This window comes from Mytilus galloprovincialis, chromosome 2 (assembly GCF_965363235.1).
Source record: "Mytilus galloprovincialis chromosome 2, xbMytGall1.hap1.1, whole genome shotgun sequence".
Lineage (NCBI taxonomy): Eukaryota > Metazoa > Mollusca > Bivalvia > Mytilida > Mytilidae > Mytilus > Mytilus galloprovincialis.
Window position 1 is genome coordinate 48,860,632 of NC_134839.1, and position 144,179 is coordinate 49,004,810.

At 32.2% G+C, this 144,179-nt stretch overlaps 4 protein-coding genes and 1 non-coding gene across 7 annotated transcripts in view; 3 read left to right on the forward strand and 2 right to left on the reverse strand.

Annotated features, from left to right (window-relative positions):
- Window positions 1-17,830: 17,830 nt before the first annotated feature.
- Trnar-ccg (transfer RNA arginine (anticodon CCG)) lies at window positions 17,831-17,903 on the reverse strand. The gene has a single exon. It is a non-coding gene; the product is annotated as a tRNA-Arg (tRNA).
- Window positions 17,904-26,607: 8,704 nt separating this feature from the next.
- Window positions 26,608-54,753, forward strand: LOC143063744 (alkyldihydroxyacetonephosphate synthase, peroxisomal-like). Its single transcript, XM_076236106.1, has 19 exons — window positions 26,608-26,818; window positions 29,150-29,239; window positions 30,357-30,447; window positions 34,595-34,715; window positions 35,209-35,283; window positions 37,463-37,534; window positions 37,886-37,965; window positions 42,444-42,524; window positions 43,460-43,585; window positions 44,302-44,410; window positions 46,369-46,496; window positions 46,937-47,128; window positions 47,768-47,817; window positions 48,153-48,222; window positions 49,546-49,607; window positions 50,702-50,791; window positions 51,810-51,909; window positions 52,968-53,025; window positions 53,619-54,753. Exons 1-19 carry the CDS (start codon window positions 26,679-26,681, stop codon window positions 53,762-53,764), a joined length of 1,881 nt encoding a protein of 626 aa, XP_076092221.1. The 5' UTR covers window positions 26,608-26,678; the 3' UTR covers window positions 53,765-54,753.
- Window positions 54,627-80,338, reverse strand: LOC143063745 (abl interactor 2-like). Of its 3 annotated transcripts, XM_076236108.1 has the most exons (9): window positions 80,181-80,338; window positions 75,607-75,774; window positions 70,487-70,675; window positions 68,834-69,107; window positions 67,503-67,625; window positions 62,406-62,429; window positions 60,214-60,279; window positions 58,684-58,860; window positions 54,627-56,933 (listed from the first exon to the last, which is right to left on the reverse strand). In XM_076236108.1, exons 1-9 carry the CDS (start codon window positions 80,295-80,297, stop codon window positions 56,770-56,772), a joined length of 1,302 nt encoding a protein of 433 aa, XP_076092223.1. In that variant the 5' UTR covers window positions 80,298-80,338; the 3' UTR covers window positions 54,627-56,769. The 3 variants fall into 3 exon arrangements, with proteins under 3 accessions (XP_076092223.1, XP_076092224.1, XP_076092225.1); XM_076236109.1 differs by lacking the exon at window positions 62,406-62,429 and having other exon boundaries at window positions 80,181-80,337; XM_076236110.1 differs by lacking the exons at window positions 60,214-60,279; window positions 62,406-62,429.
- A 5,578-nt stretch (window positions 80,339-85,916) lies between these two features.
- On the forward strand, window positions 85,917-112,915 carry LOC143063746 (armadillo repeat-containing protein 8-like). The gene is made up of 20 exons (XM_076236111.1): window positions 85,917-86,018; window positions 88,133-88,206; window positions 88,637-88,708; window positions 90,074-90,216; window positions 91,960-92,057; window positions 92,684-92,776; window positions 93,753-93,833; window positions 100,513-100,588; window positions 100,995-101,146; window positions 101,874-102,080; window positions 102,771-102,857; window positions 103,428-103,592; window positions 104,106-104,210; window positions 104,476-104,568; window positions 105,074-105,223; window positions 106,182-106,277; window positions 108,287-108,382; window positions 109,027-109,099; window positions 109,597-109,690; window positions 112,709-112,915. Exons 1-20 carry the CDS (start codon window positions 86,001-86,003, stop codon window positions 112,737-112,739), a joined length of 2,004 nt encoding a protein of 667 aa, XP_076092226.1. The 5' UTR covers window positions 85,917-86,000; the 3' UTR covers window positions 112,740-112,915.
- Window positions 112,916-133,898: 20,983 nt separating this feature from the next.
- Window positions 133,899-144,179, forward strand: part of LOC143063747 (cyclic AMP-dependent transcription factor ATF-6 beta-like) — a 21,483-nt gene continuing 11,202 nt past the window's right edge. The window contains exons 1-4 of the mRNA XM_076236112.1: window positions 133,899-134,057; window positions 140,380-140,465; window positions 141,550-141,631; window positions 143,817-143,932. Coding sequence (XP_076092227.1) covers window positions 133,985-134,057; window positions 140,380-140,465; window positions 141,550-141,631; window positions 143,817-143,932 — 357 coding nt within the window. The 5' untranslated portion in view covers window positions 133,899-133,984. The remainder of the gene's footprint in view (window positions 134,058-140,379; window positions 140,466-141,549; window positions 141,632-143,816; window positions 143,933-144,179) is intronic.

Genomic DNA, 144,179 nt, shown 5'->3' on the forward strand with positions numbered 1-144,179 from the left:
TGAGGCCAAAATCGGTCCTCCTTTGACACAAAACACAACTTGTACTTTCACAACTCGGCTGCTTGATGGACATGAACGAGTATCTATTGTCTGTATTGATCAATTGTTAGTTTCAAAATACGCATTTTCTTGTTTGTAATGGCAAAATGAATGAATAAAAATAGGGATACATTCATTTACAATCCTACCCTGTCTCCTTATTTTGTATACAAAAGTAAAAGGGCACACACTGTTCTTCCAAAACGATAATGTGTATCATGTCCTGCAGTCAATACGACATATAAAGGACCAGAACATGTAAATGTTTTTCTATGTAAGCATGCACGATCCTTTGTATTGAATTTTTAGCGATACCTCACGAGTTAAATGTCAACATCTTACTGTGAAACAATCGAGCCAACCAGTCTTTGGGTTAATCTGAAAGGGCGAGTGCGTGCCAGAGAAACCACACATACCAGTTTTATAGTTTTTGGTTTAATAAGCAAAATATCTTTCCGTATACCATATTTTGTCAACCACGGAAAATAAAAACCTCATACCAAGGATCGGCGAAGTTTTGTTTCATTTACGGCGATAATTGACCAAAAGAATACATTTTCAATGGTATATTTTTAACTGCTACTAATTATAAATAAACGAGAGGTCAAACATATAGAACATTTTGCTTTCGAAGAGCTTTTATAATTAACCCTGCATGTATATAAGCAACACAATTGTCACATGGTTGACAAGATAAAACGGATCATGTGCTCTCTGAATGCATTCGTCACAACTCGGCCGATTCCGGAGTGGAACGGATTCACCCAAGGATTGCCGATTGCTCTGGATGCTATATATAATCAACACGGACATTAAAAGAATCAATAAATTCAATACACTTTTGTATGATGAATATGAAAATACAAAGATGTGGTATATGATTGCCAATGAGACAACTCTCTTCCACAGAACAAATGACATAGCAGTAAGCCACTGTATGTGTTACCGGAGGCCTTCAACAATGAACAGAACCTGAAGCCTTTCTCTCTCTTCAAACCATGTACCCGTTGGTGGTCGTAGAGAGTGTTTCAGCTAATGATAAAAGCTCTTAAAAAGCTTACCTGAGTGTCAAATCAATGTTACAATCTGCAGGTCAAGATCATTTGAAATCATAAAGCGAGATTTGGCTGAAATATATAGCATTGCTCAAGGAACCTGTGGAATTCCCATTTGGAGTTTTAAGATAAGGAAATACTTTAGATTATAAAATGTAACTGTATACATTTGTTAGCAATAAGTCGTTTCCAATTAAAATAAAAGGACTGTTTTAGTAGAAGATATTTGAGCAATAATGTGCTACTGTTGGGAACAAGGTAAATAAAGTACATAGTACTTAAACCCTTGTAAAACATTAAACAATGACGCCTTTAAAAAGAATTCCGGTTTTTAAGAGCAAACTTACGGCTTATAACCTTTTTGGTCATGAACTTCCTTAGTGGATGGACAAGTACTTATTTATTTAATTATTTCAATAACATACTATTTCTTTTTATTCAACAGTAAGTTATTGATACACGTATCAAAACTCTATAACGTAATTATACCGACACCTATATTCCTCAACATCACCAAATCGTCCAAATAAAACAAACAAAAAAGTATTTGATATCTTAAAAAAAAATTAATACCATACTGTAAAATGTGTATGCGCCCCAAGCATTTTTTTGGGGGATTTACTTTCATCAGAAAACGTTGGTTGTATCATATTAAAAATGAGCTGATTAGTATTCTAAGTTTTGTTGAAATTTGGTATAATCAAGGTTATTTCATAGAAAGTTTTTCCTAAGTAAGAACATTTGTCTGAGGCTTTCAAAATTGTGTTTAAGCTACTCTTAAACAATGACATTTATATTGTATATACATGTTTGTATATGTCTTTACTTTAGATTTTTTTAATTGGTCTGGACGGGAGGGTGACATTAAAAGAAATGTCACCAGCTCAGCCATGTGATAGTATCAGATTATTACATGGCTTTTTTCATATCGCATGTATTATCAGCCCTAGGTTCAATATCAGCCCAACAGCCGCATTGCTCGAGGGCTAATATTGACCGAGGACTGATAATACATGCGATATGAAAAATGACATGTTATGATCTTTTTATTATATGCTTCTACAGTAGAGAAAAATAACAGATTCATATATTGATCCTTTTACGTGGTTCCCGAAAAGAAGTTCAAAGAGTGAAAATTTCACGAACGTCGGACCCCAAATTTGATGCATTTGATATGAAATCTTTCTATCACATGCCTCAACAGAAAAAACGTTTTAATATGGACGAATCGACAAAAAAACAATTCAACAATATAAATAATGAACATTGTTTGGAAAAGTCAACTTTTTTTAAAGAAACTTATGTTTGAAACTTTTAAAAAATGCATTTATTTAATTTTTTTTTTTTTTTTTTTAATTTCATTTTTTTTTTTTTTTATTATTGTACACAATATACTTTCCTGTACCCAAATAAATGGTTTTCACTGAAAACGTAGCATTGAGGTGTATTTTCCGGAATTTGCTGAGTATCACCGGAATGCAATGCGATAACGTTACAGAAAGGCATGTGATAACAATCGAAACATGTGATAAACTTTTCATATCAGCCCGCTAAGCACCAATTCGCAAAATATGGAATATACGTTAATTTAATGCTATTATCATACGGTAAAAATCATATGTTATTTAGTCTAAGTATATGATAAAGTAAATTAACACCCTCGTATTATCCAATCAAAATATAGCATTTTGACGTGAAGTATAATAACATGAAATATTCAATGTTGTGGGATGTGACTTTTCTATTTATTGAAGGATTAGTATCTAAATATCAATTGGTTATGATTACATAAGAAGACTTTTTCACCCACATGTTACTTTATTTATAGAGAAAATGAAATATCCGTACAGACCTTTCCAGATCTTTACAGCAGGCATATATTTTTTTCTTTTCTTTATGGATATATTTATTGATTATAGCTGTCAACACGAATAAAAATATCAGCTTTTCTTCGATTTTCTCTAAACCCATAATGGAAATAACTTTTGCTTATCTAATGCTTTAACATATATAATTTATTTATGATAACAGAATTTTAATATTTTTGGCAAACTGTTGATAACTTATCAACGGTTTGCAAGAAATATACTAACATATATTTGGCTATAAATATTGGGGTCAGTATTTATTCATCTCATTTTTGATGAATTTATAAATTATTTTTGATAACATAACTATCAGTTTTAACATAATTTGACTTCTTTTTGGCAAACCGTTGATATTATGTATTCGCCTCTAACATGTATAAATATTGGTGGCACTGTCTTATTATCTCCCTTTTCTTTTAATCTGTAACTGAAATTTATTATTCACTGCATTCTATTTTTTTGTTGTGTCCCATTGACAGTTTTCCCATATACATTTTCATTCATGTCTCTATTATTTTTGTTCCTGTTTACTTTCGTCTCTTCTATAAACTGATATTTATAAGTCTTGTTGTTTTTTATTTTGTTTGTGTGTCCCTTTCACAGTTTCATTCATGACATACTTTTTATCTCTGTTTAGCTCATCACATCTGTAAACTATTTTCTATATTGTTTAGTGCAGTTCACAGTTTGCCTTATTCACAGTTTCATTCATTACTTTGTTTTAATCCCTGTTTATATCCTTTCTTTTCATCAGTAAACTGATATCTATTACTCTTGTTGTTTCTTTTTTGTTTTTGGTCCATTTCACAGTTATCCCATTCACAGTTTCAATCATGACATGGTTTTTGTCCCTGTTTAGCTCATCACATCTGTAAACTGATATTTATTTGTCTTGCTGTTTTCTGTATTGTTTAGTGCAGTTCACAGTTTCCCTCATTCACAGTTTCATTCATTGCTTTATTTTAATTCCTGTTTATACACTTTCTTCTCATTCGTATATTGATATCTATTACTCTTGTTGTTTTCTATTTTGTTTATTAGTCCATTTGACAGTTATCCCATTCACAGTTTCATTCATGACATGGTTTTTGTCCGCGTCGTTAGCTTGTTCATATATGTAAACCGATGTTTATTACTCTAAAATTGAGAATGGAAATGGGGAATGTGCCAAAGAGACAACAACCCGACCATAGAAAAAAACAACAGCAGAAGGTCACCACTTCTGTCTGTTTCTATATTGTTTAGTGCACTTCACAGTTTACCCTCATTTACAGTTTCATTCGTGAAAGAGTTTTTATCTTGCTTTACATTTGTCTAATCGGTAAACTAATAAATTTTTACTGACTGTTTTTATTTTGTTTTTCTGTCCGTACGGGGCGCCGAATGGGACTCTTGTGGTTTTGTACTCGAAATTCAATTTTGTACGGACAAAAGTGAGTTTTGTTCAACAAAAATGAGTTCAGTTTAACAAAATTTGTAGCATACTACAAATTTAAATTTTGTCATACAAAATTATCTTTCAGTGGACAAAAGTTACTTTTGTCATGACAAAATTCATTTTTGTAACACAGACTTTACTTTTGTAAAATTGGGCGACAAAAGTCAAATTTGTATGCAAATTAGTTTAGTTTCGATTTTGTGAACTGATTTGCATACAAAACTGAGATTTTGTCACAAAATTCAATTTTGTGTTTATTTTTGTGAAGACAAAATTGAGTTTTGTTAAACAGAAGTGAAAATTTAACACAAAAGTCAATTTTGTCTATTTTGTCATGACGAAATTCAATTTTGTGTTTATTTTTGTGTAGACAAAATTGACTTTTGTGACATAAAATTGACTTCTGTCACAAAAGTCAATTTTGTGTTAAATTTTCACTTGCAGAATGAAAGAAACAAATATAATGTGCCTTGCTTTCAAGAGATTATCCGAATGATGTTCTACTAGTAGTGTCAAACCTTGCAATGTTCACTATAACAACTAAAATACATGTTTATAGATGGAATATATGATCACATAAAAATATATATTTGAAGAGAAAAAAAATAGGTATTCATGAAATAAAATATACAATGTATATGCCTGGAAATAAGTATTATTTCATATACTAGTTATTATATGTACATGTATAATAATGCATAATAATATATATATAAATTTAATTTCATTCTCAATTTAAAAATAGTTTTTAAAATATGTATTAAAAAAACGAAAAAAAAATTATCATGAAAACAATATGCATGTTGGACAGAAAAAACTATATGTTCAATAATTTGCATCATAGATGCCTTGTATGGCTGCGATGATGAATCGCAACTTGAATCCGTGTACGCATTCTGTAAACCTAGGTAACACATTCACTGATTTGAGACCAGATTAGCTACGGATAATATCCGGCATGATTCGTGGCAATCGGTATTAAACCGTATAAGACCGTACGTATCCGTTACAGTCCCTATCAATAACTGATTTGAGACCGGATTAGCTACGGATAATATCCGGCATGATTCGTGGCAATCTGTATTAAACCGTATAAGACCGTACTAATCCGTTATAGTCCCTATCAAAACCGCAGTAATTCGTACTTATTCGTAGGCCAAAATGGTTGCTACGGCTAGTTTCGGAAAACTACGTACTATTACGGTTACACCACGTATTTGTAAGGATACAGTACGATTTGTTACGAATGTGTTACGTAACGGCACGTTTTTATTACGTTGTAATACGGATAGCTATGTATCAGCCAGGTTCTAAAGTCTATAACGATTTACTACGTTGCAAAACAACAAAATACGGAATACTGTGGATTCTTTTATTTTCGTTGGTACCAATTTTCGTGGATTGCGAAAACTTCGAATTTGCGTAGATAATTGATTTCAAGGTTCTGCCAAAGTCTGGATACAATTTTATAGAAATTTCTTTTTCGTTGAAGATTAAAATTCGTTGTTTACCTGTACCCACGAAACCCTAGAAACCCACGAATATTGGTTCCAACCAAAAATAATGAATCCACAGTATTATGTCTATAACGACGACATACTGACATAAAGCTAGCTTCTGTATAAATACTTCATACCTAAATGGCCCTATAGCTACTTATTCTGTGTCTTGATGTTGAGGTATACATAATGATTATCCAACATGAATAATCAACAATTCTTGCAAATAATTGGCTTGAATTGGATATTGATATGGCACAAAATGATAGGGCGGCCGGGTAGAGATACTTGATGACAGACGTAGAGGTGACAGGAAGCAGAGTAGATGGTGGTCTAGGGACTGACTTCCCAATCCATGTCCAGTCTGAGCCCCCCATGACTCAATTGTGTGCGGAAAATTCAGCTACACTGAAGAACTTTGAAAGAATAGTCCTAAATATGTTCCAAGAACTGCTACATGTCATTGGTCCGAGGATTACGAATAACACCACAGTACAGACAGACAGATAAATGATTTATTAAACAAGATCGAAAAATAATCTCAATTAACTGCCATATAGAAATGATGAATAACAAGTAAATTATAGAAATGTGACGGTTCGTACTATTCCGTTTCAGACCGTTCTCATTCGAACTAACCCTTACTTATATTGTAGTAAACTCTTTTTTTCTTCTGCAGTGCATACGCGTCACGACACGTGTCGTTGCGTACTAAACCGTGTCATTTCCGTATTTTACCGTGTCAACCGTAAGAACCCATATCACTCATGTCGCCAAAATGAACCCCGTCCTTCAATATCCGTGTATGACCACGGAAAATGAAGGTCGGGATTCATTTTGTCTGTACTATGTGGTGTTACTCGTAAGTAACCCGTTGATAACCTCATATATTCGCATATTTATAAATAATGGGGCTAGTAGTTAATTATCTCCTTTCTGTGATTTTGTAAATATATTTTCTTCAACATACTGAATTCTTAACAGAACTAATATACCGTTTGACAAACCGTTGATAACATAAACTAACCAATAAATTTTGGGGTCATTATATTATTATTTAATTTTTCTTCCAATCTGTAAACTAATATTTACTATGCACTAGGTTAATTTTGTGTCTATTCACAGTTTACCATCTACAGTTTCATTCATGACTTTATAATTATCCCTGTTTACTTCTCATCTGAAATTGGATATTCATTTCACTTGTTGTTTTCTATTATTTGTTTGTGTCCCTTTCATAGTTAACCTATTCACTTTTTTTATCCATAGCAAATACTTTTGTGGGAGACTGGTGTCAGACTGTTGGGACCATGTCTTTTTCGACGTTGGTTTCTTTCTTTGTGCCCATATTTTTTTGGTATTTTATTTATTTATTTTTTTTAAAAATGGGGATTTGTTTTCGGTTGAACTACCCAAAATGTTTTGCAGTTCCTGATATTCTGTTTCTGTACTTTTTAGGGCATTTATGTTAAATGAAAAGTTGAAGCCAATCTTAATCCGGTCTAATAAAACAGATTCTTTTATTGATGTATCTAAATGAGTAGTAAATAATCTGACTAAACATCAATTTCTTTGCATATGTATTTAATATTTATGAATCTGCTACTTTGGTTGGAACGGAATTGGCAGAGTAAGATGAGTTATAGTGTTATAATTTGAAGGGCATGTCCCTATTTCTGGTCTAGTAATTAAATTGACGATCTGATTCCGACCAAAAAAAGAATGACAAGAGTGGAAATCATCAAGTATTATCAAATTTTGTGAGATGTGACTTTTATATTAAATGACGAATTAGTGTCAAAAATATCTTTTGGTTATGATTATGTAAGACGACTTTCCCATCCACATGTTGCTTAATCAATAGACAAGAGGAAATCTCCGAACAGTCCTGCCCAGATCTATAAAGCTGGCATATATTTTCCTCTTTTCGTTATGGATATATTTGTTGTTAATGGATTTCAACACGAAAAATAATGTCATCTATTCTGTGAGATTTTCATAAACCAAGAATGGAAATTAATTTTGCTTATCTAATGTTTTAAATATATGTAATCTGTAATTAAGTAACCCGTAGATAACCGCATATATTCGCCTATAAATATTGGGGTCAGTATTTTATTATCTCCTTGACGTGAATTTGTGAATGTTTTTTCTTCAAGACACAAAATAACTGTCATTTTTAACAGAATTTAAATACGTTTTAGCAAACCATTGATAACATATATTCGCCTATAGTTATCGTCTTATTCTTCTAATCTGTAAACTGATATTTATTATTTACTGTTTAATATTCCGTTTTTGTGTCTCATTCACAGTTTTCCCATAGACAGTCGCATTCATAAATTTATAATTATCCAAGTTTACTTCTCAGCTGCAAACTGATATGTCTTACTTTTGTTGTTTTCTATTTTGTTCTTGTGTCCCTTTTATAGTTACCCTATTCACTGGTTTTATCCAAAGTTAGACTTTCTCTGCCATGTGTTTATGAAAAAGGCGTTGCTTTCTTTTTTGTACGTCTATTTTTATTTTATTTTTTAATTTAGGAAATCTGTAATTGGTTGTCGATTGATCTACCCAATATTTTCTCAATCAATTTATGACTTTCGAACAGCGGTATACTAATGTTGTTTTTATTTATGCAGTTCCTTTTATTCTTTTTATGTATTTTTTGGCACTTATGTCACATGAATAAGTCGAAACAGTCTTAATCTGGTCTAGTAAAACAGATTCTTTTAAAAATGTATTTAATTGAGTAGTAATTATTCTGACCAAATTTAATTGTTTATATATTATTCACAATCGATGATTCTGTTATGAATCCACTACTCTAGGAAGAACGGATTTGGCCGAGTTTCGGCGAATTTATATTGTTTTATTTGGAAGGACATGCCCCTATTTCTGTTCAAGTCATAAAATGGAGGATCTATTTCTAGCCAAAAATAGAATAAAAAGAGCTTCGATCATCATGAAATATCGAATGATGTGAGATGTGATTTTTATATTTAATGACGAATTAGTGTCAAAAATTAGGTTATGATTATGTAAGAAGACTTTCCCACCCACATATTACTTAATTTATAGACAAGAGGAAATTTCTGTACAATCCTTCTCATATCTATTAAGCTGGCATATTTTTTTCTCTTTTCTTTATGGATATATTTATAATTTATAGATTTCAACACTAATAATACTATCGGCAGATTTTCTCTACATCCAGAATTGAAATTAGTTGTTTGCTTATCTTATGTTTTAAACATATATCATCTATCATTGAGAATAGAAGTTGAATATTTTTTTCTGTGAATTTATACATGATTTTTCTTAAGGACACCGAATAAATATCAGTTTTAACAGAATCTAAATGCTTTTTGGCAAACCGTTGATAACATGTATTCACCTATAACTTTTACTAATATCTGGGTCAGTATCTAATTATCTCATTTTTCTTTCTTATCTGTAAACTGATATTTATTATGCACTGCTTTCTACTGTATTTTTGTGTCCCATTCACAGTTTTCCAATTTACAGCTTCATTCATGGTTTTATTTTATCCCTGTTCACTTTCTTCTCATCTGTAAACTGAAATGTATTACTATTGTTTTTGTTTTTGTTTATGTCCATTTCACAGTTACCCCATTCACAGCTTCATTCATGAACTGCTTAGCTTCTTCTCATCTGTAAAATGGTGTTTATTTTTCTTGTTGTTTTCTATATTGTTTATGTACAATTCAGTTTCACCAATCCCAGTTTGTTTCAAATCAGACTTTTTATCGACCTTCTCATCTGGGAACTGATATTTTTAGTCACTCTTTTCAATGTTATTTTTGTATCCCATTCACGGTTTCATACATGACCCTGTTTCCTTTTTCTCATCTGTAAGCTGATATTTTTACTCACTATTTTTTTATTATCTATTTTATTTTGGTGTCCCATTCACAATTTTCCTTTTCACAGTTTCACTGAGAGTTGTGTATCCCTGTTTGGCTCCTTCTCATCGGTTAACCAATTTTAATTACTCTTGGTGTTACTGGGTTTTTTTTTGTTCTGTTTGCAATTCAGAGTTACATTCATGGTAAATATGTTATCCCTGTTTAGCTAATTCTCATCATATTGGCTGATGTTTATAACTCTAACTCTTTTCTTTTTTAGTTTTTGTGTCTTATTTGCAGTTATTTTCATGATTATATGTGTATCCCTGTTTATCTTCTTATCTGAAACTAATACTTATCACTGAATGTATAGTATTGTGATTTTGTGACCCATCTTCAGTTTTATTCATGATAATATTTGTATCCCTACCTTCTTTTCATCTGTATACTGATATTTATTCCTTACTGTTTTCTATATTGTGTTTGTGACCCATTCATAGTTCCATTTATAACTATACTTGAATCCATGTTAACCTTTTTTTTTTCTCTATATTGTTTTATATTTTGTTTGTTTTTATGTCTAATTAACAGTTTTTTTTACAGTTTGGAATATGTCACTTTACTCTTATTATCAAGTGTTTTATTTATTTGTCAGTAGATAAACCGATTCAACTTTTGGTGTGAATTTGTGTTTCTTTTTTATCTTCATTGTTTATTATTATGACCTTTGTTGTTTTCGGGCAGTACAAACGGCTGCTCGTAATTTTTTAATAATATTTAACAGTATTCTCACTATAAAAATACATATATTCATTTTCGGTTGCATAACGTCTAGCCCAAACCCAGCACCATAGTGACTGTAAGGACACTGGAATTTCAGTCAGTATGGCGGAAGAAGTGAAATATCCGGAAGAAAACCACAGGGCTTCATAGCGGAAACAGACAAACAACGAAGATATCTGCAGATTGATCTCCAGTTCAAAGCCCAGGATTGAACCTTGGGTCATCAGTACAGTATCCGACGATCTTAACCACTGCGTCACGCATCAATTTGGCAATTCTCCACATGAGAACAACTGACACAGAATTTGAATACTTTTTGGCAAACTTTGATTGCATTTATTCGCCTATAACTTATGTAGTCAGTAACTAGCTGTCTTCTTTTCCGTGAAGTTGTTTATAAATGAGTTTTCCTTTTGAAGCCCATGTGGACCCTTTGCCTAAAATTGGTCCATTTTTCATCAAAATTTACTCTGAGTACATACGCATTTATGTATCTGGAAAAAGTTCCAGGCATAGCATGCTCTAGTTAAATTAAATTAAATTTATAGTTTAGAAAATTAAAAACTACTAGTAAACTGGATAAAGCAGTGGTTTTTTTTTTCATTCCCCCAGGTGTTAAAATAACCAAAGAAGGGAAATAATGGTTTGAGAACTTACCCACAGGGAGTTATTGAAGTGAACTGTATTGATTGACATGGACAATAAAGGGACAAATAAAGGCAACAGTAGTATACCGCTGTTCAAAACTCATAAATCGATAGAAAAAATCAAATCCGGGTTACAAACTAAAACTGAGGGAAACGCATTAAGGTGGCACAATAGTATTTGCATTCCAGAATTTAGGTTGCTCTTTTGTGTACCCTTCTTAGGTTAATGTATAACAGTGTGATTGGACAAAAAATACAGTATAACTGAACATACTTTTCCAAACTGAGGGATAATTTAGGTGTAGAAAAATATGAAATAATTTTACATACAGATGAAAATGAATTTTTTTTAATTTTTTTTAATTTTTTATTCACTGCACCATAAAAGACCTAAAAGTACTAGTGGCCTTAGGTTTTTAAAAATAGCAAAAAAAGTAAACGGTCATGATACATATTCAAATTCATTTCTGAATAGTAAAATGAAAGTACTTCAGTTAACTGTGAATGTAGAATTTTTTGCAGTGTTAGAAATGTTAGAGATGTATTCTAGTACATATACTGTGAAAAAGATTTTAGAATGATAGTTAGTACATCTAAAGACTCTTGTAGTATAGCCCTCATAATCTGGAAATGTTTAAAGTAGTATAAGGCATGCTGTAAAATGTGAAATTGACTTTAATCTCATTTTTCATGATTTGGTGCTTAAACTGTTTCTTTCAGTCAGATTAACCATAAATAGAGTTGGCAATCCAATAATTCCTTCTGAATCACCATGTTTGACTTCTGTGTTGACTTGAAACATCATATATTTGGGTTTTGTTCACTCCTTAAGTAAAAATGGTAAGATGAAAAAAAAGTGAAAATCTGCCAGATGGGGTAGGGATGTAATGTTTCATTTTTTTTTTGTAAGAAATAAGTGCAGACTATTATTCTTTATGGTAATATGTTCCAAAGTAAGAAGTCTATGCATCATAGGTGTCATGGCTGGTTTCAAGTTTGTTATGTCTTGGTTAAGGTGGCACGGTAGTATTTGCATTCCAGAATTTAGGTTGCTCTTTTGTGTACCTACTTAGGTTAATGTATCTAAACAGTGTGATTGGACAAAAAATACAGTATAAACAGAACATACTTTTCCAAACTGAGGGATAATTTAGGTGTAGAAAAATATGAAATAATTTTACATACAGATGAAAATGATTTTTTTTTAATTTTTTTTAATTTTTTATTCACTGCACCATAAAAGATCTAAAAGTACTAGTGGCCTTAGGTTTTTAAAAATAGCAAAAAAAGTAAACGGTCATGATACATATTCAAATTCATTTCTGAATAGTAAAATGAAAGTACTTCAGTTAACTGTGAATGTAGAATTTTTTGCAGTGTTAGAAAGTGGTGAAAATTCTAAAAAGGCTATCATTATCCCTTATGGGCCAGGAAATACTACCGTGCCACCTTAAATATAAGAGGAAAACAACGAAACAACATTAAAATGTAACACACACAGAAACGAACTAAGCATTAGACAAAATCCGATGAGAATAACAAATATAACATCAAAACTAAATAAAAGAATTTGGGATAGAAAAGTACCGTGACACGTCTTATAGTAATGAGAATTCACACTCAAATATAAGAGGAAACAAACGACACAACATAAACACAACGTTAAAATGTAACACACACAGAAACGAACTACATGTATAATATAACAATGGCCATATTCCTGACTTGGTAAAGGACATTTTTTTTAAAAGAAAAAAATGGTTGGTTGAACCTGGTTTTGTGGCATGCTAAACCTGTCGCTTTAATGGCAATGTTAAATATATATGACAACATAACATTACAGTACTACAATACAAATAAATAGGAGAACATATTTGAAAAAGAAACACACGAATATTAGCTAACAAAAGACACAAGGTTTAAAATTTAATACGCCAGATGTGCGTTTCGTCCACACAAGACTTACTAGTGACGCCTAGATACAAAAGTTCGAAAGCCAAAACAAGTACAAAGTTGAACAGCACTGTACCAAAAGTTCAAAAATACGGCTAGGGTTTTCTGCTTGGGAACATCCTTATTATTTAGAAAAATTTATACTTTTGCAAACAGTAAATTTTATGAAATGACTATATAAAAGATATACGTGATAAAACTGAAGTATTACCTAATTATCAAAAAAAAAACGGATACATTAGATGAACCAACATAATCCAACAAAAATACACAAGATGCCTGACAATAATTGATGATTTAAACTGTGAATCTGAGTTGACCATATCAACAATTTTTGTGAAAATTTTCATCTTCTGCAGGGACGAAAAGGTACACAGTAAATCCAGTTAAGTTTTAATTTTTGGAAAATGCATTAAAATTTTATTTATCTAGGAAATGCTATGCATTAAAAATTTTCAAGATGCACAGGTGAGTCTTTAGTAAAACGTTATGCGAAACACGGCCGTTTTAGCCAAATGGTCCTCATGCACCTTAAGACACTGAATAACAATTATTTTTAAAAAAATTTGAATACATTTTGGTAAACCGTTGATAACATATTTTCGCCTATATATATTGGGGTCAGTATTTAATTATCTCCTTTCCTTCTAATTGTAAACTGATATTTATTATTCACTGTTTTCGATTTTAATTTTGTGTTCCATTCACAGTTTTTCCATTATACTGTTTGATACATGTATAATTATTTACTTCTCACCTGTAAACTGATGTGTATTACTCTTGCTGTTTTCTAATTGTGTTGTGCCCTTCACAGTTTCCCCCATTCACAATTTCATTCGTGATTAGATTTTTTTTGTCTTGCTTAATCTTTTGCTAATCTGCTCACTGATATGTAGCAGTCAATGTTTTTTTTATTATATTTTGTGTTTTATACAGTTTCATTCGTGACGGATTTTTATCCTTGTTTACTTTCTTCTCGTTTGTGAAAGAGGGACGAAAGATACCAAAGGGACAGTCAAACTCATAAATCGAAAAGAAACTGACAACGCCATTGCTAAAAAAGAAAAAGACAAACAGACAGCTAACAGCACACACGGCACAACATAGGAAACTACCAAAAATGGGGATGATCTCAGGTGATCCGGAAGGGTAAGCAGATTCTGTCACATGTGGCACCCGTCGTGTTGCTCTAGTTATTACAAATCCGGTAAATAGTCTAATTCGATAGTTCACATTCGTGAAAAGGAAAGGGTTTGTAGTTACGACATAAGGAACATATCCGATATCATTTGTGAAACAGTTATTCCATTACTGTCAACCAACTCGTGATGGCGTCCGTAAAATTTATGGGATGATTTCACCATTTGGAACTCTTGGTGTGATAGCTTCCAGTTCAGTAGCAACCCCCACCCCCCCCCCCCCCCCAAAAAAAAAAATCAAGGAAAACATGAGCAGGAGCTGCTGGAGTGTTGCTTCATAGAAATGAAAATTTTATAATTGGGTAGCTTAAATCATCTCTTTTGTCCTTAAGTTTGGTTTTTAACCGACCGTCATTGTCAATTTCTAAATATACGTCAAGATATGAGGCAGACAAAACTGTATCTGTTGTATCATTTATCTCTAGTTCGATGGGATAGATTCGTTCAACATAGTCACCAAATTTTGAATTATGTAGTGAGAGAACATCATCTGTATAGCGGAACGTAAAGTTAAAGGATATTGCTAACTTCTTATCCTTCTTGCTAAGAAGGCTGTATGAAGTCAGCCTCATGATAATAAAGAAATAAATCGGCAAGAAGAGGGGCACAACTGGTTCCCATTGTAAACTGATATCTATACTCACCGTTTTTTATTTTGTTTTTGTACCCGTTTCAAAGTTTCAATATCACAGTTTCATTCATGACAAGAGTAGTTTTTCCTGTTTAACTCCTTCTCGTCTGTAAACTGATTTTTAATACTCATGCTGGGGTTTTTTTCTGTTTGCCATACAGATTTACATTCATGGTAAAGTTGTAGCTTCTCCATGTCCTATTAACTGATGTTCATTATTCTGTATGTTTTCTATTTTGTTTTGTGATCCATTCATAGTTTCATCCATAACTGTACTTGAATCCATGTTTACCTTTTTCTCCGCAATGTTGTTTTATATTTTGTTTGTTTTTTTAGTCTCATTAACAGTTTTAACAGTTTAATAATGTCATCTGATATATCACTTTACTCTTATTATTATCCAAAAACCGATTCAACTTTTGGTGTGAACATGTGTTTCTTTTTTATATTTATTTTTATTATTGCTATTATGAACTTTGTTGTTTCCGGTCGATACAAAGTTCAGCGCACTCGAGTAAATTATACACTTAAATGGTATAGAAAGATACGATCTGGCGTCTTAAATGCATAGAAAAAATCTGCACACGATTTATATGCAGAAAAAAACCAAGTATCCTTTATCTTGCTGTGGCGTGTCAAACAATGGAATTTTCACAATAAATTTACTTATATATTATTAATATCTGAAGTTCTGAACACAAAAACAAAATATATATTCAAAAAATCTAAATATGTGTTCAAAGAATAGCGCATGTATGCAGGAAAATTAATATAAGTTTATATAAATTTAATATATATGCATAAAAAAAATTATGTTCATGAGAAAATTACTACATAAAAATAAAATATTTATTTCAAAAATCAAATGGTTTTCATTAAATAAAACGTACGTTCATGTTTATTACAGAAAAAAAATATGTGCAGTATGAAAGTCTTTAATGAAGGGCTGCAGGGAACACTTTTAATAAGGAATAATAGAGATGTGCCACTAAATTATATAAAACTCAACCCACAATCGCAAACTCAGCACCCAAGTCCAAGTGAGTGTGATTACATTGGGATTAATATGGCGGAAGAAGCGAATTACACGGCGAGATCTATCGGGCCTCTCAGAAGGAAAAAATAAAGAGACTTCTGGAGATTGATCAAAAGTTCAGCGCCCAAAGTCAGGATTGAACTTGGTGTCTTCAGTATTGTACCTACCGGTCTTAACCACTGCGCGACACCTCAAGTTGTGTAGGTACGCTGGAAATTTCGATACATAAAAAGATGTCTGATTTTCACCATTCAATACATCGACGGAACCCATACCGACGTTTAAACTGGAAAGGGTACTTTGAGGCCTTGGATGGTCAAATTGACCCCGGCTTTGACCTGACGATCAATCTGAAGATATCTCTTCGGTTTTTGTGTTTCCGTTCAGGAGCCCGTTTGAACACATGTTTCCTTAGCCATAATTACCGACTTCCCGATTTCCTATCACTTGGTGTTGGGAATTAAATTGTCCATGTTGATGGGCTGCATATAATTGTGTAACACCATGGGCATCTTCGTTAATCCTTATAGGGAAACTTCACAGATCCTACTGTTCTCTCTCGAGGCCCTCGCGGGTTGCCTTGCAAGTAAGCAAAGGAGTTACATGCCAGGATCCCATGATTTTTAGAAACATGTTCCTGTGTAACCATCATATATATTTTCATGAACATATTTAAGATTAGAATGCTTCTTTTTGTAATTTTATTCGGGTGTAGAAGCGTTGACCAAAGTACATTTTGTATGATAAAAATGTGCATACGGTCAACGATTTTACAACACTATAGAATTGCGTATGATTACATTTTGCTTGCATTGATCATGTTGATATGATGATAAAAACACGATTCCTATCAAGTTTTTCTTTTATTTACATGTTCACTTTATTGTTGAAACGCGTTTTATCTTGAATGCTACATTTCATATTGAAATTAAGACTAATTTCAGAATCAGCTGCTGTTAACCAATCAAAATAATGTATTATAATGAAACATACATGTAATGTAATTCTAAATTTTTGAAGGAACATATATTTAATCTAATTAATACAAATATTGCCATAAACACGTGTATATACTAGACTATCTTTATCTTGTCGTACTCTAATTCGCAGAAAATTTTCTATAAGCATTAATTTTTACCATGAGACCTCGCATAAGAAATGCGGTCACCTCACAGTGCAAGTGCGAAGGAAAAATGTGATGAAATAAACGGTAAACATACGTGGAATGCAGGTAGAGCAAATTGATTCTAAAATAAAAAAGAAAAAAAGTTACACTAAATCATTTAAAAGCTGAAAGGTATGACAAAATTTAGTAAACAAATAGAATCGCATGGAAATACAAAAAAGACATGACACCTCGCACATGTCGCATTAGAACTTCGGCGAACGCACAGTGCAAGTGCGAAAAAACACCCGTGGTGAAATAAAAGAAAACAGATTATGTGGAACGTTTAAGCGTTAATTGATTCTAAAACTATGTTTATACACCAGAAATGCAAGGAAATATAGAAAAAAAAACATTCAATATTTATTTCAAATGTTTTACAAAAAAAGTGCACAGAGGAATAAGTTAAGTCTTGGTTCAACTAGTTATCAAAGATACCAGGATTATAATTTAGTACGCCAGACGCGCGTTTATCCTTCGCATTTGAATTACTAGTACATCGTTTCGTGTCTTTAAACAAAAAAAATCTAAATATTTTCTTCAAGTCCGGCATTTAATTTTGGGAAATGGGAAAATTATGTAAAATATTTGATTTTACTGATTTGCCTAATTGCAACACCAAAAAAAAGTAAAAGAAAATAATAACTTCGACCCTGATGGGACTCGAACCCACAATCTTCGGCTCCGGAGGCCGACGCCTTATCCATTAGGCCACAGGGTCATCGCTTTGCCTGGATAATATTTTATATTTATTTGACAGCTGGCCTGAGATATTTAAACTTAGATATATCATTCCACAGGACGGCTTTTTTCCTGTTGATTAGCACAATGTTGAAAGTATATAAAAGTATTGACCATTCCTAAAATAGTTTTGAAATATTTGAAATAGCGAACTTACAATAAAAAGTCCCGAAAAGTCCGAAAGTATTATTTTAAAAATATCTTAACTCGTGACGAAAGACATCCTCGACACTATTTTCCCAATAAACTTATAACCGGCTTGAAATTTGAATACCGGGAAAAGGGTTCATTATAACCGAGACTACTATAGAACTGTTATAATAGTCTCATATCATACTAGCATTTAGAAGCGAACATTGTAGCACACGTGTTTATGGCAAATTTTTCACAGATGATTTCTAGACCCTGTACAAAGAGAGATAACGCAAATTTGTTCATTTTGTTTTACATGTATAGTTATTTTTAAAGATAAAATTTGTGTTTTATTATCATGCTCCCACCGTCAAAAATAAATAATACTGGTTTATTGTCTGTCATTCTTATTTTTTCTCAGAAGGACATATAAATATCACCGTGACCCAGTTCATAATTACAGAGAAAAAAAATATATACCATTTTACATGTTCAATGATAGAATATGTAATAAAAGGGACGGGGAAAATAACCAAGACCATAACGTGTTGGATCACCTGTTCTACAAAAGCATGTGTATTGGTGGACATCGTGACCCCCCCCCCCTCCCCCCCGGCTTTAAAATGAATCTTGATGAGTAAACTTGACTCGATTTCACTGGAACCATCAATAAAATCGTACCTGTTTACCACGTGCACAGGCACTTGTCTCAGAAAAAAATCCCATATACCTTAATATAACACAGGCACTTGTCTAAAAAAAAAAAATCATATATACCTTAATATTACGGAAGCCGATAAGGGCCATTCAAAAAAAAAAAATTATGTCGTAATTACGACATAGCATGTCGTAATTTCGACATAACATGTCGTTATTACGACATCACTATGTCGTAATTTCGACATAACATGTCGTTATAACGACATCGCTATGTCGTAATTTCGACATATCATGTCGTAATTTCGACATATCATGTCGTAATTTCGACATATCATGTCGTAATAACGACATCACTATGTCGTAATAACGACATCGCTATATATAAAAGAATATGTATTATGATTGCCAATAGACTAAATGACACAGAAATTAACAACTATAGGTCATCATAATGCCTCCAATGATTAGAAAAGCCCCACATAGTCAGCTATAGAAGAGGGAGGACAGATACCAGAGGGAAAGCCCCCGAAATGCTGTGTGGCAGACAGTGTTATTAATTAATTATTAGCTCCCTTGGTAAAACTCCAAATTTCATATTTAATGTATTTCATTGTTAAGTAATTTACATGAAGCTTAATTAGTACTTATTTGTTAATTGCATAGACTTTGCTATTTGAATTCATTGGTTAAAGATATTTATTTATATTGTAAAGTTTAATATTTGCATCGTCGCAAAATCTTTGGTTACCTTCTTTGAATAGATTCAGTGAGAAACTTATATATTTTATAGATCCCATGTAATTACACCGACCGTGTATATTAGGTCAGACATTCATTCCTTCCAAGGTATAAGGATAGAAAATCATTCATTCCTTCCAAGGCAAGTCAAGCTATCCATCTACCTACAATTAAGTGCAAACTTTAAGGCTTTTTTGTAATAAGGTTGAATTGAAGTATTGATTGCTTTATTTCTACTTTCAAACGTTGGGCACGACGTTCCTACAACGCTTAGGATTTAAAACAGGATTTTCGAAAGTTCATCCGCAAAACAAAATAAAAATAAAAATGTTAGAAAACACGAAACAATATTGTAACAAATTCAGTATATGTTTTAAATTATGTTTTTACAGCTCTTGATCATATACTAAGTAATATCTAGTTTATTTGAGGATTAAAAATAAGAAAGCTATGTGAAAAAAACGGATGTCCAACGTAACATTTATGAAAAACTGTTTTAACTCTTATGTATAGTGATCCTATTTCTTATTCTCTGATCTTCTTGATTCTTGGCAGGAACAACGACATGTGTTGGTTCTCTGTGCCGTTAAAGCCGTTATTTTGCCAAATTTCATTTGACTCGGTGGCTGCATATTAAGCTGGAATAAGAAAAATGTCCAACGACGTTTTTCATTAACTCAAAGTGAATTTTATAAGTAGATATAGCAGAAAATGAATAAAAAGAGTAAGACAATAATAATATCTAACAAAAATACAAATATTTGCCTCATGTGAGTTCAAATATTGCTGATTCAATAAAATCTTCTCTACACAGTCGTTTTTCAAACGGTAGCCATTTTGTCCAAGTTGATATGTCATTTTTCAAAGCAGTTAACGCGTATTTTTATAATTGATAAAAACAAAAGTTAGATACACGAAGAGTAAAAAATGCCAAGATTCCTTCCCTATTACCTACATATTTGGGTCTTAAAGGAATAAAATGCTTCCACACATTACAAAACGGTAGCCAATTTGTCCAAACGTCTGAAAACGTCTAAAATCCTAAAGACGCTAATTTTCGACGTTACATGTGCTAAAGTTTCAATTAAATGTTCATGATAATTAAAACAAATCGTGTTATGAAATTTGGAAAAAGAGGTTGATGATTGCTGCCGAAAAAAAAGAATAGTGCATGTTGCTATAGACTCCGCCCGGGGACATAGGTTCGACACAGGTTGAATTTTGAAATTTTTATTAATCGTTTATATAACTTTTAACGATTTATTTAAAAGAATTGGGAAATGGGGAAAACATCCCATTACATGAACTTCGTCCAACTTTTGCAAAGACAAATTGGAGACACCAAGACAGTCCTTTAAATGTAAAATGCGAATTGAAATTCATGTTACGGAAGTACTCCGAAATAGATCATTTAAAGTCGTCACTTCAGTAAGGTGCAATCACCAATATTAAAAGACTGAATACCAGTTCACGGAATGTTTTACTTTGCGATTTGTCCTGCTATTCATGTTATAACGGTCGTGATGAAAATAATTCCTGTACTAGCAAAGCCGGAACTTTTCGTCAATATAAATTTGTGCATGAAATGGAGGTAATTGAAAGACGAATCCCAAACAGCAACGAAAACCGTTTCATCGAATTAATAAAAACCCGGGATTGTATTTGCCGTTTTCGAGGACGATCCAGGAGTAGATTACTATATTTTAGAATGTATATCAGAAGTTAAACGCTATAGATGACTTGGGAAATAATTCTCAAGCCAAGGTTCAAGTAATTGAAGGGGTGTATTTCGACAACTTATGTGCCAGGGAAAATACAATTCTATTCAAATTTAACCAAGGGTAAAAATGTTCGATTTACTTGCAGAGTGTCAGATATATTTGTATTGGTTGAATTAAGATATAGAAATTTTACAATGACAGATGATATGCACCTTGAAAGTTAAACATCCTATGATAAAACAAAAATATGGAAAACCGTATACATGTGCTTCCGTCCCATCTTTCCTTCCTACATTACTTGCGACAGTAAGTGCATTTTTAGTTGAAATAACTTAAAGGGTATAAACATTATTAAATCGATTTCCACAACTCGAGGTAATTTTTGATCAAATGACATCACAAAACGAACAGAACCAGAATCAACCAACAATATAAAAAACCGAATAAAACTTGCAAAAATTAAACGAAGTCAAAAACCCTCTTCGACGCCGCATGTTTTAAAGTGTAACGTCGTGTTGTAGGAATGTCGTGCCCAACGTTTGAAAGTAGAAAGAGAGCTATCAATACTTTAATTCACCCTGAGGCTTATTACAAGAAGCCATTAGTTTGCGCTTATATAAAGGGAGATGGACTGCTTGGCATGCAATTTCAGTCCTCATATATTTCCGCGTCTTATTTGTTTATTTCAATCTTGTCTGGCTGAACAGCCCTTCCACGGCATGTAACTTCTAAAACTTAAATGGGATTTTAAAAATATATAAGTTTCTCACTGAAGGTATCCAAAGAAGGTAACCAAAGATTTTGCGACGATGCAAATATTAAACTTTACAATATAAATAAAACATCTTTATCCAATGAATTCAAATAGCAAAAGCTATGCAATTAACAAATACATACTTATTAAGCTTCATGTAAATTATTTAACAATGAAATACATTAAATATGAAATTTGGAGTTTTACTAAGGGAGCTAATAATTAATTAATAACACTGTCTGCCACACAGTATTTCGGGGACTCTCCCTTTGGTATCTTTCCTCCCTCTTTTATAGCTGACTAATCGGGGGCTTTTCTAATTATTGGGGGCATTATGATGACCTATAGTTATTAATTTCTGTGTCATTTAGTCTCTTTGCAATCATAATACATATTCTTTTATATATAGCGATGTCGTTATTACGACATAGCTATGTCGTTTTAACGACATAGTGATGTCGTTATTACGACATGATATGTCGAAATTACGACATAGCGATGTCGTTATAACGACATGTTATGTCGAAATTACGACATAGCGATGTCGTAATAACGACATGTTATGTCGAAATTACGACATGCTATGTCGTAATTACGACATAAGATATTTTTTTTGAATGGCCCTTATCGGCTTCCGTATAATATAATAATATAGGAATTTTTTTCTGAGAAATTAACATAGAATTTAAATTCAATTTTTGTAAGCCAATTAATAAAAGTAAAACAAAAACAGTTTACGCAAACAACCAATGATTAACTAAAACCATAAATTGATTGAAAATGAAAATAAGCTCCTAAAAATAAATATTAGGTCAATGAAAGAAAAATATAAACTTTTGTGTATGAGGCTGAGAAACTGGGAAGGGCGAGGTTCTACCGAGCCCTTCCCCAGTTTTGCGCCGAGTACAAAAAAGTTTATATTTTTATGACATTGACCTTATATTGTTTTTATACTGCAACTTAAACTAATACATTGATAGCTTTTTGAATTGTAACACAAATGTAAAATTTATTTTCATCCCTTAATGAACCCCTGATTGTGGAGAAAGTGTTCCATGATGAAATAGACATTATACAAAATATAGCTATGTTACTATATTTAGGAAATAAACACAACTAGTTGCAGTATAAATACTTCTTTTTCGCCATTGTGAGCCCTCGGGTATTTAAGGAGTGTATACTCATTTCTCAAACATTACTGAGACCGACTTAGGTATAAAATTCCCATTTACATGGTGGCAAGATGGACATAATTCAGTATGTAGCAAACGGACTGGAAACTTATATATTAGATAGTGTTTTACGAAGACTAGAAACAAATCTTGTAGATACAAAGAAGAATCCGAGTGGCAGTAGACTAAGACAGACTTCCCTTTATGATACAAACACATGCTTCAGATATTCTGCTTTACCTAATTATTCAAACTTTTATTAAACTTATCAAGCTTCATGCATATCTTGCAACATTCTGCCCGTGGTGACGAGGGGTAACATGAAATATTTTATGTTAGTGCAAAGGAAATATGAGTATGTATCATAAACCCGAAATGGCAATTGGCAAGTGGCGAAAATGAAATACCAATTAGTCCAAATGTCGGGAAGAGCATGGTCAGCATATCCAAATGTCGCCCTGGAAACCATGTCAAACATATCCAAATGTCGAGGAAAGCATGGAAAACATATCATAGAAAAAAATAATAAGGTAACACAAACACAATGTTGAAGCTCTTGGCTGGTTCTGTTCTACATAATGTAAGTCTTTCAATTAGAAGAGAAAACGCATTTAAAAGTAGATTCTCTTACTTTAATTGAAATAAGTCCTCTGACCTTAGGAGTTGAAAGTCATTATGTAATAAAGTTGCAAGATCAGAACTTGACAGCCTTTATATAATTTATAACAGGAAATTAATAATAACAATATGTGAACACATTACAAACAGAAAAATCTGAAGACTGAAAAGATCTGATTTGAGTGAGAAAGAAAACGTTATAACCTTGAGCCATATTCTTACCGGTACATTCGAACATAAGACCATTTGTAAATTTCATATAGACAGGCAATCACGAGTAATTATATTGGGAAGTAAGCTAACAATCAGTCCTCGAAAATATTTGAAAATATTATATGTAACGTCAAAAATTAGTTACTATATGTCAAAATAATTTTCTGTTTGTGAGTTCATGTTTGTTGTAGGCTCAGTTTGCCGGGAACGATATTGTAAAGCCGGGAAAGTTATATTTGACTTATATATTTCCATGACTTGATATCAGATGGAAAAGTGTACTGTAAGCTGGAGGGATAGGGCCTCACCGACAATTATAAATAGCTGATTTAGTTGAAGTATGTCCAGTGTCGATATTGTCAACATCGCAATGTCAACTTTATAGTGTCGTTATTGTATTTACATTGTATCCTATCTATATGTGCTATACCTTTGTGTTTATACCGTTCAGATCGTATACACCATGATGTTGACAATATCGTGTCAACATCGTTTTTATGTTGTATATAAAGAGTCTATACCGTTCTGTTTACATCGGTAAAGCAAACAGAGTAGAAGTCACAAATGGAATTCCCTTATCACAAATACACCGACAGAGAAAAGAAAATCTCAATACATGTATATTGTAAAAAAAATTGTAAAAAATACCATTTCTTTCATTCAATGAAAATACAGCATTATTATATAAAGTGGAATCATATGTTAAATTTTGGGAGAAATCCGTTTGCGCCAAAAATGCGTCCTTTTGCGCCACAACTTTTTTCTCCAATGCTAGTTTGCGCCACCTGTTTTAAAATTATACATGGTTTCATTTGCGCAAAAAATAAAACATACGATTGCGCCAATTAGAAGAAAAATGACTTCCCTTCACCTTTATTCTTACTTAGAACCGGCAGTTTACACGGTAAATGTTTCCTTTTCTGAAACATATCTTCTTCTTATCGTGCTGCTTGTATACTTCCAAAATTATTGTATGTAGTAGCTTGTAACTTCACTTTATTGTCCAAAAAAAACACAAAAATAGACAGAAGAAATGCATAAAACAGTCAAGGTAATTCTTGTGGAATGCTTCTGCTCCATTACTGATACGTCTTGCGGTAGATAGTTTCAGCCCATACGCATGGTGTCATCAACATATGTGACTAAAACATAATCAGCAAATGCTTTGACTATGTTCTTCTCTTTTGTCATATCTTGTATTAAATATTCAGCAAAGCAATACGTTTTCTTCTCCCTCTGTACATAGACTGTCTAATGCATTTTAAGTCATTTCTCTTCAGATGTTCATCTACATGGTAAAATATCTCCGAACATATGATACTTTTTAAGCCAAAAATAAGAATAAATATATATTTATGACAGATATGTGCATGATGTGTACAGGTAAATTGGCACAAATGAACTCCGAATACTGGCGCAATTGATACATTTGGAAAACAAAATTTGGCGCAAATGATACCCCTGAAAAACAGTAATTGGCGGAAAAGGACTGCTGCCTAAATTTTCACGTATTTTACGGATAAAAGGATTTCTTTTTACAATTAACAAGTAGTTTCAGCCTGGGGTTCAAGATACGTCATTTACATTGTCAAACCTATTATATGTCTCTGGTCAAAACCTACATTGAATTTTATGTTTTGGCAGAAGCTTTTTATGATTTTATGTCTGAAGCCAAATTTTGAAAGTATTTGTTTTCGTTCATTTTTCAGTATCATACACACAAACGGACTTATCTTTACGCAATTAATAGACGATCTGGTTTCTTTTTTACTACACTTGATAATCATAACCTTCATGGATTGTCATGAAATTTGGACTGACGTACAGACCGTAAAAAATAATAAAAATACACCATTTAGATTCTAAATATAAAAAAGAAGATGTGGTATGATTGCCAATGAAACAACTATCCACAAAAGACCAAAATGACACACTCAGACATTATAACAACTATAGGTCACCGTACGGCCTTCAACAATGAGCAAAGCCCATACCGCATAGTCAGCTATAAAAGGCCCCGATAAGACAATGTAAAACTATTCAAACGAAAAAACTAACGGCCTTTTTATGTAAAAAAAAATGAACGAAAAACAAATATGTAACACATAAACAAACGACAACCACTGAATTACAGTCTCCTGACTGGGGACAGGCACATACATAAATAATGTAGTATGTTGCTATTGACGAGTTTTTAATGACAGGCAAGGTTTCTCAATATCGATAACTCGTTAGCTTTTGGAGGCTTCGTCCCCTCGAGCACACTACCACCGGTGCTTAACTGATGATTTGATCTGGACCTACTTTGTGAACATGTTTTGTATAAGTTTATAATTATTGTAAACGCATTACGTTTTTTCTACAGGCCTTAAAACGAATAGTATGTCAATATTGTTTTGTGATATGAAAGATTCTAATTAATTATTTTTCATTGTAGATATGTTTCATGTTTATATTTAGACACGTATGCTTAGGCGAAAGGACAGTTATATAATTAAATACTTTATTTGCGTTTGAGGCCATGAATAAGAAAATAATGCAACTTTATCTGATATATTTGAGGTTCCATTTAGTTAGGGGGAATGAAACTAAAACTGTTCCGCAGGGGATCAGTATAGTGACGAATTTAAATGGTCCGAGTTGGTATTAACGATTTTCGAATGTCTCTGTGTTTTTCTTCAAACAAACCTTTGAACCAACGCCTGATTCTGATCGGTCCAAATACTAGCACTGTTTATATAAGAAACATGTCGAAGGACAGGCTTACTGTTGTGAACAAGCACATTTGTGAAAATTCAAGCAATTGTTACAGCTTGACTCAATGCAATGGTACAGAGAAAAACAACGTTGCAGGTCAAAATGAAGCCCCTTCAATGCCAAAACGCCGGTAGGTGATATAACACAAGCATGGAAATTTTACTATGCTTGTTCACTGGCGGATCTTGAAATTTTCATAAGTGGGGGCCCACTGACTGCCTCAAAGGGGGCCTGCTCCAGTCACGCTTCAGTGATTCCATATATATAAGCCACCAATTTTTTTCCCAAAAAAGGGGGGGCGGGCCCCCTGCCCCCCCCCCCCCCCTAAATCCGCCTCTGTTGTTACTGTTCCTAGTGTTATAGCAAAACAACATGGTACAACAATCCAAATAAATATCAGCAAGTGGTCAATTTTTCAGAAAGTGACATGAATTTATTATGCCAAAAAACCATTATAATATATATTTGTTTTATTTTTTTGCAAAACTGAGAATACTATAGACTACTTTCATGACTTTAAGAGCGTAGTAATGCCCTTTACCGTTTGGGGTAAAGGGTCATTTTCAGCCACCGTTAGCGTCAAATTGGTTAAAATTTTACCATTATTCGTCAAAATATCCTTATCATGATTAGTCAGAGGCCTCAAATAACTATCGTTTTTTTTATCATTTATGGAAAAAAATAACGTTATTCCTCAAATTCAGTCGATTTTTTTAACGTTTAAAAGATAGTGTTCATTTTTATACGACCGCAAAAATTGTTTTGTCATGCACCAAAAATTACTGTTAACATCATTTGACAAGAAATTTTAACGATATTCGTCATTTTTTTATTTCACAACACATGTACATGTAACATGGTAGTCTTGGTGTAAAATTAGGGTAATTAAAGTTCATTATTGCTATTGTTGGAAATTTTCCTTTAATCTTACCGACTGATAATTTCCTACTCATCACAGTAGAGTGATATGATAAATTATCGCTAGAAATAGTCCGAGATTACTCTGACGTCCAACGGCTGTTTTGCCAGACAAGCTGGGGCTGTGGGACGTCAGAGCTCGTCCCATATCAAAAAGTGGATATATATTTGCCCACCCAAAATAGATGCGCTGCTTCGTCGCTTCTGGTGCCGACTGACGGCCTTGGAATTATATAAATCAGGCATCAATCTGTTCATTTTTCATTTATCTCTTCATTTATGTAAGTTTCACCTACCTGCCAACCTTTATTTTCTCATCATTAGACAGTTTTCACAGTGACCCATCGATTTCCGCATTTTGCCTTTCATTTTCAAAGATTATCACGTGACCAAGAGAAAACAGTAATTATTTATGCAAATGACCATAATGTAACATCTCGTTCATTTACGATGCAAGTTATCTAAATGTCCGAGAGCTTCCGATTGTAACGTGGTCAGAACTAAATGCTTCATACCTATCTCCTGTAAAGGAGGTGAAAAATCATGGTTGGCTACTAAATGTTAATCATCTATCTCCTATAAAGGAGGTGAAAAAATATAAATATTTGCATATTTGAGTCTCGAGACCACGAACTCTCTCGTAACTTGACGTCCATTTGAAAGTGAAAGTCAAAATGCTTACTTATGAAGTCTTCTCCATTTAACATTTATAGCAATATAATACAAAAATATATGTATGAGCATGCATGTATAGAATGGTATATCTATTTAGTATATACATGATATATATAATTATCGGTAATTGCGTAATATTTTCGAGTATCAACGTACTGGCTGTATCACTGAAAATATTAGGCAATACATTGTGTGACATCATAATTACCGATAAACAGAATAACAGGTAGTTTCGTTTTTGATACTGACTATATCATGTGGAAAATCTAAACTCGCCTGTTAGAAACTACCTACATGTATTATTCTATATACATGGATCAAAAGACGGAAAATTGAAGAAAAAAGAAAATAATAATAATACATGTAATACAGAAAAAAAATAAAAATAAATAAATTAATATTTCGAAACAAAAACACAAAAAAAAATACAAATTTATAAAAAGGAAAAAAAAAAAGGACAAAAAAGGGTGAAGAATGTTGTTGTATATGTGGAGGGATGAGGAATTCTTCTTTGTAACTTATTATATATATATGTATGGGATTCGAACCCATGCTATCTCTCAGTAGCATGGGATTGAATCCTGGCGAGGGAAGAACAAAAAATTTGCAAAAGCAAATTTACAGATCTAACATTGTTGGGTTGATGTTTAGACGAGTTGTATATACATAATGTACACAGCCATGTATCACAATCATTGCTGGTGATCCGATGGATAAATCTGTTGTAGAGTTGTCCCCGACTCAGACGTACTTATATATAGATTATATATATATAATATATAGATTATAGTATAAAGGCTTGCATGTAAACAGATTAAAAACATAAAAAGATTAAACATATTTTTGAAAATAACTTACTTACTTTCAGACAAGAAGTATTGAAATGGAATGGTTGGGGATACAAAGATTCAAAGTTCAAGGTCAACAAGGATGGACAAGTAGAGTTCACTGGAGAAAGGTGTGCATACACATTTTTGTGCATATGTCATGTATGCTGAATATGAATTGTGATTCAGTTGAAATTACTCTTAGTTTGTTTCTTTACAGCAAATACTAATATTTATGGGTGATTTAGTTTCAAAATATATCTGTCTATTCTAAAGGTAAATAAAGTATGATCAGGTCAAATATTAAAAAAAATTTAAGAAACTAGTGGGGACTGGTCATCAAAACCAAAATTTTAATTATACAACCAATGGTAATTCAATTTAATTTGGGTATTCACTATTTTCGTTTATAGGAATATTAAACATTCCTGAACCCTATATATCTGTATATTCTAAAGGTAAAGTATGACCAGGTCAAATATTAAAAAAAAAAATAGGCAACTAGTAGGGACTGGTCATCAAAACCAAAATTTTTAATTATACAACCAATGGTAATTCATGTAATTTGGGTATTCACTATTTTCGTTTATGGGTATATTAAACATTCCTGAACCCTACACCAAATGTACACCTTACAAAAACATAATACTTCATTAAACTTTACAATTTAACATTGTATAAATGAAATCTCAAAAATAAAAAAGCACAATTCATTAATTTTCCACACACATGACACACCTGAAAAGATGGATATTCCTATCTTGTATTAAAATTATTTGGGTGTTAACTTAAACCATAGTTACCACACTTGCATATATATATCTCTCTAAGAGTGATTCAGAAGATTTGTACAAGCCATTTGTTCCAGATAATGTTCAAACTGTTCAAAAAGTTTTTGATCCTAAAGCATATGAAGCTTAAACACTACATCTGAAGTAGAAAACCATACTGAACTCTCACTAGTGCTTCTGAGTTCTAAAGAAATTCCAATCTTAATAGAGATTAAATATGAAAGGATACATTCTTCTTTTTTCATTTGAAATTTGTGCCTGAGTGTTGCTTTACAATAAAATATTGAAATATTGAATTTCAATATACTAGAACAAAGTATGAAAAAATCAATAGATAATTGGTCATTGGGTTGTATGGTATCATTCATTGTATATTCATTGTATATTCATTGTATATTCATTGTATATTCATTGTATATTCATTGTATATTCATTGTATATTCATTGTATATTTCAGATACAAACTTAGTGGACAGACCATGCCTATGTTAAAAGAATGGATGATGGCTACAGTTGGGATAAGTCTAGATCATAAAACACCTGCACAGGTATGTTATGTATGTTAGCAATATATAACTTCTTTAATACCACAACAGCAGTGATTGGTAGTTGCATGGGATATAACTTTTACAATGATTCACATATTTTTCAGCTATTGTTCTAAAAGGGATTCATTAGAAATTCATGCTTGCATTGTCTTGGTGGTAATTTTGACTAAATACACTTTAATTTATTACTGGTCTGTAAATTTTCAGTAGTGAATATCACAAAGGCCATGCTGTTTAAAAATGACAAAAAAAATGCATGATTATGTTGATTTTCTATAGACAAGAAGATGAATTCTGAAAAGTCCATGAAGCAATGCTTATCCAAAAAATCGGAAAAATTAATTCCTTTTGATCCTTAAATATATATATATATACTGTACTTCACACTATTCAGCGCCATTACTTATAGTATGTCAGTATGGTATGATTGGCAATAACTAAGACAACTTCTCACCAGACCAAAGTATAAATATTATCTCCTCAGACATTTAAGAACGTGCAAGTCTTTGAACTTACACTTCCCAAGTATGCAGACCACAATTTTAAAGACCAGTCACACTCCCAGGCTGGATAAAAATAAATTAAAAATGCACAAGCTAGTACATGTGTATGTCCAGTCTTTTTACTTTGATATATATTAGAATAAAATGGAAAAAGATATTTTAACAGATTAAATTATAAATATGAGGGTTTTGATTGGGTTAAATGATTAAAGAGTAATGCCCTTAAAAAATGAAGATAAGAGAATAACTGGCAAAAAAAAAAAGAAGAGAGAGAAAAAAGGGGTCAATTTTTTGAAGATTAGAGAAAAAAGGGGTTAATTTTTTATACGACCACAAAATTTGAAAAAATTTTCGTCGTATATTGCTATCACGTTGGCGTCGTCGTCGTCGTCGTCCGAATACTTTTAGTTTTCGCACTCTAACTTTAGTAAAAGTGAATGGAAATCTATGAAATTTTAACACAAGGTTTATGACCACAAAAGGAAGGTTGTCATGATTTTGGGAGTTTTGGTCCCAACATTTTAGGAATAAGGGGCCAAAAAGGGCCCAAATAAGCATTTTCTTGGTTTTCGCACTATAACTTTAGTTTAAGTTAATAGAAATCTATGAAATTTTGACACAAGGTTTATGACCACAAAAGAACGGTTGGGATTGATTTTGGGAGTTTTGGTTTCAACAGTTTAGGAATTAGGAGCCAAAAAAGGGCCCAAATAAGCATTATTCTTGGTTTTCGCACAATAACTTTAGTTTAAGTAAATACAATCAATGAAATTTAAACACAATGTTAATGACTACAAAAGAAAGGTTGGTATTGATTTTGGGAGTTTAGGTCCCAACAGTTTAGGAATTAGGGGCCAAAAAGGGACCCAAATAAGCATTTTTCTTGGTTTTCGCACCATAACGTTAGTATAAGTAAATAGAAATCTATGAAATTTAAACACAAGGTTTATGACCATAAAAGGAAGGTTGGTATTGATTTTGGGAGTTTTGGTCCCAACAGAATAAGGGGCCCAAAGGGTCCAAAATTAAACTTTGTTTGATTTCATCAAAATTGAATAATTGGGGTTCTTTGATATGCCGAATCTAACTGTCATGACTGTGTATGTAGATTCTTAACTTTTGGTCCCGTTTTCAAATTGGTCTACATTAAGGTCCAAAGGGTCCAAAATTAAACTTAGTTTGATTTTGACAAAAAATGAATCAGTTAGGTTCTTTGATATGCTGAATCTAAAAATGTACTTAGATTCTTGATTATTGGCCCAGTTTTCAAGTTGGTCCAAATCGGGGTCCAAAATTAAACTTTGTTTGATTTCATCAAAAATTGAATAAATGGGGTTCTTTGATATGCCAAATCTAACTGTGTATGTAGATTCTTCATTTTTGGTCCTGTTTTCAAATTGGTCTACACTAAAGTCCAAAGGGTCCAAAATTAAACTTAGTCTGATTTTAACAAAAATTGAAATCTTGGGGTTCTTTGATATGCTGAATCCAAAAATGTACTTAGATTTTTTTATTATGGGCCCAGTTTTCAAGTTGGTCCAAATCAGGATCTAAAATTATTATATTAAGTATTGTGCAATAGCAAGTCTTTTCAATTGCACAGTATTGCGCAATGGCAAGAAATATCTAATTGCACAATATTGTGAAATAGCAAATTTTTTTTTTAATTAGAGTTATCTTTCTTTGTCCAGAATAGTAAGCAAGAAATATTTTATTGCAAAATATTGTGCAATAGCAAGATTTTTTTTTAATTGGAGTTATCTTTCTTTGTCCAGAATCAACTTAAATCTTTGTTATATACAATATACAATGTATATTCACTTTTTACTACCAACTGATAAATTAAAATAATCTTTACCATTCAGTGATAACAAGCAGTTTTTTTACATCTTAATATTTTATGATGTATTTAAATGAGTAGTTATTGTTGCAAACTCCATTAGAAATTTTAATTGAGATTAGTTTTGGAATAAGGGAAAGGGGGATGTGATTAAAAAAATTGGGTTCAATTTTTCTCATTTGAAATTTCATAAATAAAAAAGAAAATTTCTTCAAACATTTTTTTGAGAGGATTAATATTCAACAGCATAGTGAATTGCTCTAAGAGAAAACAAAAATTTTAAGTTCATTAGAACACATTCATTCTGTGTCAGAAACCTATGCTGTGTCAACTATTTAATCACAATCCAAATTTAGAGCTGAATCCAGCTTGAATGTTGTGTCCATACTTGCCCCAACCGTTCAGGGTTCAACCTCTGCGGTCGTATAAACCTACACCCTGCGGAGCATCTGGTTAAAGATTAGAGAAAAAAGGGGTGAAAATTAAATGTTTACAGAATAACAGACCCCCCCCCCCCCCCCAATCCAGACCCTCAAATATTGTAGTTGCTGGTATTGCAAAGTAGCAATAGAGAAGAACAATATTTTGATAATCTTTAATGTGAATGAAAAATAACATGTTTACCTCCAGCTCCAGTTTAATAACATATATATATTTTCAATTAATACCTCAGAAATTTAAGGGAAATATATAATTAATATCTTATTTATGGGGGGCTTAAGGGGAAAGCAATACATTTTTTTTTAATTTATTGACTAAAACACCAACCCAATATATACCCTAGGTACTAACTACAGGAGAGGAGTGATCTGAGAGACTGTACTTCTGAAATATTGAGTCTTTTCATTTTCAAACCGTAAAAAATTAAAAGGTTATGTGTCATGGATGGAAATTTCATATCTTTTGTTTTTATACGCCCGTCAAAATTTTGACGGGCGTATAAAAATTTTGACGGGACGTATTATGGTATACAATTGTCCGGTGTCTGTCCGTCTGTCTGTTTGTAAAAAATGGGGAGTTATTTTTTACATGTCACGCCATATCTCAAAAACGATTTATGATTATTGCTTAAAACTTTACACATGTCTTTGTTATATTAATCTAAAGATCTGTATACTTTTTGGTGATGATTCAAAATTTCATTTTTGAGTTATTGAGTATTTTGTAAAAAAGGGGGAGGTTTTTTTTACATGTTGTGCCGTATCTCAAAAACAATTTTTGATTATTGCTTAAAACTTTACACACTTCTTTGTTATATTAATCTTAAGATCTGTATTCTTTTTGGTGATGATTCAAAATTTTATTTTGGAGAAACAGGGGAGTTTTTTTTTACATGTCGCACCGTATCTCAAAAATAATTTAGGATTATTGCTTAAAACTTTACACACTTCTTTGTTATATTAATCTAAAGATCTGTATACTTTTTGGTTTTGATTCAAAATTTTATTTTAGTAATATTTAGTTTTTTGTAAAAAAAAAAACAGGGTGGCGGTTTTCAAATGTCTCGCCATGTCTCAAAAACAATATATGGTTATTGCTTAAAACTTTCTCAGAAACTATTTATGATTATTGCATTAGACTTCCACACAAGACGTCGGGCATATCATGCGCTCGTGTCGCAGCTGTTTATTCTATTGTATAGCAAGCTGTAATAAAACGAAAATTTAATCATTCCTTTCAATAAGAAATCTAAAATAAAAGATACTACTGGGATTATATTTGTTACAGGTCAATATCTATATATTCTTGGTAAGAAGGGTACAATGTACATTGTAGCTGCACAATTGTGAAATTTACATTTTAGCCTGAATTAACAGCTAAAGATATACAGGCACCTATAAAAAATGAAGAATTTATGTCAGACCTGAGACGTACAGGGATAAGTAATACAGATGATTGCCAAGACAGACTTTTCAGAGCTCATGGTGAGATTATTCACTTCATACACAAAATTTAGTCCTCTTAACAGTGTTTTTTTTTGTGGATTGGTTTCTTAACTTTATGATCTTGATTTATCATAATTTATGTAATTTTGAATGACAGTCTGTATAAGATAGATGATGTTGAGATATTTCAATTTAAGGCAAAAGGGATGCAATTTTTGTAAAATGAAAGCACCACAATTCACATGTTTTGAGTGTAAAAATGATTTACAGAAACTTGCTTAAATAATCTTTTTTAAGTCTTCAATATATTATGATATTTAACCAGATTTGAAGGTCAAAAGATTACACATGTTTAGTTCCAAAAATTTGCAAGTAGAAAATCAATAGATTAATCTGTTGGTGAGAAATTTCAATACATTTGTAGTTGTTTAATTAGAATAAAGATTTTCCAATTGATTTAGAATCAAAATAAATGGTGACCTTGTCTCTTTAGATATGTGAATTTCATATGAGTCATTTATATGTTTTGAAGGTCATACTTTACATGAAATATTTCTTCTACGAGAAGGGAAATTTAAAAGAATTCCAGATCTTGTGGTGTGGCCAAGTAAGTACAAGTTTATTTTATAATGCTTGCTGTATATAAAGAATTCCTCAAGTGACAATCATTTTATACTTATTATTAAATAAAATCATGAAAAGTATGATGTTTGTGATTTGCGGTCGTATATTGTTATCATGTATTTGTTGTCGTCGTCGTCATCTGAAGTCACTTAGTTTCCAGACAATAACTTTAAATTAAGAGAATGGATCTCTATATATGGACTATAAACACAAGGTATGAAACCACAAAAGGAAGGTTTGGATTGATTTTTGGGGGTTATGGTCTCAACAGATTAGGAATTAACGGCCTAAAAAGGGGTCCAAATAAGCATTTTTCTAGTTTCCAGACAATAACTTGTATGTAAGTGTATGGATCTTTCTGAAATTGTACCACAAGGTTCCATACGGAAAAAGGAAGGTTGGGATTGATTTTGGGGGTTATGGCTCTTAACTGTTCAAGAATTAGGGGCAAAAAACAATACTTTTCTAATACTTTGTGTAAATTGATTATTTCTTGACCAATTTCAATGACTTAAATTGGGTGTACCTTTTATTATACCCCACGCAATGAAGTTGCGGAGGGTATAATGTTTTTGACCCGTCCGTCCGTCCGTCCGGTCCGTCAGTCCGTCCGTCCGTCCGTCAGTCCTGTTTCTTGTCATCGCAACTCCTCTCAAACCACACAACAGAATTTCACGAAACCTTTTCAGATAATAAGGACATACTATGTAGTTGTGCATATCGACGGGAAATTGCTATTCAATTTTTTTTCTAGGAGTTACGCCCCTTTGAACTTATTTACTTTAATGTATTACTGCAACAGTTTGTCATCGCAACTCCTCTCAAACCACACAACAGAATTTCACGAAACCTTTTCAGATAATAAGGACATACTATGTAGTTGTGCATATCGACGGGAAATTGCGATTCAATTTTTTTTCTAGGAGTTACGCCCCTTTGAACTTATTTACTTTAATGTACTACTGCAACAGTTTGTCATCGCAACTCCTCTCAAACCACACAACAGAATTTCACGAAACCTTTTCAGATAATAAGGACATACTATGTAGTTGTGCATATCGACAGGAAATTGCGATTCAATTTTTTTCTAGGAGTTACGCCCCTTTGAACTTATTTACTTTAATGTACTACTGCAACAGTTTGTCATCGCAACTCCTCTCAAACCACACAAAAGAATTTCACAAAACCTTTTCAGATAATAAGGACATACTATGTAGTTGTGCATATCGACAGAAAATTGCGATTCAATTCTTTTTCTAGGAGTTACGCCCCTTTGAACTTATTTACTTTAATGTATTACTGCAACAGTTTGTCATCGCAACTCCTCTCAAACCACACAACAGAATTTCACGAAACCTTTTCAGATAATATGGACATACTATGTAGTTGTGCATATCGACGGGAAATTGCGATTCAATTTTTTTTCTAGGAGTTACGCCCCTTTGAACTTTTTTACTTTAATGTACTACTGCAACAGTTTGTCATCGCAACTCCTCTCAAACCACACAACAGAATTTCATGAAACTTTGTAGATAATAAGGACATACTATGTAGATGTGCATATCAACAGGAAATTACGGTTCAATTTTTTTCTAGGAGTTATGCCCCTTTGAACTTATTTGCTTCAATGTACTTCTGCAACAGTTTGTCATCTCAACTCCTCTGAAAACACACAACAGAATTTCATGAAATTTTGTAGATAATAAGGACATACTATGTATATTGACAGGAAATTATTATTCAATATTTTTTCTTATACAATTTTTTTTTCTTGTACCTATTTAATTTCTCCAATGACAATGTGGGGACGTGGGGTATGTGAGCGTGCTCACTAAGGTTCTTTAATTTATCCTAGTGCTGTCAGGCCTTCAAATTTTTCCGGTTCTTCATGTTTGTCTATACTTGGTGATTTGGAAATTCTTATTTTTAAAAGTTGACATTCATTTACATTTGCCATTCACATAAATACATAAATTAATATTAGAAGGTTTAATTATTGTTTGAAATCCTTTATAATCTCAGAATGGAATATAAATGTTAATGAAGTAAAAGAAAATGATTCATATTTAAAGATTCACATGCATGCCTTGAATTAGATTAAATTATTTAGCTTTTTTGCACACTTTAGTTTGTATACTAAGATATAACTCTTTGTTTTCCAGCCAGTCATAATGAAGTTGTAAAGATTGTTGAACTTTGTTGTAGACATAATGTTGTGTTGATTCCTTTTGGAGGTAAGATAAAATTCTGTTTGAATGTTCAGGGTTTTTATCAGACAATTTGCTACTTTTAAATTGATGTTAGTAAATACAAGTTCTGCCTATCTCACCTTCATTTTAAACTCTTTGTTTCATTCTGAAGAAAGATATGTTTTTGAAAAGAAGCCTCAACATTTTCCAAGAAAAGCAAATATTACAAGGAGAAAAATTATTTTTTTTCCAGATTTCTCTATAACATGACATAATTTATGTTTTATAATTTTATAATTTTTTTTTTTAATTTCTTATTATTTTTCATACAAATATTTGAAAAGGTATATTAAATTCACCTACTTTAATCAACAATTTTTGTCAAACTATTTTCAGGTGGAACAAGTGTATCATCTGCTCTAGAATGTCCATCAGCAGAACAAAGAATGATAGTCTCCCTTGACACATCACAAATGGTATGTATGTTTTATATAAATAAATGCACTGGGATCAAAAGACAATAAATATGGAGTAGACAATACTTAAGAAAATTAACGCATGGAGTCATAAGAATGTTTAAACAGCTTTAGGATATTACTAAATTCCAGACATCGGCTGATTTCCTTGTGGAATGTTTTGGATAAATCTAATTGCCCAATTTTACTAAAATTTGGATCAGTTATTAAATAGTTTATATATTTTTTTTGAAAAAAAAGTTCAAAAATAAATAAAAATAAATAACAATGGAAATAGAAGTATCAAGATAGTGAGTGCTCCTCACTTGATAAAATCTATAAGGTCTATAATTTATAAATATTAGTTTCAAATTATCATAGAATTTTTAAATGATTGTCTGCCATTAATTGAAGATTAATTAATCAGTTGATAAAGGCAAACTAGTTACCTGTGGATTCCTGCAGTAGTATTAAAGGGAAACTTCGCAAAAAAATCAAAAATTGATATTATGTCCATTCTGTATAAAAAGGCTCAAATTTATAGATATTAAAGTTTTATTCCGCTAGATAAGAGATCAACATCGATTTTAAAATTTGAGTATCAATTTTCTACGCTCCGCCATCTTGTCATCTTCTACGATTATAATCACGATATGTCTATAAAACACAAAGGACCAAAACTACAGTAACCGATGTAGTCGTAATTGCGTGTCGATATCTTGTCAATCGTACGATTGTTTTATCTGACTAACTATAAACTTGATACGGAAAATGTTCTTATTTTTTTTTTTAAATGACCATTATTATATATCTGTTATTTTTAAACTGTTAATATTGGAATTAGTTAAAGAGTCACAGTTCAAATAATAAATAAGTGTTCCGTGAAAATTGTTTTCAAAAATCTAATTCGTTCATAATTCTTTAAAGTAATAAACTTTATTCAAATAAATTCGGATCTTTCCTCATCTGATCACCAGCATGGCTAAAGGTATTACTCCCAAAGGTATTGTGAGGGGTGTGAGGACTCAGGTGACACGTCCGGGTATTCAAGCGATTTCCTGTCGGGCTTCCAAGTTCATGCATCGTTTCACTTCTGTAGGTATTGATCAGTGTACACGGCAGACTTATAACTTTCCATTTTGAACTATCAGGTGTATAATACACATCTCTGTCTTGTGTGTCCGAAAGTGATATGATGCCAATAATTTAACTCGTACGCTTGTTTATAAATAACATTTCTGGTGTAAAGAATATTATTTATGAAAATATAAAAAATACCACAAAAAAAAAAAAAGATTTGAAGAAATAAAAATCTATATACATATTTTTTCCGAGGGTTAATTTGGGAAAATGTAATTTGTCAATAGTAAAGGACAGACTGGTACATACCAAAAATATTGATTTAAAAAATGTACGCACTTGTCGATGTTGGCTTATACGCCTGGATAGAAAGTTACGGAACTATAGTGCAATTTAAAATATATACATGTATCAGACTATATTGTATACCAAAAGAAGAAGAAGAAGAAGAAGAGAACCAGTTTGATTTAAATACAGGTCGATATATATCTTGCTTTGGTTCATCGAAGTTATGAACATAGTAAAATCCCAGTTTTATGTATCAATTAGATTGTTCTCGAATAAAGGAAGAAATTCGTCATCATCACAATTGTTCCGACATTCATGTAAAATATATGCAACTGGACGTACACTAATAATCCCAAAGGGGTGTGAGTATTTTCTTGGAAAACTATTGAGTATTAAAGTTTCAAATCAATTTCGGGATTTATTTTCTTTCTTGCCGTGATATGATAGCAATTTAAAGAATAAACTGCTTGTTCGCTTTAGCGGTATCAGAGACATGTATATATGTCTCTGGCGGTATTCTTGCCAGTTGAACAGCCTTATAAGTTACATTCAAAAATAGGGAAAGATGACATAAAATTCGCTGTCTTTTGTTTTTGAACATCGTTGGTCAAATAGATAGAGTATTATACGTTGTGAGACGAGGACTATTTCAACAAATACTATAAATACAAGTGGAAGTTTTCGTTTTTTGCAATTTGAGAGTAAATGATGTATCAAACGTTCAAGAATACGCATGTAAAATGTGTCACTGGATATAAAAAAAAATCAATCTCAAAACCTACTTCCGTATGGAACTTCCCCTTTCAGTGACCTGCAAATTTAACAGATGATACACTTTATAAGATTTGCATGTCCAACAACGACCCACTACTCTACATGTGTTACTGACAGCCTAAGATAGTAATTCTTCTGTTAGGTCAATTCTCTTTCGAACAATACCAGAAAACATGGAAAATAAGTTCTTTAAATTTTGACTCTGGAATTAACACCATTTTTTCGTGCGACAAACTTTATTTCTGGCGATGAGCAGACATGGACGGAAAACAATAAACAGATTGGTTTAATATTTGTTCATTCATTTAACATGTATAATATGAATACGATTGTACTTAAAAAAAACTTATATAGTTAGTTTCAAGAACAACCGGGTTCAGACAAACTGTTATGAAATCGATGCTGTTACTTATGCATTCACCCAATTCAATATTACGATCAAAGAGAGTAAATTAGTGGCAACATAGACATTCCGTTAATAACGGCATAAGTATGCAGTTAGTACACGAACACCAATCTGTGTTTTAAAAACTAGCGATGGTTGCTAAGGATATCTTGATTTCGGGAACTTTCTGCAGCTTCCATTTTATGGAGCTCTTCTTCGGTATACCCTGGCTCTAGTGCGTACCCAATATGACCATACTCGTCAAAATCTGACTCTTTTGACTGACTGGAACCACTGTTATAGTACTATCATTCTCCGAACAAGATATTTTTATTTATGATTTTATGATAAATTTTTGGACCATATATAAACTGTTCTATAAAAACAAGCACGCAAAAATCATAAGATAGAAATATAAGTGATATGTGAGTAAAGTTAATTGAATCATTTAAGTTAATATTCTTTGGGCTCGAATGTAGTTAACTAATAAATGTGTTTTATAGGATAGCTCAAATCCTCATCCAAATAATATAATCTAGTATATGTAATAAAACCCTTCCTACTACACCGAGTTTTAATGCCAAGCGGTAGACATATTTAAGGTACCAATTAAGTAATTGAATGAGTAATAGATAACAATAATTAATCATGAATGTGCAAAGATTTAAAAACAAAAGTATTTTTCTTTGTTCGTACATATTATACTCCGCTTCGGTAGATTTATCTACTTGTCTTCAGATAGTTTCAGATATACATTAATACATGGCTTTCAAAAGTCTAAATGTAAGTGTTCTCGTACATTTTTTGCCTAATAAAGAAAATCAAAATGCTTTGGTAAAGCTATTTCTAATTCCCCCTTTTTAATGAGACATACATCAAGGACAAGAGGTGTATATCATTTCATTCTGACACATGAATTAAGTTTCCCGTCTTAACCGAAAATTGTTTAAATTTTATTACTTAGTAAATTAATTTATTTGAATTGAAATAAATGATACAGCAAATATAATTAAATAATTCCACGGCGATCTATTTTTATTTGTAACAAACTTGAAACTTGAATTAGTATTATAGATGTGTATATTGAATGCTCCCTTGTTTTATAATCCACTGATCCGAATAGACAGTCACACCTGGCAAGGTGTGCCCTAGAGGCGTGGTTAAATACCGAAGTGCAAATAACAATTTACCTTTCAACAGTCATCTAAGAGTATTCAATTTGCCACAGAACCGTGAATACACACATCGTATAAATCTAGTCTAAGCAGAGATAGTAAAAGGTCAATAAGAGTACACCAACATATTGTCTTTACAGCTTATTGTACTTTAATTTGTTCACCTCATATATCAGTCCGAAAATGCATTAATTAATAAATTTATAACTTTTTTGGTTGTCTACTAAAATAATTCGAATATATACGTTTAACATAGAAAATTTATCTCATGAATGTGTACAATTGCACGTCTGTGCGTCTTATCTTCTTATTATCGGATGTTTATTAGATAAACCATAAGTCATCGGCGCGCTTACGATTACGTTTAAATATCATTAAAAACCAAGACTTTTACTGATTGTATTTTAAATCCCGGCATGCAAAAACCAGGAGAAAACGTCACGACCTACAGGAAGTAGTTAAAAAAATTTCATTAATTGTTGAATTTCTCCTTTATTACTGGACATATAGCGATAAAACTTTGTGAATATATATATTTTGTCATAATGAACATATTTAAACCATAAGTAAAAAATCGCGAATTTTCCCTTTAAGGCACTTGACCTGTATTATTCAAGCACTTATATTATACTAACAGGACTGAAGAACATTTGTTACACAGCAGATTTTAGATTTTAAAATGAAGTAAAGATTTAAATTTTTTTTCTCTCTTGAAAACAATAGTTATTTTATACATTCATTTGTCTGGATATAACTTAATAAAATGCAACATTCTAATGCTTTTATTATTGTTTCAGAACAAAATACTATGGGTTGATGAAAAGAATTTAACAGCATGTTGTGAAGCTGGCATAATAGGTCAAGATCTAGAACGAAGGGTAAGTCAGGCATTTAGGTTGAGATTTAAAATATATACCCCAAAAAATGTTCTGTTTTCAATTCATTTGCTATCATTTTGTACTGGTCAATACTGAATTGATTTTTTTTATATTTCGGATTTTAAGAACATAAAAAGGCAAATTGTAACATCAAATATTAAAGTCATATAAAACGAGTGACCGGTGAAAAATAATGTTATTCCAATTCTTGAACCAATGCATACAAACATCATAAACTTAGTCTTCTGTGCAAGATTTTATCATTTTTTTCGCATAAATTTCGTATAATCGTCAATTTTTTTTCAATCGGTCAGTGTTGTTGTGAAAATATGGCAGGTAATTAAAGTTTGTGTTTTGAAGCCGAAGTTTAACAATTGTCACCAGTTTGTCAACAATCAACAAAAAAGCATGGATATTGAGCATGTGTTTAACATGTAAAATCAGATAATAGTTTATTTTAAGGACATCCATACGTATTGCGATCACCAGAATTTTACGAGATGGGTCACACTGAGGTCACTTAGCATACGGAAAATATGTCGGGGGGGGGGGGGGGGGGGGGGGGGGGGAATTGCTTCCTTTGCAGGAAGCAATTAAAATAAAGTAAACTTCTTCTAAATATGAACAAATTAAAGAATTTTCTTCAGAAAAAAGTAGATGTACATAAGTTTTATGATGAAAACTATCCATTGAGTTATAAAAAAAACATATGTATTATTTTTTTTAATTTGAGGTTTCTTATGACTTTAGAAATATGAAGTGAAAAATAGTAAATTTTCAAAAAAATAATTAATCATCCAGATACACTTTCCAAATTAAATTATTATGTTAAAGCTTTATTCACACTAGGAAACAGTTGGGTTTTTTTTTTTTTCGAATACTAAAACTAGCATGTTTTGATTGCATTCAATCTTGTAAATATTTGTTATTTTTAGTTATCTGAAAAAGGATTTTGTACAGGGCATGAACCCGATTCAATGGAGTTTAGTTCTCTAGGAGGATGGGTAGCTACCAGAGCATCAGGCATGAAAAAGAATATCTATGGCAATATAGAAGATATAGTAAGATTTTTACGGAAGTTTCGAACACATTTTAAACTTTGGAGTTACTCTCATTTATGTTCAACTATCATGCTTATTGATATCATCAGTTATGTATTTCTGACAAATATGTTCATGATCTCATAGAATAATATTTATATTTCATAAGTAGATTGAGAATGGAAATGGGGAATATGTCAAAGAGATCACAACCAGAGAGCAGATAACAGCTGAAGGTCACAAATGGGTCTTCAATGCAGCAAGAAACCTGCACACTGACTCTAAATAAAAATATGTACTAGTTCAGTGAAAATAGCCGTCATACTCCAAAACATATCAATGAACTAAAATTTTAAAACATACAAGACTAGCAAAAGCCAGAGTTTAAAACTGATTTTGATTGATTTCTGCTCTTATTTTATTATCTTTTATTGGGGAGTAATGGTAAACCAATTTATTTTTTTGGGGAGGGGTGAAGGTGATTTAACAGATGGCCATTTACTAATTTACTAATTTGAGTTCTCGCAGCATATTTGTGGGTTTGTACTGTATTATGATAACATTACAAAAGAGGTTGAGTTTTAAGAGCCAGTAGGATCTGCTGTATAAGATCATTAGGTTAAACGCTCAAAATTTGACCCATCTAGTAAAATATGTAAAGAATAGAAGCTTTGGACTGAATCTAGGATAATATATTTTTAATTTTTAATGATTTCACAGTTTCTTTTTTTTTTCAGGTCGTCCATATTAAGTTTGTAACACCTAAGGGTGTAATGGAAAAGAGTTGTCAAGTTCCTAGAATGTCATCAGGGTTGGATATCCATCATTTCATAATGGGGTCAGAAGGTCAGTCAGACAATTTTAATATATTGTTATCACGTCGTCAGCGTCGTCCGAAGATGGATGGTTTCCAGATAATAACTTTAGTATAAGTAAACAGAAATCAATAAAATTTTAAGTCAATGTTTATAACCACAAAATGAAGCTTGGGATTGAGGGTTATGGTCCCTAAGGTTTAGGAATTAGGGGCCAAAAGGGCCCAAAAATAGCATTCATCTAGTGTCAGAACAATAAGTTGTGTATAAGTATTTCAATTGTTCTGAAATTGTACCACAATGTTTAATACCATAAGTAGAAGGTCGAGATGTATTTTAATGGTTATGGGGCAAACAGTCTAGGAATAAAGGGCCAAAAGGGGGCCAAAAACAAGCATTTTTGTAGTTTCTAGTCAATAAATTGGAGTTATCTTTTTTTGTCCAGAATGGTTGTTGAAACACCTAAAACCAATGCTTTATATAATCTTCTTTGAAAATTGGAGTTTTCTTTCTTTGTCCAGAATAAAAGTTGAATCAACTTAAATCAATGCTGTATACAATATACAATGCAATATTCACTTCACCAACTGATAAATTGAAGCAATCTTTACCATTCAGTGATTACAAGCACTTTGATTACCATTCTAGGGTTATGCCCCTTTACATGTGGAAAAATTGAAGAATTAATTGTTTCTGTTCTCTTAACATTCTTAACTTAAGTTTGTCTGAACTAAATTTAATGAAATGTGGATATAATTACCTCTAAACTCAGTTTAAGTTCAATTTTTGGCAGCTTCACTTTTACAGTTCTTGAGTTATGATCCTTTATAATGTTATATGCTAGCGGGGATCTGTGTCCTTTTGGACACATTCCCCATTTAGTAACTATTAATTAATATTAATTTTAACCATGACTGTATGACATTTTATATTTTAATATTTTATGATGTATTTAAATGAGTAGTAATTGTTGCAAACTTCATTAGAAATTTGAATTGAGATCATTTTTGGAATAAGGGAAAGGGGGAAGTGAAAAAAAATTAGGGTGGGGTCAATTTTTTTTTTCTCATAGAAAATAGAAAATTTCTTTAAAGTTTTTTTCTTTGAGAGGATTAATATTCAACAGCATAGTAAATTGCTCAAAAGCAAAAAAAAATTTAAGTTCATAAGACCACATTCATTCTGTGTCAGAAACCTATGCTGTGTCAACTAATTAATCACAATCCAAATTCAGAGCTGTATCCAGCTTGAATATTGTGTCCATACTTGCCCCAACTGCTCAGGATTCGACCTCTGGGGTCATAGAAAAAAACACAGACATTGATGAAACAAGTGGAACATCGCTGAAGTAAATTGCATGGTGTCAAACAAGTGCATTTTAGACATTACTATTATGATTAAATTTTTTCAATGCAAGAAAGAAGTGTAGTACTGTGGATTCATTTATATTTTCGTGGGTACCAATTTTTGTGGATTGAACAAAACTTGCACTTCTATAGACATTGAATTTCACGGATCTGCCAAATTCTGCATACAAGCTAATGGAAAATTTGTAATTCTTTGAACATTTACCGACAAAATCCATAAAAATTGGTATGCAACAAAAAATAATGAATTCACAGTATTTGATGTTAAATGGGTTATGATTATAGATTGTACATGTCGATTGAAATATGAATTTAAAAGACACAGTCAACTTTAAAAAAAAAAAAAAAAAGAAAGATAAGTATTTTATTGAAAAGGAAAACTGTCTTGAACTAACCCTGGTTAAAACAAAATCTACCTAGTTTTATCTGAAAAGATCGTTCAGTCTAAAAGCTTCACTGTAAATGATAGATGTATATTTTAAAAAAAATTATGTTTATGAAATTGATTTCTGTTTTATGAAAGTGAAAGAACTCTCTTTTTATCTGAATACATGGTCAATTTAAGATAAGAAGTGAAATAGTAGAATATTTTGTTTATTTATATTTTTTTTTAATTTTGTAGGCACGTTAGGTGTAGTAACAGAAGTAACGTTAAAGATTCGACCAATACCTACATGTAGAAAGTATGGTTCTATTGTGTTCCCACAGTTTGAGAATGGAGTTAATTGTATGAGAGAAGTAGCTAGACAGGTGAGCTGATGTATATTTTTACTATAACTATAAACATTTTGCATTGAAAATATTACATTTAATATATATATATCAAAGCAAAACCTATGCTTTTCTAAGAATTTTATCAGAAAGGACAGATAATTCTTTCCCTACAAAATATGTCTGAAGTTTCTTTACATTTTGTATGATGGACCAAACATTATTCCAGAAAATGTATTATAAAAACTCCAACAGTCAACATAGGATATAAAAGACAATACATGTATATGTAGAACCCTTAGCCAAAGTATCTGGGGAAAAATTAAAAAAAAAATGCTGATTTGGGCTGTTAGTTTCCTATTAAAATTGACAATCTACTAGTGAAAAATCATGATGACCTATAACTTTTAATTTAGAGTATTCTGTGCCTGTTTTTATAAACTAATAGAAGTGATTATTTGTCACTGTATTTGTTTCAGCGATGTGCTCCAGCATCTATAAGGTTAATGGACAATCAACAGTTCCAATTTGGTAGTGCTTTAAAACCAGAGAGTAAATCACTGCTTCAAAGTTTTATTGAGGGAATCAAAAAGTTTTACATTACAAAACTTAAAGGATTCGATCCTCACAAGTTGGCAGTGGCTACTTTATTGTTTGAAGGCACAAATGAGGTAAGTGAACACTTTAAGGGACTTTTTTATTTGAATTTTCCTTGGATTTTTTTGTTGTTGTTATTTTACATATGACAAACTCACATATACTACTGATATAAAGATAAGGAAATGGAGTATTATTGCCAATGAGAAAACTAGTTCAAATGAGGAAGATAAAAAAAAACAATTATTGGTCACTGTACAGTTTTCAACAATGAGAAAACTATAATAGACAAAATGAACTTAATTGAATGGTTTAGTAGTACAAAAGTTTTGTCTTCTTCTTAATTCAAGTCTTCAACTTTATACTTTTGTGTGTCCAATGTGCTTTTCTGCAGTTACCTTAATCAGGATTGCTCAGGGCCATCAATTTCAAAGCCATGGAAAATCAGTTAGGGCTATTCCAGAAAAAAATGTATGGGGGATTGGGGGGTTGGAAGGCATTTTTTGTCAGCACCCGCCACCCAGACAATTGTAATTGAGAATTATAGTGTGAAAAGTTGCCCTGATACCCATTACCCATGTATTATTAATACAATGTGCCTTCCAACCCCCCCATACATTTTTTTCTGGAATAGCCCTTATATAATTGTGCATTGCTTTTTACATTTTACAGTTTACTAGACATGTTATACATTGATTTTTGTCTCATTACAGGAGGTTGCTGCACAGGAAAAAAGAGTATATGAAATTGCTGCACAATTTGGGTAAGTAATATACACAACTGAACTAAAGTTGTTTTCTTTTACAATATTTTTCCTATAGATTTTATAGAGTATTTTATACATATAAAAAAAAGTGGTGGAAATACTGCAATCAATTCTTGTAAGAAAATTTTATTTTAGAAAGTTTAAAATAAATTCTCAGCAAACTTTTGAAATATCTATTCTTATCAGTAAGTAGAACATTGTACCGATAGAAAATCTATGATTTGAAAAAAAAATATTTAACTTAATTTAACAGATACATCATTTTTGTTGTCATATAAACAGCTTATTGGAAATCGTTAAATTTTATTTCACGCAATGCATTCATTTTATAGAGGTTTGCCTGCTGGTGCTGAAAATGGAGAGAGAGGCTATATGTTGACATTTGTAATTGCATATCTGAGGGTAATTATAATATTAATTAACTAGTTAGTACTTTTTAAAGGGGAATTTGATTCTTCAAGGAATAAAATATCATCATTGATTGATGGATATATTTATTATTATAGAGAAATTCATTATAGTTTTCAGTGTTTGGTAAGATGGAAGTATGTCCAGTGCACAATGTTTTGTCGATATTGTCAACATCGAAATGTCAACTTTATAGCATTGTTATTTTTTTTATATTGTATCCTATCTATACGTTCTGTACCTTTGTGTTTACATTGTTCACATCGTATACATCGTGATGTTAACAATCTCGTGTCAACATTGTGTTTATGTTGTATTTAGAGTCTATACTTTTCTGTTTACATCGTTCACATCGTATAAATTGCGTTGTTGACAATATTCATGAAAAAGTTTTTTAATTCATTTATATTATGCAATAAAGTCTGTAGATAACATGTTTACAGTTTGCATTTTTATGGTTTTTTTTAACAACAATAAATCTTTAAAAAAAAAAATGAGATGTTATAACTCTAACTTGACACAAAATAGTGTTTACATTGTTAATATGGCAATGTAAACAATGTAAACATAACATCTTTTTACCATTGCATACATCACGATGTTAAGGATGTCATCAATGTAAACACTATATAAGAGTTCAAACAATGTAAACGATGTTGACACAACATCGAGTTAACATTGTATACATCGCCATGTTAACGATGTCAATGATATAAACAATATATAAGAGTTCAAACAATGTAAACGATGTTATATAACATCGTGTAAACATTGTATTCATCACAATGTTAACGATGTCAACGATGTAAACAATATATAAGAGTTCAAACAATGTAAATGATGTTGACATAATATCGTGTTTACATTGTATACATCGCAATGTCAACGATGTCAACGATGTTAATAATATATAAGGGTTCAAACAATGAAACGATGTTGACACACTATCGTGTTAACATTGTAGATATCGCGATGTCTACAATATTAAATATTCATCGTGCACTGGACATGAATGGTATGATGGGAATATTTTAATACTCCATATTAATCATGTGATTGTTTTCTAACAACTGGTACTTGATTTTATCTGTACCTTATATCTTTTGGCTTTGGTGATCTACATATTGATTAATAGTTGAAAATTTCATCCATTTATAAGACTTGAAATTTGAATAAAATATGGCATGGCAGAATTTTTATTAGTTTGAAGGACGAATTGGGATTTGAATATTGATCAGAAGTTGAAAATTTCATCCCTTTATAAGACTTGGAGTTTGAATAAAATATGAAATTACAGATTTTTTCATATATTTGCAGGATTTAGGATTTGAATATTATATTGTAGCTGAATCTTTTGAGACATCTGTACCATGGGACAGGTTAGTTTTAATGTAACAAGCATTGATTTAACTTACTTGAAATTTTAATTGATAAGATTTATGTATGAAGAAGTGAATGCCTGAAATGCATTTAAGTGTCTACTTGATGAATAACTGCATCTTTTTGATTTTTTTAATTTTAGCTTGTACATTCATGATTTATGTAAAATGAAAATTTCTTTCATGTTGGATGATGGTGATGATTTAGTTTGCTTTGAAAGAAGCACATGTCAAAATCGTCAAATGAAGTACCATCAAAACGTTGTCAATTGCAGAAATTTGTTTCCTCAATAATCTGTTGAACCATAAACAATATTTACCAGGACTAAATTTAGTATATACGCCAGACGCGCGTTTCGTCTACAAAAGACTCATCAGTGACACTCAAATCCAAAAAAGTTAAAAAGGCCAAATAAAGTACGAAGTTGAAGAGCATTGAGGACCAAAATTCCTAAAAGTTTTGCCAAATACAGCTAAGGTTATCTATGCCTGAGGTAGAAAAGCCTTAGTTTTTCAAAAAATTAAAAAAATTTGTAAACAGTAAATTTATAAATATAACCATATCAATGTCAATTCATGTCAGCACAAAAAGTGCTGACTACTGGGCTTGTGATACCCTCGGGGAAATAAATCTCCACCAGCAGTGGCATCGACCCAGTGGTTGTAAATAAATTCATCATAGATACCAGGACAAAATTTAGTATATACACCAGACACACGTTTGGTCTACAAAAGACTCATCAGTGACGCCCGAATCTAAAAAAGTTAAAAAGGCCAAATAAAGTACGAAGTTGAAGAGCATTGAGGACCAAAATTCCTAAAAGTTTTGCCAAAAACAGCTAAGCAAAGTCAGAGCAATATTGATAGACTGAAATCTGGGCAAATTTGTGGTTTTGATGTGTGATTCTGATATTATTTATTTTCCAAAAGTATGACACATGGGGTTAACCTCCAAAGGAGACACAACCTCCATTTATTGAAGACCATTTGTTGACCTCCAAATGTCTTTTAATTTTAATTTGTTGTTGTTTTTTTACATATGCTGCACACTGTGACACCCCTTCTTTTAAGTATACATATAATATATTTTATAGATGTTTGGACTTGTGCAATAACGTGAAGGATAGACTATATAGAGAGTGTAAAGAACATGGTATTCAGTTTCCACCATATATAACATGCAGGTAAGAATAAGTAACTCCAGTAAGGACGCCTGGGTTATTATTATTTTGAACACTGTTTAAAATGCTTCTTTGGAATAGTGGCTTAACAAGTTAGCATATAATACTTTGTATGATAAGGTCATTAGAACATACAGGGGAATTGTTTACATGGTGAAGCTATTTTCCTGAATATTCACTAATAATGATGTTAGATATTATGCAACTTTCAACCAATTAATTTTTAAAAATGAATTTAATAGTTGATTAATAGTTATTAGCGTTTTGAGTTTAATGCAGAAGTTACAAGTAGTTTAATATAAAATATAAGATTTTTTTTTAAATGAATTATTAAAAAAGAATGTCAAAATCTTTTGTTGTTCAGTGGAGTGAGTTTTATATAACAGTTGAACAGACTTATTCTTGTGGCTTTTTTTTATGCCCCACCTATGATAGTAGAGGGGCATTATGTTTTCTGGTCTGTGCGTCTGTCCGTCCATTCATTCGTTCATTCCTTCTTTCATCTGTCCGTCCGTCCGTCCCGCTTCAGGTTAAAGTTTTTGGTCGAGATAGTTTTTGAAGTTGGAAGTCCAATCAACTTGAAACTTAGCACACATGTTCCCCAATTTATAATTTTAATGCCAAATTAAAGTTTTTACCCCATTTTCACGGCCCACTGAACATAGAAAATTATAGTGCGAAGTTCAGGTTAAAGTTTTGGTTAAAGTTTTTGGTCAAGGTAGTTTTTGATGAAGTTGAAGTCACATCAACTTGAAACTTAGTACACATGTTCCCTAAGGGTATGATCTTTTTAATTTTAATTCCAAATTAAAGTTTTGACCCCAATTTCACAGTCCACTGAACATGGAAAATGATAGTGGGAGTGGGGCATATGTTTACTATGGACACATTCTTCTTTTTCTATTGTTCCAGCTTGATTATGACAAATTTATATAGAAATGTTATTTTCTACATAAATTTCTATTTTTTGGGTAACACAGTCATATAATGCAGAAATGATATTTTGTATTTCTATTTTTAGGGTAACACAGACGTATGATGCTGGTGCTTGTGTTTACTTTTATTTTGGCTTTAATTATAGAGGCATTTCTAATCCTGTTCAAGTATATGAGGCAATAGAGGTATGTTATAATATATGTGGTTGGTTTTGAAGTTCTTGTACAATAGACGAATTTACACTTGTATTCAAATTTGTCCGGTATTATATAAGATCACACAAGTTCCCATAAACTTCGACATCACAATTTAAAAGATTTGATGTCACAAATAAAAAGTGATTGTTGCTTGACGTTTAAAATTCATATAGAGCAGATCTAAGGACATTTGGAGACAAAATTCAGCTAAATACCAAAAGTGTAAATATGTTGGGTGTTAATATGTTGGTCACATTACTTGTACACAATAATCTTTAAGAGCAACAACATTCAAACACAAGATCTACAAATACACCAATTTCATCAAACAAATTGGATGATGCCTTATTCCCTCTAATGATGATTTTTGCCTATTATCTTGAAAATATAATAGAGACTTAAAAACTGTATGCAGCAAAAACAATCAGCAATGCAAGATCTACAAAAGTGCTTATATGAACAAAACCATTGGAAGACTCCAGCTGATAGGAGATAGGAGCTATGGTCCTTAAGGTAGATGGACGTGGGGAATGATTTATCTAAATGTAGTTTATATCATGTTTTTTTACCCAAAATAGAATCAAACTTGTGGGTGGACAAGGCTTTTGATGTTACAGGTTGTGCAAAATTGTCTGATTTCGTATAGATTATGCATGGAAAACTCAATTCTAGAAGTATGATTAAAAGAAAACTACACCATAGAATTAAAAGATTAACTATGAGAAGATACCTCTTATAATATGGTTTCAGATAAGAAAATAAAATGGGGTCAGTAGACAGGTTTTCTTGCTACATTATAACATAGGTAACTTCCAACACATTCTATTATAAAAGTAACTTTATCTGAGTTATCTCTCCTTTTGTGGCAAAGTCCGAAAAAATATGTTTTTTTTTGGGGTAAAAAAAAGGTGATAAAATATGATAAAACACAAATTCTTCAATACTAACATTAAAATTCTTACACAGAATACAGGTAGTTCTTTTGTGTACTTCTAAGTTTGGGGATATGAAGATTTCTCACGAAGACTAACTTTATCTTTTTACAGAATTTAGCGAGAGAAGAGATCTTAGCAAATGGAGGAAGTGTTTCACATCACCATGGAAGTAGGTGTATTAATACAGTCAATTTTTGATTATCAACAGAATTATGGGAAAATTTTGGTTTGATCAGTAATTCCAGATGACTAATATTATCAAACATCACTTTTTGATTTAATCCTAGAATCTATTAGATTGAAATAGTTGTGGAGTTTCATTTCAGAATATAAGTTTATACATTGCAGAACACTTATTTAATTTTTTTTGGTATTTTGCAGTCAAAGCAGGATTTTTTCGGCTCATATTATGCATGACACTACCAGAAATAAACAAATACTTAGCATCTGTGAAAATTGTAATAGTTTTAGTATACAGTTGGGTAAAAAGTTCAGAAAGAAAACATTAAAGTATCTTTCCACACGTTATATATTTTATATCTAACTGCAACCTTCTGGTGAAAATTCCTTCTCAAATATCAAATTAATACTGTGGATATTTCCAAAATAAATAAACATCTGAACATGACTTATTTATTGTTGTTCTGGCTTTTGAGATCAGTTCCGATCAAAATGGCTGTATAAGTTGAAAATCAATTTGCCTATATATATCAGTCTATGATTAACATTTTTATATTAATACCTAATCATCTTGTGTTTCAGTTGGAAAAATAAGAAAACAGTTCTTAAAACAGACAGTGGGTGATGTTGGAGTAGGAACGATGAAAGCCATAAAGAACTACATCGACCCGGAGAACATATTTGGAAATGATAATTTAATGATTGGAGACCTTTCTTCTAAACTATAGACACTAGGCTATTTCATTGATAAACTATCTGTGATATCATTCTTCATATTTCTATTTTTACATGTTGACCCATGATATCATGTCATTCAAACTTGCTTACGCTAGATAAAAGCAAAGGAGTAGTTTCAAGAAGGGTCCATACCAACCCTAAAATTCCATAAGCTCTGAATGCATTTGACCCTAAAATTCTGTGAAATATATCTTAAACAGACAAAAGAATTTCCATAAGCTCTGATGCATTTTAATTAATGTGATGTCATATTTGTGCACTCTAATGAAGAAAGTAATGTTTTGACTCAAATTTCTCAACCTTTTCTTGTTCTACAGTATAGGAAAATATTTTGAAATACAAATGCCAATTGTCATAGCTGCAATTTTTTGCAATTCTTTTTGTTCAAATTTCACTGTTATTTATCTCCCCTATTTCTCAATAGTATGCGTCTTATATTATTAACAGATTTCCTTAGTTGGTTGTGAGAACATAGCGAAAAATAGTACACATCTAATAGATACTTTTTCTGTTCTGTCTGTGTGTCATTTTATTAGAGGGTAACTTCAACAACCTCTTACTTCCTTAAGGTGATACATAACACAACAGGGAGATAACTCTGCTGAACGTTTTATTTACATCTAATGTTAAGGAAATAATAAACTTTTCAATTATCAAATTTAGTGATAGTCAAACTATTATATATCTAATGAAATTTTCAGATAAAGTTTTTTGAAACAATTATATTTTTGTCAAAGTGTCAAAATTTTATGAATATTAAAAGAGTCAAATTTATTTTGGTCAGGTACCAGAATCTGAAAACAGCATTAGACTTGTACAAACTTGCAGCTTTCATAATAAATGAAAAAAAAATACAAATAATTTTTATTGATTGGTATTGCACTAAATGGTAATATAATAATACAGTATAATTAATATTTATATCGTGTAATTCATAATATGTAGATCTACAAAAATAAAAATAAATCCAAACATAAAATGTGTTTTCTTTTTTTTAATTTTATCTATTTGATCGTGAAACTAATATTACAAGCCTGGAAGTTACAGGGGAAAGAAAAGGATATAAGATTTAAGTTTTGTAGTAAGATGCAAGGAAAATCTATGTAAATTACATTCTAATCTCAGCATCTTGACAATTATATATTGAAAGTTACATATAAACATGTATATACAAAACATATCAAGAGACTTCCTATGATTCTATATCATTTTAACTGGTTGATAATGAGTTCAAATAGGAAGATAAATATAGATTCCACCACTGCAACAAGTGTATTACGATATTTCTCCACTCGAGATTTTAATATTTAAAGTGTGAGGCTTGCCGAGCTTTTTAAATAATTAAAATTTAACTGTTGAGAGTGGAGAAATATTGTAATACACGAGTTAGTGGTGGAATCTTTCTCTTATGACTTTTATCCTTCCTTTTCAAAGATTTGAGGAAAATTGTGTACTTTTGATGTGACATCATCAGGCATGGTCACCTTTTTTCATGACGTCACAATAAGAAAATTTAGAAGAAAACAAAAAAATTTACCGTCACAATTAAATTTCAACCAATCATTTGCAGAGAACAGATTTTTCACTAGTGAGGAGAAATATTTTTCTCACACCGGTCAGGAAATGTGAAAATAGCACAGAAATTAAAGAAACATATATTCATGATCTTTGTAAAGTCAACTGTGACTATAGGAAGTATTTTGTGAAACATACATGAAATACATACATTTGGATATTTTTCAACATCTACAGACAAGGTTGAATATTTTATTGGTGATGTTTCAACATGTCATAATTATTAAACTACAGTGAAAACTGACTAAACCGAACCCTTTCGGGACTTGATATTTTGTTCGGTTTTGGCAGGTATTCGGTTTCATCAGGTTTACAATGCATAAAATGTGATATGATTGGTCTTCAGAACAAGTTTGGATTAGACAGGTTTCCGGTTTATTCAGGGTTCGATTTAATCAGGTTTCACTGTACTGAGATTCTGAGTATACAGAAGAAAATCATTATCAACATAATCATTCAATAACATAAGTGTCAATTCAGTTGTACATGTACAAATATTCTACATGTACTTTTATATATGTTGGACTCGGAAAAAGTCACTCATTACTATTCAACTGTACAACTTTCATGTTGTTTTTTTTTTAGAAAACAGCTATGAATTTATAGCAAAATACAAGTCTACTATAAGCTTGTATGCTGAATTATTTTTTTAATCACAAAATTAAATTTCCACAGGAAAAAAATATTCAATCCATTCAAATTGGTACCCTGAAACTATAGGAATCAACAATATATGGAAGTCAGTTTTAAGTACACTTTTCATTTTGTAACTTGAATATCTGAGAATATATTATAAACAAATGGGTGACATTGGCATGAATAAGATTTAAATAATGTGTATCTCACTGCACTATGTTTTGTGTACTCCCAAAGGTAGGGACAAGGCCGGACCTATAGCTAATTAAAGCTTACATGCCAATGCCATACAGTTTTGATTGCTTCTTGTGCAATTTATGTTTATTTAAAAATAATGCTTTTACAGCATATGCAAGGGGTTGGATGGGGGGGGGGGGGTCATTAAATTTTGTATTCTGTAATTTTGTAAGCCATACTTCTCTATTCTTTATGAATTCTACCCATTATTCACTATCTTATATTTAAACACCCCAATTACTCTCTATTCTTTAGTTTTTGACCTATTTTTCTATAATTCTTTGTTTTTAGGAGGGCCATTATTTTCTTTTTAAACTCCACCCAGACCCTTCCTCTAGCTGTTAAACTGTTAAGATACGACTTAAAGTTACACCACACAAAAATCTTATATTTATAAAACAAATACTGTTTCAAATCAGTCAAACCATGAAATTTTCAATAAAGTATTTTTAAATCCATGTATATTGTGTCTAGTAAGCACTTTCAAGTCATCTTCATTTGTTCATACTTTTGGTAAAAAGAACTAAATAATCTTCACAGACACTTTTCACATGCAAGGTTCAACATAGTTTCCTGGGAAAAGTCCTGTAACGCCATTACATACACCCTCGTACCATCCATCATCATTCTTCTTTAAAACATAGACGACTGAGTTCTCACTGAAGGAGAGTTCATCTGGCTTGTCAGCATCATAGTCATAAATAGCGATAACTGAAATGAAATAGAAGATGTAGAAAGATGGTTTTTAATTGATTGAAATTATTTATACTGCATTATTCCCCAAATAATAAGACTTAACATTCAATGGATTTAAAAGATTTAAGATGCAACAAGAACACATTCTATTGAAATTCCTTGACAGTTTTGGTAAGTTTCTGAAACACACATATAAAGAGCCTTAATCCTGAATCTTATACCAGACCAAGAATACTCCTAACCTCAACTCAAATTGTAACCATAAAAGGGTTACTTAATATGTGTACAGAAATATCAAATTTTAAGGCCACGACTGCAAAAACCATAAAAATCAAATTTATATGTACACAATTTCCCTAATTATGAAGCTATCTTACCAGCATTTACATAGAACTTTAAACACAAAGTGAATGGATGAAAGGACACTAGAGATCTACTGTCCTTTCATCTTGATATGGCAGTGCAACAGTCAAATGTATTGAAATAAATAGATACTAGAACGCACCTGCGAAAACGTGGGCATTTAGAGCGTGGTTTTAAGTATATAAACTGTTGTAAGATTTTATGACTGGAGAAATTTTGGAAAGGTATCAAAAGTCATAGGTACTTGGAGACAGGATAATTATTTTTAGCCCTCTTTCTATTTCCAAAGTTCGTTATTTTTTTGTTTTCTGTTAATTTCAATTATTTCGGATTTTCTGTATACTTTACTATGACTATGCACTCGCATATAATTGTTTATTGTATCTAGTTAACTTTACTATCAATTCCAAGTGTATTATGCACAGTAGTAATTGATATATTATATAGAGAGTCTTTATATATTATAGTAGTATGATCATAGTACAGTAGACTCCGGCCAATCGGATACCCAAAATGTCAGCTAAAAATATCCGATTGTCCAATATATTCAATTAGCCGATGAACGTATATATTCCTCCAAGTTTTTTTTCAAAATTGACAGACACAACCCTAAGATACCAATAGCTATTATAGCTGCTTTATTAATGGAAATTTGTAACTAATCTCATTGTTTTTTCAGTTACAAGTTCGGATAATTTGGTTGATTGAGTAACAGATCGATCAGTTGATAATAATGTATTTTGTTTATCTGTCTGTCTATTGGTTATTAATTATTAATTATGTGTTGATTATCTGAATAAAATATGTACCATTTAAATAATGTGACTTGTTGTTTTTGCGTAATTTGTTTCATGTATACATGCAGATAAACGCGAAAATAATTGTCCTGTCCCAAGTACTTATGAAAATTATATGTAATTTAAAACAGTCTTGTCTATGATTTAAAAGTCCGTCCTATGACGGAAACAATATTCAGACACCTTTATTTTCGTTTTTCTCCCAAAATAACTTAAACTGAATAATCATAAGAATGGAGGACACCGAGGCATGATGATTAATTTATTGTGGAAGGAAGAGAAGTGACACCCAAAATGAGGTCTTCTCATTTAAAGTATAGATATCACATTGTTTACATGAATCATTTCATTTCAGTTTTAATGTGTCAATATTTAGTGGTTCACAATGTTGTTTGTTATTCTGTCAACAACAATTAAAAACATGATTCATTTGAATTGAGTGATTGATTAATTGATTATTGTTTGATTTACCTTAAATGAAAAATGATTAATTTGGATCAGTTATTAATTTCAACATTCAACAGGGGAGATGATCTAGTAATTGTACATTTGTTCTTCACACATGTCAACTTAAAATATTTAGTCCTTGACTGTTATATGTGTACCTTTCTCCAAATACTGGTTAGGCACCCAATCTTGTGTCAGCAAATTAAGAGGTCCAGTTGGTGCATATGGATCCTCCGGTGGGTCATCAACATCTGTAAACTGTGGGGGTGGAGGTGGAGCTGCTGGATAGTCAAAATTTGGGTCCGTTGATGGAGGGGGTGGCAATGGTGGCGAAGCTGCAATATACAATCATCTGTTGCATTCTGGGGAATATGAGTTCACACATAAAAGATTTAAAAAAAAAAAAAAAAAGATTAAAATCTGCAACTCTTTTAGAGAGAAAATAGGAATTAAGGGCATACGATACAGTTTTTAACTCATATTGAAATTTTGATGAAAATTTGCATATAGGCTATTTTTTATCGGATTAAATCAAATATGTAATAAAAATATGTCATCATGTGCTACTTTTTGAGTAAATTGAGGTTGATATTTCAGATATTTCCTTTAATTCAGACTTGTGGACGTATTTTTCCTTTCAACAAAAATACACAACTTTTTTTAAAAGATAAACACAAACTGTTTTTTGTTAAACTATTTGTAATTTCTGTTTTATGTAAATGTTCTATAAATGTGTACATTTTATTTTTACAAAATAATTCATATTCATCAAATTTTCATGAATGTAGAAAAATCATGTCATTTTTTGCTGTATATTTTTCAAATTTTAAAAAATAGCACTATTGACTTATTCATGAAAATTGGTAAACAATGTCATTCTAAAAAAGAGGGGTCCATGAACTCGCTTTCAAGTTAAATCAGTTTGAAGGATAAAAATCAGTTGGAAACAGCATCTTTTCCAGATAAGTCAGTTTGACATCGTGAAATTTAACAATTTACGTTAGCAAGTCATTACCTCCCCTGTAACTGTATTGCATCCCCTTAATTTAAACCTAAATCTATAAGTTGAAATTTTTTTTAAACTACAACATTCATTTCAATATACAAGATTGTATTTTTAAAAGATACAATTTTTTTTTTTTTGCTGTAAGGTTGCCACAAAAGACAATTTATCCTGTAAGTAGTAAAACTTGGGTTTACATTGCTCAGTATCCCTTAAGCTTTCAAAGGGTGTTGGAAAGGACTATTAATTCTACAATCAGCCAACAATTTTACAAATAAATATTTGCTTTATTTGTTCTTGTACTCATATGAAAAAAAAGTCCTGTATTATTCTTATTCCATCTTGAGCAAACAGTAATGTTAACATTACAATTTATGTCACAGTTCATTTTGAGGTCCTTCTATTAAACAGGCAATAGGTCCCCATATACATGTATATTTAGAAGCATTCATTTATGCATTATTCAATTTCTATGAACAGATTGGAAATGAGACTTTGTTGACATTGTCATCAATTTTGAAAATAGTATGCACAGGAGTAACAAGCAAATTTTCAAACAAATGTAAGAGATTGTCATGTGAGATAATGAGGTCACTGTCACCAGGTTAACTCAAATAAGTAAAACTAAAATGAAAATTTAACTTAAACTTCACCCAAAGAACAAACATTTAAATGACATGCACACCTTCCAATATATCGCTGGTTCTGGTGTTACCAGCTATCCCGGGAGATGGCGGTGGTGGTAAAGCATCTGAAAAAACAACATCAAACGTTCATGCATTACTACCAATAATCAAGCCATTCAATTAATGCAACATATACATTCTACCCTAAATACAAACACAACAAGAGGCTGTCAGAGTGACAGCAAACCACATTTTTTCACATTTAGTTTTGTCCTGGCTTTTTTTAATTTTACAAGGACCATAACTCCTGAACGGTAAAAGTGAAAAAGGTCAATATTGAATATGACCTCATCTTTGACATTAGTAACACCATTAAAAAATTTATGAGTCAATGTTTTTTTAATAGCAGGAAAATTCCTGTGATTTTCCATTTGAGGTTTTAAAATTTATTTCTTTATATTAAACTGGTACTTTTAATTTACTACATTTAAAATATTACCATATAGATATTACTACAAAGTATATAATATTTTTCTAATCCCTGTCTTAAAAACTAAAGAAAGACATGCAGCTCAAGTACACATTGATTTTATTGACAAAGGACAAGGTTCACTTATGGCAAAAAATGGCATAAAATATCAACTTTATCTTAAAACTCCAAAAAGGTCATAATTTGGTTCATAAATGGGTATATTTCAAAAGTCTCATTGCTAAATAAATCAATTCTTTTCATAAAAGTACATTCTCCAAAGAAGGCCCATATTGGACATTTTTTCAAAACATGATGATTTTGCACAATTTTCAGATTTCTGCTTTTGTGGTTCTTATTTCAAATTTCAAAATTCTGTGTGGAATTATCTGAACTTCATACTACCTCACGTGGCAGATAGAAATCCCTGAAAAGAAATACCTTAAAATATTTACTTATTTTGTCAAAACACAAAGAAATGACACCTGCAAGTATGTTCAAAACAGAGTAATCCTTTTTATACATAATAATAAAGACCAGCATCTGAAAGCAAAGCAATGACAATGAATAAGCACAGGTAGCCAAATGCATACCGGTAATTATAAAAAATAAACATTCAATCTAGCATTTTGAATTTCAAAAAGCCACTTTTTTGACTGAATTTATAAACTTACATAAACTGCTAACTATTATTGCTTTTTGTTCTACACAATGATTTTTATTTTCCCAACAAAAAGAGATTTATATTAATGCAACAGTTACAAACTAAGAGAATAAGTATTACAAGTGATTGCATAAAGTGGTATTTTATAGACTTTAAAAAAAATGTTAGTGTATTAAATTATTCATGCATGAGTGTATTTTTTTTGTTTTAGTCCCTTATAAGTTCAATTCATTGTATCCATTTGATCTGCAACCAAAACTCATCACGTATGGAGAGTATGACAGACATATGACACTTTTTTTTAAATTAAATTTAAAACTATGTAAGCAACTGCAGTGACATATGTCAATGTATGTTTCATTTTTTTTTTTCGTTAAATGCTCAAAACTTTATAAAAAAATTTTTTTAAATCTCTGCAATCTGAGGTGTTGCAGCTCTTTATATATACTCTATTTTTGACTAAGCCTTTCCTTTCAATTAAACTATTTATTTTTTGTTGTTACAGAGTTTGAAAAGTGATCTTTTATTAGATAAACAGCTTGACAGAGTGAAAGTAGATTGCAAGTACTGCTGAACTCACTTTTTAGGCAATGCCTATTGTTCATTTCAGGCTTATGTTAGACAAGAGATAATTAAAACACAGAACTATAAAAATAACCTTGGGCTTCACTAGAATTAAGAATGGTAAGGCACTTTTTAATAACCCATGCCATCCACTTTATTATATTTTTATACTTTCATAGAATTGGTGTCAAAAATTAAACATCCTTTCAATTTTTTTATTATCAAAGTCCCTGTTCCCACATGATGAATTATGGAACAGCGCTTTGTATAACAGATAAATTCAGTATGGTTTTATTTAATTATTGACTGGGATGGGGCTTTCTAGAAATATTGTCTTAAAATATAACACAAACAAAATTATTTGTTTAACCATACCAAAGAAAGTAAAAAGAAACTGAAACACAAAAAATAAGCATGCAAAAATCAAATGTACAAAACATGCATAAAAAGTATCATGTCTGAAATATTTTCGATAGTAGCTGTGTTATTCTTTAATTTTAAAAATTTAAATGAAACTTTGAGTTGAAGAATATGTAGATTTTTAGAGGCTCTACCTCTTGCATGTCTACGCCTCGATCCTACAATACAAAACTGTTACAATTACATATCATCTATTTAAAACTTTTAAGTATTTTGTGAATATAAGATGTCTGCTTCCTGTAAGTTTAGATTCAGCTTAATATGTGGAAAGAATGTTTTCTTCCTGAAATTTGAGCTGAATATATTTTGAAATGATTGATTGCTTCCTCTAAACTCTTCCTGTAATGTAAGCTTATACATGTATGTTATTAAGAATGTTAAGAATGTTTGTTTCCTGTAATTTAAGCTTAATTTGTTTGTAACCTCTAGATCTCTTCCTTTTACCTAGGCTTTGTATTAAAAACTAGAGGCTCTAAAGAGCCTGTGTTGCTCACCTTGGTCTATGTGAATATTAAAGGAAGCAGATGGATTCATGACAAAATTGTGTTTTGGTGATGGTGATGTGTTTGTACATCTTACTTTACTGAACATTCTTGCTGCTTAAAATTATCTCTATCTATAATGAACTTGGCCCATTAGTTTCAGTGGAAAATGTTAGTAAAAATTTACAAATTTTATGAAAATTGTTAAAAATTGACTATAAAGAACAATAACTTCTAAGGGGGTCAATTGACCATTTCGGTCATGTTGACTTATTTGTAAATCTTACTTTGCAAGGCCGTAACTAGGCCTTATATTTTAGTGAGGCATAATAATTGAGCCGAGCGAAGCGAGGCGAAATTTTTTTTTGAGAGTATGAAATGAATGGTGCAAAATCCTGCATTCTAGGCATTTCAAGAGAGCTTGACAATGTTTTGAATTTGGACACTTTTTATATAAATTTTTCATATTTAAAAACATTTACAAACATTAAATTTTTAACTATTTTATCTAAATTTAAATGTCAGATAAACATTCAAATATCAGTTTGAGTCTGTCGCCAGAACAGACATCACTTCAGTAAAGTTTGCCAATTTTTCTATGGCCGGTTTCGTCAAATCGATTCAGAATATTTTGTCTGCTGATATCCTTATCGCGATGAACATGGAGCATGGCAAGACAGCACAATCTCTCGCCACCCATGCATGCCCTTTCCCAAGTTTTCAATCGTTTCAGGACAGACTGTGTTTTTAGCGGTAGCACACTATCATCAACATAATGATCGACGTTTTCTTCTGATTCCTTCTCCATCAACAATTCGATAGCAGCATCGGTAGTAACAGTTGGGTTGGAAAAAAGGGAATTTAGCTTTTCTGTTAGCACCATCATACTGTCGCTGTTACAAAATATTAAACTCGCTTTTATGCTGACAAAGAGTAAACAAACTTGGAATAGAGTGAGATAAGATACATGAATATGATTCTATCTGGAGTTAGTTTACTTGTATGATATGGGTACAGGGGAATTGGAATGGAGTTTTCGCCGTTTCCATGTAGGTCCGTGATTTCAAATTATTTCGGGAAATAGTCGGTGGTAAGATATGTTAGTTCCAGAATCTATAAATTTAGGGGTTAGTGGTTGGGGTGTCCGATTCCGAAATCACGAATATAAAGACACGAAATTCCGTAGTCCTGAATAAGTAAAGACAAAATGCCGTTTTAAAGGTCCTACCGTTCCTCATTAATGTCAAATTGGAATACGGGATGTTCTTTCAATTTTTAAGGTTAAAGAAACATGGATAAAAATTATTCCATGCATGTTTCATATTATTTATATTTTGTTTATCTGTAAACAGAGAACAAGTAAAGTTGGTGAAACGGAGAAATAAATACGCAGACAGGATTGTCCCCTTGCGATGCCCAGTACTTGATTTGTCAGTCTACTTATCCATGTTATGGTTTTTGGATTTGTTCCAATGAAGTTATATTCAATACTCAGATTCTGTTCACAAACAGCATTAGTTTACTAGAATTATTCTTTATTTACCTTCAGTATCGCTTTTATTTTTTCTGCAAGAGCCTGTTTTTAACCAGAGATCCACAATGATTATCGTTACTAGGTTGATTTAATTGAGAAACATCACCCATTGGGATGCCGAGTTATATCCAGGAAGAATAATTTAAAAGGAATGATGACAAGTTATGGAAATTAAGGTTGAGACAGAACAACAAATGACAATTATATTTCGTATTTAATATTTACCATAAAAAAAAAATCACTGCATGTCGAAATTTTAGTGAGGCAATTGCCTCACTTGCCTCAATGGTAGTTACGGCCTTGCTTTGCTGAACATTATTGTTGTTTACAGTTTATCTCTATCAATAATAATATTCAAGATAATGACCAAAAACAGCAAAATTTCCTTAAAACTAACAATTCAGGGTCAGCAACCCAACAACGGGTTGTCCGATTCATCTAAAAATTTCAGAGCAGATAAATGTTGACCTGATTAACAATTTTACCTCATGTCAGATTTGCTCTAAATGCTTTGGGTTTTGAGTTATAAGCCAAAAACTGCATTTTACCCCATGTTCTATTTTTAGCCATGGTGGCCATCTTGGTTGGATGGCCGGGTCACTCCAAAAGATGATTGTGGCCAAGTTTGGATTAATTTGGCCAAGTAGTTTCAGAGGAGAAGATTTTTGTAAAAGATTACTAAGATTTACGAACTAGAGGCTCTCAAGAGCCTGTGTCGCTCACCTGTTACTGTATTTACTGATGTCGGCCATCTTGGTTGGCAGGCAGGGTCATTAGACACTTTTTTAAAATAGATACCCTAGTAAGTATATAATGATTGTGGCCAAGTTTGGTTAAATTTGGCCCATAGTTTTAGAAAAGAAGATTTTTGTACAAGTTACAAAAATGACGAAAAGTTGTTCAATATTGCCTATAAAGGGCAATAACTCCATAAGGAGTTCTCTGACAATTTTGGTCATGATGACTTATTTGTAGATCTTACTTTGCTGAACATTATTGCTGTTTACAGTTTATCTCTATCTATAATAGTATTCAAGATAATAACCAAAAGCTGCAAAATTTCCTTAAAATTACCAATTCACGGGCAACAACCCAACAACCAGTTGTCCGATCCATCTGGAAATTTCAGGGCAGATAGATCTTGACCTGATAAACAATTAAACCCTGTCAGATTTGCTCTAAATGCTTTGGTTTTTGAGTTATAAGCCAAAAACTGCATTTTACCCTTATGTTCTATTTTTAGCTGTGGCCCTGGATGGCCGGGTCACCGGACAAATTTTTTAAACTAGAAACCCCAAAGATGATTGTTGCCAAGTTTGGTTAAATTTGGCCCAGTAGTTTCAGAGGAGAAGATTTTTGTAAAAGATTACTAAGATTTACGAAAAATGGTTAAAAATTGACTATAAAGGGCAATAACTCCTAAAGGGGACAACTGACCATTTCAGTCATACTGACTTATTTGTAAATCTTACTTTGCTGAACATTATTGCTGTTTACAGTTTATCTCTATCTATAATAATATTCAAGATAATAACCAAAAACAGCAAAATTTCCTTAAAATTACCAATTCAGGGGCAGCAACCCAACAACGGGTTGTCCGATTCATCTGAAAATTTCAGGGCAGATAGATCTTGACCTGATAATTAATTTTACCTATTTCAGATTTGCTCTAAATGCTTAAGTTTTTGAGTTATAAGCCAAAAACTGCATTTTACCCCTGTGTTCTATTTTTAGCCATGGCAGCCATCTTGGTTTGATGGCCAGGTCATCGGACATATTTTTTAAACTAGATACCCCAAGGATGATTGTGGCCAAGTTTGGTTAAATTTGGCCCAGTAGTTTCAGAGGAGAAGATTTTTGTAAAAGTTTACGGACGACGGACGCAGGACGACGGACGACGGACGCCAAGTGATGAGAAAAGCTCACTTGACCTTTCAGGTCAGGTGAGCTAAAAATGGTTAAAAATTGACTATAAAGGGCAATAACTCCTAAAGGGGTCAACTGACCATTTCAGTCATGTTGACTTATTTGTAAATCTTACTTTGCTGAACATTATTGCTGTTTATAGTTTATCTCTATCTATAATAATATTCAAGATAATAACCAAAAAGAGCAAAATTTCCTTAAAATTACTAATTCAGGGCCAGCAACCCAACAATGGGTTGTCCGATTCATCTGAAAATTTCAGGGCAGATAGATCTTGAACTGATAAACAATTTTATCCCATGTCAGATTTGCTCTAAATGCTTTGGGTTTTGAGTTATAAGCCAAAAACTGCATTTTACCCCATGTTCTATTTTTAGCCATGACGGCCATCTTGGATGGTTGGCCGGGTCACCGGACACATTTTTTAAACTAGATACCCCAATGATGATTGTGGCCAAGTTTGGTTTAATTTGGCCCAGTAGTTTCAGAGGAGAAGATTTTTGTAAAAGTTAACAACGACGACGACTACGGACACCGGACGCCGGACGCCAAGTGATGAGAAAAGCTCACTTGGCCTTTTAGCCAGGTGAGCTAAAAAATTCTAGCAAACTTGTCTTCATTTTTTCCTGTTTTAATGTACATTAATTATACATCAGCCATTTAAAATAGAGATGTCATGAAAATGTTTTTTTCTTGATTTCCAGTCCTTATTCCAAACAGAAGAAATTTGTTGTAATTAATTTTGCAAATAAGGGAGTCAATGATTTTGATGAAATAAGTAGTAATGTATATAAATAAACTCTTCATAGATACCACGTCTAAATTGAGTATAATGTATATTACTGATAACATTCAACAAATAAACAATGTTATAATTCATGTATTAAAAATTTGACAAATTTTATGTGTATATTTTTTCCTGGATTTCAATTAAACAATATTAGCCACATCAGCACCAATATCTGGAAAAATATCTTAACCACAAATCTGCAAGATTCCCACAAAATCATAGGCATACTTTTATGACATGCTTTTATAGTGTTGTGTATGGTGTTTATACCTTAATTTAAATAATGCAAATTCACTGGCATCATAAATTCTTCTACTAACCAAAATTACTGTCTATCCTTATGGCAGACATGTGTTGCCCCATGACCATGATGACAATTGTAGGCAATTGTTATTTCAAACAGTTCATTAAAAACAATTATCTAGAATTTATTCACTAATGCAGTGCAAACTAGTACTCAGTGCCCTAACATCAACATTTGATCTGTAAAATGACTTACCGATAGAAGTTTGTGATATAACTTGAGAAGGTCTTGTCTGAGGATGTGCCATGCCTACAGGAGGTGGACCCTGTTGATTATATCTTGTAGAACTTGCTCTTCTTTGTCCTTCTTGGTGTTGTGCTGTAAATTATACTCATTTGTAAAATAGAAAGTATAAAAGGATGCACACTTAATGCATGTAATGTACATTCTAATGTTAATTATACTTCTTGTTTTTTTTTTGCTTATGTCATCCATAGATTAGACAGCATAATCATGGTAGTTACATGCATGTATTAGCCTATGTTTCTATTGGTTTTTTTTTAAATTTTATATATAGATACTTGTACATTCTCTGAAATTTTATATGCATAATGGGTAAAAGTATGTATGTATTATTCCAGATCCATCTTTCCGTCTATAAATCAATGTCTTAGGTACACCGAAATGTTTCAAGATGTACTAGATACTATGTGTCTTTAGTCTTTTTGTTAGATTTTTGTTTATGGTGCTTTGTGATAATCTAATGATCAAGCACTGGGTCCTTAATATTTCATTATATGGTATGGGTTTTGCTCAATGTTGAAGGAAATATGATTACTTAAAGTAGCTAACAGCTACCTCAATTGGACTTTGCCATGGAATTTTAATTATATTACGATGTATTCATTATTTTTTTGTAGAGAACTACTTTTCATGGATTTTATAGGTATAAGTGAACCATAATCTCAGATCTTCAATAAACAAGAATGTGTCCTCAGTACACGAATGCCCCACTCGCACTATCATTTTCCATGTTCAGTGGACCGTGAAATTGGGGTAAAAACTCTAATTTGGCATTAAAATTAGAAAGATCATATCATAGGGGACATGTGTACTAAGTTTGAAGTCGATTGGACTTAAACTTCATCAAAAACTACCTTGACCAAAAACTTTAACCTGAAGCGGGACAGACGGACGGACGAACAGACGGACGGACGAACGGACAGACGGACGGACGCACAGACCAGAAAACATAATGCCCCTCTACTATCGTAGGTGGGGCATAAAAACAAATTTTCTTTATGTATCTTCTATGCAGAATTTGTCAAAACCAGGATATCATTAGATACCAAGTACACATGAAATATAATTTTCCTGTAGCTTTATTAACACACAAAAATGGTGTCATGAAATAAATATGGAATCCACAGTCCATGTTTCTTGCAAAAATTGTTTTTTGTACATCATATTATAAAATTAATTTCCCATTCCCCTTTTTATATAACAAAATTTTCTTGGTTAAAATATATATAAATTTCCTGCATCAAATAACAAAGTTTCACTTTCACTGAACATATTTGACATACTATGCTGTCCAGGTAAGGCTGTTATCTGTCCCATGGAATAATTGCTAGCAACAACACTGTTAAATGGTCCTGGACCACCAGCCATTGGTATTGAAGGTGGCGCCACTGGTGGTGCAGGTGTCCTGTAATGACCTTGAGGTGGACCCTTGACAGGTGGAGCAGCTGTCTGGGGTGGAGTAGGTGGCCGAGCTGAAGGAGGAGGAGGAGCCTGGTGTTGATGCGTACTACTCACTGATGGAGTACGACTTGGCTGCTGTCTAGGTACACCTCCAGTCTAAAACGAGATTAAATTACAGAATATTTAAACAAAGCAGCTTTAAACTAATCAAATAGTAAAAAAAAATTAGATTTCATTATGTTAAGGTCCAAGTTGATGGTCAAGGTAAAATCTGACATCCAATTAACACTAATCAGTTAATATTTAAAATCCGTTCCAATAAAATGAATCTAGACATAAACATCAATGACTAGGGAAGGCAAGACATGGTAAATCCAAAGTTATCGCCTGATTTGTTTCATACAGGATAAAAATCTGGTCAATTCCAATAAAATGCATATGTAACCTATTATGTCATTGAATTTTTAACATGATTGAGGTAAGAGAATTATTTGTATTTCTATTTTCAACATTCATGTGTTTTGTTTTATCTATTTATCTAATTAAAAAAGTCAAAAGTATGAAAGTTGTATAAATACCTCCATCATCCCTTTTATATTATGTTAATTAAATCATTGTAAAAAAAAATCCCATACCTTTAATAAAAAAATTACTTCCTCATCTTTTAATTTTCTCTAATACCGTGACTTGACAGTATAGGTATTGTTCTTGTATTATTCTTAACAGATTGTAAAACAGAAAAGACAATTGAGACAATTAAAAGAACCAGTTGGTATTGTAAGAATTGCTGAACGGATGATCAAACAGTTGATCACATTAGCTTCATTTGATGGTATTCCATCACTTTAACTGTTCAATTGTCACTGTTGTGCAGCTTGAGGAAGATCCTCATAAAAGGGTATTATGATAGTAGTATCCCATGTATTATATCCTCAATTTTCATTGATAAAAATATAAACTTAGGATTTCAAAATAATCATTGTCATGTCTCATGTAAATAATAACATTTTGTCCAATGACACCATGACTGAAATATAACAATTGCTGTCTACCTATTGATTACAGATGTTAATCTTAATTACTATGCTTGAGCAAACATTTATACAAGCAAACAAAGCAAGTCAACCAAATCTTTCAAATATAAGCATTAGAAAATAGCTCTAAAAGGGGAAATATTATAATTCATGTGTAATTCATATGAATCTTTGTGCCATGACAGTTATATATGATGAGATACAAAATTTGATTTTCTGCTGCTGTGATTTGATACTCAGTTTTGGGTATAATACCCTTAACTGGGGATAGAACCATGGATGAGGATCTTCCCCATAAGAATGGGAAAACTTATGTCCAATCCGTTTTACTACATATCTAACAAAGTAGTTTCTCCTGACTTTTTAAATGTGGAAAGCCGTGTCATTTTATCTTTCTTTACAGACTTAAATTTCTTTAATTCTTTTTATAAAACATGAAAAAAGAGATCGAATAATAATTTCATAATATGTAAAAGGGGAACTATATCATTATGAGCTTACCTTGACTCCATGACCTATTTCATCATAAACAGAAAAGTCAATTGCTTTCCGTTGATATTTAGTTGGTTTCTCTGCTTGTTCAGGAAAAATGATTCCATTTTTGACACCCAAGGGTCTGGTAGAACTTTTGTTAGTAGTCAGAACACCAATTTCTCTCCTAGCTACCTTTTCTTTATGTATATTGACCGTCTGCAGGGAAAAAAGATACTTAAGATATAGTGGCATAAACAATGAATGAATTTCATATAATTTGGAGCAGTAGATTTCATGAAATAAATTTTATATAAGTTTTTCAAGTTTTGTTCATTTATATGTTTTTGAGTTTAGTATGATACAATTTTCACTGAACTGGTAGTACATATTTTTATTTAGGGGACAGTTGAAGCCCGCCTCATGTTGCAGGATTTTCTCGCTATGTTGAAGACCCATTGGTGGCTATCAGCTGCTTTTTCGTCAGGTATTTGTCTCTTTGACACATTCTCCTTTTCCATTCTTATTTAAGGATGTACTTATATAATTAGGTGAGGTTAGGTGAAAATTGATAAATTAAGAAGTTAAAATTGATACTATAAGCTGGTAGAGCATCAATTAAGGATAAAAATAAGCTAAAAATATTGATAGGTCATGGACCTCCTTTTCAAGATATTTGAGATTGAAAATATGGCGGGAAAAGGCTGACTCAGACTTTAAAACCTTATATTTGCATAAGTATTGTTAGGTCTCAAAACAAAAGAAAGAAAATTAAGAATCTTCTTAAATTTTGGTAAATGACCTTTTATGAGCTACTGTGGATTCATTTTTATTCGTGGTATACCAATTTTCGTGGGTTTCGTGGGTCACAGCGAACCACGAATTTAAGAATTCAACGAAGAATAATCCCAAGAAATGTGTATGGAGTCGGATGTTATGCAGTTCTAGTATAGTGTTGACTAGGGACAAACATTGTAACATAACACGTGTTTTTTTATTGAAAGAAGATACAAGTATTTTGATTAAATCTATAATAAATATATCGAATATCAGTGATAATTTCAGTGTTCTCCCCAGGATTTTTGGATAGCGCTGTGGTAAGCGCGTGATTTTCGACAATTCTCAGTAACTTTGTCGCGGCGCGCGGTTGGTTTGTAATTGATTTGTTATGTGTTTTTCTTATATAATGCTATTGATGTTTTCTATTGTAATGATGTCCTCATCATGCTCATGGAAGTTACCCCTTTGTTTGCTAATGTTATTGTCTGGATATAGACATGATAGAAGAAAAGTCTTTTTGTCTCCATTGTAAATACATATAATCCTCATATCATCTGTCTATAAAACCCAAGGAGAAGTCTTTTCCATGGTGGGTCTATACCAGACTGCTTAGATGTGAAGATTTCTTATCACTAACAGGTGATGTTTCAGAACATGTAGGACCAACAATAAAGTCATTGTCAGCTTCTGTGAGAAAGTTTTCAATGACAAGATTGGTATTTTTTACATTTACTTTTATTAACATTTCTAGCAAAGTACAACTTTTCAATAAAAATGAGTATAGTATTTCAAAGGAAGAAATGAAATTGCCCTTTTAATAATATTCAAATCTTATCAAAGACTTGCTTAAAAAAAAGGCTAAAATATTCCAATTATGAATGTGAAAGAAATCCTTTAAAAATATTTTAAAGAGATTTTTTTATTTCAAAGGTGAATTACCAATCAAATACATTATGTATGCCAATTGAAACAACTACCACCTTTAAAGGTTTTGTTTGATAATTTTATAAACATTTGAATACATGCCACCAGATAAGTTTGTCAAGATTTGACAATACTTCTTTTAGGTCTTTCCCTCCCAAATTATCTCCCTTACTGGCTGACATAACTTCCTGTTTACACCTGTGTCTTTTTTTAGCATTAAATACTATTCCTTATCCAAGCCATCCTCTGTTTACATTAAATTTAAAGCAATATTTAATTAAGATATATTGATGATTGGTTGACAAATATCGATATTTTATATATATTTACACAAAATTTTCGTTTTGTTTTATTCCCTTATCCATTTGAAAAAGAGCCATGTATGGTCAAGTAATCGTAAAATACGGGCTTATAATGAATCCCTTGATAACAGGGATGCTTCTTTCAAGCAATACAGGTTCGACAGTTCGGTTGTAAACGCAAAAAAAGTAATGATATAATCGTAGATGGTTCAAAAAATGGTCGAGACAACGTTGTCAGAGAAGGGGGTAAAACTTCCCTTATATAATATAGAAATGAACTTTTCAGCACCCGAGACATGTATTATATGTCTCTGTTAGCACTGTCCATTCCTTTCATACGTTTGGGCATCTTTATAAAGCGAAAAAATGTAGCAGTGTTCTGTTAACCTTACGACGTTTAACTTGGCTTCACCCAAGCTGGACATCGAGAAAGTGAATTTCTCAAGTCTAGTATCAGCTTGGGGTTTGTTTTTCTAATCATATCCTCTTAATTTTTTTCAAAGGGTAAAATTCATTACTGTAGAATTGCTGATTAAACAGGTATTAGTTCGATTGGGTGATAATTAATACTTCAAAGACTAGCTCATTGAAGCCAATTTGATCGTTGTTAAAATCAGTGTTTGTTCAAAGTTCGTTAAACAAGTTTGTGAATGTCGTTGGGAAATGCGGTCAATTTATTTCTTCTCATTTCATTCATATATGCCTCTATATATTCATTAAATAGATGTCAATGTTGAAATCTTTGTTTATTTTGATCTCTCAACGACGCCATTTTGTAAAATTTCTTAGACTGGTCCCGCGGAGTTACTTTAAGACAACGGAAATAATTCTTTCAAAAATCGTTAACCAGTCAATCACGTGATCCGAAAAGAAAAATAAGCGGGAAATTTAAAAAAATACGAAAAAAAATATAGCGACGCGGTTGAACGGGATAGCGACGCGGTCAGTGCAATAGGACAGCGGGAAATTGAAATAGCGCTGAAAATCGCGGCGCTAAAACGGCCTGGGGAGAACACTGTAATTTACTTTATAAAATTTATTAAAACTGTTCATGGAAAATAACTGCAAGTTGTTAATTACCGTGTCATAGTTTGGTTTACCACTGATTAAAAATCAATAGGATTAAGTACGGGGATATTGCCCGTAGGTAATATTGTTTATGACAGGGACATTTATTTTCACACCTTATACTTATATCACTGTTTATTATATCGTAATTAGGGAAATGAGCTTTCAATCATAAAGTTTTGAATGCCTTATAGGATTCAAACAAGAATTTATAAATTGTAAAACAAACAAATAATTAGTTGTCTCTGTCCATTATTGTAATCGAAGTTATCAATGAACACTTTAACCTAGAATGACCAAGCGAGGATTTTGACGATTCAAAACTTTTTCAATTAATTCCTTCTTTTTTTGTTTTTTTTTGTTATTATTGATCAAACCAAGGAGGTTATATGATCTCCTCAATCAAAAAGAAATCCACGAATTACGTATCTAATTTTTTGTTGTTGTAATCAGCGATCCACGAATTTACGTATACCACGAAACGTCTTTTTTTCTCTATCCACGAAAATTAATACCCACGAAAATAAATGAATCCACAGTATTAAGTCTTGTATGAAAAAATAAATAGGTGTAACTTATGGGGTAAAATATATAACATTGTATTGTATGGAAAAACACCAAGGAGTCCGAACATTTGACACAAATTCCAAAACCTCACCTAAGTACATCCTTAAAGACATTTTTTATCAACACTGTGTAGCATCGAACCCAATATAGGTACCCCGAAACAATGGATTAAACACAAATATGAAATCACATAAGGTCATGTTCTCCCTTTTTTCATTATTTTCTACATGTATGTTTTGCTTACAAGTAAAGTTTTGTGATACTGATCTTTATTAATGTAGCTACTACATGTATTTAGGGTTGATAATGATATTTAATTTTAATTGGCTTTTCTCTCTTCAAAATAGGATAGGGGGTACCTGTTCAATGAAGTCAGTGATATTGTTGGCTTTTTTCAAAACTACCTCTACCCTTTTTTATTGGGAAAATATGCGCAATTTTCATAAAATTGGGAAATTTAGAATAAACCATGAATTTGACTGCAACTTCAATTTACAGACCCTCCTTTCAAGAGTCAAAGCCTGCTTTGAAATAAGACCCCTTTTTTGTCAGTGATGATACATAAATAGACCCTTAAATCTGCACATATAGTCATTTTAGGCATGAAAAATGTATAAATGAGTCTCTTTCAGTTTGTATTCATGCACAATACTACTAAGACTGCACTGTTTGGGAAAGAAGTTGTCTTTTTGGGAATAATTTTAAGCCATTTTTTTTCAAATTGGGATTCTTCTCCAGGGGAAAAAGCCTTTATTCTCCACTTATTTAAGGCAAACAATATCACTGGAAGTATGTGAACATGTACCCCAAATGTTTCATGTCAAACCTGTTTTATTATTTAATATGCAGTGAAAGTATCTTCCCAACTGACATTTCTTTACTTACATTTCCAGGGAATATCTCTTTATATATTTATCGAATTAGCATATTTTGAAAATATTTAAGAATTCCACTACTGGAAATTCAGAGTTTTTGTGATGCTTTATCATGTTTAACTATGGCAAATTTTTATAAAAATATTTGTTCACAGTGGCGGATCCAGAAATTTTCATAAGTCAGGGCCCACTGACTGCCTAAGAGGGGGCCCGCTCCAGTCATGCTTCAGTGATTCCCTATATAGGCAACCAAATTTTTTCCCAAAAAGGGGGGCCAGGTCCACTGCCCCCCCCCCCCCCCCCCTAAATCAGCCTTTGGTTCACATTCTTCATTTGCAGATTGCTAAATTTGCAATAATGTCAAATGATCTATTGATGAATGCACCAAATAAATTAAAAATTTAGATTTTTTTTTTGTTATTTCAAGGGTCAAATGATAAAAAGAAAATCTTCAAAAAGCTAGTCCAAGTTGTCCTTTCGTGGAACTTATGCAGTAAAATCTCATTCTCATCTCTACTCCATGTCAATTAGCAGTGAATGCTAAATTCCACAACAAGAACAGGGACAGATCCAGCCATTTTCAAAAGGGGGTTCCACACCCTTCCTATAGATCCACCACTGAAGAAATACATACCTGTGATAAGTAGTTCACACTGGACTCCATCTCAGAGACAACATTTTGCTGCAGATCTAATAACTTTAGAAAGTTTGTAGCTAAACTATTAATCTGGTAGGCAACACTGGCTAGAGAATGTGTTGTGTAATTCTTTGTTTCTTCTAATGCTGCTTTCTTGTCTGGTGACTAAAAAATAATCTATATTCAGTCAACTTTTTCAACTTGAAATTATTCTTTTACTTTTGTTCTCTTTTTGAATCTCTGAAACATAATTATAAGGCTTTTTCAAATATCCAGGCATCATATCAAATTGTGACTTGAAAGGTTAGTTGTCTCATTGGCACTCATATCACATATTCTTATAATTATCTATATACTATTTCCATACTTTCATACTATTTCCACTTCTATCCAAAACAATCGGCCCCTATTCAATATGGCTGAAATACATTTTTAACTGTAAAGTGGCCTATATCATGTATATCTTTATCTATTTTTCAGCCCTTACAGGCATGAACATCACTGAAAATTTTTATGTCATAATCGATGTTCTAGCCAGGATTTGAAAAGGGCAGGATGCAAAGCAGAAAAAGGTCAATTTAACGAGTACATGTCATTAAAAAGGGCAATTATTTATGTGTTATAATTAATTAGTATATAACTAAGACACTATGGTATTATTAATTTTCAGTAAAAATTGAGTAATAAATTTCAAATAAGGCCAATTAAAATTAATTGCTAGATTTTCATCCCCGCCCGCCCCTCTGAAATCGTCCCGCCCCGATTTTTTTTATTTAACAAAAATACGATTTCCGGATTTTGGTCATGTCCGTTACCAGGAACCATCGATAATTTCGTTTCATTCGAAACTTCCAGTTTCAAATTTCATTTTTGTATTTCTTCGACGGAGTAATCCCATCGAAAATGATTAAGTCGAAATATTCTGCTGTTCTATGATGACAACATCATCTACCGAGAATAGAGATTGATAACGAGTAGGGCATGAAATATTCGAGTTACGAGTAAAACGCCTTGTCCTTGAACGCAAATTGCGGTAGTCACCGGTAGTCACAAGTGAATCGAAAATCGTGTTTTTTTCTTTATTTATACAATGACTTTGTGTCAGGAAATTTGGACTGTGAATGATATCCAAAGCGCAAGAATCGTAGAACAAATTGGTACAAAAAACATGACTGGATTAAAGAAATTGACACAAGCACGAACTTGTTTGAATTATGACCGTATATTGGGGAAAAAAATGTCGACAAACACGCATTTTAATTATAACAAGCCCTTCTATTCACCCATGGCTTTTGTTTTTGTTGACAAACAGCAAACACCCTCTGTTACTGCCCCTTCCATCAATTTAGTCATTAAGCCACAACTAATTTTTTGGTTAAGTTCATGTTTTACATCATAATTTCTTTCAACGCTGAGTTTACATTTTATTCTGTACTCATAATACTTGTGTTGCATACAATTGTACCAAAACATTTAATTGATTTTATGACGACTACAAACCATTGCTTAGAAAGCAAAAATAAATGTGGTGTAGGTATACTAGTAGTCTAACTGAAGACTGAAGAGAGCATTTCTCTTCTTTTTGATGTCTACTATAAATAGGTTTCTAAAGCGGCAATTGCATGTATAACAGTGGTTGCCAATCAGGGATTTTTATTTAAGGGTTTGAAAAATAGTGTAGGATTCCTTATACAGCATGTATATACATTATACAAGCTTGTTTCCCACTAGCATATACCCCGCGGTATGAAAAACTCATGACGAGGGTTTCATATGAAATAAAATTTAAAAAATAAAATCCTCCCACCCGCCCCATTTTTTTTAAAAATTTGGATGAAAATCTACTAATTAATTTTAGTTGGCCTAATGGCACCATGTTTTATGTTTAACTTTTTAATGTCAGGATATCATCTACATTAACTCACTCAATCACCTGAAATATTTTGTTGCATTTACTTTTGTTTGAAGAGCATAATGTACAATGCCAAGAGCAACTGTTGACAGTCAGGCAATTGGAAATCACTCTTAAGTTGAAATTATTTTTTTAATGCACTTCATAAATCAATCAATGGAAATGAAGATGTGAAAAATAATTTTCAAAATATTTATTATTCAGGTTTTTTAGGTAAATTTAATTAAAAGTTATACTTTAAAATGCATTTGCATTCAATTTGTTATAAATTCAATCTTTTTTTGAAAAAGAACATAAAACTTAAGAATATTGTGAAAGGTGACAAAAAAGGGGAAGTAACAATCTTTTTTTTTGTCAAACATTTTTGAGTTCTAAAAAATTATTTATGACCTAAAGCTAAGGTAATTGTTGTTAATTAACAATGTATTTGACATCAAAGCTGACAAGTGAAGCCATGCACTTAATGGGTCACTTAATTGTACAGTTTACACAGCTAGGTGAACTTCCTGTTTATGAAAGAATTACGAATTTGCCGGTTTTTTAAAGGCAGAAATGCCGAGATTTTCGCCATAAAAACGCATACCTGCCAACTTTTGAAAATGGCCATGGGGGTTTTTGTGCTCGTCACCATTTTTGAGAGTAGAATTTTTCGCGGCATTTTTTCGTGTGATGATTTGGCTCCTAAAAGTGTCTGACATACTTCTTTTTTGGGGGGTGATAGTTGAAGATGCTATTATAACCTATCTTTTTTTAAATTGTTTGATTGTTGTATTCTTTTTGTTGAGATAAACAGCAGTAAGATGACTTTATGTTTGTCTGATACATTGTCAAGAAATAAAAAAAAAGTAATAATTTTAATAATTTAATAACAAAAAAACCAACAATATATGAGGGTCTGGAAATGGGGGGGGGGGGGTCTGTTGTTCTGTAAACATTTAATTTTCACCCCTTTTTTCTCTAATCTTCAAAAAATTAACCTCTTTTTTTTTCTAATCTTCAAAAAATTTGACCACGCATTTCTCCAATTTTCATTTTTTTTTGCCCTTTATTCCCTTATCTTCATTTTTTAAGGGCATTATATTCTTTAATCATTTAACCCCATCCAAACCCTCATATATTATATAGATCAATATCACAAGCAGTACTAGAATGTTTGGAGACATCATTAAGGCCACCGTGGTCAACTTTAAAGTCTCTGTTGCAAACTTTACAAAAGGCATGTGACAATCCTAACGTTGATTTAGACAACCAGCCCCTGTACTTGACATCATTCTCCCATTTCTCTAAGTATTTGCACGAAGCAACACGCTTTTTTTTCTTAGGCGGTGACAGAACTATTTTGCAAGTGATAACTCGCCCATCATGATTCCAATTTTTATAAATTTAACACCCAAGCTAAAAAAAAAACAACTCAAAATTTCGATTCTTTGATTGTTTACTATGCCGACATTAATCAACTGGTGAATGCGTGATCACTAAATTTTGATTGGATGAAATTTGTCAGACACGATTTGTCTCCCTTGGGAAAACTTTCAAAAGTTCAAAATCGGGAACAAAAATATTTTTCGTGTAAATTTTACTAAAATCGTGTTTTTTGGCTATTTTCACGATCACGATCGTGTAATCGGGACAGAGGGTCAAAATCGTGTAGTACACGCCTAAATCGTGAAAGTTGGCAGGTATGAAAACAGCAGGGCGCCAGAGAAACGACAGAAAAAAGGCAAGGGCGTCAACAAAAAAGGGCGAGCGTTGCGCCCTGTTCAAACTTTCTAGCTAGAACACTGATAATAGAAAATATCAGACCCCACAATGTGGATCTCATTGGGGTCTAAGCGTGACGCGGGATTGCCAATTTTTTGTAAGCGTGACACGTAGAAGTCAAATTCTTGTGCTGTGAAAACAGGGAATGGAGTCTAGCGGGACACGGGAAATTACAATAATGTGAATTGTTTACATACAAAGTGTAAACGGGATACAGGAATCTGACACAACAGAAAACCGGATCCAGGATCAGAACCCCCAATGAGACCCCCACAATCATTTGACAATGGTAAATTGATTGTTGTATGATGTCAATATTCAAGAGGCACAGATTCTTGGGTCAAGCAGAGCAGATTTTCAAATAGTAATAAACATGATAAAGGTCTATTTGGCAAATGTGTAAGGTTTTAGCATTTTATTAGGTGAAAAATATTTCATTCAGGGATTATATAAAACAATGAATGACAGGAGTGGTGACTGATGTTAATTTAGAAATTGCACATGTCTGTTTTTCTTTTTTTTATTTTCAATCTCTTCCATTTTATACATTGTAGTACTTACCAACTTTAAGTGAGTCTCATTGGGGTCTAAGCGTGAGGCGGGATTGGTCATTGGATCGTGTGACGATTGAAAGTAGAATCATTAAGCGGAAAACGGGAAATGAAGTCCTGCGGGACACAAGAAATTACATGCGCTATTTTGGCAACAAGAAGTACATTTGAGATTACAGGATTCTCACTTAACAATAAGAGGGATCCTGGACCAGACCCCAAAACGAGAACCCCTTCAAGAGTGAATTAACAATTATGCTATTTATGAGGACTGTCAGTGAGAATAGGAAGCTGTGAGCCTGTGTTGTTCGCAGGCAATTGGCGTTTTTGAAGAAATAAGGGACTACCTTTAGATAATTGTCCCTACAATACTGTGCAACTTTGTCAAGATTTATATAACTTTCTTGTAGATGTTGGCGACCTTCTGGGATTTCTTGATCAAGAAGCTGCGTTACTTCTGCCATTTTTACTACTTCCTGTTTATTATGTATAGGTTAACTTGTTTCAGTGTACTTTGGCGTACGCCAATATATTATTACCGGCGCGTATCGCTAAGAGACAGATTCGCCACCTAAAATATTCGTCTCCGGTCTTGATGATATTGTTAAGCTGTGTAAATTTGTACTTGGAGTAAGAATTAAATAAAAATCAGATATTGCATCAAAAGACTCTAGGTTCACTTCCTACACGTTTTTTATGTTATTAATTTATGAATATGATTAAATATTGGATTCATCTGTTTAAAAGAAATAAATTGAAACTTCTAATATTATCCCATTCTGTGAACAAATCTTACCAGGAAACTGAGATAGGAAACATTAAAATTTATGTGTAAACCAGTCAAACTTTAAATAAAAAACAAACATATATTAATAAAAAAAAAAGGTATAAAAATCATTTAAACAATTAAATCAATTTCTAAAGGGACTTATCATTTTTAACCTGGGAGGGGGGCTGGTCATTTTGAATTCAAACATATAAAATTTCTTGATCCCCCCATAATATTTCACTATTTTCATTTGATCCCCCCTAGTAAAACTGACATACGGCCTTTTCCATCAATATTGCAAGTCAGTGCTTTTAGTAGTTTTTTTCTGACTTTTTTTTCTAAATTCCTATATTGTGCTAAAAAAGAAAACAATAACTTTTTGAAACCGGCAGTAACAATACATTATTTATTTAGAGGAATCTATTATATGAATGCTGCTTAAGCTTTACGTAAGGCCTTATTGAAACCTCAATTGAGTCGCTAAACTTTTATATGCAATTTTTTAAGAACAAAAAAAAAAAATTCCAGAAAATATCATTTTTTTGTAGTTTGAAAAATAAAAAAACTCGATCAGGAGTTGTCTACCATAAGCATAAGTCTGGGGAACTGGGGTAAGTGGACACATTAAGCGTATACACACGTTTCAGCTGGCTGGGACATGTATGATATATTAAGAATTATAATTTATAGTTTAGCTAGCTATAAAACCAGGTTCAATCCCCCATTTTCTACATAAGAAAATGCCTGTACCAAGTCAGGAATATGACAGTTGTTTTCAATTCGTTTGATGTGTTTGAACTTTTGATTTTGCCATTTGATTGGGGACTTTCCTTTTTGAATTTTCCTTGAAGTTCAGTTTTTTTGTGATTTTACTTTTTTCTCCAAGTCACAGTTTCTTCCAAATTACTGAATGATCGATGTGTCAATGACAATGTTGATTATCCAACATATTACTTTGTTTAAATTAGTATTACGTACATGGGGGAAAATATACTTGCCTTCCCGTGCCGCTGAAGTTATATTTGCTTAAGAGCAAAAAAAACCACATCTATTTCCATAGCTACGACCATACAATAAAGATACATATAACATCCCGCCCTCCCCCCCAAAAAAAAATTGTCCCAAATTTTATCAAAATGGTGTATGTGTTTTATCCATATAAAAATTGCACTATAATAAATTCAAACTATATAATCACTTCCGTATATGAGACTCAATCAGTTTCCAAATAATCTTTGTAAATACATTTGTATCAACTGAAATATTCGTGGCTGACCAGTTCTCAATCTAGCATCGTATACATGTGCAGACATTTTTGTTTAAATGTACTTTAATCGCTCTAATCATTCTAATAATCATTTACTGGGCTTTATTTTGTAAGTCACTCATTTGATTGTGTAGCTCAAATTTTGGGCGCAATGTATATTGATTGGTGGAAAAAATACCTGTACAAGATATGAAAAAAATAAACGATTTTTTTATTCAATCATTGATAACAGTTCAATTTTGTTATAATAAGTAAAGAAACATCGCTGATAAATGGTTCGCTTGCAATTGAATAATTTGATAGAATTGAATCCGTATTCATGTGACTTTCGATGAAAACCTTCAGCTGGAGATGGGTTACGCATGTTTTCAGCTATCAAAAGGAAAATAATGTCTTCTTTGCAAGTGAATTAAGGATAAACCATTTAGATGACTGATTAAGGGACGACATCAAAAGTTCCAGTGATGTAACAGTAGGATAAAAACTTAATTCACATAGTTTTTTCACTCCCCCTCCCCAACCCCTCTTAACTAAACTTATATTTATGTTATTGTAGGCTCTGTGACCGTCGGCAGGTATGCTTCGTGGCCATCTTGGTGGGTAATATAAAGATGACGTCTATAAAAAAATACACACGAAATAATAATGCACATTATAAAGTCTATGCATTGTTAATTACTTATTTTATATTATTTGTAATTATTACATGGGTTTGATAGATACAGGAAGATTTGGTATGAGTGACAACTCTCCATCCAAGTCATACTTTATAAAAGTAAACCATTAATTATAGGTCAATGTTCGGTCTTCAACACGGAGCCTGGGCTCACACCGAACAGCAAGCTATAAAGGGCCCCAAAAATTACTAGTGTAAACCCATTAAAACGGGAAAACCAAAGGTCTAATTTATATAAAAACGAGAAACACTAATGAACCACATAAACAAACGACAACCACTGAACATCAGATTCCTGACTTAGGACAGGTGCAAACAATTGCAGCGGAATTAAACGTTTTAATGGTACCAAACCTTCTCCTTTTTTCTGAAACAGTAATATAACATCACAACATAGAAAGACACACTATAAAATATCAATTGGAATGACTTAAAGTCAATAAAAAACGAAGTGACACGAATAAAAATTCGAAGTATGTCAAGTTAAATCAAATACACAGGCACTCGTCTTAGAAAAAAATGTCTTATATACCTTTATATAACAAGTTTAAGTGGGGTTGACAGCCGAGAAATCGGTATATAACAGAATTTCGTCACCGCCTGGCAATTTTCTAAATCGCAAGTTAAGTACTTAATTGTGTTATATAAAGGAATATACGGTAGGGAAAACAAATTCTGAGACGAGTGCCTGTGATCAAATATGAGAATTTGAGTCACTCAAATCGATGAACATGAATTGTCAGTTTATGCCCCTATAAGGGTTACGTAACTAAGAAAGAATAAAATATAAAATTGAGAATGGAAATGGGGAATGTGCCAAAGAGACAACAGCCCGACCATAGAGCAGACAACGGCAGAAGGTAACCAACAGGTCTGCAATGCAACGAGAAATTATCGCACCCGGAGGCGTCCTTCAGCTGGCCCCTAAACAAATATATACTGGTTCAGTGATAATGAACACCATACTAAACTCCAAATTGTACACAAGAATCTAAAAGTTAAAATAATACAAGACTAACCAAGGCCAGAGGCTTCCTGACTTGGGACAGGCACAAAAATGCGGTGGGGTTAAACATGTTTGTGAGATCTCCATCCTCCCCCTATACCTCTAGCCAATAAAGAAAGTAAACACATAACAATACGCACATTAAAATTCAGTTCAAGAGAAGTCTGAGTCTGATGTCAGAAGATGTAACCAAAGAAAATAAACAAAATGACAATAATACATAAATAACATCAGACTAATATCAGTTAACTGACATACCAGCTCCGGACTTCAATTAAACTGATTGAAAAATTATGTCTTCATCATATGAATATCAGACACAATCCTCCACGGTGAGGGGTTTATTATCAATTCATAACATATATGAGAAGAATATAACCCGTGTCATGCCAACAACTGGTTTATCAATAATAAATGTGTTTATGTTCCGGACCATATGAGTATTTGGACCATACGCGTATGGTCATGACTATATGCGTATACTCATATGGTCCGACCGTACGCGTATGGTCGGACCATATGAGTATATACTCGTTTGGTTATAAACGGGCCGGACCATATGAGTATTTGGACAATATAGGTATATTTTTCAATAATATGCACGAGAAAACTTTATAAAATAACAATGATTGCTACATGCAATTGTATTATTTACAATTCAAATAACATTAAATATTGATGCCAAAGTTAGTTTTCATCACTAATTGTATTCTTGCATGGATGCGTAGGGTGACATTTACGTCCACACGGCACCAAAGCTTTTCTTGGGTCCGGGGTCATTCCGATGTGTCTACGGTGAAAAAGCTCTACTAGATCTCCAATATCGCAACATGATTGAAGTACATCATATCACCAGACAACTTTAAAAAATGAACTAGTGTCCTTGCCGGTGACGTCATTCATTTTTTTTTAAAACAAAACACGTATTAGTATAAAAAAAAAATATGAATATTGCACTGCTAATGCTAATTATATTAAGTTTGAAAAGTAAGCAATTTTTTAGACTCTTTATCCTGTCGACTTTTACGTCAGGTTATAGTAAAACAGTTGACTTCTTGATTAACAGTTCATTAAGATATTTTTGGAAGTTATCTTCCCAGGTCGACATTTTGTCATTCACTCGTAATAGCATATCGGTAATGAAAAAAAAATGTGTGTTTACTATAGTTTAGACTAGTGATGAAATTTACTGTGTGAAACTGCTCATTTTATTTTGTTAATCTTGTTATTACTAATTTTTAATGAAAAAATACCTTTAGTAGTGTCTTTGTAGTGACGTGACAACTAGAAGGGTTATATAAAGAGGTAAGCATAAATGTACCGCGACCATACGCGTATGGTCAGACCATATGAGTATATACCCATATGGTCATGACCATACGCGTATGGTCCAAATACTCATATGGTCCGGAACATTTATATAGTTCACAGTTGTTATAGTAGTCTCAGTATAAGTGAATCAATATTAACGCCAAAATATGCAATCTTTAATGACCTGACAACAGTATCATAACTATACCCCTTCTTAATAAGTCTATTTAAAGGTTTTGTTATCTTCTGAGGTGAATACTGACATTTTTGTGCTGTATAAAGAATATTTCCATAAAATATTGGATGTGAAATACCTGAACGTATAAGAAGTCTGCATGTTGAGCTACATTTACGAATGATGTCCTTACTGGTACCGATGATAAAATTTAGTAAATGTTTTGACTAGTTTGTGATATCGTATTTATCAAGGACTTGTTATCACTATACAAATCGTTGGATGTATTGAGACAGGCAACATCAAAGCGGTAGTTAATTATTATACTGCAGATGACAATATGTTACACACATGTTACAGTCAGATGGTGTTCTAAACTGTGATTTGAAAAAAAAAGCGATTTAAAAGCAAATACTAAGACAGTTCTGCAGCAAAGTGTATGATTTTATACATGCAAAATAATTAAGTTTTCTGTCATAACCAGATTTTTCTTATTTTAATACAGATAAGAATGATTCCACTGAATTATTTGAAATGGCTAATAACTTAACTTAAAATTGACATGTCACACTAAAGACATGTAGTATATTGTTTTATATATCTCTGGTAATACCAAGTGTTTACATTGTAAAATATAGGCATATTACTACTGTTACATAACCGTTAAATCCTTGCATATGAAGTAAGAAAAACTTTGCCTTTTTGAATTTCATCTACAATAACTTAAAAAAAAGTGTGTTTAATCCTTAACGTAAAGAAATATGGTAAATTTCGTCTCGTTCGATTTATTTTTATGTAACAGAATGTAAAAGGTGAATTTTCGCATATACTACAGAAACTAATGGTATATTAAAAGTAGGGGCGAAACTACCATATAACTTACGAAGGATTTCGCCGGTCACAATAAATCGAGTTCAGCCGATCATAGCTAAACTGTTTTGATTTTGCTGAAAACATAACAGAATGATTCAAACAGCTATGGTATACTTCTGTCATGACCTTTATTTATCTATTTATAACTGAATAAACGATTAAAAACCAACATACTCTTCGCTGATCTTTCAGAAATCAAATGAGTGCACTATAAAAATATTGTTTTCTGTTGAAAAAAAACCAGTATTTATTGATACATAAATTTGATAAAATATAATTGATTACAGTCAACGGTGGTGTAGCCAAATGCACATCTGTTCTTCTGGTATAAGTGCAACTGGTTGACTATTCTGCTACAAGTTTGGAGTGAGCAAACAAATTAATATTTAAACAAAAATGAGAAAAAATCATATTTGCACCTGTACATGTAACGTGACGGTACCCAAATTGCACCTATTTTGACAGTTTTTTCAACTACATTTTTTTATCATCAAGACAAAAATTTCAATTTTGAGTTCCTTTTGTAGCCGTATCCTTCTTTATTATATAGGTACATCAATTTGATTTTCAATCCATATGGAATCATAGAAAAATTGGTCTGAACTAACCTTCAAACCATCAATGATTCTGTAATGAGGAGTACCCAAATTACATCCATGCTTAAATTCGCATCGTCAAAAGTCGAATAACAGAGCTTTTGTTTAATTTTTTCAAATATTTTGAACAATTGGATATTTGTCCATGCTTACTTTTCATTTTTTCAGAAATGGATACTTGAAACATACATGTATTGTATTTGCTAATTATTAAAAGATGACGTTTTGATGACGTCGCATAACGATGTTTCGGTACATTTTTCTTTTTCAGTAAACACTTCATCTGATGATAAATACTGTAAACGTTTTGTGTATATCTAAATATGTTTACTATGTTGAAAGACGTGCATAGTATCAAATCATAAAAATACAAATTGTTTAGTCTCTAGGAAATCTTGTAAGATTTCTGCAGCTATTTGTGCTAAATAGGTGCAATTTGGGTACTAGTTGCAATTTGGGTACCGTTACGTTACATGTTCATGATGTTGCAAGTAAAAATATGTCATTTAGATTAAACATATTTATTAATTTAATGTCAGCATGTAAAGCCATGAAAGAAGGTTAAGGCACATAAGGTGTTCCACTGATCTTTTTAGTATAAAATGACCCTTCTATACACTTGTTTTGCATGAGGGAATTCTAAATGCCTCTTTGTTGTTATTTCTGGTAGGCCTGTCATTTAGTGCCAGCTTACAACATGTATTAATTTTGACATCGTTGTTTTGAAGTCTATGTATACATCATTATCACATATTTGTTACGAATACGTTTGGTTTTGCATATATGTAATAACCTCAAAATAACCTGGGGCAAAAAAGAGGTTATTGGTTATTGTGCCCTGGTTCTAAATAATGTGACGTCATTGCATTCTTAACGACACTTTTATGATAAAATTTGTAAGATTTTACCTATTGTGTTTCGTTAAATTGTTATAATTGAATTTTTTTTCTCTCTTTTCTGCAGAACTTAAGTATGTGATAAATAGATTATAACATGCCTTTTCCATATTGGTCCTGGTATCATCCCTCGACCTATATCGGCCCTCGGCTAAAGCTTCAAGGCCAATATGGAAAAAGGCATGTTATACTCTATACTTATTTACCCCTTTGCCGCTGGAGGGACATATGTTTGTTCGTATCATTGCTTTATATATCTCTATAAAATTAAATACTGGATTCGAAGATAAAATCATTTGACATGTTTGATGATTTCTTCAGTGTGTACCCAATGTCACATAATTTTATAATATATATAAATCATGACAAATTAAATTACTGCACAGAATCATAATCCATTAATGTACATCCATGTACAAACTGTAGCTTTCATATGGGATATAAATTACAATAAAAAAAATCATGTTTTGAAAAAAAAAATACAAAAGTGCCTTCAATAAGATAAAGGGCAATAAATCATGTTCTAATTAGTAACTTCTGATAACCTGAATTTCTTACAAGATTGATTCATCACAAAATCAAGCTTTTTAGATGGTGCAATTTAATATTTTTTAGAATGTTTTAATACCGTAATTACAATCACTGCAGGATAACTTAGCCTTAAACAAACTGGTGTAAGCAAACTAGAACTACAAACACTGTCCAAATAAATAAATTGAATTTGTTGTAGGAAGTAGATTCTGGATGGGAATGTGTGAATATCATTCTGGCAGACGAACAAGATAAATGGATGGAATCAATTGTGTGAGTATAATGTGATACATGTAGCTGTGTGTTTATTTACCACTTACCCACATTCATGACATTCCCAATTAGAATATAAACACCTTTGATGCAAATGTTTTGAAGCTGAGGTAATTTATACATTGATATTGATCACAAAATATGTTTTATTGTGGTAGCTTTATGCCCCATTGTGGATGAACAGAATATAGTTAAAACTAAACTGATCATGATATGTCACAAAATAGGAATTTATTATTATGTCAGTATGTTAAACATTGTTAAATAGCCTTTCAACATCTGATTTTTTTATAATTGTACCTGGTGTATGTCAAAAAGATATTTTAATTGTGGAGGGGACAAACAGATTTTTTTTTTCAATCAGAAACTGTATTTAACAACTGCAAGAATTATTATGTTTTCATTATATTTTTTTGCCTTTTTTCAACAGACATGTAAAGAACTCTGTGATTGGCAACAATAAACACAAGAATTTAGCTGTCCAACAGGGAATTATACCTAGGTAAGTCATATTTTCAAAACCTTATTTAGCCGTCCAACAGGGAATTATACCTAGGTAAGTCATATTTTCAAAACCTTATTTAGCCGTCCAACAGGGAATTATACCTAGGTAAGTCATATTTTCAAAACCTTATTTAGCCGTCCAACAGGGAATTATACCTAGGTAAGTCATATTTTCAAAACCTTATTTAGCCGTCCAACAGGGAATTATACCTAGGTAAGTCATATTTTCAAAACCTTATTTAGCCGTCCAACAGGGAATTATTATAAATTGATAGTAATGTTGAAGTTGTGGAAATTGAACAAAAATCAACCAAACAACGGAAAAGACACGCAAGTGAAGACAAATATGAGCAAGACTTCAAATGGCTTATAGTCACAGAGGAAGGATACTACTGTTCTATGGGCCAAAAATACGGCACAAAAGCAAGAAACAGGACATAAAATTGTAAATGAAAGAAGAGAGAAAAGAGATCAATTGTTGAAAAAAATCAAATCAAAGAATATTTGACAATTAATATGACTACGTCTATTTATGTTTGTTCAACTCCATTAAATGTGAATATTATACTAATCTTTATTTTTGTGACCCCCACATGCACCCACAGTAAATTAAAAAAAAAACGGGTGGACATTTAAAAAAAAACCACCCGGTTGCAAGTGATTTTTTTAAAACACCCACGTTCCCTTAGTGAAAAAAGGAAAACACTGTTATACCTAGGTAAGTCATATTTTCAAAACCTTATATCTTATCAAGACTTTCAACATAAAGTTCAGGTTTACTTGAAATTGTTCTATGGTTGAATCACTAAGTAATCTAAAATATAAATCACTTTCCTATCATAATAAATTCAGTGTCCCCAAAATTTTGAATGCTAGGAGAACAACTCTTACAAATGATTCAACAAATTAGAGACAACCCCTGGAATTATAAAATAAATGAAAGTTCCAAAAATGTAGATTGAATAAAATTTGAAAATATTTGATTTTTTATTTTTTTTATGCCCCATTTATGGGCATTATGTTTTCTAGTCATTTATCCATTCGTTCGTTTGTCTGTCTGTCTTCAGGCTTCAGGTTAAAGTTTTTGGTTGAGGTAGTTTTTGATGTTGTTGAAGTCAAATCACATTGAAACTTTGTATACATGTTCCCTATGATATGATCTTTCTAATTTTAATGCCAAATCACAGATTTTACCCCATTTTCACGGTCCACTGAACATAGAAAAAGAAAGTGTGAATGGGTCATTCGTGTTCTATGGACACATTCTTGTTTTTAAAGTATTTGAATTGTTTTACCAGCTTTTGAAATGATTATCTCATTCTGAACCAAAAGTGGAATACATATTATGTCATATTATTATCAGGTTGCTACAATGGATGATAGATGATGGTATTCCAATAGAACTGAGAACAGAAGCAGCCATAGTATTAGGAAGTCTTGCAAAAGGGTCAGAAGAGGAACTACAAACGTTAGTCAATGCAGGATCTGTTAATGTATTATTAATGGGTAAGAAAATGTGAATTTTCAATTTTTGTGTTAGAAAAAAGTTTAGTTTTTTATCATGTCATCATCAGTCAGGGTACTTACTGAAATAAGTGATTTTTAAATCACTTATTTGGGTAGCAAATTGAAGTTTTGTCACAAATTGTGATTTTGTAGTTTTACCAAAATTTTAAACACATAGGTTTAAAAAATATCTTTTCATTATTAAAATTGAAAAAAAAAGAATTTTCTGCTTCTTTTAAGTATCAATGTTTATACCTGCATAACTATCATTTAGCTGCAAATTCTATTTTAGTTGAAAAAATGCTATAATAATGGCTTTATATAATGAACTGATACTTTCTTCACAGATTTTCCCCAGCATTGGGAGTATTTTTCCTGTAAAGTTCAAGGTTTCATCTTTCAGGTTATGTAATAAAATTCTACTGTTCGCGATAAAAATTTCAATGTTCGGGGGTGTTGAAATTAGTGGGGGTTATTAAAATAATGATACTTAAAGAAGTGATTTTTGGGAAGGAAATTGAAGTATGATACTTAAACAAGTGATTTTTATGTCATTATCCTAGATTCAGTACAAGGTCATCACCTGAAATGACCTGGTCATCCTAGACAACACAGATGTTGGTTCTGATAAGTTTAGAAACATAATTAGTCCCTGGATTATTAGTATTCTGTATTTAAAGCTACAGAAAAATTAAATCACTTCTTCAAGTGATTATTTTGTACTACTTAAATAGGTGATTATTAAAGAAAGACAACTCTTACTTTCAACATTTATGGAAATAATGTTACTTGAATCAGTGATTTAGAAAATCACTCATTTAAGTAAGTCCCCTGACTGATCATGGTAAAGGGATCTTACAAACAAAGGATAGAAACTCATTGTACCTGAGAGAAAGAAAGCAGTGCTAGTAAACATGCTGGTCCCTTGCTCTTTTTATTTAAAAAGATATCATATTTTTTTTATGAAAGCACAGACAATAATTGCCTTGCTGGTGATCTGAAGGGCACAGATTTTGGTGAGAAAGTAGATTTTATTTTTGTAACAACAGAATTTCAAAAAGAAGTGATAATGATACCAAAGGGATTTTCAAACTCATAGGTGGAAAACAACCTGACAAATCCATGACAAAAAGTTAAACAACCTGACAACTCCATGACAAAAAGTTAAAATCATCTAAATTAAAAAGACAAACATTCTAATGCAACACATTTGTAACGTTCATTTTGATTGGATAACATCACTAATTTACATGGCATCAATTGACGGCATATGATAAATTTAAAATACACATTGTTTTCAGTCAGTTTCATTAGAATGGAGATAACAATATTGTATTTTAAGCTCCAACAGCATCAATTGGGGATTTGATGGTCGCAAATAACTGTTAACTGTCTCCGCTAATGCGTCGCCAGAAAACTTAATTTGCGACCATCAAATCCCCAATTGATGCCGTCGGAGCTTGAAATACAATAAAGTTATCTCCTAAATAGTATACAAAACACAGCAGAAAAATCTAGATACTGAGAATTACAAACCACACCCAAAAGTGTGGGTGATTTATGATATTATTTTTAAAATAATATGTGTGTGAAAATTGTTTCCATTATCAGTGACTTTTGTCAAATTATGTGCCAAGAATTATGTCCTGTATAATGACAGACCTTAAAATTATGTAATGAGTGATTTTATTTTACAATGCAGCCATCTTTAATTGTAATTTTTGTCTTTAATTTTTTTTATAGGAATTACCAACAATAATATAAAATTTGTTGAAGCTTGTTTGAGATGTTTGAAAACTATATTCTTGATGAATGATCCACCTGTCCATCTTATTTATGAAGTAAGTATGTTTAGATCCTTTCAGATTTCAATTTTTTTAATTCATGACATGGAAACATAACTTCTGTTTTGTTCTTTCTTATTGAGCGATCTTAGTAGATTGTCATTATGTAAGAAAAAAAATCTCTTCTTGTTCCCCTGTAGTAATAGATGTTCATTTTATACCTCAATTTAAAGGTCACCTCTCTTGTATAAGGTCAAGTTATTTTTTTACTGAGGTTGAATCTTATTTCAATGCTCTTCAACTTTGTACTTGTTTGGCTTTATAAATATTTTGATATGAGCGTCACTGATGAGTGTTATGTAGACTAAACGCGAGTCTGGCGTACTAAATTATAATCCTGGTACCTTTGATAACTATTACCAGTGCATGTATGACTGTAGTTCTACTATTATAGAGAAGTGAGAATGGAAAAGATTAAAAAAAAATGTGTATCATTAACACATCTTCTGACACTGAGCTCTTCTGGTGGAGGTTATCTACAAAAAGTTATATAATGCAGCCATTTTCTTTCTTTACATATTATTAAAGACAATACATTTAGTTTGTATAGTAACATAGGACTGATATGATTTTTCTAATTGCTCAAAAGAATACAGTAAAAATTATTCTTTGTTTTTTTCCAGAATAAGACAGTAATTCCACACATGATCAACATAATATCAAAGTCACTATGTACACAGGAATGCATAACTACATTGTTCTCCAGATGTTGTAATGTAAGTATTTCACATCTGGATCATTACTTCCAAACTTAAAAGTGCTTAAAAAGGGAGATAATTCTATTTGTCAAAAGTTCTTTTATTTATTGCAAATGCATAAATGTTTCAGATATGAAAGTGAAGATATATTTCAGGTTCTGTTAGTACATTTGAAGATATTTTGGCAATGCATTGATTCATGCAGACCTTGGCTTGTTTGTAGATAACATATAATATAGATAAGTTTTTGTATGTGAGTTATTTCCCTTGGCTAATATTTTGAAGGGTTGATTTTTGTGTTTTACTTATCAAATTGAAATTTGTGATACACACATGTCTAATAAGAAATCCTTATTTGCTTATTATGGTGAATTATGCAAGGATAAAAGAAATAAAAATTGTTCAGAAAACCTCTTTTTATTTAGTTCAGTGGTCAGTTTATTATAACATGTTGAATTTGGCTGATTTATGTAGGGATGTGTACACTTAGTCCTCCAACTTGTCAACAAAAGGGTAGTAGCTTTTGCTCAAATTATGTCACTCAAACTTTTTTAGTATGTGCTGTTGTATATTTAAGTGATATGATCAGTTAGAAATGAAATGATAATGAAAAAGTTATAAGAATTTTACAAGTATCAGATAATGATCTATTCTTCTGAATAATAAAATTAATAAGAAAGTTTCTCTTCTTAAAATAATGAATGGATAAAGGTTGTAAAGGAATGTGTGTTTGATAACACATTTACATTTATATTTGTTTTCAAATTAATTTCAATGAAACAAAATCTTTTGACCCTTTAGAGTCAGCTTATGTCTTTTACTAACTGCAGTCTTTCTGAAGTATTGTTAGAATGTAAATACAGTTTAAAAATCACAGTAGTCGACAAAATTGTCAAGCATGAAGATCACAGCTTAACAGATATTTATTTTAAATTTTAAAAATACTATTTAATAAGTCGGTAAGTCCTCAACCAAATTTATGTTTAATTTTCAGACAAAAGAACATCAAGAGAAGTTATGTATGAATGGAGCTTTAGCTACCCTTGCACCTCTACTCACTTCAACCATTTACAAAGTAAGTTGACATACCAGTATGATAAAATTGAGAATGGAAATGGGGAATGTGCCAAAGAGACAACAACCCAACCATAGAGCAGACAACAGCAGAAGGTCACCAACAGGTCTTCAATGCAAAGAGAAATTCTCGCACCCGGAGGCGTCCTACAGCTGGCCCCTAAACAAATATATACTGGTTCAGTGATAATGAACACCATACTAAACTCCAAATTGTACACAGAGGCTTCCTGACTTGGGACAGGCGCAAAAATGCGGCGGGATTAAACATGTTTGTGGGATGATCAGACTACTAGCAGTTAACTGACATGCCAGCTCCGGACCTCAATTAAACGATTGAAAAATTATGTCTTCATCATATGAATATCAGGCACAATCCTCCCCGTGAGGGGTTTAGTATCATACCATCATAACATATATGAGAAGAACATAACTCGTGTCATGCCAACAACTGGTTTATTAATAATAAATGTGTTTAGTTCCGTTGCAAAGACCCTATAAGTGAATCAATATTAACGCCAAAATGAGGTTTCTTACCAAGTTTAGCTGAAAAAACCAATTCGTTCCACAAAAATTATATTGATGAAAAAATTATTTGATAGATACTTTTTTTATGCCCAACATACAATAGTAGAGGGGCATTATGTTTTCTGGTCTGTGCGTCTGTCTGTTAGTCCGTCCGTTCGTCCCGCTTCAGGTTGAAGTTTTTGGTCAAGGTAGTTTTTGATGAAGCTGAAGTCCAATCAACTTGAAACTTAGTACAATTGTTGCTTATGATATGATCTTTCTAATTTTAAAGCCAAATTAGACTTTTGACCCCAATTTCACGGTCCACTGAACATAGAAAATGAAAGTTGGAGTTTCAGGTTAAAGTTTTTGGTCAAGGTATTTTTTGATGAAGTTGAAGTCCAATCAATTTGAAACTTAGTTCACATGTTCCCTATGGTATGATCTTTCTAATTTTAATGCCAAATTAGATTTTTTACTCAAATTCAGTCCATTGAACATGGGAAATGATAGTGCGAGTTGGGCATCCATGTACTTTGGATACATTCTTGTTTTTTAATATACTCATTTGTAATATAGAAAAATAGTACTACATTGTATTTATTGCACTTGAAGTCTTCTCTTGTTTCCTGTGTATTTTAAATTTTAGACACCATGTAATTAACTGTGGAGTTTACCTCTGAATAACTCTGATTGCCATATAAGCGATATAAACATGAATATAGTTACAAATTGATAACAGACTTTTCTAGGTTTGTTAAGTTTTATATCATAGAATGAATGTTTATATGACCGTAAAAATTTAAAAAAAATTTGGTCGTATATTGGTATCACCATGATCACGTTGTTGTCAGCGGCATCGTTGTTGGCGTCGTCCGAAGACGGATGGTTTCTGGATAATAACTTAAGTATCAGTGAATAGAAATCAATAAAATTTAAACACAATGATTATAACCACAAAAGGAAGTTTGGGATTGATTTTGGGGGTTATGGTCTCAACAGTTTAAGAAAACAGCGCTATAGGCCATCAAAATATACTCTTTTAAATATCACACAACATATCTTGCATGTAGTATTACAAGTCTATCTTTTTTTCAACTTAAATTTAATGAACTATATATTTCAGATGTATCACACAAATATGTCCAAGACGTTACTAAAGTTTGCATATCTATCAAACACGCCTTGAAACTCATGCATTTAATTTTAAAGTTTTGCAATACAATAAAAAGATCTCGAGCTCGTGCAATATATTTGATTGTATGGCAACTTGAAGTGCATATCAGCCAAAGTTAGTGTGTCCTATTTTACGGTATAATGTCTGAATATGACTACCTGGACATTTAAAAAGATCTGCAATGCATTATAAACGATATGACTTGATTTATTTTTGATTGCTTTACGCATTTGCATTCGAATATTTCGAGTTCTGTATAAGTATTTCAATTGCTCTGAACTTGTACCTCAATGTTCAATACCTTTAAGTAAAAGGTTAGGATTTATTTTAAGGGTTATGGGGCAAACAGTCTAGGAATTAAGGGCCAAAAATGGGCAAAAAACAAGCATTTTTGTAGTTTCGGGACAATAGCGTATGTATAACTGTATGGATCTCTCTGACATTGTACCACAAGGTTCAATATAATGAAGGGAAGACTTGGATTCAGTTTGGGGTTAATATCCCTGAATATTAAGAGATTAAGGACCAAAAAAGGGCCAAAAAGATTTTTCTAGTTTTCAGACAATAACTTGTGTTTAAGTGTATGGATCTCTCTGACATTATACTTCAAGGTTTCTTACTAGAAAGAAAAGCCTGGAATTGAGTTTTGGGGTTCTTGCTCACAAAGGGGGTTTCAACAAGTGAACGGTCAAAAAGGGTGCCAAAGAAGCATTTTTGTAGTTTTCAGTCAATAACTTTTGTTTAAGTGCACAAATCTCTCTGAAATTATATAACAAATTTCCATACTACAAAGGGATAGTTATGAGGGGTTATGGCTCAAATAATTAAGCAAATAGGGGAAAAACAAAGTTTTTTCTGGTTTAAGGACAATTTAGACAATTTAAAAGCAGTGTAGGGGAGGTAATCCAATTAAAATTTAAAGAACACTTATATATATATGTTTGATTACTTGATTACCTCCTTTACACTGCTTGAAATGATATATGAAGAAATGATGATTGTCTTGAGATGTGTAGCTGTTCATTTATTTTTAGAAGTTACTGTTATTTAATATTAATTTTAACCATGACTGTATGTCATTTTATATTTTAATATTTCATGATGTATTTGAATGAGTAGTTTTTGTTGCCAACTCCATTAGAAATTTGAATTGAGATTATTTTTGGAATAAGGAAACAGGGGAGGTTAAAAAAAATGGGTGGGGTAAAATTTTACTCATTTCAGATTTCAGAAATTAAAAAGAATTTTTCTTCAAATATTTTTTTTTTGAAGGGATTAATATTCAACAGCAAAGTGTATTGTACAAAAGCAAAAAAAATTTTTTTTAAGTTCATTAGACCACATTCAATCTGTGTCAGAAACCTTTGCTGTGTCAACTATTTAATCACAATCCAAATTCAGAGCTGTATCAAGCTTGAATGTTGTGTCACCAACTGTTCAGGATTCAACCTCTGCGGTGGTATAAGGCTGCACCCTGCGTAGCATCTGGTTGTGGATGGAATCAGTCAATCAAATGATTTACCTTTGTTTCACTTTCAATGTTGACATTCTTTTCATTTAAATAATTGAATACACACAATGCATGTGGTTCCAACTCTAGCTAAGGGGTTAAATTGAAGTTCACATGAATACGGATTCAATGAGGTAACATAACTTTCTTGCAAGTGAATACTTCATCATCAATGTTTCTCAACTTACTTTGACAAAATTGAACCATACTGGCTGCTAAAACCAATATATTATTTCACTATTTCATTAATAATTGAACCCCAAAAAAAGATCATATTTCATATATTTTATATATCTCGTATAGTGCCCCTTATAATTGATTTAAGTATAATGTCTGTGAATATTTATTTAACTTACAAAGCACCCTTGCTTATAAAATTATCTATAGCTAATTATTTTTGGTTATGTATTTTTTGCTTATTCAACCCATAAAAACTATAATAATTCCCCAAAATTCTGTCCATATATATGGAACCTTCTGGAGCTGAAGTTTTTTAGGGGTTATTTCTATCTAATACAGTTGACAGAGGCGGATCCAGGGGTTGGTCACCCGGTGCCGGTGACCACCCCCTGGATTTGCAAAAATGGTGCACCATGTACCAAAAAATGGTGCACCTTGAACATTTTAAAAAATAAATTCGTCTATCAAATCAATTTGTCTATCGTAATCACCAGTCATAAAGTTGTCATTACTTACCTTAAGGCTAAATACATGTACCTTGACAGGTATACAATGAACATGTAATCAACAATCGCTAATTACTTGGTCGATTTCTTTGATGTTAAGGTGTAAAAATGAAGAGACAATCCTCAATCTTAGATGTTTTTAGCAGGTAATTTATACTTTTTTTACATTACGTTTATCTAAATTTTTAAAGTTTGTATAATAACTTTTCTCGACCAATAATATTTTTTTACTGTGATGCCAAAATTCAAAAATAATTTTAAAGTTTTAAAGTCACATAAATATTCTATATTGAATGAATACCCCTGTTCCATCATCTGTTTGTCTAAAAGTTTCGTTCATTCCAATTTTTTAGTAACTTATACCCTCGTTCCTTCAGGAAACGCCACAAATCAGCCCCCTCTGAAGTACCAACGACTTGTAATGGACCTAGCATTGATATGAATAAAAGTGATCAGATTAAAGAAACAACCCCCGACTTACATACAAGTACAAATGACATTGGTTTTGTAAAACAATCAACACGTAAATTAACAAACGAAGAGAAATTTAATTTGATAAGAAATCATTTCCAACCTGGAATAAACTATAACTTTCCTATAAAAAAATATGCAGGAAAGAACAGACTGTTTCAGCTGAATTGGCTAAATCGCTATGATGGGCTAGTGAACTCACCTTCCAAGAAGGAGCTTACTGCATGTACTGTGCTCTGTTTGGGGTTGATAGTTTGGGAACATTATCATGCAAACCACTAACAGATATGGCACATGCAAGTACAAGACTTAACGATCATTTCGGCCGTGATGAGAAATCATGTAAAAAAAAGTCATACTGAAGCTAGAGCAAAAGCTCAACTTTTTCTTGACAACATTGAGCAAAGGACTACTGATATTCAAACATTTATTGATAAAGCAATGAATGAACGTATAAAAGCAAACAGAACTGTTTTGAAATCTGAAACCATTAAAAAATGAAACAAACTTGATTATCTCAATGTATATGCAATTCTCAAAATTGTTTGCACAATGAGTGTAACAAGTTGTGAATGTGAGCGTTCGAATAGTGAGCTCGGGTTACTGAAAACATTTTTACGTGCAACAATGGACCAGGACCGACTAAATGGACTTGCACTGATGCATGTGTATTACAATTTAGAGTTAGAACTTGATGTTATAGTTGACATGTTTGCACGCAGGCATCCAAGAAAAATGAAATTGGAATCAATTTTATAAATAATGTGTAACTTTTGTCTTCTATAGTTCTAACTATTTTCATGATACCTATAAAAAAAAAAATGAATTTTAATTTAAGATTTCAAAAGGTGACCACCCCTAATAAATTCCTGGATCCGCCCCTGGTTGAAACCTTTTAGACAGTAAAAACAGCTTAGATGCAAAAGGGCACATCTCAGAATGTAAAATGACTTTTCTTTATTTGACTTTTACAAATTTTAAGTATATATAAATTGTTTGTAGTAACTCTGAAGAATATTTGATAGTTTTTGTATTTGAATATTTCTTATAGGTTTTTTCAGTTTTTATACGCCCGTCGTCTTTTAGACGGGGCGTATTATGGTATACCGTTGTCCGTCGTCCACACTTCGGACAATAACTCAAAAACGCTTTCACCAATTTCCATGAAACTTGAGTGAATTGTTTATATCTATTGACGTAAGCTCCCTTTCGTTTTTTTTTAATTTCAGATTTTAAGTTTTGGATTTATGGGGCTTTATTCATAAAAAAGGGAGGATTTTCAACACTTCGGACAATAACTCAAAAAGGCTTTCACCAATGTCCATGAAACTTTGGTGAATTGTTTATATCTATTGATGTAAGCTCCCTTTCAATTTTTTTAAATTTCAGATTTTAAGTTTTGGATTTATGGGGCTTTATTCATAAAAAAAGGGGGATTTTCAACACTTCGGACAATAACTCAAAAAGGCTTTCACCAATGTCCATGAAACTTTGGTGAATTGTTTATATCTATTGATGTAAGCTCCCTTTCAATTTTTATAAATTTCAGATTTTACGTTTTGGATTTATGGGGCTTTATTCATAAAAAAAAGGGGGGATTTTCAACACTTCAGACAATAACTCAAAAAGGCTTTCACCAATGTCCATGAAACTTTGGTGAATTGTTTATATCTATTGATGTAAGCTCCCTTTCAATTTTTTTAAATTTCAGATTTTAAGTTTTGGATTTATGGGGCTTTATTCATAAAAAAAGGGGGGATTTTCAACACTTGGGACAATAACTCGAAAAGACTTTCACCAATGTCCATGAAACTTTGGTGAATTGTTTATGTCTATTGATGTAAGCTCCCTTTCAATTTTTATAAATTTCAGATTTTAAGTTTTGTATTTATGGGGCTTTATTCATAAAAAAAAGGGAGACTTTCAACACTTCGGACAATAACTCAAAAAGGCTTTCACCAATGTCCATGAAACTTTGGTGAATTGATTATATCTATTGATGTAAGCTCCCTTTCCATTTTTATAAATTTTAGATTTTACGTTTTCTTAAGTAATGAATTTTTATACTTAAAAAAGGGGGATTTTATGAAACTTTGGTGAATATATTAATGTAACGTCCCTTTTGATTTGTATATATATTTATAGTTGATCATATAAATTCATTTAAAGCATAAAAGACAAGTTAAAAGAGCAACAGGCGTATCATGCGCTAAAGCGCAGCCCTTTATTTAAGGTAGGTCCAAGTTTTGATTGGTTGATTTCATAACTGCAAACTAATTTTATTGGTGGCTATATATATTGACAAATGATTAGTTTTGTTATTTTACAGGTACAAATGCCTACACTAAAGTCAATAGCTGTGTTATGTTACCAGAATGAAGAAGTTGCAAAGGCAACTGCTACAGGTATCAAATTCATATTAGATTATTATTTTACTTGTAATTCTTTAAAAACTTATAGTTATTTTATTGAAATTATAATTATTTCAATATCTCAAAAAATGTAAATCCTCTTCGCCATACCATACAGGCAACATTGACAATTTGCTGTCATAAAAATGTTATTACAGATGCAGGGCCTAATCAATGGAAATAGACAAAATCTATTTCTATAAAGTAAGTACATGTGTAAGTTAATATGGCTCTAACAATACAAAAAGCTCACTAAAAGTGTCATTGTTATACAATAGTATATTCTAATGATAATAATCTGCCATTTCATGTTTTCCCATGGACCATCAGCATTCATCATAATTGTTCATCCATCATCATCATTAAAGTTTTGTATATCTTGGTTTTGTTTGTGTTGCAGCAACCTACAATGGTGAATCTATTCCATCATTACTTGTGAAGTTGCTGGCTAGAGATAAGACTTCAGAAATGCAGATGGCAGCAGCAAGGTGTCTGACATACCTCTGTAGAGGAGGGGCACTACAACCATCTAGTAATGTTATTATGTTTAAGGTAATTCAGAATAAATCTTGTATAAATTTGATAAAATATACCCCATATTCTTTGTTTTTCTATTATGCAAGAAATTTTCCCCCAAACTTGCTGGATTGAATAATTGAATTCCTCATGATTTTATTTTAGCATCTGAACATTTTATTTTCACACAAGCAAATGTAGAAATACTATAAAATAATATAAGTTATATGGTTCGCTACTGACCCCATACGGATCCATAAAGGGTTAGTAAAATCCATAGGGGGTCAGTAGTTAACCGTATAACGAATTTATCGGACGCTGGACTTTTTCTGCTGCGTTTTGTTGAAAAATAAACAATGAAACACAACAACAGCAATAGATGACATCACCAGTAATGCGTCATGAACCCCCTATGAAACTTACTAACCCCCTACAGTCTCATAAGGGGTCACCACGTGACGGCGTTTAACCAATCACAACGTGATAATTTATCTGTGGTCCGATAATAAAACAATATTTCTCTTTCTTTTCTTTTATGTTATGAAATTGCTTTTAAAAATTTTGAGTTCACAAAATACCATAGCAGTGTCTGCCATTTTGAACATCACACAAATTTATGGCAGAGTATAAAATATCTGACATTTCTTAGTATTAATGATTGTTTTATGACATCAAAAGTTTAATTGTGGCAAAATCTTAAGTAAAATGTAACAGATTCCTAAATTAAGGTATAATCCATTATTTCTTTGCCTTTTTTGTTCAGGCCTTGCCAACAGTGATAAGGATGTGTAAGAAGGACAGAACGTTAGAAGAGAATGTAGAAGGAGCAGAAACATTAGCCTATCTTATTGAAGAAGACCCAGAACTACAGGGTATAGCAGCAATCTCTGACCACATTATTAAAACTCTGGCAGAATATCTTAGGTATACGGATGTGCAACAATTTAATTCTAGAACTACACACAAAAAGGTAGGCATATTTTTTTTTATTTTAATTCATTCAATGAATATCGAGAAATTAATTGTGGTATCCATATGCATATATTCCTTGCTGAATGGGAAATAAACGGAGAAAATCTTTATTTATAGATTATCGTTGATCATCTCAACATCTCTCTGATTTTCACTTAAGCGGGTACAGCGAAAGCGAGAAGAGCAGCAGAGTTGAGATGACCAATGATAATCTGTTTATCGCTATTTTACCTATGACGATATTGTCAATTTCATTAGCAACGCAACGTGCCTCCTTAGTTTCTAGCGATAATTTTCCATCTCAAGTGAGTAGCATGATATAAAAAATAGATCAAAAATAGATCAAAGGAAAAATGCACAAAATAGCCATAAAAAAGTTTGTAGGAACATAGTTATTATAATATTAGGGATATGCAGGGTATAAGATCTAAACCTGACTGCAGGTAATAGTACAGATGTCATTTAAATAGGACTTCATCAGGAAGACATTACTATCAAACTTTTAATATTTGATTTTCTTTTGAAAACATAAAGAAAACACTTTTACTTTGGTGCAAAGGGGAAAAAAATCTCAATGATATGTAGCATGTATTGAATCGTTCCTGAAATAATGTAATATGTAGTTTCATATAATACCTCAGCATCAAGTATAAAGCTATATTAATTGCTTTGAAATCTTAAATTTTAGGATATTAATTGGAGCAATGAATTGAAGCAAGCAGCTTTCAGGGCATTTGCCTCCCTTGGTGCTAATGATGAAGATATACGGAAAAAGGTTTGTCAGAATCAAATTATTTTAAAGCTTATTGCTCCTCACATATATATTGTAAAATGCAGAGGTATGAACATCACAATGATTAATAGTCACACTTTTAATTGTTTTTTTGCAAATATTGACAAAATTATAATTTCAATAAAAATCTGTAATTAAAATAATTACTGGTATTGGTTATACTAGTTTTAATACTTGAAAAGAGACTAATATTAACTATATATAATTAGATCTATAAGCTTTGATAGTTATTTTATACTACATCATCAACAACAAGATACATTAGATAATATTTATACATTGTCAATTGTTGAAGACTCTAAATGATAAACACAAACATAAGATTCAGGCTACAGGATCAGGAACTTTAAAAAAAAAAACATTAAAAAAAGCCTTGGGGAAATGTACTGAAAATGGATGGAACATAAACTTTTTCATAAGCTTTTCATAGGTAAGTCAGTTATCCTAAGGCATTAGATATCGCTCAATTTCCCTAGCTTGGTGATCATTTAATTCTTATCAACATTTACCTTTTCAGTTGAACATTTAATTTGAATTTGTTTGTTATTATAGATAATTGAAACAGAGAATTTGATGGATCACATTATATCAGGAATGAACAGTGAGGACATCAAAGTAAAAGCAGCAGCTGTTAGGTGTCTCCATAGTCTCTCCAGATCTGTACAACAACTAAGGACAACCTTCCAAGATCATGTGGTTTGGAAGCCATTAATGAATGTAGGTAGTGCTTATGAATATTCATATTGGTCTCTCCAGATCTGTACAACTAAGGACAACCTTCCAAGATCATGTGGTTTGGAAGCCATTAATAAATGTAGGTAGTGCTTATGAATATTCATATTGGTCTCTCCAGATCTGTACAACAACTAAGAACAACCTTCCAAGATCATGTGGTTTGGAAGCCATTAATGAATGTAGGTAGTGCTTATGAATATTCATATTGCTGTATATCATGTTTTGGCAACTCATATCATTCAACTGTTATTGGACAAGAATGCAGATACTTGATGATGAAGGACGAAATCAGTAATATAATAATAGAAAAAAAATTGCCTAGATATGAAAAGATTTTGAGAAAGTACTGTAGATTCATGAATATTCGTTGCATACTAATTTTGTGGTACCAGTGACAGCTTTACATGCTCATCAACATATTTTAGCATATGCCAATTCTTCTTGAAGTTTAATCTACCTTAACAGAAAAGGTTTTCTCTTCTTTTTTTTTTACAGATGATACAGAATGGACCAGAAAATTTGTTAGTGATTACATCATCAACATTATGTAATCTTCTGTTGGAATTTTCCCCTGGGAGGGAAGTAAATACCCCAAGAAAGGTGATTAATTTTCATAAGGATAATAATTTTGTTTTTGATTCATATTTCGGAAGATGTATGGTAATGATTTTTAATCTAACATATCTACTATTTTGAGTTTATCATTTTTGAGGAATAATGTCTTTTGATATACTCTTTTATCATATTTTTTTCTTTCACATTTGCAAATGTGTATCAGTCTTGTGAGTTTCAGATATTTCTACACATTACCTTTCCTATTGGCTTTAATGTCGAATTGAGAATTTTATTGTGATTTTTATTTTAGGCAATTTTGGATACTGGAGCAATTGGCATTCTGGTAACGCTGACAGGAAGAAATGAATCTGAACTAAGACTAAATGGAATTTGGGGGTTAATGGTAAAGTCTTTAAATTCATATCTCCTAATGATTTTATGTATATCATGGAATTTGTTTATTTATATAAATTACTGAAGATTTATCAATTGTACATCTGCTACTGTTGATGGATCCTAAATTAGTGCATGTGATATAATCTACCATTATAGCAATACAAATGTTCTAATTTTTCAAATTTATCAAATATATCATATCAATCCTTATGCAATGTATAAAATTTGATTAAGATTTCTTATATTACATTTTAACTACCCCAGTTATAAAAAAAGATATACAATGAAGCTGATGGTTTATTTTTTTATGTTTTTTTCTATAACCCAAACAAATCTGTTGGATTATGAAAATAAACAGTAAGTATAGAATGGCTACAAGTACAGCCAATATTTACAAGATAAAGTCACAAGTAGATTTAGATATTTCTCACAGAATAGTAACCTATCAATAAAATTGAATAACACTATAAATTCAAGAATTATTATAAGTTTTACTCTAGATTTTTTTGTAGAATATGGCTTTTCAATCAGAATTAAAAGTCAAGTCACAGATTATTGAGGCCATTGGAACAGAACAATTATTCAAGCTTTTGTCAGATCCAGATCCAAACATTCTGATGAAGACATTAGGTCTTATTCGTAATTTATTATCAGGCAAACCAGTAAGTGATTTTTTTTGTCACATATTTAATATAAATTCAAAAGTTTTGAGTGTAATGGAAAAACAAAATATTTGGTGTATCTATCCATGACACAGAATCAGTACATACACAGCAAATAAACACACAAAAAGCAAAAGAACAGTGATTTTATGGCTGATCTCCATTTTAAATTCACAGTGAGGCCTTCAACAGAGAGCAAAAAAATAGACCCTGAGTTTGAGTGGAATTTTGTTCAAATTAATTTGAATGGACATTATAAGATGTAGCACCACCATAAACCTTTCGAGTCAGTTTTTCGTACTCGTACTAAAAAATTAACCAATCAAAATGCTGGATTTCATGTTTCGAGCATGATTTTTGTGCTCCAAGCACTGAGCAAAGTTTATGACTTCAACACATGGCCAAAAAAAATAGGAACATACTGGAAAGCAGTATGTATTTAGAAGAAAATAGTTCAGACGCACAGATGTAAATCTTAAACTATGTAGCATATACTTTATAGCATGCCTTTAGCAAACCATAAATACAAAAGGGTGAGAACTGAATGAATTACATTTGTATAAGTAGAATTTTAAATTCTGGTAACATAATTAATTGGCAATAGTTCTTGAATGGGATGAATAAGTGCAAGAAATAATTATGCATTTTTCTGAGTCTGTACCTTGATTGTAGATATAGTTGGACAGCTGTTTTTTTCTTCATAAGACAGTAATCTGTTTTTGAAATACAGATGCATGTTACAAGAAAAAAATGAAAGTTTTCCAACTATTATTATACATATATATGTAATTAAGTTGTTACTTATGGCATGAAGCCATTTTGGTTGTGTTGAAATGCAACTTGCTCTGCTCATTCAAACATATTTCTCTCTTTTTTTGTAAGATAGTATTTTTTTATACTATCAAGATATCTTGTTAAATCTACTAATTATATACATAAACTTCTTTTCTACTGACAGCATATAGACAGTATAATGAGTGTGTATGGTACACAGATTATGCAGGCAGTTGTCTTTATATTGGAAGGAGATCATTCAGCTGATATTAAGGAACAAGTGAGTACTAACAGGGGCAGACCAAAAGCCTTTACAAAAACAATAACTTTAGTTTAAGTGACTGGATCTGTATGAAATTAAACATAAGGTTTGAAACCACAAAAGGAAGGTTGTGATTGATTTGGGGGGTTATGGTCCAAACAGTTTAGGAATAAATGGCCTAAACAGGTGTCCAAATAAGCATTTTTCTAATTTCCAGACAATAACTTGTGTGTTAGAGTATGGACCTTTCTGAAATTGAACCACAATGTTTCATAATTCATACCAAAAAAGAAAGGTTGGGATTGATTTTTTTATGGGTTATGGCCTTAACGGTTTAGGAATAAGGGGCCGTAAATGGGCCAAAAACAATACTTTTCTAATACTTTGTATAAATTGCTAATTTCTTAACCAATTTCAATGTTTTTTTTTTCTTGAATTCTTGGGGTTCTTTAACATGCTGAATCTAACCGTGTATTCAAAGTTTTTGGATTTTGTTTTTAAAAGGGTCCAAAATTAAACTTTGTTTGATTTCATCAAAAATTGAATTATTTAGGTTTTTTGATATGGTGAATCTAACCGTGTATTTAGATTTTTAATTTTTGGTCTCGTTTCCAAATTGAGGAAATTAAACTTTGTTTGATTTCATCAAAAATTGAATTCTTGGGGTTCATTGATATGCTGAATCTAACCATGTATTTAGATTTTGGATATTGGACCATAATAGGTAAATGTCCAATTTAAAATTTTTAAGTTCTTAGACCACATTCATTCTGTGTCAGAAACTTATATCTGCCTAAGACTCTTTATTTGTGCAAAATGACATTGTCAAAAACTTTACTTTCGTTTTTAAAATCATATTTTTCTAACCGGATGTTGACTTGACAATGGTAAAACATGGACCATAAACGGATACGTAAAATCTGTGTACGTTTACAAAGCACGACTGAGTGAAGAAGCTCTTTCCACGTTATTTTTTCAACAAAATAATTGAAATGAACTTTAGATACAGGTATCAATGATAATTTTAGCATTTTTGAAGAAATGTAGGATGCATAATTAAATTTCCCACCTGTGCACATGCACACACATGTTCACACATGTTCTAGTTCATACAACGTAGTTCTGACGATTTTTCATTTAAAACCTTTTTTAATTTTTCATCAAATTATGTTGATAAACTAATTTCTTATAATTCTAATCTTTTGGACTAAATCAATTAGATACAAACCGCTGGAATGTAAGAAAATAATTGTGAATAGACTGATCAATTTATATGATGTCCGGTACTGGAAATAGTTCACCTATCACCTGAACAGGTAGATTTCAGCTGCTCAACTACTAATTAGCCTTGATTAAAATTAGAAAGTATTGAAGTAGGGGTTGTTTTGATAGTAATTAATCATCATGTCACTTTTATGACCGGAAATGTGTTGATGTTAAATGCAAAAGGTTGGGTCAAAAAGATCGTGAATTATGTTAAAACAAGGATTTGTATAGTAAGAATACAATACAAATCCTTGGTTAAAATGACAGAAAAAGCCTTGAAAACTAAAAAGTATATGACCGTATCATGCTTTGCCCACCCGGACTTTTACCGGACATTATACAAATGACCGGAATATATGACCGTTTTGGAAGCCCTGGTATCAAGCTTGAATGTTGTGTCCATACTTGCCCCAACTGTTCAGGGTTTGACCTCTGCAGTCGTTTCAAGCTGCGCTCTGCAGAGCATTTTATTTTTCATGTTATACAATTATATTTGTGGATTTTGTGGGTACAGGTGAACTATGAATTTGAATGTTCAACAATCTTTAGATTCTTTATATAGACTAAATGCAGAATTTTGTAAAATTCAAAATCAATTGAAGGGACAGATATGATGAAATATATTTTGACCTGACTTAATTTATAAAACTTAGTCATAATCAGTTAAATTAGCTCAATATTTCTGTCTGTGTGTCCACTTTTGTTATGTACCTTTGTAAGGAGGTGACAATTGTGTATGTTGGTAATTTTTATACTTACAGACATTGTGTATATTAACCAATGTTGCTGATGGTGATGATTCTAAAGGTTATATAATGGAGAATGAAGATGTGCTGAAAAAATTAATGACATACATGGTAAGTATTGGTATATTGATGTCAGGGGCGGATCCAGCATTTTAAAAATGGGGGGTTCCCAACCCAGGATAAAGGGGGTGTTCCAACTATTTGTCCCCATTCAAATGCATTGATCAGCCAAAGAAAAGGGGGTTTCGAACCCCCAGAACAACCCCCCCCTGGATCCGCCAATGGATGTATTGGCATATCTGTAATATTGATTGTATCATATATATTTTTTCCATAAGAGAGGTGGGTAGTTTGAGGACGGTTAGAAACAATTTTTAATATTATTGATATTCAGTTTTGTCTTTGATGTCTTAGCATTACATTGATTTTGTTCCTAATTTTAATACATGTATTTAATGCCATTTCTGGTGTTTAAGCAAAGAGTTTTTATTCAAATACTACTGAACAGAATGACTTCATACATAGTCAGCTTATCTGACAGTAATAAGATGTCAGGTGTAAGCATTTTTTTCATCTTTCAGGCTGATACTTTGAATTAACAGTGGGTGTATACTTTAAAACTTAACAACATATGCATTCTTGTTTGCAACAGTAAAAATGATCATTACTACTAGCAATATAATACAATAAGCTGTAGTTGTTAATTATTCTTTTTTTTTTCAAAAGACTTGATTAATTATTTCTTAATATTTTAGATGCATACAAATGTGAAATTACAAATTGCTGCTACAACATGTATATCTAATCTAGTCTGGAATGAAGAGGAAGGTAAGCTGTTTGCAGTTAAAATTTGAAATTTTAACCATGGGTTGATAAATTGTTATTTCTTATGGTATATCATACAGTAACAGGGGAGGTTATGAGGTTGCTAACGTAAATTGTATTTTTTGCGATGTTTAACTTTTAACTAAGCATGTCTAGAAATGTTTAAAAAAAAAATTGAAGTTTTAAGTAAATATCTAAAAAAAAAATCCCATTTATATGTCAAAGTAGCACATAAATAAATAATACATTACAATTCATCTCTATACTATATTGTAAATATTTAATTTTCAATCGTAAATAAATAAGTATATATTATATTCTTATTTATCAATATGTATTATCTAGCTTGTTTGGAAAGAAAAAGTTTCTGGAAATAGTTTTGGTAAAATTTATATTTGTTTTGCTTGCCAAATTTTTATTTTTAACAGAAAGGGGGAAAAATGGTTTATCATGATAAATACATAGTTTACTTGATAAATACTTTTTTTATTTCATTATAGGTGCCTATAAACGCCAGGCAAAATTGAGAGAAATGGGCGTACAGAAAATATTACAACAGCTGTTGAGTTCAAGTGATGCTATTTTATTTGACAGGCAAGTTTTAAAACAGTACATTGCCTGATAGTACTGCATATGAGATTGGTGTTTATTTGCTATCTCTTTCTCTAAAAACTACCAAATGATATTTTCTTTCTTTAATATAATGTTTTTAAGGATTTTTTATATACTGTGAAAGTACTTTTATTCGTGGGGAACCAATTTTCGTGGTTTTCTTGGATGACCTTTATCCACGAATTTAAGTGTCCAATGAAATAAAACAATCGTTGTCCAAATCAAGACATGGAAAGATACCCATGTACATGTAGGTTTGACTACTGATATGATCTAGAGAATATATTGAATATTGCCAAATCTGTGATTACTATAATAGTAGTCACAGGGCAAACACACCATGAACTAAAACTGCAGGCAGGATTATACCCATTTAATCTTTAAAAACCTAAACTGTAAAACTTTTGATATTATCATAAAAAATATTTGTGATCGATGATAGTCAGATTTGCGGTATTGATATGCTATGATAAAGTGTTCATTTTATGACCTCATGAATCATATATGTATTGGGAAATAATAATGAAATTTTATTTTCATGCTGGACTTGCTTTTTATAAGAATTGTTTTACCATTCAAGAAACATTTATAGCATTTTTCTTTAGGTAACATGTTTATGGCCTAATTAACACCTTTGATGGTCTTTAATCTGTTAAGCACTCTATCTCGGATTAATAAGTGTGATCACTATGTTTTACATGGGTCAATGTTAATTTACTTTGCAATTCCCTTCAATCCAGACAATTTGTAACCTTCATTTCTAATGTCTTAAATGCTTTCAATTTTTTTCTAGAAAACTAAAATCCACGAACTTAAAAACCCAGGAACATGTAAATGTTGCTCAAACAACGAAAATTGATACCCACGAATTAAAGTACTTTCACAGTAGTTCAAAAAAGAATATTTGTGTCAGTTGTATATTTATAGAATAACTAATTGAAGAATTCAAAAAGAGAAAAATATTCAACGAGTGACCGAACAACACATTAATTCACGAATGCGCATAGCGCATGAGTTAATTATCAATGTTGTTCGGTCACGAGTTGAATATTTTTCTCTATTTGAATTCTTTAATTAGTTATTCTTTTTATTACATTGGCAAGTGGCTTTTTTAAAGAAATTAATGTAAAACATGTAAGGAACAATTTCTTTTTTCTACGCATTCACAATTTGTTTTGATCCGCCGTTTTCGACATCTTGACAACGCCTATTGTTGTATGACGTCAGAGAGTGAAATAACGTCGTTTATTTCACAGGTAAAATTATCGGTTTTTATTTAACTGGGAAATCAATGTAATTCATTGCAACCAATGTAATAAAAGTATTTATTTAATCCAGTAGTATCTTCTCTTAATGTCTTACATTTGTCACAAACCTTGTCAAGATGAGAAGTAGTATTATAATGTGACAATGTAAAGGCAATTTGTGATTTATTAGTTATGGAAATCTCAGATGCTCAAGCAAAACAGCTGGGAGGCATTACCTTTTTTTGGTCAGTGTTTCCGTTAATCCATTAATGTTCATTCGTTTGTCTGTCCTGCTTCAGGTTAAAGTATTTGGTCAATTTTTGGAAAGATTGGAACTTGTTCTAAATCTTTCTTTAGGCACTGGCCTCCCTAACAACATGACAGGTTAGCTACTAAATGACACAGTCTTCACGCTGGTGGCAGCCCAGGCTAGTCAAATTGCTCTCGGGCCTGTAAAAATCATATCTACAGGCCAACAGAAACTAACTAAAAAATTTTAAAAATTGAGCTCCGGGCCTGTAGATTTAAAAGTTTGTCGTGAAGACTGTTGACATGTATTCTCACTGAAATATAGTTCTCTATAGTTCTCATGTATGTGCATATGATACACATATAAACTGTGAAAAATGGTATATTTTTAAAGTTCATTCAAGAATGTATGTCATTAAAGTGTGTTGATGTGCAGGCTTTTTTTTAATCATTTTGATAAAGTAATTGAGTATTGATACAATACTAGTATGATTGACAACTGTCATTATCACTAAACAATCTGGGACAAGGTGGACTTTTAATTACAATGTCCCACCTCCTAAACTGCCAATGAAATTTACCACATTACTCAGTCTTACATAATTGTTCAGAATCAACCCCAGTCTTACATAATTATACAGACCCTTCAATATACATCTCAATACACAAATATTTGAACTCATAATTGAATACTTAAATGTATATATTAGATGTTTGATATATAGAGATGATAGATTTATTCATTGACTATTACTTTTGATCTACACTACATAAAATTATTCTGCAAATTATGTCAGAAAGATAAAAGCATGATTAATTAAGGATTAACAAGATCTTAAAAAAAAATTGAAAACTAAATATAAATATGAATATATAAAAGGTATTCAAGTGAGGTCGAAAATTTACCTGATAATTTCCAATACTCATCTGTAATTAATAAACAATTTATATTTATATTTATTTTTTTATCAGTAATTTGCTTGAAACAGTTAGTTAGATTTTTACAACTTTTAATTATAACAAACCATTTTTCAGCATTAGTGCTTTATTAATGTTCCTTTTTTGTCATGAAATTATTCAAACTACTCTTCCAATCTTTCCATGAGTGATTTCCATCAATTTGATTTTATATGAAGTTGAAGTCCAATCAACTTGAAACTTAGTACACATGTTCCCTATGATATGATCCTTTTAATTTTAATGCCAAAATGATAGTTTTGACCCCTTTTTCAAGTTTCACTAAACATAGAAAATGATTGTGCGTGTTGAGCATCCATGTACTATCGACACATTCTTGTTATAGTACATTTGTTTTATGACAGTACTGGCTCAGTAATGTTTAAGTTTCAACATCATTAAAATATTTCAAAAAAAACATTTAAAAAATTAATATCTAATGAACATTAGAATATAGTTTCTGGTGTTTGAAGACTAAAACATTACATCATTTCAAGTTTTATCAGTAGAAATCATTATAATTATACATGTACTTGTTTTATTTCAGAGTAAAAGATGCACTGAAGCAGTTTGGATGAGTACAAACTATTCATAAATATAATGACTAAAATTATCAGCATATGAGCTGAAAGTTCATGTGTTTCACAAATCTGCCATAGTAGTTCCAAGAAGACAGCAGGGACAGGGATTGGACACAATAACATGTACATGTATCTGTGATTTAAAATGAAATGAAATTAAATGTAGAAATGATGATGTTAATTTCATATTTTATCTGTGGAGATTTGTTGTACAGAAATTAATCAATTTTTGTTTTAATGTAAATAAAAATCTAGCTTACAGGAATAAAACAGAACATTCTGAATAATGGATTAATAGATGTGAATAGATGAAGATGTAGAAAATAAGACAGCAACCCAACCACACAAAAAACACTCAACAGTATTCATATTAAATGTCAATTGGTTAATCTGTTTATATGAATAAAAGGTAATATATATAAGGGGTAGAGTCAATGGGACAGGAACACAACAACAAAAATAAAAGACTGCTAAAAGATAACATGCAGTCTTCAAAACAGATTTCTAAATAGTCCTATGTCTTTAAAATTGTGAATAATGAATAGACAACTTTCGAGTTTGATGCATGTTCCTCAAAAACTTTGGTTTTAGTGAACATTACTTGTTCAATTAGGGGCCTCGTCACTTCCGTTCCCACGTTGAGCGAGTGGTTGGAAAACTATGATGCAATATTGCACACAAATGATTCAACAAATTGAATTCTAAAAATTGACACACTTGTATCATTAGGAAATTGTGATTAAGTACCTACACAATAAACCTTATTGTTAGTTTATCCTGCACAATGAAGATACCTAAGACGCTTGATGAATGTTAATAGTGCAGGGAAACAGGCGATCCCCTCTATCTTGTAAATGACGTCATAAAGGTGCGCATAATTGAGGAGTTTTTTCCAGTGACAGATGAATTCGAAAGTTGTCTATTGGGTCAAACTTTTCATTAATGAATTGATAAAATACCATTCTATACAACAACCATATTAAAATAACCTTTAGCAGGTCTATTAATCCATAGAGAAAGATTTAAAGGACAATTCCTATGCTTGTTAGCTTTATGAATAATATAACCATCAAAATATATTCTGAGATACAAAATCTATTAAATTCCTGCAGGTTGAATCAACCTTCTTTGATAAATCTATGATTATGAAGAAACAAAGTATAATTTTTGTCAAATTAATGTCAAATTAATGTCCAAAATTCAGAAATTATTTAAAATTTTTATTCATGTCCATAATGCAAATGTATGAGTACCTAAATTATAAAAACTTGCATTCTGATATCTGATACATATATCTGCATTAAGCTTAAATTCCTGAAGGGCAATAAACAATCTTGAATTGTAGTTACTTACATCAAAATCGCAATAAGAAATACATGTACTCTCAATCATTTCTAAATCTATAGTATTTGGGTCACTACTTAGTAAAAGATTTTCAGTAGTAAAAATATTATGCCTATTGAAGACATAACTGGAAACACATAGGGAAAGGACAAAACAGTCATAGTGGTCTTATATGTTATCCTACCAAATGTGGTATTTTGATTGATTCTGATTTATTAAACAAAGAGGCCTTCGAAAGGAGCAAGAAAAAAACTGAAAAGCATTGTTCAAAGTAAAACTGATGTTGCAATTTCAATTGTGACTTCAACCATGTGCAGCCCATTGGAATAAGAACATTGCTTTGTTTCCAAAACAAAAGAAGAATGTCCTATTAGAATACTAGTACTTAGTTACAGCAGAATACATCGAGTGTGTAGGAAAAGGGAATATCTTTGGTAAGCTTGCTTGCTAGCTGAACAAAAAATTCTGCAAAAAAAAATGCAGAGATACCAGTAGGTGCTAGGTACCTATTTCCAAACTTGTTTTATGAGAGACTTTCTGTGAAAAGTGTCTATTTCACCTAAATTTGTTTCATGTCTGTGCCTCCATTTCAAAATAGTTTTTATATGACTGCAAAAAAATGTTTGGGATCGTATAATGGTATGATGTCGTCTGCGCACAGGCACTTGTCTGGTATATAGGAAATTTTTTTTGAGACAAGTGCCTGTGCGTCTGCGTCGTTGTCCGAAGACACTTTTGTTTTCCGGACAAAAACTTTACTTAAAGTAATGGATCTCTGTGAATTTTTTGAAGAAGGTTCAATACCACTTAAGGAAGGTTGGGATTGATTTTGGGGATGATGGTCCCAACTGTTTAGGAAATAGGGGCCCAAAAGGAGCCAAATACAAGCATTTTCTAGTTTCAGGATAATAACATGTGTATAAGTATTTTGATTGCTCTGCAATTATACCGCTTATACCACAATGTTTGATACCAAAGGTAGAATGGTTGGGATTCATTTTGGGGTTATGGTGCCAACAGTTTAGGAATTCAGGACCAAAAAGGGGCCAAAACAAGCATTTTTGTAGTTTCTGGACAATATTACTTGTGTGTGAGTGTATTGATCTCTCTGACATTGTACTACAAGGTTCCACACTTCTAAGGCTTGAATTGAGTTTGGGATAATTGGGATTCAAAACGTTGGGGGTCCAATTTTTTAAAAGTTTCAAGAAGTAAGAAGAAACCTTTATTTACACAGTACTGTGAAATAGATTTGTAAGATCTTTGACCAGAAACCTATATTATGTCAAAAATTTGATCACAATCCAAATTCAGGCAGTATCAAGCTTGAATATTGTGTCCAAATTTGCCCCAACTGTTCGGGGTTCAATCTCTGCGGTCGTGTCAGTCGGTGCTCAGTGAAGCAATTTATTCAAGCTTACCTTAAAGTCAGCTGTGTGTACTTTGAGGGTCTTAATTACCTTGTAAACATTATTATAATACTGATCCAGTTCCATCATCATCATCAGGTGAGGTCATTCCTCGACTGTTTCGTTGCTATTCCAACTGTTTAGGAAATAGGGGCCCAAAAGGAGCCAAATACAAGCATTTTCTAGTTTCAGGATAATAACATGTGTATAAGTATTTTGATTGCTCTGCAATTATACCGCTTATACCACAATGTTTGATACCAAAGGTAGAATGGTTGGAATTCATTTTGGGGTTATGGTGCCAACAGTTTAGGAATTCAGGACCAAAAAGGGGCCAAAACAAGCATTTTTGTAGTTTCTGGACAATATTACTTGTGTGTGAGTGTATTGATCTCTCTGACATTGTACTACAAGGTTCCACACTTCTAAGGCTTGAATTGAGTTTGGGATAACTGGGATTCAAAACGTTGGGGGTCCAATTTTTTAAAAGTTTCAAGAAGTAAGAAGAAACCTTTATTTACACAGTACTGTGAAATAGATTTGTAAGATCTTTGACCAGAAACCTATATTATGTCAAAAATTTGATCACAATCCAAATTCAGGCAGTATCAAGCTTGAATATTGTGTCCAAATTTGCCCCAACTGTTCGGGGTTCAATCTCTGCGGTCGTGTCAGTCGGTGCTCAGTGAAGCAATTTATTCAAGCTTACCTTAAAGTCAGCTGTGTGTACTTTGAGGGTCTTAATTACCTTGTAAACATTATTATAATACTGATCCAGTTCCATCATCATCATCAGGTGAGGTCATTCCTCGGCTGTTTCGTTGCTATTCCACAACAACCTCCAGAGGTGCGCAAGCTCAGGTGATCAAGTCTGAACCTGAACCTGGATGGCTTACATTACTCCCGATATGTCAGCTGATGTAACTGCTGCACTGTCACTGATTGATATTTTCATCAGAGCTTTTATAAAGTCTCTTCTATCATAAGTCCATTATTTACACTAAATGTCTTTAAATCACATCTGTAATTGCCACTTTCCAGATCTCCTATCTCTTCTTGCATATCCACTGTGATGACATTTCTGCTTGTCTACACACTTTTGATATAAGCTTCTTCCTTTCTGCTCCTACCACTCATAAAGTCCTGAGAGCTTGCCATATTGTCTGTCCCGCAAAGCCCCTGCACCTATTTCGATAGCAAAGCACCACGTCCTCCATCCTTGCTGTTGGCAATCTGTTACAAGCTGTTGGTATTTTGCCATCTTTCTTTCGTATGCCTCGTCCATCCTTTCTTCCAAAGGGACTGTCAATTCCATCAAGACTGTCTTGCCCAGTTCCATGTGAACATAATACCATAACTGGTCTTAGCGATGTTGCTGCTATTTCTGCTGGGAAGTTCATATGTTGCTGGATATTTGCAGTACACTACAAGTCTGTGGCTATTGCAAGGATCCCAAGGCCTTCAGGTGTGCTGTCTTTGCTATCTCCAGCCTTCACAAAGTTTACGAAAGTGATATTCTGTTTAACCTTTTTCTTCTTCCTTCTGATGATTTCCAGTTTTTCAATACACTATCATGTCACCATGTGTTCCTACCATCTTTCAGTGCCACTTGGCATGATGACAACACATGTTGTAGAGATGCTGGTTTTTCTTTGCATAAGGTGCACATTGGATCTTCTATCAAAACCATGTATAGAGATTTAATGGACTTGGTTGTACATCATACACTGATCTTAGAAGGAAGCTCAAACGGTATCCCTCCATACTCAAAATATCTCTGCAGGACAAGGCCATACTTCCAGCTCCTTGCCAATTTAATCAATTATCCCCTGCTGCTTCATGCCTACCGCCTTGATATTCCTACTCTCTTCTTCTATCTGTCGAACTCCCTGCTGTACCAAATCTCTCTTTTTTATCTGCTGTACCCCAACTTGGTTTTTGTTGTCATACTAAATCCTTGACTCCCCACTGCTATGACACTTACGATGACACTGTGTCTTTAAGTCTTGTCCTTTGCTTCTTTCGCTGATTCCTCTGCTTTCCGCTTTCTTCCTGTCCGGGTCTTCACTTTTGCTCCTCTAACTTTGGTATCTTTGTTGTCCTCAACACCATGACCTGTCGTATTTTTGTAATTTTAAACTCTTCAGTCAACGCCTTGAGTGGTAATTGAAGTTTATTCCCTGTACTATACAAGCGATCGCTCCTGAAACTTCTTGGTACGTCAATCCAATGTCTGATCTTTCAGCACGCACTGATCTTTTTATCTAAAATCTCAACTTTGGACACGGGAAACTCATATACCAATAACGGCCATAGTATTCTTGGCAAAAACACCATGTTGATACATCAGAGCTTCGTATCTTCCTGGCAGGCCACTTTTGTCTTCTTCAATAGCCAATCTACCAGCTGCGTTTGTATTTCTGTTGTGTTTCCACTTTCTGCTAGTGTAGAGTCAAACGTTTCCCCATGCATTTCACTGGTCTATCTGCAACTGTTGGTATCTTTTCCCCCTGCTAATTCAAAAGTTTCATCTCTAACTTTGCCTTTTCTCACAGTCAAACTTGATTTACTGGGTTTGAATTTCATTCTTGCCCACCTTATCATTCCTCCCAACTCCTCTAAGGTCAATCTTCCCTCTATAACTGTTTTTGCTATAACAGGTTTATAGCTGCTGCAAACAATACTGCTGACACTGTACATTCCGTAAATAATCCTACTTTTAGTCTCTGCCACGCTGTGGTGATATCTATGGTAGACCTCATCTCAATGTGATAAAAGCATTCTTGTAGCATTGTTTTGATGGCGGTTGGAACATCGTACCTCTGCAATGTCAAATCTACCAGTTTGTGCGGAATGGATCCGTAAGCATTTGCAAGATCTAGCCAAAGTACTGTTAAGTAGCTTTTCTTCTCCTTTGCTTCTCTTAAGATCTGTGTCAAAACACAAAACACTAGAATGTTCAATACATCCTGATGTCTCTGACATGCCTTCTTTCTGAACTGATTCATTGCCTTGTTATCCTCTTTGCTAGGACTGCTAGGAAGATTTTACCCTCGATGTTCAGTAGGGAGATGGTTCTTAACTGCCCAACGCCCATGGAGTTTTCTTCTTTCGGAATAAAACATCCTTCCGCTTTATACCATATACATGTCATCTTTCTTCTTCTCCAAACTACTCTCAAAAGCTTCCACAGTCGTCTGGTCAGCTTGTGACAGTTCTTGTATACCCGATACTGAATACCATTTGGTCCGGTGCTCATGCTGCTCTTGCTTTCTTCAGAACATCCTGCACTTTTTTAAACTTCAGTTCTGACTCATCAAATTGTTCTTTTTTTTCCTCTGGTGCTACAAGTTTCTCACATTCTTCCATATCTTCCTCACGCCTATTATCACAATGGATTTTTCTGAGATGTTCTTTTACTTCTTACTTTGAGTTTTCCAATTTACTAGATCTTCTTACTCCAAATAATCTCTTTAGTCTGCCTTACCCACGAAATTAAAAAAAAATTTTTTTTTAAATGTTTATGAATTTTCGAAAATTCCACCTGACAACCGATCAGACAATAGTCTAAAGTTGTCTCAATGCAGACAATAAAATTGAGAATGGAAATGGGGAATGTGCCAAAGAGACAACAACCCGACCATAGAAAAAAACAACAGCAGAAGGTCACCAACAGGTCTTCAATGTAGCGAGAAATTCCCGCACCCGGAGTACATTTACTGAGTCTCATTAGACAGTAGCTAGATACATTCGTCTTTTAAAATATAGTACAACTGACATAAGGATCGTAATGGTGCTATGTTGATAAATTTATCAGTTTTCAAGAGCTAAATTAGCAGCGGGTCATCCCTACTATGGCTTCCATTATTACGATTGAAAAAATGAACTGGCGTAAATGGGAGATAATTTTGACGAAGTAGAATCCTGACTGTCTTCGTACTGTTATCTCAGATTTATCTCTTCTTCTTCTATAAGTTGTGATCTGTGTGTTCTTTCTTACCCTGGATCACATGGAGGTTATCATCACAATAATTTCAAAACAATCAGGTTTACTGGTACCGGTATCTGTAGCCGATTGATTTAAGTAGTTAAGCTACTGTTTCACTACATTAGCCTGTCAACAACGAGGATGTGAGTTCGAACCACGCATCGGTGTCATGTGTGTTCGACTCTTAATCTTCTAATTAATCTTAACATATTCACGGTAGGTATAGTGTCCGGCTAGGATCGTGGTTTTTCGAGTGATTTGATCGGGCTTTTTCGAGTGTGACCACTTTTTTAGCTCACCTGGCCCGAAGGGCCAAGTGAGCTTTTCTCATCACTTGGCGTCCGGCGTCCGTCGTCCTGCGTCCGTCGTCGTCCTGCGTCGTTAACTTTTACAAAAATCTTCTCCTCTGAAACTACTGGGCCAAATTAAACCAAACTTGGCCACAATCATCATTGGGGTATCTAGTTTAAAAAATGTATCCGGTGACCCGGCCAACCAACCAAGATGGACGCCATGGCTAAAAATAGAACATAGGGGTAAAATGCAGTTTTTGGCTTATAACTCAAAAACCAAAGCATTTAGAGCAAATCTGACGAGGTAAAATTGTTTATCAGGTCAAGATCTATCTGCCCTGAAATTTTCAGATGAATCGGACAACCCGTTGTTAGGTTGCTGCCCCTGAATTGGTAATTTTAAGGAAATTTTGCTGTTTTTGGTTATTATCTTGAATATTATTATAGATAGAGATAAACTGTAAACAGCAATAATGTTCAGCAAAGATAGATTTACAAATAAGTCAACATGAACGAAATGGTCAGTTGACCCTTTTAGGAGTTATTGCCCTTTATAGTCAATTTTTAACCATTTTTCGTAAATCTTAGTAATCTTTTACAAAAATCTTCTCCTCTGAAACTACTGGGCCAAATTAAACCAAACTTGGCCACAATCATCATTGGGGTATGTAGTTTAAAAATGTGTGGCGTGACCCGGCCAACCAACCAAGATGGCCGCCACAGCTAAAAATAGAACATAGGGGTAAAATGCAGTTTTTGGCTTATAACTCAAAAACCAAAGCATTTAGAGCAAATCTGACGAAGTAAAATTGATTATCAGGTCAAGATCTATCTGCCCTGAAATTTTCAGATGAATCGGACAACCTGTTGTTGGGTTGCTGCCCCTGAAGTGGTAATTTTAAGGAAATTTTGCTGTTTTTGGTTATTATCTTGAATATTATTATAGATAGAGATAAACTGTAAACAGCAATAATGTTCAGCTAAGTAAGATTTACAGATAAGTCAACATGACTGAAATGGTCAGTTGACCACTTTAGGAGTTATTACCCTTTATAGTCAATTTTTAACCATTTTTCGTAAATCTTAGTAATCTTTTACAAAAATCTTCTCCTCTGAAACAATTGGGCCAAATTAAACCAAACTTGGCCACAATCATCATTGGGGTATGTAGTTTAAAAAATGTGTCCGGTGACCCGGCCAACCAACCAAGATGGCCGCCACGGCTAAAAATAGAACATAGGGGTAAAATTCAGTTTTTGGCTTATAACTCAAAAACCAAATTTTCAGATGAATCGGACAACCCGTTGTTAGGTTGCTGCCCCTGAATTGGTAATTTTAAGGAAATTTTGCTGTTTTTGGTTATTATCTTGAATATTATTATAGATAGAGATAAACTGTAAACAGCAATAATGTTCAGCAAAGTTAGATTTACAAATAAGTCAACATGAACGAAATGGTCAGTTGACCCTTTTAGGAGTTATTGCCCTTTATAGTCAATTTTTAACCATTTTTCGTAAATCTTAGTAATCTTTTACAAAAATCTTCTCCTCTGAAACTACTGGGCCAAATTAAACCAAACTTGGCCACAATCATCATTGGGGTATGTAGTTTAAAAATGTGTGGCGTGACCCGGCCAACCAACCAAGATGGCCGCCACAGCTAAAAATAGAACATAGGGGTAAAATGCAGTTTTTGGCTTATAACTCAAAAACCAAAGCATTTAGAGCAAATCTGACGAAGTAAAATTGATTATCAGGTCAAGATCTATCTGCCCTGAAATTTTCAGATGAATCGGACAACCTGTTGTTGGGTTGCTGCCCCTGAAGTGGTAATTTTAAGGAAATTTTGCTGTTTTTGGTTATTATCTTGAATATTATTATAGATAGAGATAAACTGTAAACAGCAATAATGTTCAGCTAAGTAAGATTTACAGATAAGTCAACATGACTGAAATGGTCAGTTGACCACTTTAGGAGTTATTACCCTTTATAGTCAATTTTTAACCATTTTTCGTAAATCTTAGTAATCTTTTACAAAAATCTTCTCCTCTGAAACAATTGGGCCAAATTAAACCAAACTTGGCCACAATCATCATTGGGGTATGTAGTTTAAAAAATGTGTCCGGTGACCCGGCCAACCAACCAAGATGGCCGCCACGGCTAAAAATAGAACATAGGGGTAAAATTCAGTTTTTGGCTTATAACTCAAAAACCAAATTTTCAGATGAATCGGACAACCCGTTGTTAGGTTGCTGCCCCTGAATTGGTAATTTTAAGGAAATTTTGCTGTTTTTGGTTATTATCTTGAATATTATTATAGATAGAGATAAACTGTAAAAGGCAATAAATGTCGGCAAAATAAGATCTACAAATAAGTCAACATGACCGAAATGGTCAGTTGACCCCTTTAGGAGTTATTGCCCTTTATAGTCAATTTTTAACCATTTTTCGTAAATCTTAGTTATCTTTTACGAAAATCTTCTCCTCTGAAACTACTGGGCCAAGTTCATTATAGAGAGATAATTGTAAGCAGCAAGAATGTTCATTAAAGTAAGATGAACAAACACATCACCATCACCAAAACACAATTTTGTCATGAATCCATCTGCGTCCTTTGTTTAATATTCACATAGACCAAGGTGAGCGACACAGGCTCTTTAGAGCCTCTAGTTTCGAGTGAATCTGATCAAAAATGTAAACAAACAGACTTCTTTTCTAACAAGACGTAATATAGAAGCTTGGGTTTGATAAACAAAGTTGTACATGATATGTTACCATTTGAGATATAAAGATAGTATCATTCTGACATTGCTTTTCGTTTAAAAAGTTGAATTTAGCCTTAAAATGCTTTTATACCAAAATACTGAATAAAGCCATTTTTTTACACATACCAATGCAAATGTCGACGGAAATGCATACATGGAATCTATATATCCTTACATATACATAAACTTTTCAGAAACTATTGTTATTGCATTGAAAACGACATTTTGAGAGTAAATTCAGTTTTTCATGTCCGGGTTTTTTCGAGAATGTCCTTTTTTTATCGAATGATTATACACATTTCTAATAGCTAAACATCTTATGTGTTTACGTTTAAAAACTATAAAATAAAGGCTCAAATTAAATACTTTCAAGGCACATGGTGTATCAACACTTGCATTTTATCATGAAACAAGTATCGTTCATTTGTATATATTCTTTTTCTCACATCTTATAAATTGCATGTACAGTATATATCCGTTATGTCAACAATCTAATTTGAGTGTTACGGTAATATAAGTGTTTGTACCTCATGGAATGACTATTACTCTGTAACAGAACAGCAAAATGATGACTTGGAAGATAACTTCCAAAAATGTCTTAATGAACTGTTAAACAAGAGTTCAACTGTTTTACTAACTGACAAAAAAAATCGATATGATAAAGAGTCTAATAATTGATACTAGAGACGGACAGAAAACAGATACACCCAACTCAGACAATTAATTGAAAGACAATTGGTTTTAACTTGTAACTTGTGCTGTTTTTGGTAGCCTTTGAACTATAAATTTAATACATTTCATGTAACCGTCATTGCTATAGATAAGTTTATTGTATTATTGAATCGTTTCTAATGTATAAAATTGAGAATGGAAATGGGAAATGTGTCAAAGAGACAACAACCCGACCATAGAACAGACAACAGCAGAAGGTCACCAACAGGTCTTCAATGCAGTGATAAATTCCGGCACCCGGAGGCGTCCTTCAGCTGGCCCCTAAACAAATATATATACAAGTTCAGTGACAATGAACGCCATACTAAACTCCAAATTGTACACAAGAAACTAAAATTAAAAATAATACAAGACTAACAAAGGCCAGAGGCTCCTGACTTGGGACAGGCGCAAAAATGTGGTGGGGTTAAACATGTTTATGAAATCTCAACCCCCTATACCTCTAGCCAATGTAGAAAAGTAAACGCATACCAATACGCACATTAAAATTCAGTTCAAGAAAAGTCCGAATCTGATGTCAGAAGATGTACGTGTAACCAAAGAAAATAAACACAATGACAATAATACATAAATAACAACAGACTACTAGCAGTTAACTGACATGCCAGCTCCAGACTTCATTTAAACTGATTGAAAGATTATGTCTTCATCATATGAATATCAGGCGCAATCATTCCCGTTAGGGGTTGAGTATCATACAATCATAACATATATGTGAATATATACATGTACCTATATGGTTCCAAATTGGGTTTCCCCTTGAGCTTTTATTTTTTCGCCACCTCTTTCGCCAAAAAACAATATATTTTTCGCCAAGTAACATAACTTTATCTTTCGTCTAATTTTTTTCCTACGCCACCTTACCCCTAAACCGTAAGTTTTCCCGTTTGAATGGTTTTGGACTAGTTATTTTAGTGTCCCTTCATAGCTTGGTGTTCGGTGTGAGCCAAGGCCCCGTGTTAAAGGCCGTACCTTGGCCTATAATGGATTACCTTTATAAATTGTTATTTGGTTGGAGAGTTGTCTCATCGGCACATATACCACATCTTCCTATATCTATCATATGGTCCGACCAAACGCGATCATACGCGTATGATCCTCAGAGGCGGATTTAGGGGGGGGGCCCAGGGGGCCCGGACCCCCCCCTTTTTTGGAAAAAAATTGGTTGCTTATATAGGGAATCATTGAAGCGTGACTGGAGCGGGCCCCCTCTTAGGTCAGTCAGTGGGCCCCCACTTATGAAAATTTCTGGATCCGCCACTGATCCTAATACTCTTATGGTCCGGAACATAAGCATAGACAATTCGAATTGAGACGTTCATACATATATTTTGTAAGATGAGATGTATGTTCTTAAAAGAGTATACATCTTAGATATTTCATGATCTATTTGTCTTGTATCTTGTATTATTTATTCTATTGTTTAAGAAATGGAAACCGAAAATGACTAAATGCTACAACTGTGAGGAGTCTGATTATACAAATATAATAATTGGTCACACAGCAACTAAACACCATGATAACTTCCTTTCAATAAAAGAAAAGTGTCTAACAAGTAGAAAATATGAATATTAATCAAGACATTAAAATGTTGTTCCTGGTTTCGTTCGAAGCACTGGACAATCTAGCTGGTGATAGCATATGATATACACATTTTGTATTTGTCTATCATTGCTAAAGGATCATATTAAGGCTAATGAACTACATGTATTCATTTCATTGTTGATTTTATCTGAAATTTTATTTAAATTTTGTGTTCAATGGCAATAAAAATGGGATGGATTAAGTGTGTGTTTTTTATGTTTTTTTATTAATAGGTTTCTTTTATTAATCTCCGGAGTCATCACAAGAAATATTATTAACTGTAAAATCAAAAGTAGCATGAAATGAAGTTAAAATGAATATGAGATCTAGACACCGTTTTGTTAAGGATCAAGTTATTTATAAATGAACACTGGAAAGTAGTTGTATAACGCTCTCCAAAAGGAATATTTGCATTTAATTGAAAAAAGATTCATTTTGATATGTTTTTGATGACTGATTGGGAATATGTAATATTGTCCTTCACTTAATTACAGTTATAAACTAGAAAAAAAGTCATTTTAACGCCTAGAATACCTTCAATTTTCTGTATAAAAACCCGGACCATTTGTCTAAAAACCCGGACGAATTCACAGTTGCTCTCGAAAAAACCCGGACAATAACAAACACGGATTTATTTATTAAATACAAGGAAATTGAGCTTCTTTGTTAATCAAAACATATATAGTATTCAATATAAGATGGAAAGTAATGTTAAAAACTGTTATAATTACGAAATATCCGTTAATTGAACTTATCGCATGTTTTATCACTCGAAAAAGCCCGAACTACAATCGAAAAAATGGACCAAATCACTCGAAAAACCACGATCCTAGCCGGACACTATACCTACCGTGTATTAGGAATCTGGATTGCCACTTTTACTACTGAAGGTCGATGGGGCATTCTGGCTACCTCCGTCAATAAAATCTGACCGCCACGAAAAAGTGAAAAGTGCTGAAAGTGTCGTTAAACACACACACACAAAAAGAATCAACCAATCTAGAAAATAACCAAGTTTTAAACGCTCGAGGATAGCACAAAACCGCAGCTTATTACAAAATAAAATATATATAATGAAGAGCGCTATATAACAACAACAAACTAACTAAAAACACTGAATAACTTGAAAAACGTTCCTACCTGCAAAACATCGGCATTTTGATCCATTCCAGGACTGAATAATTGGAACTGGCGACGCTCGTTTAAATACGAGTAAATCATTATACGACCTCAAATTTTTTTGTGGTCGTATATTGGTATCAAGTCGTCGTCATCGGCGTCGTCGGTGTCGTCGTCGTCAGCGTCGTCCGAGGACGGATGATTTCCGGATAATAACTTTAGTATAAGTTAATTGAAATCAATAAAATTTTAACACAATGTTTATAACAACAAAAGGAAGTTTGGGATTGATTTTGGGAGTTATGGTCCCTAAAGTTTAGGAATTAGGGGCCCAAAGGGGCCCATAAAACAAGCATTCATCTAGTGTCATGACAAGACAATAAGTTGTGTATAAGTATTTCAATTGTTCTGAAATTGTACAACAATGTATAATACCATAAGTAGAAGGTTGGGATATATTTTAAGGGTTATGGGACAAACAGTCTAGGAATAAAGGGCTAAAAAGGGGCCACAAACAAGCATTTTTGTAGTTTCAAGACAATAAATTGGAGTTATCTTTCTTTGTCCAGAATGGTTGTTGAATCACCTAAAACCAATGCTTTATGACATCTTCTTTGAAAATTGGAGGTATCTTTCTTTTTCCAGAATAATAGTTGAATCAACTTAAATCAATGCTATATACAATATGCAATGCAATATTCACTTTTACTACCAACTGATAAATTAAAGCAATCTTTACCATTCAGTGATTACAAGCACTTTGATTACCATTCTAGGGTTATGTCCCTTAGCAAGTGGAAAAATTGAAGATTTTTTTCGTTTCTGTTCTCTTAACTTAAGTTTGTCTCAACTAATTTAATGAAATGTGTATATAATGCTCATTACCTCTAAACTCAATTCAAGTTAAATTTTTGGCAGCTTCACTTTTACAGTTCATGAGTTATGTCCTTTTATAACGTTAAGGTTCCACTAAAGTCAAAATATAGGACACTTTATAAACATCCAAACTTTGCCTGTATTTTTCAACCTATAATGAATAAAGTCATAAACTATGAGAACATATGTTCATTTACACATACTTTACATATACACACTGTGTAAATTGTAAATAAACTTGAAATTGTTATGTTGTGGCCAAACCGGTTCTTGGGGTGAACACTAAATTTTCAAAAAAATCTGCAGGCCTGCAAGACGACTTAATTTGCTTAAAATTGGTATGGACGAATACTATTACATGTAATGCAGGGCAAGCGCATGTTGATTTTTTATAAAATGTATTGATTTTCGAGTTTCAGTTAATTTCATGTATCTAAGTGAACGAATATCGAAGGTACAATACAGAAATTGGACAAATATGCCATTAAAACATATGTATGTGACAAATTAGCATGAGCTTGCCCTGCATTATATGTAACAGTATTCGTCCATACCAATTTTAAGCAAATTAAGTCGTCTTGCAGGCCTGCAGATTATTTTGAAAATTTAGTGTTCAACCCAAGAACCGGTTTGGCCACAACATAACAATTTCAAGTTTATTTACAATTTACACAGTGTGTATATGTAAAGTATGTTTAAATGAACTTATGTTCTCATAGTTTATGACTTTATTCATTATAGGTTGAAAAATACAGGCAAAGTTTAGATGTTAATGAAGTGTCCTATATTTTGACTTTAGTGGAACCTTAAATGCTAGCGGGGCATCATCTCTGTCCCTTTGGACACATTCCTTATTTATTTTTTTAGAAGTTACTATTAATTAATATTAATTTTTACCATGACTGTCTGACATTTTATATTTTAATACTTTATGATGTATTTATAGGAGTAGTTATTGTCTAATCCATTAGAAATTTGAATTGAGATCATTTTTGGAATAAGGGAAAGGGGTAGGTGAAAAAAAATGGGGAGGGGGTTCAATTTTTCTCATTTCAGATTTCAGAAATTAAAAAGAAAATTATTTATTAAATATTTTTTTTTTGAGAGGATTAATATTCAACAGCATAGTGAATTGTTCAAAAGCAACAAAACAAAAAAAAATTAAGTTCATTAACCGCATTCATTCTGTGTCAGAAACCTATGCTGTGTCAACTATTAATCACAATCCAAATTCAGAGCTGTATCCAACTTGAATGTTGTGTCCATACTTCCCCCAATCGTTCAGGGTTCGACCTCTGCTGTCGTATAAAGCTGTGTCCTGCGGAGCATCTGGTTTTTGTATGTGAGCATTTGTTTTTGCGTCAGAAAGCAGGACTTCAAACGATAAAGCAGAGTCATTAAAGCTGCAAAGATATTTTTTTCCGTATTTATATACTTCAATAAAATTGTAACTGATACAAATGGCTCTTAATTGCGAAAAAAAATATTTTAGCCATGAAAAGGTACGCAGTTCACAGAGTAGAGCAGCAGCTGCAAATTTACTGTCAAGGTTTTAATTAATTGTTCTTAAATATGATTAATTGATTGGTAGGTGTTTAATGCCACTTTCGTCACTTTTGCGCTGTTTCGTTGCGACCAGTAAGCCGGAGTAACTGGAGAGAACCACCGACCTTTGGTAGGAAATCTAACAATCCTAGTCAATTAAGATGGGAGTCGAGCTCACCTACCACGTCACAGGCACGTGTTTCTATCAATGGGAAGACACACTATCAACGTACGTTGATAGTACGTTAATAGTGGGCCTTCCAATGCATAGAAACAAGGTTCCTGTGTCCGACGTACGGGATTCGTCTACTCCAACTACTCGGTCAACGAGTCCATGTGAAAGGGTCGGTAAAAAGGACATTGCTCAAAAAAGATGTCTGGAATATAGTTTAAAAGATTGTTTAGCTTGTCAAGTTCAAATAAATCCCGAAACGTTGAAGAATACTCAGTTGCTTTCATAAATGTCGCAGAGGCGGATTTAGGGGGGGGCAGGGGCCCTGGCCCCCCTTTTTGGGAAAACATTGGTTGCTTGTATAGGAAATCACTGAAGCGTGACTGGAGCGCCCCCCCCCTTTAGGCAGTCAGTGGGCCCCCACTTATGAACATTTCTAGATCCGCCAGTGAATGCCTTCGTGCATTTCATAAAAAAAAATAATATTTTAATCAATGTCAAGCATGCCAAGAAGTTTTTCAATGAGTTGATTCACATGAAAGATCGGTATTCAGAATACATAAATATATGGGTTTTAATTATTTGTCCCAGTGGCGGATTCAGAGGGGGCGTAGAGGGCGTACGCCCCCCCCCCCCCCCACCTTTTGATTGGACTTTTTTTTTGTAAAATGATTAATCAGACTAGACTTCGTGAACTTTGCAATTTCCCGTGTACTTAATTTTTATGCGACAATTCATTATTCATAAAGATAATTTTCGGTGGTATTTTCTGACTATGTCAAAAGTAAAATCACAACTGAAAATACTGACCTCCGAGGAAAATTCAAAACGGAAAATCCCTAATCAAATGGCAAAATTAAATGGCAAAACACACCAAACGAATGGACAACAACTGTCATATTCCTGACTTGGTACAGGCATTTTCAAATGTAGAAAACGGTGGATTGAACCTGGTTTTATAGCGCTAAACCTCTCATTTATATGACAGTCGCATCAAATTCGTGTGATTCGCTATGATTGAGTTGACCAGTTCGTCGAAAAACGTAACTCAGTAATTTTGAAATTCAAATTAAAGTCACACATTGCATAGGCTGAGCATGACAATCATGACACCTTCAAAGCTACACAGAATGAGCAAGAACGTATTGACTTCTATTTCACAATTCCGACAAACAGAAAGTTATACTCTATTACGCTCTAATAAGAAAAAAATTCCACATCAATATTATTTACCTACGAAATTATGTTTAACCCAAAACGCCCTAGCCTATTTTAAAATAACGTAGCTGATAATGATCCCCAGTCAGTATAAGCTCTAGATAGATTTAATGTGCAAGGTACAAACCATTTGTTTGAGGGGCAGTCAGAGATATTTGAGAGAAAAAATCTGAATGATTTTTGCCTTTAATAAACAAAAAATATGGCCGTATCTGGATTGAAAACAGTAAGCTTGTCCACTTTTTTGCTATTAAAAACGAAAACTTCCAACAGAATTATATATAGCATTAAATGAACACAGTGAATAAAAACGGGCCCTTTTTGGGGCCGGGGTTTTGCATGTCTGACTGGAATGTTATTTCCCCGTACTGATATATTGAATACTTTTTTCAAGACCAGACTGAAACCTGTTTGCTGGGTGTGGCCTTTATGTCTCCATTTGTCGACTGTCGTTCATAAATTCATTGTCATTTCAGACTAATTCGTAGCTTTTGGTTAATTTGGAACCCCTCACTTCCCTTAATATTGTTGGGTGAAACATATCAACCAAACATTTGGATAAAATTTGCTTGTTTGTCCTTTTCAACTCCTGTCGGTCGTATTGTAAATTTCATCGAATAGCCCGGCGTATAGCTTCTTACAACAAGAAATTATAATCTTATGATAGACAATTGATAGAGAGAATACAGCATCAAAAATGTCCAACCTTTACACTTTACGGTAACTATAAAATATGCATGCCCCAAGTCAGGAACCGTTTAAAAAGTGCATTTTACACTAAATTATTTTATGTTTTTAGCCCCAAAAAGGTCCAAAATTTTTTTCGCCTCGCTCCGCTCGTCGATCTTTAAAATCTTCGCCCCCTTTCCAAAATCCTGGATCCGACCCTGTGTCTTATCCATAAACTTGAAAATTGTCAGGGTCTGTCCCCGGTATATCTATGCATTCATTAGGTCAATGATTCTGCCTTCTAAAGTAGAAATGTATTTTCGTAATATAATGGTTTAAAGGGACACTATATAAAAAAAAAAAAAAAGTGCCTAACAAGATTTTGTGAGGTAGACGAAATTGACTTTAAAACGATCGTATTGACTTTTGATGTGCAGAAATAGGCAGATCGGACATATTTTGACTTTAGTTACTTACTTCTTAAGTTTGGGATTAATTGTAATCAACATATTCCAATGAGACTGAAAAATGCTTTTTTTTATTATGATAAATAATAATTTTACCTGCCGTAGTCGTGCGTAAAATATATTTCGGTATTTCTCTTACGAAAATGACTTGTTTAATGGAACAAAACGTATTATTTGTAAATTTTCTCTTTACTCTTCACAATAGGCTTTTAAAAAATAACCTTTCCAACTGTATATTCCGAAAATTTTGTGAAAATCGAATAAGTGGCAATTCTTACCTTTCATACCTTAACTTTCATTGATAAAACATAATATTGACTCGTCCAGTGTCTAGTTTGAAGGTCATTTCAGTTACCGGTCACATTCATGCACGTTCTGATTAATCAATAGTCATGTATGAAAAGCATAAACAGGTTTGAAGGTAAACTAATAACAACTTAATCCAATCAAATTGCCTACGATTCAATAACAATGACCAGTCCACATCATAAAAATGTATAGGGGTAAACTGGGTAGGGAGAAAATGTCAGATATATTAAGTTCATTATTTTGCAATAACGAGTAAAAATTTGTTAACCAATAGATTTGTTATAATTTCATAATCGTGTCGTTATGTATTGGTATAGTTTTTGGATCTTTCATTAGCGTATTTAAGGCTGTAGAAAGTTTGGCCTTCAAAAGTCAACATAATCACTGACTTTATAAAGAAAATTCGCCTTTTTAAAACATTGAATGTTTCACAAATAATACGCGACAACAAAGCAAAATCATTTCTTAAAACACTGCAAAAAAAATAATTCTGATTGATGCAGTGGTATTGTCATAAATTGCACTGGAGTGAACAGTGGTACATCAAACGTCGAATTCCCTCACACAATGTTATCACACACTATAGCTACGAGATATATAAATAAAAATAAAAGGTAATGTTTCTATTCAATCATCAATGAAAGTGAAATAGTGGAATGATAATTCGCTTTTAGCATCCAGTATGGTTCAATTTTGTCAAAATAAGCCAAGAAACATCGATGATGAATTATTCACTTGCAAGTGAATTATATACCTTATTAATCCGTATTCATGTGAACTCCAAGTTAACCCTGTATCTAGAGATTGATCACGCATGATTAATGCGTGTTCAGTTATTAAAGAAAATAATATCAACATTGAAGGTGCAACGACGGTATATCTTTTGATCGATTGACTGATTTGATTCACAAATAATCATTCTTATACAGGTAAAATAGAAACTGTGATTTACTTATATTTGTAATCTATAACATGAAAACAATTTAAACAAACATAGAAAAATCAATAACACGAGTAAGCTATCTATTCATATTTATGTTTATATCATGTTATGTGACCGTTGGTAGTTTTCTGGGTCATCTCAATAGTTTATTAGACGGCGTCTGGACTAAGATTAGCGCGAAATTCTGATATATATTAACTTTTATCTGGTACTAGTCTAGTCCAAATAATTATGACGTCTTGGAAGGCTATTTTAAATTTTTGCTTTGACGCCTTCCTGCTCGTCAAAGAAAAAAAATATAATAGCCTTTCAAGATGTCATAATTATTTGGACTAGTACTAGTCCAGCACTGGCCTCAATGACTTATTATACCCCACGCAACGGGTTGCGGAGGGTATAATGTTTTTGACCCGTCCGTCCGTCCGTCCGTCCGTCAGTCCTGTTTCTTGTCATCGCAACTCCTCTCAAACCACACAACAGAATTTCACGAAACCTTTTCAGATAATAAGGACATACTATGTAGTTGTGCATATCGACGGGAAATTGCGATTCAACTTTTTTTCTAGGAGTTACGCCCCTTTGAACTTATTTACTTTAATGTACTACTGCAACAGTTTGTCATCGCAACTCCTCTCAAACCACACAACAGAATTTCTTAAAACCTTTTCAGATAATAAGGACATACTATGTAGTTGTGCATATCGACGGGAAATTGCGATTCAATTTTTTTTCTAGGAGTTACGCCCCTTTGAACTTATTTACTTTAATGTACTACTGCAACAGTTTGTCATCGCAACTCCTCTCAAACCACACAACAGAATTTCACGAAACCTTTTCAGATAATAAGGACATACTATGTAGTTGTGCATATCGACGGGAAATTGCGATTCAATTTTTTTCCTAGGAGTTACGCCCCTTTGAACTTATTTACTTTAATGTACTACTGCAACAGTTTGTCATCGCAACTCCTTTGAAACCACACAACAGAATTTCATGAAACTTTGTAGATAATAAGGACATACTACGTAGTTGTGCATATCGACGGGAAATTGCGATTCATTTTTTTTCTAGGAGTTACGCCCCTTTGAACTTATTTACTTTAATGTACTACTGCAACAGTTTGTCATCGCAACTCCTTTGAAACCACACAACAGAATCGCAGTCATGAAACTTTGTAGATAATAAGGACATACTATGTAGATGTGCATATTGACAGAAAATTATGATTCATTTTTTTTTTCTTATACAATTTTCTTTTCTTACACTTATTTCATTTCTCCAATGACAATGTTGGGACGGTGGGGTATGTGAGCGCGCTCACTAAGGTTCTTTAATTTTCATTTTTTTTTGTCACTGTGTCCAGCTCGCCCTCCATGTGCCTTCAATATTCAGTGACAAAAAGTCGCTGATGCCAGGACTGGACTATATCTAGTACATGCATTGTAAACTGTTTATTTAAGACTTATTATAATTTGGATATGTGTTTTAATTAGTATTTTATAAATCAAATATTAGAAATTCATTTGAATCAAATCGGTGAAAAAGCGCCCATCTTAGATTTTTCTATGCTTTGATTTTTAGATGTGTTTTATTTCGAATTGATTTTTTAAACATCATAGTTTGTTTAATCTGAGTAATATGCCATCCTCAAATTTGCACTCTGAACCGGCCTTTGTGTTCGTGTTAGGACATGTTTTAAATTCCGCTTACTGGTTATTGGGGATTTTATTTTGTGTCCAACTACTTCCGGCTTCGCTGGGAAAGCACGCTTAATATTTTTATTGATGTTTTCATATCTAAATTTTGAATTATGACACTGGATTTTGTGTCCGAAGTGGACAGAAAGTTCTACTCCAACAACTTACTAACAAACGATGACTGGGGTAAGAACAAAATTATCAAAATTAAAGTGCAAGTTGAACGACATATGACACTGTCACTGACAGTAACAAAAATTATGTTGACAAAAACATGTTTACAAGAATATTTATACCGACATTGTTAAAATACATAATTAGTGTGTGTGCCATATATTATATACAACACAATATAATTATCATTTCTATATGAATGACATTGTCTTGTTCATTTTTTTTTACCAAATAATAAGGCAATTTTTATGAAGGCTTGTTTACAATGTGTTGGGGATTCCCCACATGTTCGACACTTTTCAGTCGGTAGATAAGAAATTTTCAGGTAGTATTGAAATGTGAAGCCCAAGCTATTGGGAGTGAAGCATATTTTTTTTTACACACAACTTTCTAATGAGATCATATGATGCATCAAGATAATGATCCAATTAAAGTTCTAATAATTGCATGAATTGTAGCTGGTTTGAATAACCGCTGCACAATGTCTTGTACAATGTATTTGTTAAGTTCATCACTGCTGTGTACTGTCATGAACAGATGAAGAGAACTACTATTCAATTAATATGAGGCAGGCATAACCTGTGAATGGGGACGAAGTCTGTATGTATTATTTTCTTACCTCAAACATGTTAATAAAGGAAACGGAAATACCGTAACGTTCCCGATTTCGGTTCTGTGGTTAGGGATTTAGCTGTGACGTTGTTTAAATTATGACGTCATATTCAATGTAAACAAAAGAAAAACTTCCATTAGGTAACGTTTTTTCCAAATCAAACAATTATTAAAAATGAAATTGTATTGAGTTCCAATCTTATATTTTACTAGACTGATACATATAATTTTCTTTTCAAAGTCTCATGCAAACAAGACAGATTTCTGCGCAAATGCGGGGAAAACCGGAACAGGAACTAGATCTGAAAAAAAAAGTTAACGATTTTGAGTTCATTAGTAGAATGAAAAATCCGGGCAATTTTCCCGATTTTTTTTTTTTTTTTTTTTTTTATTGATTTTTCTACCGTAATTGGGGACTTCGTCCCCATATTATTTTTTTACTTTGTGATTTTTGTATTTTCACTGAAAACTTATTGTATTTACATCAGGGGCGGATCCAGCCATTTAAAAAAAAGGGGTGGGGGTCACAACCCAGAACAAAGGATTGTCCAAAAAAAAAGGGGGGTTCCAACCATGTACAATGTGTTCACACAAGATTTCAAAGTGCTATTTATAAAGATTTAATTTTGTGAGAATGGAATATATATATGACTTTTGGTTTTTGTACATGATCAGTTGAGAATATTTGCCTGTTAATAATAAATATATTGTTATGCCTTTTTTATGTATATGGCTCTGATCTGGTTGTAGATTAACATCTAAGAAATAGTTAAATTCATGTTTATGATTTGTGTCATTATTTTTTTCATTTTTGTAACAATTATAAAAATCATTGTAATAAATTGCTTTGCTCTTCATGGGCCCTTTAATTTGAATAAAAATATCTTATCTTATCTTATCTTATGTTCACTTCAAAAGAGATCAAAGAATAATATGTTAGAACAGTTTCATACATGTACATTTGTACCTGTAAGTTGTTTCCCTTAGGGATCAAGATAAATGGCATTGATGATCATTGATTATTGTGGACAATAGATAAAATGTATCAACTAGCTGGACAACAATAAGCCATCTGAATAGACCAGATGTTTAAATTTGGATGATTGGACAGTTTCAAAGATCAATTTTACTTGACACCTCTGACAATAGAAACAAACAAGAACATTCAAATGTTAAAATGTCTATGGAAGTTTTTGTTTCTGAAACTTAATTTTTAAAGTATTATAATGGTATAAAGTTGGTCATTCTAATTTTTTTTTATGTATTTAGAAAAAAAGTTATACAGTGTGAAATGATTGTATTTATATCATGATAGTGATAATGTATAAATTTATACATAAAGTGTACTTAGACATATTTTAGTAATAATTAGTTTTCCATATCTTTATTCATTCTATAAAACATCATTATAATTTGATAAAACATACAACACCCCCCTTATTATAAAAAGAGTTATAAGAGAGTATTCAAAATTTGACATACGCTTTCTCTGCAATTAAAACTAGTAAATTGAAATACTAACATCTACTTTTCAATAAAATGTCATTGCAGATTTAGGCAGTATGTAATATAAAAGTACATTTTATCATCTGTGTATGACAATAAAATTTTCTCTTCATCTGGAAAATGCATATAAAATTAACATAACTTAAAAATACTTGATAAAATAAATTTATAGCAATGCAAGTCCTCATACACATGTACACAGGACAATTCATTAAGACATGTTTTTCATCTTCAATTTAAAGATTTTCATTACATGTGTTCATGTTAAAACATATTCTTTTTCAACTTAAAGACCTTCATACACTTGTACCTTCCAGTCTCAATTTTCATAGGAGCAGTTCCGGAACACTTTCAAATTTTTCAAATGTGCTCCTGTTTTATTCAAATATATTTTGTGACAAATGTTTTTCTTCACCAACTAATATTTAAATAATCTGCATGTATGCAGTTTGTATAAATAAGAAGATGTGGTATGATTGCCAATGAGACAACTCTCCACAAGAGACCAAAATGTCAAAGAAATTAACAACTATAGGTCACAGTACAGCCTTCAACAATGAGCAAAGCCCATATCACATGATCAGCTTTAAAAGGCCCCGAAAAGACAATGTAAAACAATTCCAATGAGAAAACTAACGGCCTTATTTATGTATTTGGTATGCTTGTTTGACATGAAATCATTATACATTTAACTTTGTTCATGGTGTTCTTTAAATTGATTAAAACAGATATCTTTTATAACATGTAACATATGTAACTTTGTTTATTAATAGTCTTTAGTCTTCAGTAAGTGTCAACTTGACACTATAATCTCTCTGTATTTTCGATCACTCTGGTAATTAAATCAGTATTACAAAAATGTCCATATCAACTTTCTTTAATTTTGTGTGTACCCTGTATTTCCCCATAGATTGTTTGCAATAGAAATAGGTAAAATCAAGTACAAAAAATTTGCAGAAAGCTTTCAAATTTTCACAGTGACAACTTGAACTTCAAACGATTGAAGCCCTATTTGCTGTCCTACTACTTTTTTATTTGCTTTATAGATTGCACAATTGACTAGACTGTCAATATAAATTTGCAGATTACTGTAGGATTTTCTTTAAAATATACAAATCAGCAATATATATCTAATGTATTATGTACATGATATATATATTCAATGGTACATACAAAATTATAATACAAATATATTGTAAGAGGAAGAAAAACATGCTGTATTTCCTTGTAGATAAATCCCAACACATTTAACAATATCATGAATATTACTGCAATAAATTTAAACAAATGTTTTATTGATTTTCAGGTAGATGAAATGTACATAAAACATACAATCGAAATCAATATTGTCAACATTTGATATAAATTTTTAAAATCTCCCTAAGACTATCATTGACTATTGTTAGAACATGGGATAAATCAGTAAATCATTCTATTTCTTCAAAGTAAAGTGGAAGCATACATTTACATGCTTATACATTTACTTGATGACTGATTGTTTTCTTATTTAATTTTTTATTGATCTCAAATTAAAAATAAATAGACCAAACTGTATGAGATTTGAAATTTTAAGTAAAAGGACTTCAATGATTTAAACTTAAAGTTTTTGTTTACATAATTGATACTCTCAGATTCTGCATGCCTTTGTAAAATCCATTTCTGATTTGTAATGAGAGACTTGGGAATTTGTACATTAATAATTTTATTGATTTTGTAACTGCATGTTACAAGTTTGACATTTTTATATTGTCTGTCTCCTTTAATTTTCTCAGTGATGTTGAATATACATGTATGTAAGTTTTTAATGATATTTTTTCATTGGTCTCACACTCATAGATTTGACCAGTCATCTGAAGTTATAGCAATCAATGATATTTTTTTTTGGGAAAAGGAGTGGCAGAATAATGTGCTTAAATATATATAAATGTAAGGTTTCCTCTCATTTTTTTTTTTTTTTATCATTTATTGTATTTATTGCCAGAAATCCTGATTATACAATATTTTTACTAGCAGTCTGCACGGTTAGCCACTAGTCCGATGCCCAAGACTAGTAAAACTTCATTCAGACTAGTAAGTTTTTGCAAAACTTTGTTTGGACCAATAAGAAAAATGTCGGGATATTGGTCTTCAGACTAGTAGTTGAAAAAGATTTTGGTGCAGACTGCTAATTTAGCTCACTTGATCCGAAGGGTCAAGTGAGCTTTTTTCATCACTTGGCCACCGTCGTCGTCGTCCCTCGTCGTTAACTTTTACAAAAATCTTCTCCTCTAAAAGTTCTGGGCCAAATTTAACCAAACTTAGCCACAGTCATTATTGGGGTATCTAGTTTAAAAAAAATATGTCCGATGACCCGGTCAACCAACCAAGATGGCAGCCATTTGTAAAAATAGAACATAGGGGTAAATTGTAGATTTTGGCTTATATCTCTGAAACCAAAGCATTTAGAGCAAATCTGACATGGGGTATAATTGTTTATCAGGTCAAGATATATCATAAATTGTCAGATGAATCGAACAACCGGTTGTCGGGTTGCTGCCCCTGAATTGGTAATTTTAAGGAAATTTTGCTGTTTTTGGTTATTATCTTGAATATTATTATAGATAGAGATAAACTGTAAACAGCAATAATGTACAGCAATGTAAAACCTGAAAATAAGTTAACATGATCAAAATGGTCAATTGACCCCTGAAGGAGTATTGCCCTTTATAGTCAATTTTTAACAATTTTCATAAATTTTGTAAATTTTTACAAAATATTTTCCACTGCAACTACTGGGTCAAGTTCATTATATATATAGATAATTGTAAGCAACCAGAATGATCAGTAAGTAAGATCTACAAACACATCACCATCACCAAAACACAATTTTATCATGAATCCATCTGCATGATCTGTGTCCTCTGTTTAATATGCACATAGACCAAGGTGAGCGACACAGGCTCTTTAGAGCCTCTAGTTTGGAAAATAAGATGGCTGTTATTTAACATAATGTTATAAAGAACAGCTTTGATTATTTTTGAATGAACTGTGTTCAGTTGGAAGTCTTTCTCATATTCAGAATCTTTTTGTGAAAACGTATAATCTTTGACATCAACATGAAAATTAATTTTGTATATCATTATAAGGAATTGTTCTTGTTTTAATAGCAATATTTAGTTTACATGTATTAACATGATAAATGATATTCATGCTATTAGAAAATTAAAACATTGTAGAGATAACATCAAATGTCCTCTTAATTACTTAAAGTTGTACATGTTAGGATGCACATGAATGACTAGATTATGTCATAGTGTATTATATTCTAATTTTGGACATACAATGTACATTTTAATGTCTTTTCTAACTAGACTTGTTTGGTTTGTTCTTTAATTTGTGCTAGTGCAGAAATCCCAAGGTTATTAAAAAAAATTAGTTTCCCTTAAATCTATGGACATGATGAATGTTGTGATATATTCAGAAAATTCTTCCATTATATTATATAATTTCCTGAATATATTACAACATCCATAACCTCTTAATCATCATGTAAATTCAAGACTGCAGTTATCTTAACACTCTCTGAATAATGACATTTGTCCATTCTACATCTATAGGGTGACAGGTGTGGTCTGTAAAATTAGAAATTTGTGCAATGTTATATTTAGGTGTTTTCATGGTTTAAGATGAGCAATGCTTCAGAAAAATGTCTTGTAAAAATACAACTTATATTTTAAATTTTGATAGCATTATATTAGAGGCATTTCCTGAAATTGCAATAATGTCGATTTGTGTCAATTTGTTGATTGGTTCAACAATCACAAATGCATGCAAATATTTCTGAATTTTTGGCAAATTTTTCAGACTCATTGGCATTGGTTTATTTTTGTAAACACAGGGTAATATAATATAATAAAACATCCATTTTTGTTCATTTTATATGTAGTATGTTGTACAATGTATGTTATATCTAACGTCTATGGATCATAATGATTTAAACATGTTTTGTTATATTTCAGAAAGTACAACTATGGATATCAATGATTTATACACATGATACATGTTTTGTTATATTTCAGAAAGTGAGAACAATAATAGATCCGAATGATATAAATATGTTTTGGTTATATTTCAAAAAGTACAAGGATAGAATTCAATGATATAAATATGATTTGTTATATTTCAGAAAGTACAACTACGGTTCTCAATGATTTTAACATGTTTTGTTATATTTCAGAAAATACAACGATGGATCTCAATGATTTACTGGGTATGGAGAACTATCCCAGTGAACTGATGCCTGACTTACCTGATGATTTTCCTGTAAGTTTTACTTGTTTAAAATGTAGGTCAAACTATCCTAAATGTGACTATTCATATTTATTAACTTTTGGACCTGTTTAGTTACATGAGAAAGAGGGACTAGTGAACATGTGAAATCCTGAAAAAAATAACTTTAATTTGAACTATGAACATAAAATTGAGAATGGAAATGGGGAATATGTCATAGAGACAACAACCTGACCAAAGAGCAGATAACAGCTGAAGGCCACCAATAGGTCTTCAATGCAGTGAGAAAATGGCTCCTAAATAAAAATGTGTACTAGTTCAGTGAAAATGAACGTCATACTAAACTCAAAAGCATATAAATGAATGCAAAATGAAAAAAAAAACAATTGGAACAGGAAAACCAACGGTCTAATCTATATTAAACTGAGAAACACTTATATGAACCACAACAACAAATGACAACTACTGAACATCAGGTTACTGACTTAGGACAGGTGCAAACAAATGCTTGAATGTTTTACCCTAGTTATAATGAAATAATTAAATTCTAAAGTAATCAATTTGAAAGTTATATAAATCATTAAGTTTATATGATGTTATTTAGTCACAAAAACTTTTTAAGGTTTATAATTTCTTTGTTATGCCCCATTTATGGGGATTATGTTTTCTGGTTTGTGTGTCCGGTCGTTCGTCCATCCGTTTGACTGTTTGTCTGTCCAGCTTCAGGTTAAAGTTTTTAGTCAAGGTAGTTTTTGATGAAGTTGAAGTCCAATCAATTTGAAACTTATTACACATTTTCCCTGTGATATGATCTTTCTAATTTTAATGCCAAATTAGGATTTTTACCCCATATTCACGGTCCACTCAACTCCACTGAACATAGAAAATGATAGTGCGGATGGGGCATCCGTGTACTGGGGACACATTCTTGTTTAATCATGAAATCAAAAAATTTAAACATATCCCATCATTATCATGATTTTCATTTTGTCTTATTTTCATCTCTGTATGCAAATTAAATGAACAAACGTAATAAAATTATACTAAAGATTACTTCACATGTAATAAATTTGAATATTAAAAAGCTGATTTGAACCTTTATGTTATGTGGTTTCAGATGAATATAGATGATGTTCAGACAGATTTTCATGATACTTTACTACAAGAATACAGTGACAGTTCTGACAGTGGAATCAGCAGTAAGTTTATGACGTCTGCCAAATTTTCATTAAAAGGGTTTGTTTAGATGTTCTGTACTTTTATAAATTTTGAAAATCAGAAAAAGTTGGATTTCGCTATTATTTTAGGAAATTTTTGATTATGTATCTCTTCAAATGTTTCTATTTTATACATCCTTGTCTTTCAAATAATTTGGCTGCAAGTGTTCCTTATGAAGGTAAATTTAGAAAAGTGCTTTGAACACACTAAATTTATAGGTGTTTTTTTTCATCTTAACATTTGTATGTGATTATAAATATAATTTATTAATTTACAAACAAGTACACACCCTTGATATCGCCGGTCCGTGACTGAATTAAAGTATATAACTATGCCTAAGCCTTATTTTAGTAATTGGTATTGTCATCTGATAAAGATACACAGTTTTCTCTGCTTTCAAATCTTTCTGTTTGAACCCGTCGACCTGGAACTTATCAATTATTGGAAATATTAATTATTTGGAAAACAAAAGGTCCAGGCTATCCAGGAATGGGGTATTTTTTAATCAACAGCATTGTCTAAAGTCTTGCTGATTGCTGAATAAAGCTACAATAGGGAACAATTTGACAATGATTGAATTTAGTAGTGTCAGCCCTTTGATTATGACCCGTGTATATAGCAAAATCCTAAATACACCGTTTGGTGGTGCGCCTGTCAAATGCGGAACGTACAGATAAGGTTATAGCTAACAGGTGAATATACTATTGGTATCGGTATCGGATTAGACCCGGAACTTGTTAATTATTGGCAATATTAATTATGTGGAAAACAAAAGGGTCTGGAGTGGTGTAATTTTTAATCTACACCATTGTCCTATATTAGTTATATATAGAGTTGAATTCTTTGATTTGTCGTTTTTACCCGATGACGGCTGACAAATTGGGCCTCGTAATTTTAGTATTATAGATATACTTTTCAATCAATAGAAAAATGAAAAGTTATCGACCTTATATTTGTAGTTATATATACATAAAATATTGTATATTGCTCTTGGCACAAAGGGATAAATTATGGTTGACTTCTCTTCATATAACAAATCTAATAAAGAGATTACTGTTAAGACTTTGTGTTTATGTAATTTTGCACCAGGTTTGTCTCGTTTATTTGATCAGTTAAATATAAATAATGTAAGGTGTTACAATACTTGTCATGCTTGTTGAAAATGTGTTTCAACTACAGTACAGGCAAATGGAGTAAGTCAAGTGTTTTAGTTGATAAATTCACTGTAAAATGGTATTGGGTGATTTATTTGGTGATAAAAATCTGATGTATGATAGATTCATTATCATTCATTGGATACCAATTTTTTCGTGGATTTCGTAGGTTACTTCAAAACAGACATTTAAATGTTCAACAAAAAATGAATTTCCAATAGGCTAATAATAAAATTTTGAAAATCCACGAAAAAACACCATTTTTCTTTAATTCACAAAAATTAGTATACAGGAAAATAAATGAATCCACTTGCATGATTGATTGATTTTGCTTGCTTGATATCCAGTGGCAAATATTTCATGCATATTCAGGAACCAGAACATATAAAATAAAACTGATAAATACTATAGGTATATGTACTTAAAAGTGGGAGAACTGGGAGGAATGGTTGGATATTATTATAAATTACCACAGGAAAAGAAGGTACTGTACAGGTGGAAATTTTTGCAAGGGATTATTTTTTTGTTAACTTCTTCATTAAGATAAAATCTCTTAACATTTACAAAAGTTAAAGATAAACTGTTTGTATGTTGGATTGGACATCTATAAATTTCCTGCAACAGGTTTTGAATACACATGTACACGGTTTGATGAGATGATGCAAGGTTTCTTTGGCCTCCAGAACTAGAGAGTGTACTGGTGCTACTCTCTCATCCATAGTTACTAAAGTAGGAAGACAAGTATAATGTATTAAAAGGATGAAAAACAGCTTGGCAGTGTCACTTAGTTTATCTACGTTCCACCTGACCAATTTTAGCTTGCACAGCTGGTATTGTTTGTGACAGCTCTTCATAAAATTAAAAATAGAATTGATATCTTGCCAGAATATTGCAATTTGTTAAAGATTCTTTATATCCCAGGCTCCAAAATTTATAATCACCTGTGATAGTTTTAATCAGTTTTTATGTTGAGCAACGCCGTATTCATAATTGTTTTTCTTTCATTTATTAGGTATCTTGCCAGAAAATGTATTAAAACATGAACAGAGGTTAGACAGTTCACCAGACATCAAACATGAACCACTATCACCATCTTTTTCATTCACATCAGAATCCTCTGAATCACAGGTAAATATCTTTCTCGTGTCTTCTGAATAAAATGTATATACTTGTCCCTAACCATGCTAACATGTCTTCTGAATCACAAAAAATCTGTGATGATATTAAGTCTGAATCATATGTATGTATCAACTCCAGATTGCAGGAGAACATGATAATATTGTGTCAAATATCTAAAATGAGCAGATGTTAAATATTGTCATTTTTTTCTTTTGAAATTACATCTCATCCAATGTTTTATGTAGTTCTATTGAAA

Excerpts from the sequence above, each read along its gene's own strand:
- LOC143063746 (XM_076236111.1), top strand. Across the intron at positions 92,058-92,683 it reads CTGTCCATCTTATTTATGAA|AATAAGACAGTAATTCCACA; the intron begins GTAAGTATGTTT and ends GTTTTTTTCCAG. Across the intron at positions 109,691-112,708 it reads GATGCTATTTTATTTGACAG|AGTAAAAGATGCACTGAAGC; the intron begins GCAAGTTTTAAA and ends GTTTTATTTCAG.
- LOC143063744 (XM_076236106.1), top strand. The coding sequence starts at position 26,679 with ATGTCGAAGGACAGGCTTACTGTTGTGAACAAGCACATTTGTGAAAAT. Across the intron at positions 47,818-48,152 it reads GAAATTGCTGCACAATTTGG|AGGTTTGCCTGCTGGTGCTG; the intron begins GTAAGTAATATA and ends TTCATTTTATAG. Across the intron at positions 51,910-52,967 it reads AAGTATATGAGGCAATAGAG|AATTTAGCGAGAGAAGAGAT; the intron begins GTATGTTATAAT and ends ATCTTTTTACAG.
- LOC143063745 (XM_076236108.1), bottom strand. The coding sequence starts at position 80,297 with ATGGCAGAAGTAACGCAGCTTCTTGATCAAGAAATCCCAGAAGGTCGC. Across the intron at positions 67,626-68,833 it reads AGCCTTACCTGGACAGCATA|CACAACACCAAGAAGGACAA; the intron begins GTATGTCAAATA and ends TATAATTTACAG. Across the intron at positions 62,430-67,502 it reads TATATCACAAACTTCTATCG|GATCGAGGCGTAGACATGCA; the intron begins GTAAGTCATTTT and ends TTTGTATTGTAG.